Source organism: Microcebus murinus, chromosome 19 (genome assembly GCF_040939455.1).
Source record: "Microcebus murinus isolate Inina chromosome 19, M.murinus_Inina_mat1.0, whole genome shotgun sequence".
NCBI lineage: Eukaryota > Metazoa > Chordata > Mammalia > Primates > Cheirogaleidae > Microcebus > Microcebus murinus.
Window position 1 is genome coordinate 15,674,316 of NC_134122.1, and position 120,500 is coordinate 15,794,815.

The 120,500-nt window shown below is 36.5% G+C and overlaps 2 protein-coding genes and 1 long non-coding RNA gene across 4 annotated transcripts; all 3 read left to right on the forward strand.

The window, feature by feature from the left end:
* Positions 1–402: 402 nt before the first annotated feature.
* Positions 403–32,382, forward strand: LOC142862424 (phospholipid-transporting ATPase ABCA3-like). Its single transcript, XM_075995166.1, has 4 exons — positions 403–479; positions 7,331–7,458; positions 9,344–9,491; positions 31,951–32,382. The coding sequence occupies exons 1-4, from the start codon at positions 473–475 to the stop codon at positions 31,977–31,979; spliced, it is 312 nt and encodes a 103-aa protein (XP_075851281.1). The 5' UTR covers positions 403–472; the 3' UTR covers positions 31,980–32,382.
* An 8-nt stretch (positions 32,383–32,390) lies between these two features.
* On the forward strand, positions 32,391–43,204 carry LOC142862425 (uncharacterized). Its single transcript, XR_012913489.1, has 4 exons — positions 32,391–32,536; positions 39,328–39,501; positions 40,777–40,955; positions 41,720–43,204. It is a non-coding gene; the product is annotated as an uncharacterized LOC142862425 (long non-coding RNA).
* A 23,641-nt stretch (positions 43,205–66,845) lies between these two features.
* On the forward strand, positions 66,846–115,453 carry LOC105885301 (phospholipid-transporting ATPase ABCA3-like). 2 transcript variants are annotated; one of them, XM_012790137.3, is made up of 12 exons: positions 66,846–67,945; positions 68,112–68,316; positions 77,375–77,591; positions 86,640–86,810; positions 90,816–90,994; positions 95,330–95,458; positions 95,688–95,882; positions 107,346–107,533; positions 108,189–108,359; positions 108,776–108,957; positions 114,739–114,812; positions 115,209–115,453. In XM_012790137.3, the coding sequence occupies exons 2-12, from the start codon at positions 68,155–68,157 to the stop codon at positions 115,338–115,340; spliced, it is 1,800 nt and encodes a 599-aa protein (XP_012645591.2). In that variant the 5' UTR covers positions 66,846–67,945; positions 68,112–68,154; the 3' UTR covers positions 115,341–115,453. The 2 variants fall into 2 exon arrangements, with proteins under 2 accessions (XP_012645591.2, XP_012645592.2); XM_012790138.3 differs by lacking the exon at positions 108,189–108,359.
* Positions 115,454–120,500: the final 5,047 nt, after the last annotated feature.

Sequence of the window (120,500 nt, forward strand, 5' to 3'; positions counted from 1 at the left end):
TAGAGTCCTCACAGAATGAAATAATTGAAGAATATTACACAAGAAGGAGAAAAAAGACAGTCCAACAAATTGCTGCTATTACAGAGTGAATCTATGCCTTTTGACAATCTATACATTCTTTTAATGAAGTATCTGTTAATATAAAAGAATTAGCCATTTGCAAAGTTAATGACCTCTTTGGACAATTGACATAATCTTTTTTTTCTTTTTCTAGAGGCGGCGATGGATTACTTTAATTGTGGAAATTATCCTAATCGTTATATGTTTTGCTACGCTTTTGACAACACGCCACTATATTGTTATAAAGAAGTTTGGACCTTACAACTTTCATGGTTACTCCTTGCGTACTTTGCCTACGCACATCAGTAATCCTTTCATTTTTCCTTATCCTTGGCAATTGGCTTATGTGCCGTCCAAAAGTACTGTGGTACGGAATATTGTTGAACTGGTGAAAGACTTTTTAAACATCAATATGAAAGGTTAGAAATTAAAGTTTTCTTTAAAAACATGCAGTATTTTTAAATTAATTTAGTGAAGACATACTTATAACCTTATTAACTTATTATTACCTCCCAAGTAAAACATGGTAGGATAACCTCATAACAGGCATTAACTTCCTAAGTATACTATTATGGACCTTGTTAAATTTGAGAGTTAAGTTTTTATAAAATGTTTTCTCAGTAGAACCTAGAACAAATAGTAATATTTAAAAATTAGATGACCAATTTATATTATTCTAAGTTATTTTCCAGTTTTGTGATACTATGTCTTCCTTGAATCTAGTTGTGCTCTTCAACCTGGGTAAGTATAATTCCAGGGGTGTATGATCATGTGCCATGGGTGTACAAGGGGACAGGATAAGCATGAGCCTTCATTCTGAATGCACATTCAGTGGTCATCTCTTTAAAACATGTTTTATATAAAATGTTGCACAAGTCATATATGAATGGTTTAGAGAAGACTCAAAGCTATGTAGAATTACTTTAAAAGTTCCCAGACCCTCTCTCATCTTCACATTCTCAGATCAATTTCTTTCCTCTTTCTCCTAGAGGTAAACACTATCAGAAGTTGGGTGGGCATCTCCTTAGTGTCTTCTTTCCTTTACACACACACACACACACACACACACACACACACACACACACACAGTTACTCAGTCATGTATTTTTTCAGTCTTTTTTCCCTTTGAAGGGATTTGAGAGTCCTTGAGAGTAGATGCCGTCTCAAAATATTTCTTTTTTTTTTAATTTTAGAATACTATGGGGGTACACACTTTGGTTACATAATTTGCTTTTGTACAGTTTGAGTCAAACTTCTAAGTGTGCCCTTCACCCAGATAGTATAGTGTACATTGTACCCATTGGGTGTGAATCTGCCCATCCCCTCCTCCCCCCTCCCACCTACTTGATTTCTGTTGAGTTTTACTTCCATATGTGTATATAAGTATTGACTGATTAGTTCCAATTTAGTTTTGAGTACATATAGTGTTTGTTTTTCCATTTTTGTGATACTTCACTTAGAAGAATGGTCTCCAGTAAACGCTTGAGCAGAAGAATGCAAAATTCCCCATAATCTTTAAAATATGCAGCACAAATATCCCAACAAATTTAGGGTCAATTATGAGCTACTTGGGTTACTCAAAATGTTTTCTAATTTTCATTCTGATTTCTTCTTTGATGCAAGGAATTTTAGAATTTTTAGAAATGTGTTGCTTTACTTCCAAATATTTGGGAGTTTCTTGTTATTTTTCTGTTGTTGATTTCTATTTTAATTTCCTTTAATCAGAGAGTATACTCTATGACATCAGTTCTTTGAAATTTTGAGATTGTTTATGACTAGTATATGGTATATTTTGATGACTGTTCCACATACATTTGTAAAGACTATGTATTCTGTTAAGTTTTACTTGTAGTGTCCTATAAATGCCACTTAGGCCAAGTTGGCTAATTGTCATGCTTTTCAAATCTTCTGTATTTTTTGTTTCTTTCTATGCTAATTATATCAGTTATTGAGAGAAGTGTTAAATTTCCAATTAGGTATTAGGATTAAATAGGTTATATACTGTATACATTAAAATTTTTAGATATATTTTTTAAAATATATATTTAAGATACTAAAGTTTCCAATTTGGATTTGGCTGCTTTTTTCTTTTTGCTTATATATTTTATAATTATTATGTCATGTGATCTGTTGAATTATTTTAAAAACAATATTTCTCAGTTCTGGAATTTCCATTTATCTATGTTTTTAATAGATTCCAGGTCTCTGGCCTAATGTTCCATTTTTTATGTATTAACCATATTAAAGTCTCTGCCGGAAAATTCTGGTATCTGGATTATTTGCACATCTTTTTTAGGTCATTGAGTCCTGTTTCATAACATACTATGTATATTTTTATTAAATGCAAGATACTGCAGATGAAAAATTTTAAAGGCTCTTGAGGATATATATCTTTATCCAAAGAGGGTTAAGTGTTCTTCTGGGTGTTTATTAGAGTACTGGTAGATGACCTTGTTCCTGTTGAAGGCTAGTTTCAGCCTTGTTAAGGAATGCTATATTTCAGTTTTTCACTCTATTCCTGGGGCATAACACATGTCCTAGTGCATGGTCCTTACTCCTAGGGCATGACCCTCGTATGACTAGCTGAAGATCTGGAGTGTTTCAGAATGCCCCTTAACCTCTGTGGGGCTTGAACTCCATTCTCTGGCTCCCTAGCACTGCCCTGCTGCTGAAATCTCTGCTCAGCATTTTAACCTGCCTGCTACTGTGTACCTGCCTGTGCTCACTTGGAAGACCAGAAGCTAGGCTTTTGCCCCTCTTTCCAGGTAGACATTGTTAGCCAAGGCAGCTGATATTCAAAGACGAATACCCAGGGAAAACCTTTTAGACATCTGGGGAGATCAGGCATGATGAAAGGATAAAAGCAAATAGAACCTCCTATACCAAAAGAAGCAGAACTAACATAACTACTGGAGGGGTAAGGGGAGAAGCTGCTCAGGTGTGCTGGGTTTCAGTTCTACCCCATCATCCCAGGCTGATGCATTTGCTTTCTTATGCATGGCAAGGATTAGAAGAACAACTGTATCCCATCTAGGCTTCAGAGAAATGTTTTTTAGTTTGTGTGTGTGTGTGTGTGTGTGTGTGTGTGTTTAGTGCTCTTCTTGTTGGTATGAAAAAGGTTGGAAGTTATATACTTCTAGGCTTTTTTGTTTAGTTTTTCACCAAGTCACTAGGATGGAAGGTGGAAGAAGCAAACAAATTGAAGAATGTAAAGAGTTATTAAAGTGATAGACACTGGAAACTAAACTGGAACAGGAATGAAGTTAGGAGAAGACTGATTTTTAGACGTCAAGTAACTAGAGTATGAAATGGCTCTTGGTTGAAGACCTCTGTGGCTACATGTCATACAACCAGTGTGCTACCAGCTTCACAGTGGATATCTCTCTACAGCTGTATCTCTAAGACAAACCAGAATGAAGAACATACTCCCTCACTTGTAAAATGAAAATAATAGTAGTGTTTAGTGCATAGCGTAGTTGTGAAGATTAAATGAATTATGATGTGGGAAGCATTTGGAGCAGTGTTGAGCACATAATAAGTACTGAGTAAATGTTGGCTTTATCATTATTATCGTAGTAACCACAGCCTCCTGCTCTGCTGTCCTGCCCCTCTGTGGAGTCTCACCATAAGCCCAGCCTACCAGAGAATATTCGGAAGAGCTGTAGCATCTTGCAACACCTCCAATATGCCTTCTGTTTTCCAAAGAATGATACAAAACAGGAAATAAAAATCAGAGGAAACCTTTTAAGCAGGAGTTCACGTCTTTCACATCAGTAAACCTGTCCATTTGAAAAATTTAGATTACTACTTCTTGGAATAACTCAAGGCAATGGGCATAACTAAACTTTCTGCCTTCAACTACTTGGTCTGAGAAAATCAACCCTGTCTTTCACTCCTGTCTCGTCTTCTCACCTGGATCCTGTCCTTTGAAGTCAGCCTAGTCTGTGCAGCTGACTAGTCATGAAGGAAAACTGCAAATATTTCAGCTTTATTAGAACCCAAGAGCATTCTGGTTTTCTTCCTTGTGATGCTTCCTTTTTGTTCTATTTCCAACTAGCTCTTAAGCTGTGATGTGATATTCCATTTCTGGCATCTAGCTCTTAAACTTTGATATTCTGTTTCCATCTGTGTTCCTACTTTTTAAAAAAAAATTAGCAGTGGGCTTAGTTTTCCCAGTTTTGACCATTTGAATTGGCCCTCTGAGGCTCTGTCTCATTTTGCTCCTCCCCAGATGATATAGGTACATACCTGATTCTAGCCCCTGTGAATCTACTTTCAGCTTTGAAACTTATATCCCAGCTCAGGCCGCCCCCTCCCCACCCCTGAAAGGGGGATGGGTCAGGTGCTACATATCTGGCACTTCCCAGCTTTACTAAAAGCAAAGATTATAACCCCTTCAGCATAATTGCATGGCCACTAACGATGTTTTCAGGTTTGGATAGGAATCCAAATACGCTTTACACTGTTACCAGATTAAACTAGTTTGGGAAACTAGGTTGCTCCTTGTTATTTGTGGATTCTATAATTGTGAACTCACCTCACTAAAATGTACGTGTTACCCTAAGTCAGTACTTGCTGCACTATGAACAGCAAAAAAACTTGAGTGGCAAAAAATATTGAGTCATCTTGGGGGCAGTTCCCAGCTGAGGCCAAACAAGGTGATACTCTGTCCAACCTGTTTCAACTCCCATACTATAAACAAATATCCTTGTCTTGGTATAGTTCATGTTACGTTGTTTGCTTTTTGTTTGTTTTGGTGAGTTTACTGTTAAATACGACCTCCAGGCATAGTGCCGAAGTGCCGTCTAGGGTTCCTAGCACAAAAAGGCTGTGATTGTGCCTTACGGAGAAAATACCTGTGTTAGAGAAGCTTCATTCAGGCATGAGTTCAGGGTTAACAAATTAACAATATATATTAAATAAGGTGTCCTTAAGCATACACAAAACCACTTTATGTGTTGGTTGGTATGAAAATGTTGTAACCAGGGTCTTGCAGGAACCTAATTTGGTTTTTCCCCTAGGAGCAAATTGTTCGATATTCTCTGACTCAGTGTTTTTTATGACTTTATAGAACATAAATGAGGAGACAACTGTATATAAGACAGAAAACACAATGTGTATACTGTCAGCACTCAGAACATTGGCAGCCGAGTATAAGCTAGTCACACAGAGGCATATATGAAGCTGGCACGTGTCTGATTCATCTAATGATGAAAGCTGTTACTCTTGTCGACATTTTATCAAGCTTTGGGAATGGTTATGTTGCTGACTAGAGGTCAGTTTTGAAGTTTGGGTATAAAAAGCAGGAAGGAGGGGAGGCTGGTTACTTTCTTCTGGTGGCTGCCTCAAACACAGCAGGTCCTTGATTAATGTCATTTTATTCGACATTGTTTCCTCATAATGTTGATGAGAAAAAAAGAAACTGATTCCCAGCCACTGCCATTCTCCGTGTGGACTTTGCACATTCTCCCAATGTCTGTGTGGGTTTTCTCCAGGTCCACCGATTTCCTCCACATCCCAAAGATGTGCACGCTAGGTGCACTGGCATGTCCAAACCGTCCCAGTCTGAGTGGGAGTGGGAGTGTGTGAGTGCACCCTGCTACGCAATGCCATCCTGTCTTGGCTGGTTCCCGCCTTGGCTCCCTGAGCTACAGGGCCAGGCTCCAACCACCCTTGATCCTGAACTGGAATAATTGAGTAAATAATTATTTTACTTGTTCTTTCATTAATCTTTCGTCAATATATGTATAGCTCACATTATATATTTCAGTATTTAATTATAGAAGTGTTTTGGTCTTTAGAAGTTTGGTAATTTTTTTTGATCAGAAATAGGCCATAAGAAACTTACTCTTGTTTATATCAATCAGCCTGTGGTGCAGTTAGTTTTGTTATACATCATTTTGCTTAAAATCACAGTTTCCAAGCACCTATTGATGCTCAGTGAGGGCTTCTTGTACCTGTCTTGGAGATAAATTGTTGTGAATGCAGGGTCACCTCCCAGGCTAAACCTGGATTAGGATCAGTTCCAGAATCTATGACCTCATCCTTCTCTTTTTCCCTAGGGCCAGGTTGTTACTTTGTTTTTGACAACTATAGGAATGACTCCTTTTCATGCAAGTGTAAAGCAAGCGCCCAACTACCACAATTCACCTAAATGTAGATGTTTTAGAAGATAAAAACCTAAAAAGGGTTTCCATCATGATCCCATATGTACGGAAAAGACACTGTCTAGGATCGAGGCTAATTCTTTGGAGTTGAGTGTTGTGTTTTGTTTTATATAGACTTTTTTTTTTTTGCAAAAAGTGAATGGATCCAAGTGGCTAAGGGAACTGACTGTTTGATAGTCTTTGTGAGATTCAGAAACAGTGACACCTCAGATCCCCCATGACAAGTGTGGCCAGGACGGGAGGGAAGCGTATCATGGGAATGGGCATTTGGGAAGCGTGATATATGGCACCTTTTGTGAGGATGCTGGTGTTCTCACAGACTACTCTATCAACAGTGGCGACAACAAGGCTTCTGATAGAAGCTTTTGAAAATCAGATGATTGGGGATTAGCTGGAAGAAGAGTTGTGTCGATCAAGCCATTTAAATCCTAGTAATAAACCTGCATGAAACTTCATTCCCCCTGCAGGCTCTTTAAGCCTTTGGTATCCTGTTTGTGTCGAACACATGTTTACTCCTAAGACAATCTTTAATGTATACAACACCACATATGGATATTTTATGTAACTAAATGTTTTGTCTTAGGAGGGTAGGGATGATGCCACAATCTTTTAAAATTTCTATTAGGTTAAATCTAATTTAGGCCAAATTCATGAACTGATCACCTCACATATTAAAATATATTGCAACCATAAAGGTGGTTTTATCCCTCAGTTTCTAAGTATTTTTGACAATAGAGATTCCCATGGTATAGGACTTTAAATACATTTCATGGATCCATTTTTTTCTTATTTCCCTTAAAGTTGGAAATTTCAAAACACTGACGTGTCATTCATACCTTAGCTCCCTTCAGTATGTATTTATTATAACAATTATTATTTTAAACTTGTAATAAAAATTTTTAAAGCTCCTAAAACATTTCATGTATTCCAAGTATCCATTAGTTTGTTAATGCCAGTGTTTCAGCAACAGCACTTAGAAATTTAATGTTTTAATAGCTTTTTATCCATGTAAAGTTGCTTTCCATCTTATATATTAGGAAAGGCTATCCTATATTTTGCCTTTTTGTGGCCAACTCACACATTAGATTTTTCTGTCTCTACAGTTGTGGGCTTTTCCACGGAAAGGGATTTTGAAGATTATGTTAAGGATGAGAATAATTCTAAAATAGTTCTGGCTGGTATTGTTTTTAACCACAACTTCAAAAATAGCAATGATCCCCTGCCACTTAAGGTAAGGAAGTTTTGTGTACAAAGCTCATAATTGTACTTCCAATTTGAAGAGATTTAATGAAGTATTGGTATCGTTATTACATTTTATAAGTGGGACAACTATAACTTTCTCAAGATCTTACTACTTGTACATGGGACAGCAGGGGTTGGAATCCAGATCTAACTTCAGTTGTCTGCATTTATGGAGCCAGTGCTTTATACTGATGAGGAAAGAATTGCATTCACCGCCTTATGCATAAATTGGAATCCTAGGAAACATTTGCAGTTGCAGATACTATCATTGCCATCGTACCTGAAACGGCACTTGTCTGTAGCCCTGCAGAAAATGCACATTTCCTAGGCCAAGACACCTGATGTCATAAAGCAGTCACGTCTTCTCTAGTAGGGAACACAACACAAAAATTTTCCTCTTTTGAGTGAATCTCATGATTTCTCTTCCAATCATACATATAGAAAATAACTCCAAGATTTAGCCAGCCTGAATCAAAATTAGGACATCTGCAGACACTGAGGAAGATTGTGATTAGCAGCCCCCCAAAAGAGAGACAAGAAAGGACAGGGCTTTGCACTTGGTATCTCTGGTGTATAGGGAAGTAATCAAAACATAAGATACGGATATGCACAGAGCCAAAAATTCTATGCTTAAGGTACAGATGGTTGTCAATGGAACAACAAATTAAGGAAGGACCACCAGGTTGTAACTAGGGTTAAAGGGATCCTTTCCATCCCATCAGTCCCTCTCATCTCCAGAGATGCCAACTTCCCTCAGGTTGACTCAGTGTAATGTAGGCTGATGTTGGTCTAGGCTCAACAGTGTGTATTGATCATGGCCAAATGTTTTAGGTGCAATTTCAAACTTCACCTCTTCTGCCATGGTTAGTGTCCTTCGTGCTGCCCCCCTCACTTGGCCTGCTCTCACTTCCCCTTTATTATTGCTGTTGTGGCTCTGTCGACATTGTCTCTTCTGACCACACACACTCTTTTCCTCTTTCATTCTCCCAGGTATACCCTAACCACATCTCTATCACTGAATCTATATTATATGAGGATATAAATATATATATGTTTTCTCAGAGTTTGAGGTCCTTGAGACATAGGGAATGGCCTGGCACCTTGAGTATGTAACTATCTATGACTGTTCACCTTGACCTACGGCACCTGCCTGCCCCTCCTGCTCTTACTGATGTCTCTGGTCTGACACTTCTGACTTTTTTGACAACTCTTGGTCCATTTGTTGTCTCATAAAGTTACTTAGCCCAATATGACATACCTTGAAATTTACATTCTCCAAAATCAGTTACGTTCTCCAAAATCAGTATTATCTTTCCATTTAATAATTATAATATGCAACATTCCACATTTGCATCTTATTGCATCCCTCCTCTGTTCTCATATAGGATGCTTCCTTATGTTATAATCACTTTTAGGAGAGGAAGAGATTTTCCTCCCAGAACACTACACTTGGCTGACATAAAGGGAAGAGACATTAACACCTTTTGGTGTATTTCATTTTAGTATGCAGCCAGCTGTCTAGGGAAACATTCACAATGATGTGCAAGTTACCACTGTATTTGCTTACCACAGACCCACAGTATACATCCAAGTGTTACTGACACTTCAATAAAAAATTTTACAAAATTAAGAGAGAGAACAGATGTAAAGGAAGCAAGCTTAAGCTTAGATGTGGTCACAGCATGTGATGCGTGTCATGACACGTTTGCTGTCACTTCCTGAGGTTCAGGGTCTACCCTGGCACTCCTTGGTCTGCCGCAAAGTCACATATTCCCAGCTGTACTTTAGCTCCCTTTGTTTCCGATTCTTACTTGTTGATTTGTTTTGTTTGTTTATTTTGGTTGATAGTGTTTGTTCCTTATTGCTCCTTCTAGGTACACTATTACCTGCGTTTTAGTAATTATCTTAAGGAAACAAAGAACCAGGACTATGATCACAGAGGAGACTGGTTCACAGGTTATCTCTTTCCACCTACGCCTTGGGTGGGACCCAGAAACTACAACCCACATGGGGGAGTTCCTGGTGAGCAGATCTTTGATCATATTTATTTTAATATCCCAGTTGTATAGTAACAGCCATCACATATTTATACTTATATTTTCTCAACCTTTTAATCGAAGCTGCTTATTTTTAACTTACTGTGTTAGTGGTTTTTAGTGTGTACCAGACCCCATACAAAAAAAATCCTATACATCTGAACAATGTATTTTTATTATCTTTTACCTTTTCCAATCATTACCATACTATGTTCTTATATTTTCACGTAGATTTACTTGTGAAATTTTGACTTTAATGACTTAATGTACAAGTTTCCAGGTACTGACACAGGCCTGGATTAATTATAACTGTATATTATTCTGTTGGATTGATGAATAATTTTTAATGTAACTATAGAAATTTTAAATTTCTAATGCAAACTTACCATCTAAAAGTATATAGTGTGAGGCTTTACTTTTACCAACAATTTTGCAAATTTACCTTTGGAAAATTATTCAACAAGAGAAACAAGCAATGACCAATTTAGCATAGTTCTTAAAAATTTGAAATAACCTAATTTTAAATATGGTAAATGAATAATAAAAGTATAAAATATAATTTGACTGAAGATTGTGGTCATTGAAATAACCATCATGAAATCTTTTGTAAAAGCAAAATTTGGGACCATATTGTCAAAGTATAGCTATGTAAACTGCATATTTGTTAGCGTAAAACTGGGACAGATAACCAAATGTGAAAATACTTTCTGCGTTAAGGTGGTCAGATTGTGTTGCTGCATGTTGTTTTCTTTAAAGAATATTTTGAACATTATTTTTTCAGTCATAAAATTTGAAATGGAATCTTATGCTTTTTCTAAATAATGATACTACCTTATGAACTTAGTCTGAGATATTCCCTTGTGTTAGTCTAGTGACAAACTTAGAAAACTGAACAAGGCTAAGATTTGCCAGAGACATATGCAGAAACCCAAATGCACTGCAGGAGCCAAGGAGCCTGAGCTCACTTAACGGTTCCAGTTCCAGGGAGAATCTCTGGTAGTGGAATCCAAATTAAGAATATGCTCCTGGGTAGAAACCCTTAGGGAAAAAACACCCTCTTATGCATGCATAAGAATGTTAATGGCAGTGTCATTTTTAGTGGCAAATAGTTGGAGGCAATCCAACTGCTTAGTTAGGGCAACTAATTTGAAATACTGGATTAGACATATGCATAGCAGCATCATGAAAACAAAACTAGAAGAATAAAGTGTATAACACAATTTCACTTACCTGAATGAAAATATATGCAAACAAAATACCAGTACCCATTTTGGAATAACACATAAAAACGTAAAGACACTCATCAAGCACAGAATGATTGCTGATAGGAAGGAGAGGAGGGGCAAGGGAAATAGGAATGTAAAAGAATAAATCAATAAAATGGATTAAGTGGCAGGAATCTGAGTCATGAACAAAGGAGTACAATAAACGCTGTCCTCTGTACCTGAAACTAAAAATGCGTGTGTATATACAGACACTTAAATATGTATATAATGCAGTATAAAAGAAAGTAATTTAATAAATTAATTGATTAGAGCACCCAAGCCCTATTTTTACTGTTTAATTACCTACTTGTCATCATAAATTCTTATCTTTAATATAACCTTGCTTTACACAGTAGTCCTAAATAGAAAGGCATTATTATATCAATAGTATCTATTTTAGCCTTAAGTTCTTTCCTTCTCTGATAATAAGAGCTAAAATTTTTGAGTGCTTACTCTGATTACCAATTACTATAAGATAGGTTTAATTATGTTAATTTTTTAGGTAAAGTACCAGCTCAGAGATTAATGCACTGTGCTAAGGGTTAAATAACTCATAAGCACTGGAGCTGAGACTTAAACAAATGCACTCTGTGTCCGGAGTCTGTGCACTGAACTTTCCCCAGCATGTTATCAAAAATAATACAAAACACATTTAATTTATATGTGTGTGTGTGTGTGTGTATCAAGATAGGTAGATAGATAGTATACCCCATGCCATCACTGTAAACATTCTTGTTGCTCTCTAGTCACAGGGGCTTTTTGAGAAACAAATAATCTTGAATTAATGTCATCAATACTTCTCTTCAGAAGAATATTGGGGCATAGTCTAGGATTCCATGGATAGCTACATGAGGAACCTATGCTTGGAGGCTAGTCTTGCCCCAATAAAAACTAAATGTTCTTTAAGGCAGTACTTCTCTAGTGAAGGTCTGAACGATTTTGTTGTTGTTGTTGTTGTTGTTGTTTGTTTTTTATTAAATTTTTAAGCTGTCACAGAATAGCACTTTTGTGAAATACATTGGAAATCAATTAGTAGTTAATGTTTTTGGTGTTAGGATATAGAAGGATGTGGTAGCAATAAGGGAAAAAAAAACCCTGAATAAATGAAACTCATGCTCTGTGGTGCTGTTTAAGAATTTTGGATGCAGGGAAGCTGTGTTAAACTTAATTGCAAAGGGGACAAACCCTTCATCAGTGAGCAAAGAGCTGCTGTGTCTTCTATACCTGGGAGCAAGTGGGCCAGTCATAGATGGAGACAGTTTGTAGAGATAAGGGGAGAGCATCTGCACATTTAACAACAGTGTGGAATGGTGAGATATATTAGAATCTGAAGAGCCCCAAATAAAAAAAGGAATGTTTCAGTTTATGAGTTTTCTCTCCCCTGATCTTGGAGTTTTTCATGAATAGCAGCAGGGGAAGTCCCAGCTAGAAAGCAGAGAGTCCGTGCAGTCTTATAGTTCTTGTACTGTGGGAAACTGATGGAATCCCAGGATAAACCGAAATTCTCTGAAACTTCAGCCCATGGCTGTCTTAGTTCAAAGCCTGATAAAATATCAGCAGTGGTGCAGTAGGTGGGGGAATTAGACAGAAGGATAAAAGGAGATATCCTTGATCCCATTTGAAAGCAGAGATAAGCTCAATTTAATTAAAGCTGAGGTTCAGATTTAGCTCAACTAAACTCTCCTGGAATTTGAATGATCAGTTCCTCACTGTAGCTGTATGTTAGAGGAAGGGGCTAGCATCTTTAAGAAAAGAAAAGAAAAAAAAACAAAAATTATACTTTAGTGTCCACTGTTTTTTAAATCATAATATCTGGCATAAAATCCAAAATCATATAACATGCAAAGAAGCAGGAGAATGTTACCCAACATCAAAAGAAAAAAAAAGTCAATATAATACATGGTTAGATAAGCTAGATATTGTAATTAACAGACAAAGACTTTAATATTAAAAAATAGTCTGAAAGAAGTAAAGAAAAAAGGAACAATAACAGATCAAACATAGAGACATAAATAGTATTCTGGTAGGCTTAAACATAACCATAGGAAAGGCATGTTTATCTCTAAACATAGAAAGTTTATTTCTATATCTACTATATTATATCATGTGTCTCTTGCAACAGAAATTATGAGGCATATAAAAAGGCAAGGAGAAACAATCTGAAAAGACAAAACAATCATTAGAATCAGACTCAGATATGATATAGAATTTGGAACTATTAAGGAATTTAAAATAACTTTGATTAATATGTTAAAATTTATGGGAAGGTAGACAACACACAAGATCAAATGGCTTATTTCAGCAGAGAGATAGAAGCTATAAGAATTTAAAGGAATGCTAGAAATAAAAGCACAGTAACGATGAGCAATGTGTTACATGACTCATCAGTAGAATGAAAATGGCCAAGGATACATCAGTGAACTGGAAGATAGGTCAGATGAACATATTCAAGAACAGCATATTCAAGAGTATTAGAGAAATACTGAGTATTTGAAGAATTCCACTTCTGGGGAGATAGTGTAGACTTGCTTTTTTCTGTTCCTCATAACTAAATACAACTTGAAACACTGGACATTATTTATAAAACAGTCATAAGAAGACTCTGAAAGGTAGAGAAACCAGATCAATTAGAGTCCTCTGTACCCAAGAAAAGTTATGGTGGAGAGTTAGTACCTGGGATTTTATTTTTGCTTCCTATATCCCAGACTTCAACCTGAAGAAGCCAACAACCCATAAATGTCAACATGAGTAGACAATAAACCCCCTAAAAGCCTGAACTCTCTAGCAAAGGACTGGGACTGGGAAAGAGGCAGACAGCAAGATAGAAAACTTCTTAGATGATAACTGCTCTATTCTAGCCAAACATGACAGAAAAAACTGTGAATCCCTCTCTGCCCATGGCATCAAGAGGTGAATGGGGAGCCTAGACTTCTCCTTTTGTGAAGCTGTAATGAAGTGCCTTAACATCTCCACCTATTAGAGAAGGCCAATTATGGAGGTGGGACAGTCATCCTTACTGCCTGGTAGTAGCCCCCACCTCCCACCTCAGTGTCAGTGGACACCATGTGGGGAGCCTAGACTTCCACCCGTATCCAGCAATAATGAAATGTTCCTCTCCCATCTCACTCTCCCTCCACTTTCAAGAGCAGGCCTACTTGAAAGTCAGTGGAAAGTCATTGTCTAGCCATAATTAGGTGTCATTAGTGTCATGGTATCAGTGAGACCATCTGGTGATCTCAAAATTCTACCTCCACCCATCAATAACCAGGAAACACCCCCTCCCCACTATGGATCCATCGAGGCCAAGTAGGAAACCTTGACTTCTGCTTCCTCCTGGCAGTAATGAGGAAGTAACCCCTCTTCCTGTGCTGAAGTTATCATTATTTACAAATGACAGAATCATGTATACAGATAATTCTGAAGAAATCTACAAAAAGCTTCTTATAACTAATGTGCTAATTTAGTAAAATTCCAACATGTAAGTAAAATATATAAAAATAAATTATAAATCTACACCATAATTGACAAAATATTTCTGAAGGAAAAATTTAAAAGACCTAAACAAATAAAATATCTTAATATTTTATCTTAAATATTAAATCTTTATATTTTATCTTAAAATAAGATAAAATATCTTAATTTCATTGATTGGATAACTCAAAATTCTTATGATGTAATTTCTCCCTAAATTGATCTATGGAGTCAGTACACTCATAGTCAAAATCCTAGTAGGATTTCTTGAAGAAATTGACAAGTTTATTTTAAAAATTTTATGGAAATGTAATGGATCTAGTTTAGGAAAAATAATCTTTAAAAAGAACAATGCTAGAGGATTGTCAAAAATGGCGAATTAGGGAGGAACTCCTGGCCCTCTGGTCTCAGAGTGGGAGGTGAAGAAAGCGGTCTAAATCACTCTAGTGGGCAGTACTCCCACAGGATCAGCTTCGAGGAATTGCAGGGAAGCTTCAAGGGTCAAGCAGTGTTGGTTGGGAAAAGGAGGAAAGTGACTCAGTGAATTTGCCGCAAAGTTCTGAGAGTCCGAGTTGTATAGCAGGGATTGGAGCACAGGCTGGCTGCGCTCAGTGGCCAGCCGGCCAGGACTGTGAGATCTGTTCCACAGGGGGATGTCGTCTTCTTCACCAACCCCCACACCCACACAGGCAGCGAAGCACCTGAAGTCAGCACGAAGAGGTAACACGGGCGGTTAGGTGGTTCAGAGAGGAGACAGGAGCAGAAAGCAATTTGAACTCTCCAGGGCACCATACGGGGACTCTTTGGGGTGGGGGTGGGGATGTCTGTACACACCAGTGGCTTATGCTTTGCTTTTGAAGGGGCAGAAAAGTGAGAAAAATTGCTCATTTGGCTGAGTCGTCTGGGGCATTCCGGCAGCCCAAGCTCTGCTGGTGACGGGGCAGAAAAGGAAGAGTGTTCACTCCTTGGTGGAGCCTCTCAGTGGACTTGGGTGGCTCAAGCTTTGTCTGTGAGGGGGTGGAAGAGGGACAGAGCTTGCTCCTTGGCGGAGCCTCCTGGCAGACCCCAGTGACTCAAGTTCCACCAGTGAGGGGGCGGAAGAGGGAGAGAGATTGCTCTCTAGGCGGTGCCTCCCAGTGAGGTCGGGTGATCCCCCATTCCACCCAGCCGCCTGTGTTTTGTGCCTAAAAAACAGACCCCGCCATAGCAGGGTGGAGTTGGGAAGGACACCAATTTTCCAACTGTGACCTGGGACAACAGTACCACCACACTTTCTTGTGTTTTGGGCTAGGTACTTCTCTCCAAAATTACAGATTTTGCCCCTGGGCAGAGTTGTGAAACAAGCCATTTTTCAAGCTGAAACCAGAGGCTGGACTGCTACCTCCTCTTGCTTATTATCCACTGCTGGCCCATTTTTCATCAAATGGCCAGATCCCTCCCATGAAAGGGTTCAGTAACAGCTTCTCTAGACTGCTATCCAAGCTGAGACCCGTGGCCATCTCTTTGATCCAACTTGGTAGATAGGTCCTCCAGCCAAAAGATCAGTCCCCAGTCTTGAAAGTGCAGAGTGGTGAGGGAGACTGCTTTTAGGGCTAAGCCCCGCCTGGGTTGTGGAGGGTCCTTGTCTGCGACCAGGCCATTGGTATTATGTAGGGATGGGCCTGATGCCTCCTATGCAGGAGCAGAGCAGCCAGGCAGGTCATTCTCTGTTCTATGTCCTTCAGTGGCCCTAGGCAGGGCCTCTTCAACAGCCCTGAGGCTTTTACTTCATACCAACTAGATAAACCCCATTCTTGGAGGGGTGGAATAACAAGAGTTGATGCCCTACTATAGTGAGTTTGTTTGGATCATCTGATAAAAGCAGAATACAAGGGCTTGCCCTTGGTATCCAGGCAGTTGCCAAATTACAGGCTTGTGTTCTGGGAAGGAAAATCTCAACCAGAATCCCTAGCAATTGTACCAAAAGACACCTCCCACCAGGAGCTGCCCCACATAAGCAGTGAAAGATCTCTGAATAACTTTTTAGCAGCTCCTCCCAGCCACAGATCAAGCAACCTCTAAAGCATACTCTCTTAGGCTTGCTGATACCTATTGCTTATCTCACCCTATCTAAATAGGTAACAGGGCTCAAAGATCCCCTGGGAGTGGCACAACACTCCCCAAACACTGAGATTTCTATTTACCACATTTAGGGGGTTAGAGCTCATTACATAGATATTGGAATACCTTGATAACCAAACCCCCTTTGCAAACCTCAAGCAACAAAAAAAGAGAGTAACCTCATAGCTCATCACAGTGACTCCCACCTCATACTAGTAGTTGTTAGGGGAGTCATGCACATGAGTAATACAACTCCTGGGAGTCTAAGCAAGGGATGCAGTCTCACTAATCTCTATTAAAAGACGGTGAGGACAACAGGTCAGAGATAACCCAACAGGCTCAAACTCATCTAAGACATTACAGAATGAGAGCACATATCCCCAGATCTGCCAAGAATCATTCCTCTGGAATCCCAGAATTTAGCTGATAATCCAGTCCCTGCACCTCCAGTCCTCGATAAAGCACCCAAATGAGAAAGAACCAGCAAAAGATCACAGGAAACATGAAGGAGCAGAGAGAAAAGTCACCTCCAAAAGAAATCTCTATCAACTGACACCAACTTACATGATATGATTAAACTGACGGAGGAAGAATTCCAAATATGGATTGTTAGTAAACTCAATGGAATTGAAGAGAAAATAGAATCCCAACATAGAGAAACTACAAGAACAATTCAGGAAATGAATGAAAAATTCTCCAAAGAAATTGAAATTATTCAGAAAAACCAGACAGAAATTCTGGCAATGAAGCAAACAATCAAGGAACTCCATAATACAGTGGAAAGCATCAAGAACAGGATGAACCATGCAGAGGAAAGAATCTCAGAGCTTGACAATTACGCTTATGTGCTAAACAAATCAGAGGATAAAAGGGAACACAGAAACAAAAGACAAGACCAAAGTTTACAAGAAGTGTGGGATTATGTAAAAAAGCCGAATCTCAGGTTGATCAGGATTCCAGAAGGGGGAAGAGAAACTTTCACAAGGGCTGGAAAACTTATTTCATGGAATACTGGAGGAAAATATGCCTGGCCTGGCCTGGCCTGGCTAGAAATCTTGATATCCAAATACAAGAAGCACACAGAACTCTTGGGAGACTCAATGTGAAAAGGCAATCTCCTCATCACTTGGTTATTAGGCTGACCAAAGTAGACGTGAAAGAAACAATCCTACGTGCAGCAAGACGAAAGCAGCAAATAACCTATAAAGGAAAGCCTACCAGACTAACTGGAGACTTCTCATCTGAAACCTTACAAGCCAAGAGGGATTGGGTGCCTATCCTTAATCTTCTAAAACAGAAAAAAGCCCAACCTAGAATTCTTTATCCGGCAAAATTAAGTTTCATCTATGAGGGAGAAATAAAGTCCTTCTCAGACAAGCAATCACTGAAGGAATTTACAAAGAACATACCAGCCATACAGGAAGTTCTCAGATCTGCCTTCCACACCGAACAGAGCAATAGACACTCCTCAAAGTGAAATCTTCAAAGAATTAAAGGCTAGAACTTGAACTGCATGATGGCTCAAGGAACAAGTCAAAGCAACAGGACTTTACCCAACTATATTAATGGAAATCTTCCTCCAATTTTAGTCCTCTCAATAAATGTAAATGGCTTAAACTGTCCTCTGAAAAGGCATAGACTGGCAGAGTGGATAAAAATCCACAAGCCTAGTATCTGCTGGCTACAGGAAAGACATCTAACCCACAAATATGCCTTCTGGCTGAAGGTCAAGGGATAGAAAACTATCATCCAGGCAAACAGAAGTGAAAAAAAAAAAAAAAAAAAGCAGGGGTAGGTATACTATTTGCAGATAACATAAGCTTTAAAATAGCAAAAGTAAAAAAGTATAAAACAGCCACTTTATAATGGTGAAAGGGAAGATCCAACAAGAAGATTTAACAATTCTTTATATTTATGCACCCAATGCAGGAACACCCAATTACATAAAGCAAACCTTGTATGATCTAAATAGCATGTTAAACAATACTGCCATAGTAGCAGGGGACTTCAACACTCCACTGAATGAACTGGATAGATCCTCCAAACAGAAAATAAGCAAAGAAATAATGGGCTTAAACAAAGCTCTTGATCAAAAAGGTCTGACAGATCTCTACAGAACATTTCACCCAAATAAAGTTGAATTTACATTCTTCTCAGCTGCCCATGGATCCTTCTCCAAAATTGATCACATACTAGGCTGCAAATAAGATCTCAAAAAATTTAAGAAAATAGAAATTATACCATGTGTCTTCTCTGACCATAGTGGTATAAAACTAGAGTTCAATTCCTATAGAAACACTCAACACTTCACAAAGTCATGGAAACCAAACAATCTATTATTGAAGAATTATTGGGTCAAGGAGGAAATTCAGACGGAAATCAAGAGTTTTTTTGAACGAAATGATAAGGGATACACATGTTACCAAAACCTGTGGGATACAGCAAAAGCATACCTGAGAGGAAAACTAATAGCAATAAATGCTCACATCCAAAAAAAAAAAGAAAGATTAGATACTGACAACCTAATGAATAGACTCAAGCAATTGGAAAAAGAAGAGCAAACCAATTCCAATTCTAGTAGAAGAAAAGAAATAACAAAGATCAAAGCAGAACTAAATGAAATGGAGAACAAGAGAATTATACAGAAGATCAACAAACCAGAAGCTGGTTTTTCAAAAAGATAAACAAAATTGATAGCCCTCTTGCTGGACTGACTAGAACTCAAAGGGAAAGGACTTTAATAAAATCAATAAGAAATGGAAAAGGAGAAGTCAAAACAGACACCACAGAAATACAAAACATTATCTTTGACTACCATAAACAACTATATGCCCAAAAACTAAATAATGAGGAAACAATGGACAAATTCCTGGACTCATACAACCTCCCTAAGTTCACCCAGAAGGTAACAGAATTCCTGGGTAGACCAATCTCAAGTGCAGAAATTGGAGCAGTAATTAACAACCTCCCCAAATGGAAAAGTCCCAGACCAGATGGCTACACTTCAGGATTTTACCAAACATACAAAGATGAAGTCATACCTATACTACAGAAATTATTCCACAACATTGAGAAGGGTGGTATCCTTCCTAACTCATTCTATGAAGCCAATATCACCTTGATACCAAAGCCAGAAAAGGACACAACAAAAAAAGAAAATTACAGACCAATATCCCTCATGAATGTAGATGCAAAAATCCTCAACAAATTTTAGCAAAGAGAATCCAGCAGCACATCAAAAAAATAATTCTCCATGACCAGGTCGGCTTTATTCCAGGGATGCAAGGCTGGTTCAACATATGCAAGTCTATAAATGCAATCTGCCTCATAAACAAAAACAAGAACAAAGACCATATGATTCTCTCAATAGATACAGAAAAAGCATGTGACAAAGTCCAACACATCTTTATGATAAAAACACTTAACAAAATAGGCATTAGCGGCTCATACCTTAAAATTATCAAATCCATTTATGACAAACCCATGGCCAATATCATACTCAATGTGGAAAAACTGAAACCATTCCCACTTCAATCTGGAACTAGACAAGGATGCCCACTATCTCCTCTTCTATTCAACATAGTGCTCAAAGTCCTAGCTATAGCTATCAGGCAAGAGTGGGATATTAAGGGCATCCAAGTGGGGGAAGATGCAATCAAACTCTCGCTCTTTGCTGATGATATGATATTATACCTAGAAAACCCCATGGATTAGTCCAAAAGACCCCTAGACTTGATAAATGAATTTGGTAAAATCTCAGGTTACAAAATCAATATACACAAATCAGAGGCATTCATATATGTCAAGAACTGTCAAGCCAAAACTCAAATAAAAAACACAATACCTTTTACTATAGCCCCAAAGAAAATTAAATATCTAGGAATATATTTAACGAAAGACATATACAAGGAGAACTATAAAACACTAAAAAAAGAAATTGTAGAATATGTAAACAGATGGAAAAATCTACCTTGTTCATGGATTGGTAGAATCAATATTGTTAAAATGTCAATATTACCTGAGTCATCTACAGAATTAATGCAATCCCCATCAAAGTACCACCATCATTCTTTACAGATTTAGAAAAAATAATTCTTCACTTTATATGGAACCAGAGAAAACCTTGTATAGCCAAAGCAATCTTAAGTAAAAAAAACAAACTGGGAGGCATCAGTCTTCCTGACTTCAAGCTGTACTATAAAGCAATAATAATTAAATGAACCTGGTACTGGCATAAGAACAGAAGCATTGATGTTAGGAATTGGTCTGAGATTCCAGAGATGAGACCATTTCATATGGTAACCTAATCTTTGATAAAGCAAACAAAAATATACATTGGGGAAATGAATCTATCTTTAATAAATGGTGCTGGGAAAACTGTATAGCTACATGCAGAAGAATGCATCAGGATCCCTACTTTTCACTTCTCACAAAAATCCACTCAAGATGGATAACAGACTTAAACCTAAGGCATAAAATCCTAAGAATCCTAGAAGAAGATGTTGGGAAAACCCTCTCAGACATTGGCCTAGGCAAAGAATTCTTGAAGAAGAACCCCAAAGCAATCATCGCAGCAACAAAAATAAACAAATGGGACCTGATCAAATTAAAAAGCTTCTGCACAGCCAGGAAAACTATCAATGGAGCAAACAGACAACCTACAGAATGGGAGAAAATATTTGCTCTCTACACTTCTAATAAAAGTTTGATAACAAGAACCTATCTAGAGCTCAAAAGAATTAACAAGGAAAAATCAAACAACCCCATCAAGAAATGGGTAATGGAAATGAACAGAAACTTTTCAAAAGAAGACAGAATAATGGCCAGCAAACATATTAAAAAATGCTCAACCTCTCTAATCATTAGAGATATGCAAATCAAAACCACAGTGAGATATCATCTAACCCCAGTGAGATTGGCCTGTATCAAGAAATCCCAAAACAACAAACGCTGGCGAGGAAGTGGAGAGACAGGAACACTCTTACACTGCTGGTGGGACTGCAAATTAGTGCAAGCTTTGTGGAAAAGAATTTGGAGATATCTCAAAGAGCTAAAAATAGAAATACCATTCAACCCAGCAATAGCATTATTAGGCATCTACCCCAAAGAGCATACGACATTCTATTATAAAGACATCTGCACTCAAATATTTATGGCAGCACAATTCACTATAGCAAGGATGTGGAAATAACCCCAGTGTCCCTCAATTCATGAGTGGATTATTAAAATTTGATATATATTTACAATGGAATATTACCCAATTCTAAGAATGACAGCGAGCTAGCACCACTTATATTATCCTGGACTGAGCTGAAGCCCATTATCCAAAGTGAGGTGACACAAGATCAGAATAATGGTCTCCACATATGTTCGCCAACAAATTGGTACTGACTGATTAACACTATGGTGCTCAATGGGTGGTGGTGTTCACCAGGGATTCAGGGGTTGGGGGAATAGTCCCACATCTGGGGGATGTGATGAACATTGTGGAGGGGAGGGGCATACCTCTAACCCTTGCTAGGGAGAGGCAGAGATATAAAATTTAACCAAAATGTTAGGGAAAAAAAAACATTTATTGGGTGTCAGGCAGGTGGGAGGGGGGAGAAGGGGGTGGGTATTTACATACATAGTGAATGTGATGCGCACCGTTTAGGGGATGGACACACTTGAAGCTCTGACTCGACGGGGGAGGTGAGACAAGGGCAATGTATATAACCTTAACATTTGTACCCCCATAATATGCTGAAATAAAAAATAAAATTAAATAATAAAATTAAAAAAAGAACAATGCCAGAGAACATATCCTGCCTGATTTCAAGATTGCTCTAAAGCTATAGTAATGAAGACATTGTCATATAGGTATAAGGATAAACAAATAGGCCATCAGAAAGAATAGGGTGTCTGGAAATAGACTTATACACATACAGTTACTGGATTTTCTGTGGAGGTGCCAATATAATTCACTGCAGAAAGGAAATCTTATATTGTGCTATAATAACTTGATATCCATATGGAAACAATGAATCTTGATCACAGCCTATACAAAATTAAGATGATCATAAAGCTAAAATTAGAAACTTTCTGTAGCAAAATTTATGAGAATATGTTTGGGGTAAGCAATGATTTGTTTGGACAAAAAAGGTACTTACTATAAAAACTTTTATGAATTAGACTTTATCAAAGCTTCCCACATGAAACACACTATTAAATAAAAAAGACAAAATTACAAGGGGAGAAAATATGCATGACATATATATCTGACACAGGTTTCACATTCATAATATATAAAAGACTTGTATAAATTAATGGAAAATTTTCTTTTTCGATATCATGGCAATGTTAAATTTCTATAAAAGTTTTTAAGTACTTGTTCTTAATTTCTATACCAAATTCACGTACAAGTAAGAAACTACACATTATCATAGGTCAAAGGGCAATATTTTTATTAATGCTGCTTTATTGGACATCAGCTCATATAAGTCACTCATTTGTGTTGCTTCTTGTATGAGCTTCATTTCTGTTTTCAAATGTTCAGGGTGCAGAATCAAAGTCTTTGTCTAGCCAACAATCAATTCAATTTTTCATTTATGTCAGTTTATTGAAATTGCAGAATGCAGTTCTATAATTTCATGCAGTATTTCATTTCTTGGAAGCTGTGCATTATGATCCTTTTAGAAAGTTTTTACTGTGTACTCGTGTGGTAAAACCATGATAGCTGCTCTGAAAGTTAAACCATGAGAAAAGCCTCGTTACAATAGTTAGCTTTGCTATCTTTGACAAACTTTAATTGCCTTTTTCTTTGTTCAGCTCAACTATTTTTTGGTCTGTTGTACTTAGCAATCTTTGTTTTCCCATTTAGCATACATTATGGAAGGATTCCTGACTGTGCAACATTTCATAGATATGGCCATCATCCTCTACCATAACAGTACTGCACAATTGCTGTTTGATAATATCAGCATTTTTGTTCAACGATTTCCATACCCGGAGTATCTTCATGATTACTTCTTTATGTTTTGTGGTATTTTCGTTCCTTTAGTAATAGTATGTATCTTCTCTATGAATTATCTTACCCTCCTTCAATCCATTGTGTCGGAAAAAGAAAACCGACTGAAGGTAACTGCTTTTCTTATGGTAGATAGAACTTCTGTAGAAAATTCTGGATGTGGACGGAAAATTTATGTGGGAAGTTGAATTATCTCTACATACTCAACATTGGTCAATTGTTATGTCTTAGCAGTGGCCAAGGTCTGAACATTTAAATCTCTTAGCAATATATTATAATTTTATTAGAATTCTTAACATGGTTTTTAGTTTTAGTTCTAGACAAACAACTTCACGAGAATATTATAGATAAAATTTAAATGTGAAAATGCCCTAAAACCTCGCTGGAATAAAGAAGTAATCAACTGAGCTATTAGTATTATATCTAGATGAATTTAGATACAATTCCAAGATTCTGTGATTCTCTGATTTTTTTTACCACTTTCTGATCTGTACATTTTTAAAAAATGACCTCTTCTAGTCCCCTCTGGTATTATATAATATCTTGGTCCAGGGCATGTTGTGCTAAGCCATTTTTAGTTCAAAATCTAGTCATCATCCATTTAACCAATGATTCATTTAATGATTTTTATTTATTAAGTATCTACTTTGTTTCAGGGACTCTGACAAGTCATAGGTTTGAATCCTGGCTCTATTACTTAGTAACTCTTATAACATGGTTTATAATTTTTCTAGCTTAATTTCTCAGATGTAAATTGAGATTAATAATACCTAACTAGCAGGGCTGTCATGATATTAAGTGAGCTGTTATATGAAAAGTTACCACTTTTAAATCACCCAGGCCTGCTATTGTGAGGCATAAATGAGGAAATACGTGTAGAGTGTTGAGTGTAGTGCCTGGTACACACCAAGTGCTCAGTACCTGAGCTATAGCTGTTAATATCAGTGGTCTATCAATTTCACTTTATCTCCTTTGTGTAATCATGAGGGATGTCATTTTCCTCCTTCCCTTTATTAGATGCAGCACTACTTTACAGATCAGGTTCACATTACTTCTCACCATCCCTCTCTTATCTCTCTGCCGACTCTCTCTCCTCCTAATCTACCTTCCACATTGTTACCAGGGTAATTATCCTATAACACCAATGGCTAGAAACACATTTTGTGATTTATCCAATTGCCTGTGAATAAAAAGTCCATTTAAGCAGACAGATTTTCAAAGATTTGGCATCTAGCTGCTTCCCATTACGGTGATGATGATATTGTTGTTTTTTTTATCCCAGTAAATCCCTTTCCTTCCAGCCAAAATGAATAGCTTATTTAGAAGCTTCCCTGTGTTCATTTCCTCTGACTGTAACGCCTTTCTCTTTGCTCTGATTGGTGAACACACACCAACCTTCTTGCCTCCTCTTTCATAGGTGCCAACTCCTTGTTGATATTTCTCTTTAATCTCAACTATAATTTGATACTTTTCCCTTAGTGCTACCCAGAGCATGCTGTACAAACTTCATTCATATGACTTATATTTATTCCTTATTTTATAACATGCATAAAGAAATGTGCACAAATCATATTTGTATAGATTTAGCTTAAAGGAAATACACCTGTTTTGTCTTTGCCCTGTAAGGAAATGAAACACTGCCAGCACCCTAGGAGTCCCTTTGTACACCCATCAAAAATTTTTTCCCAAGGTATACACTAACATGATTTCTAAAATCATGAGTTAATCTTGTCTGTTTTGGAATGCAAAATAAATGGAATCCTGCACCGTAATATTCCATGTCTGTGTGATTCATTCAGCTGACTATGTAGCTGTAGTTCATTTATATTAATTGAGTCCTAAGAATCCATAGTATGATTATATCATAATTTATCAATTTTCCTTTGATGATCGTTTGGGTTTTTTGAAGACTATTATAAGTCATGCTCCTATGAAGATTGGATGCATATCTCTTTTGCTGAATGTTGCATTATGTGTATTTACCATTAGTAGATAATGCCAAAATTTGCCAGCAAGGTTCTGCCAATTTACATGATCAGTAGCAATGCACGAACATTCTGTTTGCTCCACATTGTCACTAACATTTGATATTACCAGTGTTTTCTAATTTTACCAAGTCTGGTGAGTGTGTAATGGTATCTTGTTTTGCTGGATTTGTTTTCTCACCAACTCGTTTACACTGGGAACTATTTCCTAGAAAATTCTTCCCCTTGTGGTTTCTGGCTGAAGTTGGCGGAAAGTGAAGTGGCATGATGTGGGAAGCTAAAGCGAAGCAGTGAGCATTACATTCTAAATGTTCTCATTGCTAAGAGGTAGAGGGAGGCAGATGTAGGGCTGCAGGTGCATTCCTGTTTGTCCTCACTTTTCTGAGTACTGCGTTGAGCTCTCCTGTTCACTGTGGTTTTAATATGCATTTTTCTTAATATTAATGAAGTTGAACATATTTTTAAATGTTTATTGGCCACTTGTGTATTCTCCTCAATGAAATGTCTGCTATGTTACACAGGCTGGACTTGAATTACTGGGCTCAAGATTCTCCTGCCTCAGCCTCCCCAGTAGCTGGGACTACAGGCGAGTGCCACCATACTAGCCTCTGTTTGTTTTGTTTTACTTTCATGTGGGGCTGTAAGAACTTCTAGTGTATTTGGAATACACTTGGTTTGATGGTTGATACACATTACAGATATCTTGTCCTAATGTCTTTCACTCTCACAATGCGGCCCTTTAATAATTATAAGTTCTTAATTTTAATGTAAGCTATTTACCAATATTTTCTACTATTTTGGTGTTTTTTATTCACCTCAAAAACTTACAAATTATTTCTCCTAACTGAAATCTTTTTCCCTTTGACTAACATCTCCTCATGCCTTCCACTTCCTCTCCCCCAGCCTTTGGTACCCACCATTCTGCTCTCTGCTTCTATGAATTCAGTTGTTTAAGGTTCCACATATCAGTGAGATCATGTGTTATTTGTGTTTCTGTTCCTGGCTTATTTCACTTAGCATAATGTCCTCCAGGATCATTCATGTTGTCCTAAATGACAAAATTTCCCTCTTTCTAAAGGCAAACTAGTATTTCACTGTGTATATGTACATATTTTCTATATCCATTCATCTATTGGTGGATTGATTGCATATCTGGGCTATTATGGATAATGTTGCAGTGAACATGGGAATGCAAATATGTCTTCACATGTTGATTTCATTTCATTTGGATACATACCAGAAGTGGGAGTGCTGGATAATATGGTAACTCTAGTTTTTGTTTTTCTGAGGAACTTCCATAAAATTTTTTAGAATAGCTGTACTAATTTACATTCCCGTCAACCGTGTACAAAGGTTCCTTTTTCTCTGCATCCTCACCAATGCTTGGTATCATTTATCCTTTTGATAATAGTCATTTTAACAAGTGTGAGATGATATCTCACTGTGGTTTTAATTTGCATTTTTCAAATGGTTACTAGCGTTGAGCATTTTTTCATATACCTGTTGGCCATTTGTATGTGTTGTTTTTAGAAGTGTCTCTTCAGGTCCTTTGGCCATTTTTAAATCAGGTTATTTGTTTTCCTGATATTGAGTTGTTTGAGTTCCTTATGTATTTTTGTATTCACCCCTTTTCTAATATTCTTCCCCAGTGCATAGGTTGTATCTTCTCTCTGATAACTGGTTTTTTATCTGTGCAGAATCTTTTTAATTGGATACAGTCCAATTAAATTCTATTTGTCTATTTTTGTTTTTGTTGCCTGAGATATTGGGTACAAAACCAAAAAAATCCTTGCTCAGACAAATGTATAGTTTTCACCTGTTTTCTTCTAGTGATTGTATAGTTTCAAATCTCACATGTAAATATTTAATCCATTTTGAGTTGATATTGTATATGGTGTGAGATGAGTCCAGTTTCATTCTTCTGCATATGGATAGCCAGTTTTCCCAGTACCATTCATTAAGCAGACTACCCTTTCTTTATTGTGTATTCTTGGCACCTTTGTCAAAAATCAATTGATGGCAAATGTGTGCGTTTGTTTTGGAGCTCTCTATTTTGTTCCATTGATCAATGTGTACATTTTTATGCCAATCCATGCTGTTTTAATTACTATGGCTTTGTAATATAGTTCAAAGTCAAAGAGTGTGATGCCTCCAGCTTTGTTCTTTTTATTCAAGAGTACACTGATTTGATCATTACCCATCATATGCAGGTATCAAAATATCACATGTACCCCCAAAATAAGTACAACTATTAGATATCAATTTTAAAAGATTGCTTTGGTTATTGGTCCCATATGAATTTTAGAAACATTTTTCTCTTTCTGTGAAAAATAATATTGAAATTTTGATACAGATTGTGTGAATTTATAGATTATTTTGGATAGTACAGTTATTTTAACAATATTTTTCTAGTCCATGAATATGGATATCTTTAAATTATGTGTCTTCTTCAATTTCTTTTATTAAGGTCTGATAGTTTTTAGTGTACAGGATTTTAACCCCCTTGGCTAAATGTATTCCTCAGTATTTTTTCAATGTAATTTAATTTTATTTTAGCTATTATAAATGGGATTTTTTTCTTATATTTTTAAGATAGTTGGTTGTTGATGTATAAAACACTGCTGATTTTGTACCCTACATTTACTGAATTCATTTATTCATTAGAATGGTTAGGATTTTGGTGGATTCTTTAGGGTTTTCTCTATATAAAATCATGTGTGCAAACAATAACAATGGAAGTTCTTCCTTTCCAACTTGGATGCCGTTTATTTCTTTCTCTTGCCTAATTGCTTGGCCAGGACTTCCAATACTCTGTGGAATAGAAGTGGCAAGAATGGGCATCCCTTGTCTTGTTTCTGATCTTAGAGGAAAAACTTTCAGCTTTTCACTGTTAAGTATGACATTAGCTGTGGGCTTCCCATTTATGGCCTTTATTGTGTTGAGGTAAGTTCCTTCTATACCTAGCTTGTTGAGGGTTTATATCATGAAAGTAGGTTGAATTGTGTCAGCTGTTTTTTCTGCAGTGTTATTAAGAAAATTGTGTGGTTATTGTCCTTTATTCTGTTAATATAGTATATCAAATTTATAGATTTGTATATATTGAACCATTCTTGCATCCCTAGGATAAATCTTACTTGATCATGGTGAGTGAACCTTTTAATGTGCTGTTGAATTTGGTTTGCTCATATTTTGTTAAGGATTTTTATATTTATGTTCATTAGGGGTATTGGCCTATGATATTCTTTTCTTGTAAAGTCCTTGTTGGGCTTTGGTGTCAGTGTTATGCTGGCCTTAGAAAATGAGTTTGGAAATATTCCCTCTTCTTTAGTTTTTTTGGAAGGGTTGAGAAGGCTTGATATTAGTCCTTATTTAAATGTCTGGTAAAATTTAGCAGTGAAGCCATTAGGGTCCTAGACTTTTCTTTGATGGAAGACTTTTATTTTTTATTTTTTTAAAATGTGTTTTCAAATGGAAGACTTTTAAATTACTGATTCAATCTTTTTTTCTCATTAATGGTCTGTTCATATTTTCTCTTTCTTCATGGTTCACTATTACTTTGTATGTGTTTAGGAGTTTGTTTATTTCTTCTAGGGTATCTAAATTTAGTCTAGCTAAGGATGTGTCAATTTTATCTCTCTTTATTTAAAAAAAATCTTAATTTTGCTGGTTTTTTTCCTATTGTATTTCCAGTTTCTATTTTATTTCTCCTTTTTTTCCTTTCACTTATCTTTAAGTTTTTTCTAGATCGTTTAGGTGTAATTTTAGGCTGTTTATTTGAGGTATCTCTTCTGATGTAGGCATTTAATGCTATAAACTTCCCTCTTAGAACTGATTTTGCTGCATCCCATAGTTTTGTTATTTTTTTTTTCCATTATCATTTGTCTCCAGATTTTTTAAATTTTTCTTTTGATTTATTTTTGATGATTGGTTGTTTAAAGCATGTTGCTTAATTTCCATATAGTTTTGAATATTCCAAGATTTTTTCTGTTACTGATTCATAGTTTAATACCATTGTCATAAGAAAAGATAGTTGATATGAATTCAAGCCTGTTTAATTTGTTAATACTTGTTTTGTGATGTACCATATGATCTATCCTGGAGAATGGTTCATGTGTGCTAGAGAAAAATACGCACTCATTTGCTGTTGAATGGAATGTTGTTTATATGTCTGTTAGGTGTATCGGTCTGAAGTGTAGTTCAAATGCATAGCTGTTTTGTTGATTTTCTATCTGAATGATCTGTCCCCCAAAAAGAGTTTTGAAGTCCCTTTACTATTACTGTATTACAGTGTATCTCTCTATATCTATTTGTATTTGTTTTATATATTTAGGCACTCTAATGTTGGATCCATAAATATTTATAATTACTATACCTTCTTGATTAATTGACTATTTTAACATTCTATAATGATCTTCTTTGTTTCTTTTTACAGTTTTTGATTTAAAGTCTATTTTGTCAGATATAGATATAGCTATCTCTGTTCTTCTTTGGTTTCCATTTGCATGGAATATTTTTTTCCATCTCTTTACTTTCAATTTATCCTAAAAGGTAGGGTGAACTTCTTGTAGGCAGCATATAGTTGGTTCTTTAATAAAAACTGAAAAAGAATTCAACTATTCTTCACTATTTAATCTAGCCTGTGAATCTGGATGGGCCCATTTGTAATGACCCTGAACAGGCAGAGCTTGCTTTTGATTTCTCCGGATAGCTGGGCCACGGCCTTTTCTCTGAGTTTGGCTCTGTTTGGGATGGGCCACAGTGTTGATTCCATGAGCACGTGGTACTGGACTGCTATGTAAGTTCTGCAGTTGGGCAAGGTTGCAGATTGGGCCCCTGAGGTTGATCAGAGTCGCTGCTTTGGATGGATGGCATTAGCTATCATGCTAGGTAAATACACAGTTGATAGTTGCTTTCCTGCCTGTGTAGGGCTTTGGGGTGGCATTTGAGGTTGAGAAAGCCACTCTTGCTTAAGAGCGTGTTGTTTAATTTCCACCTATTTATGAATTTTCCAATTTTCCTTTTGCTATTGTTTTCTAGTTTCATTCCATTGTGATCAGAAAAAGATACGTTGTATGATTTGTCTTCTTAAGTGTAATAAAACATGTTTTGTGGCCTAACATAGTTTATTCTGGAGATGTTCTTACACATTTGAGAAAAATCTGTATTCTGTTTTTGTTGGATGGCATGTTCTATATATGTCAGTCAGGTCCCATTGCTTCCCTTTATTTCCTTATTGATCTTTTTTCTGGTTGTTCTATCCATCATTGAAAATTGTATATTGTCATCTCCAATTATAATTGTAGAACTATTTGTACTTCACTTCTGTTAATTTTTGTTTCGTATAATTTGGAGCTCTGATGTCTGGTGCATACATGTTTATAATTACCTTTGCGGTAAATTGACCCTTTTTTAAAATACAGTGTCCTCCTTTGTTTCCTGTAGGAGTTTTGACTTAAAGTCTATTTTGTCTAATATTAATATAGCCTCCCCAGCTCTGTTTTGGTTACTATTTTGCATGAAATATCTTTTTTCATCTTTTTACTTCAAACCCTTTCTGTCATTGGATATGAGGTGAGACTTAACAGTACTCTCAACTATCTTAACCTAAGCAATATTTGTAGGACACTATTTATAACAATTGCATTTTTTATACTGGATAGACTAGATACTTGAAATAAAATATGTTCTCTATCATATAAAATATGTTCTCTATCACAATGGTTTTAAATTACAGATTCAATAAGGGTAATATATCTAGAAAAAATTACAAACATTTGGAAATTAAACTAAGACCATATGTTGAGCCATAAAACAAGTCTCAATTAACATAAAAGGATTGAAATAATATAAAGTATGTTTTCCTGGTAACAATTTAAGTGAAAATTAAAATTCAGTAACAATATGATATCTGTCAAAATGCCAGTTAAATGGTAAACAGCAAACTTATAAACGGTCCATAGATCAAAGAGTAAATTACAAGGGAAATTTAAAAATATTTCAACCTGAATTATAGGGAAAATACAATTCATCAAAATTGATGATATATAGCTAAAGCTGAGCTTTGAGGTAAATGTATAGTTTTCAGTAACTTTTATTAGCAATGACTTGAAATACTGCATGTGTCTATAAACAACTACTTCTGAAGAAAAGGTATATTTCATGAAGATTATTGCTAGAACCTTTGAGCTTTTTCTTCTTTTTATCTTAGTTTTAGTGTTTGCTTCTGAACTTTATAATCAAATTAAAATATATTTACACTTCTTTAATATGCCTATAAGAGGACATAATAAAAATAAAGGAGATATTAATATAAGTGGTTTATAGCTTTAAGTGTTTTTAATGTCTTAACATAAGGTGAATTACTAGGAGAATGATCTTTGGGCTTTTACAGAATCACATTACTGCCACTCACTAGCTGAATAATTTTATGCAAGTTACTTGACATTCTGAGCCTTGATTCTCTCCTCTATTAATTAGAGATGATCATATTTGTTAGTTAACATAATTTGATTGTAGACATCAAATTAGATAATGCTTGTGAATGCGTTATGAAAACTCAAAGGCACTGTATGGATATATTGTTTATATGATATTTGATTCATGTTATGTCTCCCACAGGAGTACCAGCTCATGATAGGACTCAGTAATTGGATGCTCTGGGCTGCCTATTTCTGCACATTCCTCTTGTTGTATACTATCATCATCATTTTAATATGCATAGCTTTCTTTATCAAGGCAAGTGTCTATTTGACTGCAGTGTGCTGCAGCTAATACTTCGAGAGGGAAAAGATAAACATGGCATGGGCCTAATGGATCTCAGGTTACTAGGGAGTGAAAATGTGGCATTTTGTTGACTCCACTTTGACAACTCAAGAGACCACTTAGTCTCTACACAAACTAAACTTTAAACCTAGACGAGCCTTCCTTCCTGTAAGAAATGAATGGTTAACTCTCCATCTCACTGAACACTGTCTTTGGTTTCTCCAGGACTATTAAAATGTTTCAGGATGTTTCATGTCTCCTGTTTTGTTTTGGTGTGATGCCACATAGAGCGTGACTAAACTGGCTTCCTAACTGTTTTGCTAGATTGAGCCTGTGCCAGTCATCCAACACAGTAACCCAACTGTGATCTTCGTTTTTTTGCTGTTTTATGCCATTGCCACAATATGCTTCAGCTTTATGGTCAGCACATTCTTCAATAAAAGTGAGTCCAAGATTTCTCCTATGAAATATTCTAAGTGACTAAACAAAGATTACATTTGGAAGCTCCTTTTAAACTTTAGTTTCCAGCTCATCTATAGCATCTGTTTACATGCTAACTGAAAAGATAAAGATCATATGCACGTGAAATGATTTGAAAGGAAATGAAGAGAGCAATGAAAATTAATATAGCACAATATACATGTAAAATAAAGGATGCCGACCAAAAATAGAATCATATTTATGTGTTCTTTCTAACCTTTAGCTGCTACCTCATGTATGGCATTTGTCTCACCCTTCCATCATGAAGAGTTGAGATGGAGATATCTCTCATATATTCCATTGGAGGGACTAATGTCAGATTATTAGACTGTTATATGTGAAGAGGAAGAAAACAAAATTGCTTCAAAGGGTCCTTGCACATAATTAATAGATATTTATTGGATTTATTATTATGTGCCTGTCCCATAGAGCTGACCTTAGGAACATGAATATTATGTGCACAAAAAAATGATTCGAGAGGTATATTAGTCATGATTCTTCAGAGAAACAGAACCAAACAGGAGATTTATTGTAGGAGATAAAAGATTTATTATGAGGAATCAGTTCACACCATTATGGAGCCTGAGAAGTCCCACGATCTGCAGATAGCAAGTTGGGGACAAGAAAGAGCCAGTGGTATTATTCCAGTCTGAATCTGAAGATCTAAGAACCAGGGGAGCTGATGGTGTGAATCCCAATCTAAAGGCACCAGAAGACTGAGATCCCAAGTCAAGCAGGCAGTGAGGAAGAAAGGGGATAGGATTCCTCCTTCCTTCGCCTTCTTGCTCTTTTCAGGCCCTCAACAGATTGCATGATGCTCATCCTTACTGGGGAGGGCAGTCTACTGATTCCACTGATTGAAATGCTAATGTCATTTGGAAACATCCTCATAGACATCTCAGAAATAATATTTAACTGTATGCCCCATGATGCAATCAAATTGACACATAAAATTAACCATCATAAGAGGACATGCAGAGAGCAATGAAAATTAATGGAACATAGTGTACACATAAAAAAAGAATATAGACTGAAATAATCCAAGTTGAGATAAGCCTAAAAGTTCTTCCAATAGAGGTGGGTTTAAAAAATTTTTGAAAGATTGGAAGATGGGAATGAATAGGAAGTCAAGTCAGTGGATGCAAGTGTTCATTCATTCATTTAAATCTTGGGATTACTTCCTTTGTGTAGGCACAATGTCTAATATAGGATAAAAATTGTTTTCCTTCCATTTGAGGGCCCACATGCAAATTGGTTTTATGAATTTAAAGTCCCCCTGGAATAAAATGAGAATTTCTATGGCTCCATCTCCTTGCCAGTATTTTGTATTGTCAAACTTCAAGTTGTGCCAAATACGAGACATGAAATACTATCTCACAGTAATTTAAATCTGCATTTACCAATTACTAATGAAGCTGAGTGTGTGTTACTAATGAGTCGTGTGTGTTTCCTCTTCTATAAAATCTGTTAATGTATTCTGATCTTTTATAATTAATCTTATATAATTAATGTCTATAACAATTTTTATTAAAGTCTATTATGTCTGATATTAGTATGGCCACCTAGCTCTTTTTCTATTATTTGCATGGAGTATATTTTTCCATCCTTTCACTTTCAACCAATTTGTATATTTGGATCATGTTATAAAATCCATTCTGCCACCTTCACCTTTTAATGATTGGAGATAATTAAGGACTTTACTTTTGCCATTTTTGTATTTTATTTGTTCTGTACATGTTGTATCTTTTTTCCTTTTTTTTTTTTTTTTTTTTTGTTAAGACAGAGTCTCTCTCTGTTGCCTGGGCTAGAGTGCCATGGCATCAGCCTAGCTCACAGCAACCTCAAACTCCTGGGCTCAAGCAATCCTTCTGCCTGAGCCTCCTAAGTAGCTGGGACTACAGGCATTTGCCACCATGCCCAGCTAATTTTTTCTATGTATATATTTAGTTGGCCAATTAATTTCTTTCTATTTTTTTTCTATTTATGGGTAGAGATGGGGTCTTGCTTTTGCTCAGGCTGGTTTCAAACTCCTGACCTTGAGCAATCCTCCCACCTTGGCCTCCCAGAGTGCTAAGATTACAAGCGTGAGCCACCAATCCCAGTCTTTTCTTCATATTTTCTATTATGAGTCCCATCCCATTTATTTTTCTGTACATTTTCTAGTTATTAGTGGGTAATTTGGAGATTACAATTAATGCCTTAATTTAATTTGAATTAATACTAATTTATCATCAATAACATACAAAAACTCTTTTTCTATGAAGCTCCAGCTCCTCTTTATGTTAGCATTTGCACAAATTATATCTTTATGTTTGTCTATTAACGTGTATTTATAATTATTTTATGCATCTGTCTATTAAATCAGGTAGGAAAAAAGTTATAAAACATGGTATACATATACCACATTTTATTAATCCATTCTTGGATTGATGGGCACTTGGGCTGTTTCCACAGCCTTGCAATTATGAATTGTGCTGCTATAAACATCCGAGTGCAGGTATCTTTTTTGCAGAGTGTCATTGGATCTTTTGGGTAGATGCCCAATAATGGGATTGCTGGATCAAATGGTAGATTCACTTGTATCGCTTTAAGGTATCTCCATATTGCTTTCCACAGAGGTTGAACTAGTTTGCAGTCCTACCAGCAGTGTAGGAGTGTTCCTCTCTCTCTGCATCCACGCCAGCATTTGTTATTTGGAGACTTTTTGATAAAGGCCATTCTCACTGGAGTTAAGTGATATCTCATTGTGGTTTTGATTTGCATTTCCCTGATGATTAGAGATGTTGAGCATTTTTTAATATGTTTGTTGGCCATTCTTCTGTCTTCTTTAGAAAAGTTTCTGTTCAAGTCCTTTGCTATTCAGCTCTAAGAAACAACCATGATATAGCATATCTTATATTTTCCTGGTTAGAGCTGGAACCCATGCTACTAAGTGAAGTATCCCTAGATTGGAAAAACAAGCACCACATATACTCACCAGCAAACTGGTATTAACTGAGCAGCACCTAAGTGGACACATAGGTACTACAGTAATAGGGTATTGGGCAGGGGGGAGGGGGGCGGGTATATACATACATAATGAGTGAGATGTGCACCATCTAGGGGATGGTCATGCTGGAAACTCAGACTTGTGGGGGGAGGGGGAGAAAAGGCATTTATTGAAACCTTAAATTCTGTACCCCCATAATATGCTGAAATTAAAAAAAAAGTTACAAAACAAAAAAATTTCATAATACTGGCTTTTGTATTTACTCGTATAATAACCTTCACTGGAGCTCTTTTTTTTTTTATACGGTGTCGAATGGCATTTCATTCAGCTGTAAGAACTACCTTGTGGAGAATGTCTATTAGCAAACTTCCTCAGCTTTTGTTAATCTAAAAAATAATTTTACACTTTGTATGTTAATGTAGGAATTTCTTAATTCCTCATTTCCAAATTTTTAAAGACTTTATTTATTTATTAAGAGCAGTTTAGGTTCACAGGAAAATTAAGATGAGAGTACAGAGATTTCTCACATACCTCCTGCCCCACATATGCATAGCCTTCCCCCATTATCAGTGTCCTCCCAAATTGTGATATTTGTTATAATGGATGACCCTACATTAATTCATCATAATCACCCAACCCCTGGCAAGCTGATCTTTTTACTGTCTCCATAGTTTTGCCTTTCCCAAATCATATAATTGAAATCCTACAGTCCATAGCCTTTACAGATTGGCTTCTTTCACTTAGTAAATTGCATTTGAGACTCCTCCATGTCTTTTAATGGTTTTATAGCTCATTTCTTTTTTTGTGCTGAATAATATTACATTTTCTGGATGTACCAGTTGATTTGTCCATTTACCTACTGAAGAACATCTTGATTGCTTCCAAATTTTAGAAATTATGAATAAAGCTGCTATCAGTATTCATGTGCAGGTATTTTTTATTTCAAAATGTTATGGGGATGCCAATGTTTCTGTTACATGTATACACTGTATAATGCTAAAGAAGGGCTTTAGTGTGCCCAGCACCAGAAGAGTGTTCATTGTACCCAAGAGGGAAGATTTTACCCCTCATCCCTTCCCCACCTCCCCCTTCTTGGTTTCCAAAGAACTTCTCTTTGTGCCCATGTGTGTCCATCAATTAGCTCCCAGTTACTAATGAGTGCACGTGGTGTTCGTTTTTCCATACCTGACATACTTCACTTAGGATAAAGGTTCCATTCAAGTTGCAGCAAATGGGATAGTATGGCTGGGGTGGACTGGAGTTGGGCATTTCCCTTCTCCCATATTGTAGACTAGGGGGAGCTGGAATTGAGCATTTCCCTTTCCCCAGATCACTTAGGCTCTGATAATACCCCAGTGGTTTAAGCTCTGGTTAACTAGTTTCTCCTGAGATCAGGCCTTGTTAAGAGGAACAGAGTGCTCTTACGTATTTCAGAATGGTACATTTTCCCATTTTCCCTCTCCCTCTGCCAGAAGCATGAGGGGATTTTTCTCTGATATTTGCTGTAGGTGCCTGTTTAAGCCTCTGGAGGTATCTCATAATAGGGTTCCCCACCCCTAATGACTGGGTCCCCTGGCATTTTAAATTCTCAGTCTTGTCCACCCTGATCCTCTAGCAACGTTATCAATGACAGTTCAGATTTTCCTACCCTAGCACTCACTCCCTTGGTCATTGCTGCTCGTGAGTCTCTACTTCTTTAAGCCATGATGCCATCTATTTCCCCCTAATCTTGGGAGCAGCGATTTTCCCTATGTCCTTCCGTCTCTTAAGGACGAAGAAAAGTTGACTTTTTAGTCTGTTCAACGTTTTACTTGATGTTAGGGGGGTAGTGGCTGTTTCTGAGCTCCTTACACATGGAACCAGAAATCAGAAGTCTCTCATTCTTGAAGGGTAGTTTTGCCTCATAATAGAATTCTTCGTTGTAAGTTTCTTTTGTTTGTTTGTCTTTGTTTATTTCTTTTACTTTCAGCACTTTAAAAATGTTATCCCACTGTCTCTGGGCCTCTAATTTCTGACAAGAAATTGGCTCTTCATCTGTTATATCGTGGGAAGCTTCTCTCTTGCTGCTTGCAAGATTTTGTTTTTGTCTTTGACTTTTGACATTTTTACTTTAATGTGTGTTGGTGTAAATCACTTTGATTTATCGTACCTGGAGCTGAGTTTTAGAAGGTATGTAGATGCATGTCTTTATTTAAATGGGGAAAGGTTTTAGTCATTATTTCTTCAACTAATCACCCAGACCCTTTGCTGTCTCTCCTCTCTTTCTGAGACTCCAGTTATGCATATGTTGGTACCTTTCACGGTGTCCCTAGGTCTCTTAGGCTTTGATAATTTTTCTTCATTCTTTTTCTTACCACCCTTCAATTTGCATAATATCAATTGTCTTATCTTTAACTTTGCTGATTCTGTCTTCTTCCTGCTTAGATATGCAGTTGAAGCTCTCTAGTGAATTTTTCATTTTATTTTATTTATCTGCTGTATAATTTGTTTTTATAATTTGTCACTTTACTGATAATCTCTAGTTCATGAGATATGTTTCTCCATCTTTCCTGTAGTTCTTTATTTAAAGTATTTGGGCATATTTAAGGCAGTTGATTTATAGTCTTTAATAAGTCCAATCTCTGGGCTTCCTCAGAGATGGTTTCTTTTTCTTTGTGAATGAGTCATACTCTTAATTTGCATGCTTCCTAATTTTTTATTGAAAATTATAATATTTTGAAGATTATAGTAACTCTGGAAATCAGAATTGCATTTTTTGAACTTCTGATACTCTTTTTTATATTTCTAACTTTATTTTGTATTTCTAATATATTTATTTGTGTTTATTTCTTTTTAATTTTTTAAAATTTCAGCATATTATGGGGATACAAATGTTTAGGTTATGTATATTGCCCTTGCCCCACCCAAGTCAGAGCTTCAAGCATGTCCATCACCCAGATGGTGTGCACTGCACCCATTATGTGTGTATATACCCATCCCATCTTCACCCCACCATCTGCCCGACTCCCAGTGAATATTATTACTATATATGTACTTAAGTGTTAATCAGATAATACCAATTTGATGGTGAGTACATGTGGTGCTTGTTTTTCCATTCTTATGATACTTCACTTAGTAGAATGGGTTCCAGCTCTATCCAGCATAATACAAGAGGTGCTAGATCACCATTGTTTTTTGTGGCTGAGTAGAACTCCATGGTATACATATACTACATTTTATTAATCCACTCATGTATTGATAGGCACTTGGGTTTTTCCATATGAACTCCTGATACTCTAAACCACATCTGGCTCTTGGACACCAACTTTGTCTTTCTCTGTTTACTTAGACATCCTTCTTTTCCCTCAGTATCATGACAAAAATTGAATCTCATATAATGTCCAGCAACACAGTATAGTTATCTTTTAATTATTACAGCAGTAGTATTTACATTTTCAATTTCTTAAGCTGAGTAATAATAAGTAAAAATATTTTTATTAAGGTCTATAACATTCATAGTTATTGCATATGGAATGATAAATTCTAGAAAAGTTATTTTCTCAAATGTTTTATTCCAGCCTTTTATTTATTCAAAAAAGTATGTTTGGGCACTTACTCTGTTCCAAGTATTACGTGTTGGAGGAAATAATGGTGAATAAAATGGACAAGTTCATATTTCTCCTAGAGCTTATTTTAGTATACTCTTATAATAAAACAAAGATATTTGTATTTTAAGTTTTTAAAGACTGCTGAAATTGACCTTATAATTTTCTTCTTATTTATAGGCAATTTTGCTGTTGCTTCTGGTGGTTTGCTTTTTTTTGCCTTATACTTTCCAGCTACTGGCCTTTCTTTCTTCTATACATCGATGACATTCTCCCTGAAGCTGACTGCCTGTCTCAACTCAAATTTTGCAATGGCACTGGGAATTAAATTTCTAGTCGACAGGGAGTCAATGCGTGAGTATCTACTTCATAATTTTTTTCTATGTCCTAGTAGATGTATCTGTGCTATCTTATTGGATGTTCACAGTTTTAATATCAATTAATATTGCAAAAGCATCCTTCAAAAAATTATACTACTTTATACCACCACCTATAGTACATGAATGCTTCCATCTTCTCTCCAGAAACTTACTGCAAGTTTGTTAGAGCCTCTTCTTCCTCCTATTGGAGTTGCCACCTGCTGTCTAGTGATAGGGGAGGAAGTGACACAGTCTGCTTTTAACCACTTCGGTATTGTGCTCACCGGCCACGAAATCTTTCCCACAGCTAGCACTCATAGTCCCCACGATAGCTTGTGCTGTGCATTGACGACGAATCCATTTTGCTCTTGTGTGATGAGGAAAGCTTTAAAGCACTGAAAGCTTGTTTTACTTTACAGGCAGCTTTACTTGTAATGTAAATCAGAATAGGTAACATATACATATATGTTTTCATTACATTATTTTTAAATGTTCACAATTTTATTTTGATAAATGAAAAATTAGAAAAGTCATATCATGGCTGTTGGTTAAAGTCGCTGTGCGCGTTCATCTGTGGCTATTGACTGTAGTCGATGGTGGTACTGAAGTGGTTAAGAACTCTCTTTTTCCATCAGCATGGTATCTGTGCAAAAATTTTTCCAATCTTCTATCCTACAGAAAGCATCCATCCCTACTTTTCAAACAATAAATTATATATTCAAATGAACATTTAGCATGGGGAGGAGTAGAGAAAGAGCAGCCATCATCTTTCCCCATAGGTCATCTTATTTTTCTTAAAGCTTATTTTCCTGACTTTTTGTCACATTTTATTTTTGTTTCATTCATTTCTAATCATTTGCTTGTTTGGGGTATAATGGAGAGCACTTTACATGAGAACTTTACTTACTCAAACGTTCTGGGACAACTTAAATTCTAAGGGTGTAAGAAAGTAGCTGACTCCCATAGGAATCTCTAGACCAGGCATCCTCAAACTATGGCCCGCGGTCCACATGCAGACCGCCGGCCCTCCAGGTGTTTTTGCCGCCGCTGCCTGTCCTGCTTAGCAGCCAACTCATCCCAGGCCCACAGTGCACGCATTCTCCAACGGTCTGAGGGACAGTGAACTGGCCCCCTGTTTAAAAAGTTTGAGGACCCCTGCTCTAGACAATGTCGACATATTATTCTCTTCGCTATTTAATTATTATGTAAGTGAATAACTCTGCTTTAGTCACAGTTGGCACCTAATTAAATGTCTTTTGCTATGTTTCAGAATCTGGACTTGACTGGAGTAACATATTTGTATCACATACACTGGATGACTTTTGTTTTTCCTATATACTGGGAATGTTTTTATTTGATGCCTTCATGTATTGCCTTGTGGCCTTCTATGTAGAAGCTGTCTTTCCAGGAAACTATGGTGTACCCAAGCCATGGAACTTTTTCTTCCTGGTGAGTTCTAATGCTTATGTTATTGATAAGAGCTCACAGTCATTATGAACCTGGTTTGTAATATTGCATTGTCTACAATTGATCAAGTGAAAGAACCATTCTTATTTATATTCCAGCCATATGAATTTACTAGCTTTTTCCTAATTCTCTCTCTCTCTCTCTCTTTCTACACACACACACACACACACACACACACACACACACACACGCGCGCGCGTGCGCATTTATATAAGAAATAGTAGATAATGGCCTGAAACTTTACAAATTGTGAGACCCATCACTTTGCAAGAAATTTTTTCATAAGTGATTGGACTCTATCATAAAGACATTAATATATGATGGGTCTTTGGATGCTAACAAGGAGAGGTTTAGTTATGTCTGGGCACACACCACCTGCTTTATCTCCTTCTTAGATTCAGAACCGTAGAAAAAGGTGAAGCATTTATATCTCGCCCTCTCTTCTCAATATTTTCCATTTTTATGTTTGGCTTATGTGTTGCTCAGAAAACATCTGATAGAGAGTGATACAATGCTGAATTGCTATGAGTGATTTCCTTTAGTGGCTCTTGAGCAGTTACGATTTTAACAGAATAGTCTGCTTTTATGCCCTGAGTATTCCAGTTATAGCCAACTAGCTCCAGAATTTCATACCAAGAAATTTCATGTAATCCATTTCAATACCAAAGCTAATAGGCTGAAGTATTTTTTTAATGCTTTATTTTTCAATAGCATTGGTGGCGATTACATTTTTATTCCCTTCTTAGCGCTCTTACTGGTTTGGGGAAGCATCTGACAAAAGAACTGAAACAGAACTATTTTATGAGACAACCCAAAGCAAGTATTTTGAAGCTGAACCTACTGATTTAGAAATAGGTATCCAGATCCAACATTTGCACAAGGTATTGTTTACAGATTTCTTATTCTTGATGGGACTGAAGTTTAGTTTATAATTCACTGTAAATGTTTGTTACTGAAAATGCCAAGATAAAGATCAGATGCTATTAAAAGGGCAATAGCCATCATGTTTGCTTCCTTTGAGAAAAATGAAAATGAAATTTATAAAGTACATAATAAAAAGTCATATCTGGAAGTATCACAGGAATGGAAAATCAAGCACCACGTCAAACATTTATGTATGAGAACCATCTCTTTGTGGCCTTCCCAAGAATCATTTGTCAGGGTTAAAAAAAAAAAAAAAAGGAGACTTCATTTTGATTTGGACAACTTTGGCACTACATTTAATCTTCTAGTTGAGAACTGCTTCCTGGGAACCCAAACCTGCAATAAGCCCTGGCAGTATCTGAGACCATAATGAAGAGAATGAGCAAGACAGTTGAAAAACTAGGGACAAGAAATTCAAACAGACAGAAAAATAATTCAAAACCCTGAGATGAGAAGGAGCTTTGTATGTCAAAGAATAAAAAGAAAATAAAAGTTAAAGGAAGCAAAGACAAAGAGTTATATGAGATGAGTTTGGCAATACATCGTAATATCAATCATGCAAGGGGCCTTGTAGGCTGTGGTAAAGCTTGAATTTTATATTTTAAGTTTTGATTATTATTATAGGCCTTTATGAAGGGGGGGCATGATCTGACTCACATTTTGATTCAAGACTAGTGCCAGGCTGAATTTCGACAGGCAGGGACCACTCCGGACGTTTTGAGGAGTATGAATCGAAGAAAGAAGATGAATTGGAGGCTGTCGTGGTAGCTCAGGTGAGATACAATGGCAGCATAAACTAGGCTTGTGGCACTGGAAATAGAAGTAGAGATTTAAAATATATTTTGGAGTCACAGTTGAAGACTTGCTTTATAGGTTGGGTGTGTGATTGAGGAAAAAGGAAGAAAGTAATGTGGCTATCGGTTTTGTGGCTTGAGGAAATGGAGGTCAGTGAGAGAATTATGGATATTGGAGATATGGGGAGGGGGAGGACACAGGGTTTACTTGATTGGTTTATTGGTTGATTTCTAAATTTAGGTTTGGGAAATTAAGAACTTTATTCTGGATGTAGAAACTTTACATATTTATGCAAGTAGAGATCTCAAATAAACAGATACAAGCTTGATGCTTAGGCCTAGGTAAAGTATAAAGAAAGGCACTTGGAGAAAACACCTACAATCATTTGGGGTAAAAATAATAACAATTTTTGTGTGTGTTACACAAGATGTTTACCTTTTTTCACCATCAGTAGGTTGTATTAGAAGGAAAATATGCTTTAATTCTGAATGACATGGGATTGCATCCCAACTCTTCCATTTAAATGTTGTGCTTCTGGCCGGGCGCGGTGGCTCACGCCTGTAATCCTAGCTCTCTGGGAGGCCGAGGCGGGCGGATTGCTCAAGGTCAGGAGTTCAAAACCAGCCTGAGCAAGAGCGAGACCCCGTCTCTACTATAAATAGAAAGAAACTAATTGGCCAACTGATATATATATAAAAAATTAGCCGGGCATGGTGGCGCATGCCTGTAGTCCCAGCTACTCAGGAGGCTGAGGCAGAAGGATCGCTCGAGCCCAGGAGTTTGAGGTTGCTGTGAGCTAGGCTGACGCCATGGCACTCACTCTAGCCTGGGCAACAAAGCGAGACTCTGTCTCAAAAAAAAAAAAAAAATGTTGTGCTTCTTAAACTGTTTTCATCTCATTTTTATTAAAAAATTTAACCAAAATCTTCTTACTAGCTTGTGTACTGCCACTGTCTGCTCCAGGTAAGCAAATTCTCATGTGCCATTTGTCCTTGAAAGTATCTGTCTCTTTTAAATTTCAGGCTAGTTGGTTACCTGCAAACCTTACTTCTCTGATGGACTCAAGAAAAGTTAAAATTTTGTAGATTATTCAGCTTCTAACTAATTGCTAGAGTTGGAGTGAGGTTCTTTCCAGCTTTTCACATCTTAAGCAGAAGCACTGCTGTTCTACACGTAAGAAATTTAAGATGAATATCCATGTGTAGGTTTTCGGTTGGAAGTTCTCCAGACTAGGACAAGACATTGACTGAAGACGACTGTAGCATTATAAGCTTCAAGATCGTACTTGAAACAAAGCAGGAATGAATGAGATTTCCCAGGGAATGTTTTAGATCTACTGCGAAATTTTAAAACTCACATTACACCTTCAGATTTTTTTTTCCTTTTTACCATTTTACTCCTTTTTTCCTCAGGAGATTGGGATTTTTTTTTTCTCATGAGATTGATGATGTATTTTTTGTTCCGTAAATGGTTGATACAAGTGCTTGTTCTTCCATATGATTGTGATAAAGTTAATAATTGTGGGTTTTATCTCCACAGGTATTCCAAGATCGCGGGGCTACCAAAATAGCTTTAAAGGACTTGTCTTTGAATTTATATAAGGGACAGATCACTGTTCTTCTAGGACATAATGGGGCAGGAAAATCCACTGCTATATCCATTCTCTCAGGTAGGTGTTCCACTCTGTTCAGAAGTTATCCTCACACAGAAACGGGCAGATAAAGAATGAAACTTTTGTATATCATCTTGATGCTTACAGTTTGGTGATTTCTGTGATACATAGTTTAATAATCCACTCTATTTTTAAGTTTTCAAATAATTATTATAAAATTTAAAAATTAGTATTCATTTTTGGGTGGAAAGAAGAGGAGGTTACATAATGATAAAAAGGTCAATCCACGAAGAAGACATAACAGTTCTTAATATATATGCAGTCAAAGCATAGCATCAAAAGAGTCAAAGCAAAAACTCATAGACTTGAAAAAAATAGACATATTTGCAATTACATTTGTATACTTCAACAACATTCTCCCAGCAATTGATATAACCAGTAGACAAAAATCAAGAAGGATTAACTTAACAACACTGTTAACCAACAGGATCCAGTTGACATTTATCGACTACTCTACCCAACAACAGCAGAATACACATTCGTTTCACCCACCCACGAACAGTTGCCAAGATATACTATAGCCTGGGCTATCCCCAGAAGGGAGTGGAGCGAGCCAAGAAATTCAAAGTTTTTTAGGCAGGAAGTAAATTATTCCAGACTGAAACTCAGATTCGTTTAAAAAAAAAAAAGAAGAGCACTGGAAATGATAAACATTGTTGATAAATATAAGAAACAATTTTTAAATTCTTACATATGAAAATTTCTTTAGATTACCATTGAATTTTTAAACAAAAATAATAATTATATTCCACTTTTGGCTCATCAGGCCCATACCCTAGTGAAATAAGAAAAACTGTCAAAATCAACAACAAGAAGAAACCCTAACCATATTTAAATGTAAATGGATTAAACAATCTATTACAAAAATTAGAGATTTTCAGATGGATAAAATCCAACTCTGTGCAGTTTACAGGAGACACACCATAGATTCAAAAATGCAAATAGGGTGAAAGTAAATGGATAGAAGAAGATATATCATGAAAAAGGCAACTAAAAGAAAACTGGAGTGGCTATACAAATACCAGCTAAAATAAACTTTGAAACAAAAAGTGTTATTAGAGATAAAAATATTTTATAATAATAAAAGGGCCAATTCATCAGTAACTTATAACTGTTATAAACATATGCACCTAACAACAGAACTTTAAAATATGTGAAGCAAAAACTGACAGAATTTAAGAGAAAGGTAGACAAACTCAGAAACAATAATTGGAACTTTTAATACCCTACTTTCAATAAGAGATAGAAAAAAATAAGCAGAACATCAACAAGTAAATAGAAGACTTGAACAACACTACACATTAAATAGACTTAACAGGACTATTTATATATTTATAAAACATTGCACCCAGTAACAACAAAATGTATAGTCATCTCAACTAGACACAGAATATTCCCCAGGGTAGACCATACAGCAGGCCATAAAACAAGCCTCAATTAATTTAAAAGATTTAAATCACACAAAATATAGTATCTGATCACAACAGAATAAAATTATAAATTAAGATAAAAGAAATTTTAGAAATTCACAAATGTGAAAATTGAACAACAAACCTTTAAATACCAGTGGATAAAGAAGAAATCACAAAAGAAATTAGGAAATACTTTGAAATGAATGAAAATGAAGACACAACATATATCAAAACATATAAAATTCAGCTTAAGCAATGCTTAAAGGGAAATGCCTACATTAAAAAGAAAGTTCTCAAACTATATAACTTTCTACCTTAAGACCCTTAAAAAATTATAAACCCAAAGCAATTAGAGGGAAGGAAGCAGTAAAAATTAAAATAGAAATTAATGAAATAGAGAATATTAAAAACATTAAAGAAAATTAATTAACCCTAAAATTGGTTATTTGAATGATTAATAAAATTGGCAGACCTTTAGCTAGAATGACCAAGAGGAAAAAGAGAAGGTTCAAAGTAGTAACATCATGAAGAAAAGGTCCATGACAATAGTGAGAAGTCACACGGGTTAACAGCCAAAGAGTCTCATTTTAAATCAATTGAAATTAGAATAATTTATTAAATATAAACATTCTAAAATATATGTGAAAATGAATTGGACTGCTGGACAATGGGTAATTTGGGGCATATGGTCACTCTCATTGGAATGGACATATCTGAACACATTTATCCTCTTAGTTGTGTGTTTGTAAAATAGAATTCAGGTTTAAAGTGATATTTTCCCCATTTCACAGCTATCGATAGATATTTTGTAAGTATTTAAAAATTGTTCTAAGTTACTGTGTATCTCCTCCAAATAAAATTTAAATTCTTCAAACATAACAGTTTTATTATCTGTATATTCGGGTTTTAAAAGGTTCTCCCACAGTCTAAGGTCGTGCAAAGCTTATAACATGATTCATGGATTTCAAATGGTTGATGGCAATGCTGGAATGTTCTAACACTCTCTTGTGTTTTTGTTACCCGCGCCATTTGCACTCATTCATATTCATTGAAAATTAGAAAATACAGTTAAACAGAAAAATACAAAATAATTTATTTCTGATTTCATTCCTTGAAAATAACCCGTATTTTTTAGAATTTTTTTCTCTGTGAGTTACTGCTAATGCTAATGAGTAATCCATATGTAGATTTCAAACTCCGGAAGTACTAACAAGCAGTTTGTTGTTATGTTCTCACACATACTCCAAGTTCTGTTATGTCTTCTGTTTGATTCTAGGTCTCTATCCTCCTACCAGTGGAAAGGCCTATGTTAATGGAAAGGACATCTCAAAGCAGATGGTCCAGATTAGGAGATCTTTGGGCATATGTCCCCAGCAGGATCTGTTGTTTAGTTACTTGACAGTAGCAGAACACCTGCATTTCTATGGTGTGGTGAGCCAAAGACACTTTCCTTTTATCATGTACTTCAAGTAGATGACTAACTATTGATATCCCTATTCTTATAAAGTTCAAAATTTGATTTTCATGAATTCTTCTTTAAACATAAAGAGAAGCAAAGGGAATACACTATTACATGGATGATGTAAGAAAAGAGCTGATGTGCACCAATGTTTGGCTATTCACAATAGCCAAAAGGTGGGAGCAACTCAATTACAAGTCCTTTGTTGTTCTTACAAGAAATGTTTTTCATTTTGATGTAGGTATTTCCTACCTTTTTCCCCACCCCATTTTCCCCAAAAATGGAAGAATAAACAGGAAAATTTGACAATCAAGGGAAAAAAAAGAGCTGCTGTAAAATATTTCTAAGAATAAAGTCAGAAGCAACATGTAAACTGTCTCTTCTTTCTAGATAAAAGGAGCACATAGAAAGACAAGACGTAAGGAAACTTACAGCATGCTGTCTGCTTTTAACATGCTGGAAAAGCAGAATGCATTGTCAAAGGCACTGAGTGGGGGAATGAAGCGCAAACTCTCCATCATTATATCACTTATAGGGGACTCTAAGGTAAGATTGTAGATGATTGATAGATAGATAGATAGATAGATAGATAGATAGATAGATAGATAGATAGATATAGATTCCCCTGCACATTGCAACTGATCGAAAATAATCAGCTGACACAAATTTGAGAGCTGATCTAGATTTAACATTCTAAAAGGAAGCTCCTAAATGAAAATCTGATTCACATTATTAACCTCATTGATACAACATGGTCACAGGTTTGGAATCATTTCAGCATTCCTAATTCAGTTTTTCCTAAATGTATTATTTTAGCTTAGTTGAACAAGTAGAAACTGGTGAGACACTCGTGGCGCCAGTACATGGTATATATATATAACAATGGTCATGGAGTTCTTCTGGTCTTTAGGTAGTGATACTTGACGAGCCAACATCTGGAATGGACCCAGCCTCAAGGAGGGTCACCTGGAATCTCCTTCAGCAGTATAAACAGGATCGTGCCCTCTTACTTACCACCCACCACATGGATGAAGCTGATATCCTGGGTGATCGCATAGCCATCCTTGTCAAGGGATCCCTCAAATGCTGTGGCTCTTCAATTTTCCTGAAAAAAATATATGGTCTGTCTCCCTTGCTCATTCTTAGGATATTGATTCCTTAATAATATTCGTCTAACATAAATTTTATTGTTTTTGTTTCTATCCACCAAAAATTCAATGATTCCCTCTGTTCTGTTAATTAGGGTTCAACTGTGAACTCTTTGAAATAATGGTCATATTTTCTTCAAAATTCAAAATTATTTCTCACCTAAATGTTTAATATATTATCCAGAATTCATGTTCATTTTTTCTATATGACTTCTACTGAAATTGTAATTTGTTTGAATGCATTTGTGCCTTCAAAAAAATTAGAGATAGAGAGATAGATAGATAATGGATGATGAATAAATAAGTAAATTGATGAATTAATGGATTATAGGGGAAGTACAGGGAACTATATATCTGTGCTTCTTGTTTCTTTTTTCCAAACTGGTATTAAATTGCTTTTATATTGAGCAGAATAATTTATTGCAATCTGAAGAAGAATTTTTTCTAAACATTGAAGATATCAGATGTGTCCTAATAACTTCCTTACCTTTTTTAGGTCATTATTTAGAATTACCTATACATTAGTCTACTTTGACCCCCTAAATAAAACTTTAACACCTCATCTTCAATGTTTCTTATTTCTTTCCATACTTTTTCTTAAACATTAATAAAATATATAGCATATTTTCAACTTGTCCATGATCCATCTCTGTAGAAGAAATGCTCTTATCAAGGAAGAATTTTTTTAAGTTGAAGTATAACATATACCATGAAATAGGTAGATCTTATATGTTCAATTCAATGAGTTTTTACAATTTTATGTACTTATTTGACTACAAGAAATAGTTCCATGACTTTAGAAAGTTTCTTTGAACCTCTTTCCATCATCAGTTCATCTCTCCTAGAGGAAATTACTTTCTGATTTTATTCCGTTATATTAGTTTGCCTATTTTTGAGTGTCATATAAATGAATGATATACCATATTTTTTTTGTTTCTGGTTATAAAAGTCTCTCGAGAGATAAAAATTTATCTTGGATAAAAATACTTAATAGTAGAGTATTTTGGTACTTAGTATTGGAGTATTGGTTAAAGATTGTGTTTGTGTTCTAGTAAAAGATTCTCCAAAATGCTTGTAATATTTAGATCAGTCAGCATATTTGAGATTTTCACTTGCTCCATATCCAATGCCTTGAGTTTGAGTCTGCTGATTCTTTCTACTCTTTGATGTAGTCCACTCTTAAACCCACCTAGTGAATTTTTCAGTTCAGTTATTGTATTTTTAACTCCATTGTTTCTGCTTGGTACTTTTACAATTTTTCTGTCTCTTTGTTGAAATTCTCACTTTATTCATTTATTTTTCTCTTGACCTCAGGGAGTATCTTTATGAGTTATTTTAAATTCTCTGTCAGGTAAATTCAATCTCTCCATTTTATTAGGCTCAGTTATGATGATTTATATTGTTCCTTTATTTGGAAAATGTTTTCCCATTTTTCCATTTTCCTTAGATCATAATGTTTGTGTGTGTTCATTAAACAAAATAGCCATCTCTTTCTTTCTTCATAGAGTGGCCTTTTACTGGAGTAGACCCTTCCCAAACATCCTGGACTGAGATTCTGGGAGCCTCTAAACTTTCATGCTAGCCCAACCTGTTTTCTTTGTTTTTAGTAGCTCCAAAGCATCTAGAGTATGCAGGGTCCTATCAACATTCTGAGACAAGTGAGATTGTAGCCAATTCCTCAAGCAGTACCAGATAAATTGAGCTATCAAATGCACTGGGTTAACTCTTTTCCTCTCCGGGTATAAGCTCGGAACTAGGGTTTTCCATACACTCACTCTGTGCTGAGTTGGTGCAAGTCACTATGACAATTGACAGCCTAAACCACCATCGCTGCTGTCATTGGCTTCAGGTAGCTGTATCTTATGTCTTGCTAGTGATATAAGATAGGCTAAACATAAGTCAGTCTTATTCGTAACCCCCATAAAAGTTGGGGTGTTTGATATACTGTGCACCTCTTTTCCTCCCAAGAGAGAAACTAGGGGCTATATTTCAACAAGCTCTGTGGTAAGCTGGGGCAGGGCAGGGGTTGGAGGAGTTGCTAGGATGACTGTCAGCCCAGATCACTGCCTCTGTTCTCACTGGCCCCAGGCGGGTAAAGTATGTCATGTCTTTGCAGCACTCCAAGGCAGGCAGAAGCCAATTCTCTGCTTGATTCCTAGAAAATTGGGGCACTGGATGAATGGTGCACTTGTTTCCCTCTCCAGGGAGAAGCTGGGAGCTGTGAATTTTGTCCTGATTGTATGATGATATGCTAAGGTAGAGATTATGGCAAGACAGTATCTTGAGTTTTTCAACCAGTTTCAATATGGCTAGTTTTGTATTTACCTGAGTACAAGGGCCTATTGTCTAGTTCCTGGATTTCTCACAAAGGAAATCTGCACTCAATTGTTGTTAAGTTTGTGTTTGTAGGGGAGAAGGAGGGTCCAGGGCCTCCCATTTCTCCATCTTGCTAATATTACCCAGATAGTTTTTTGTTTCAGCACATTGAATGTATCAACCCATTACCTTCTGGCCTTCAAGATTTCTAATGAGAAATTAACTAGTAATCTTATTTCAGATCCCTGGTATGTGACATGTTGCTTTTTTCTTGCTTCTTTCAAGATACTGTCTTTTTGTTTGCCTTTTGACAATTTGATTATAATGTGCCTTGGTGTGAGTCTCTTTGATTTTATTGTACATGGAGTTCATGGAGCTTTTGGGGTGTTTAGATTCATGTCTTTTATCAAACTTGGAGAGTTTTAAGCTGGTATTTCTTCAAATATTCTTCCTGCCATTTTCTCACTCTCTTCACCATCTGAATCCCACTATATGTATGTTGGTCTTCTTGTTGTCCCTCAGGTCCTTTAGACGCTGATCACTTTTCTTCATTATTTTTTTCTGTTCCTCAGTGTATATAATTTCAATTGCCCCATCTTCAAGTTCACTGTTACTTTCTTTTACTTGCTCATCTCTGCTTTTAAACACCTCTAGTGTATTTTTTATTTCAGTTTTTGTACTTTTTAGCTCCATTTTGTACTTGTATGCCTTTTTGGTTCTTTTTTATACTTTCTGTCTCTTTATTGATAATCTCATTTAGTTCATACATTGTTTTCCTGAATTTTCCATGTCTTCCTTTAGATCTTTGTGAATCATTAAGATAAGATGGTTGTTTTAAAGACTTTATCTATGTGTGATCCCACAGTAGGAAAAGTCCCCTGCCTCTGTTTCCCACAGCTTTCTTGTCCCCAGCACTGCTTTGTATTTGGCCCAAATATAATTAGCTTCCTGTTCTGAGCAGGGTTATATTTTCATTTCTTTGCATGTTTTGTAATTTTTATCTTATGGTTGATGTTGTGAATAAAATGCTACTTCAGTGTTTTCCACAAAGTCCTGGAGTACTCTAGAGTGAATTTTCTCTGCTGCCCTATACTACCCCTACTTTCAGGAAGGCCAGTGAAGTGTACCTAGTGTAAACACAAAGTGCTTTAGGAAGGTTTCTCAGATCTCTTAAGGATAGAATTTTTATCTGACTTATTTACTCCCTGGAATATATTATAATAGGCACCCAATAAATATCTGTTTAATGAATATTAATCTCATTTTCTCAGATTTCAATGTCAATAGGATGAGAAGGCAGATAACAGAGGCTTTCCATACTATCTTCACTGTATCTTATTATATAATCCGGACCATTATCAGTCCCTAAAAAAATAATGAGATTGTAAAAGAAATATTTATTAGGTTCTCAGATGATTTGTGACATGCCCTATCTTCTTCTTACTCACCAAGCCATGGAAAGTTTAGTATGGTCTCACAGGAGTATGGGAAGTGTGAAATTGTTTTATTTGTTTCTCTAAATGGATTTTCTCAGGTGTGGGATACCATATAATCATAGTGAAGGCACCTAACTGTGATGTTGGAGAAATCTCAAGATTGATTCATTATTATACACCAACAGCCACTTTGGAGAACAATGTTGGAACTGAATTATCATTTCTTCTACCCAAAGAGTATATGCACAGGTATGGATCCAGAGAGTGCTAAATAGATGATTTTCAGATAATCAGAAATCATTGTTACTTTCCCTAGTTTCTTCAGGCTTAGCAAGTAGAGTTTATTTAATAAGATAAAAGTCCTACACTAAAGAGAGATGCTACCTAATGGCTGCAGTTTGCTGGTTGGTGTTAATTGGTGATAACTGATGGTATGTTGTTGGAAAAGTAAAAATTACTCCTCGTGAATGAAGGGAAATATTAAGATAATGAGAGGAAAAAAATGAGATGGCTTAGATGGTGGCTCTTGGAGTCAGGATGACAAGAACCCAGAGGAAAAGGCAGTTTGAATGCGCTAGTTATCCAAATTATTCCTCAAAGGTAGTCACAAGGAAGAATAACTCTTCCTGGGATAACCACCCTAAAAATAGGAGATGGGAACAAAGCATATTCATCAGTGACTTTCACAGTATAGTATTTTCATCTTATGGCCATATACAAGTAATTACTTGCTTTGGTATCCCCAGATTCAAACCAGCTGTCATAAAGTACATATGAGCCTCTCACACCACTATAAAGTGATTGTAAAGGAATAAATGTTAAATGAGAATATAAAATGTGTACTTACTTTATCTTTTTATAAATGATATGATTTGTAAGATTAGATCAAATCAAATAGTAACATTAACTCAATTGTAAATCAAATGAAAAGATTAAATCAGATAGTAATTAGTGACATGGGCTGAAATCAAACATAGGCCCATGTATCTCCACAACCTATGCTTTTCCATCTATATCACGATGTTAGAAAACTGGAGAAATGTCAATCTCATTTTAATTTTAAACATCACAAATTGGAACCAATGATCTCAGAGTTGATTATGGGAGGGAAAGAAACACTAGAATGAGAACTTAGAAGAGAAATCATTGAATCAGGTAGAATCACACCTCGATCTTAGAATTTCCTCTTAAAGTTCTATGTGATTAGAAGTCAGTCCTGGACAAATTTGTATATTGTCATCAGGATGGGAGAAAACAAATGGACTATAGAAAAGATACCACATTTTGGAAGAATAGTACCACACTGAGAAATCATAATAAATGTCAACCCTGAAAATAAATTTACTGTAAAAATAGAAAACTTTTGAAACTCTCTGCTTTAAAATCTCAATCAAGCCGGGCGCGGTGGCTCACGCCTATAATCCTAGCACTCTGGGAGGCTGAGGCGGGCGGATTGCTCGAGGTCAGGAGTTCGAAACCAGCCTGAGCAAGAGCGAGACCCCGTCTCTACTATAAATAGAAAGAAATTAATTGGCCAACTAATATATATATAAAATTAGCCGGGCATGGTGGCGCATGCCTGTAGTCCCAGCTACTCGGGAGGCTGAGGCAGCAGGATTGCTTGAGCCCAGGAGTTTGAGGTTGCTGTGAGCTAGGCTGGCGCCACGGCATTCACTCTAGCCTGGGCAACAAGCGAGACTCTGTCTCAAAAAAAAAAAAAAAAAATCTCAATCAAATTAAAGAGGACACTGAATCTGGATCAAGCAGTTTTCAAGAGGAAAAATGAGATAAAATTTTTGATTGGCTAACAAAAAACTGAGCAAATAATTATGGCAGAAAATAATAGAATTAATTAAAGAGAAGACTATGTCAAAAATTCTTCCCAGAAATGTGAGCAAAATTACAAAGAATAAGAAAACATTACATGACCACTACACACCCACCAGAATGGCAAAAACTAAAAAGGCAGAATGTAGCATGTGAATGTGGAAATTGGTAAAACTACTTGGTAAAATATTTGGTCATTTTCACTAAACCAGATATGTTCTTATCCTATGACCCAGTAATTTTACTCCTTGCATATACCTAGCAGACACACGTCCATCAAAAGACACATAAAAGAATGTTTATATTCACAGCCACTTTATTCATAATAGCTCCAAACACAAAACCAACCAAAACATCCATTAGTAGGAATATGGGTGAATATTACTCAGCAATAAAAAAAAAAAAAAGAACAAACTCTGGTGGGATATTCAACAACAGGAAGAAATCTCACAGACATTGTGGTGGGCACAAAAGTAAAGACCATAAGATGCCATTTATATGAAGTTCAATAAAAGGCAAAAACAGTCTTTAATTGTAGAATCCTAAAATAACTGTTACCGTACCTGTGTGTGTGCACGCGCACACAGATGAGGTTATTGACTGGGAAGGGACATGCTGAAAGGACATCGCCCGTGGGATGTTGGAAATGTTCTCATCTAGGTGTTATCCGGGTATGTTCATATGTAAAAATTCATTTGTAATTAGTGTACTCTATACATGCTGTACCTTAGAAAATAAGTAAAATTAAAAATCTAATGACCAGCCTGAGCGAGAGTGATACCAACCCCATCTCTATAAAAAAAATAGAGAAATTAGCTGGATGTGGTGGCATGCACCTGTAGTCGCAGCTACTCTGGAGGCTGAGGCACAAGGATTGCTTGAGCCCAGGGGTGTGAGGTTGCTGTGAGCTATGATAATGCCACTATACTTTACCAAGGCAATAGAATAAGACTCTGTCTCCAAAAATAAAATAAAATAAAAAAATCTAATGATCTAAAAATATATATAATGGATAGAAGGAACTACATTAAATATGTTAACAGGGATACACTTGGGGTAGTCAGATATTTTTTCTTTTCCTTTTTATATTCCCCCCCCCAAAGATAATATATATTACCTAAATAATATTTATATGTATTAAATATATATTATATATAACATAATATAAAACCTATATGATTAGAAAAACAGGTGTATTACAGATACATAAACTTATATAATTAGAAAAACAGGTATACTCTGGTCAGATTCATAATATGACTTCATAATAAGGCTAGCTTATAAAATTTGTTTTATTATTTATTTATTATTATTTGGTTTTGTTTACTGATTATTACTAAGGAACCTAGAGTTGGCTAATCTATATGTGGTTGCATGATGACAAAATTATAGAGCTTATTTATTTCTGGAGTATATAGAGTAGAAAGTGTGAAAGTCTCACATGATCACTCTATAGAAATAATCTCTGAGAAGAGTTTGTGTATTTTTCATGAACATTACATACATATATTGACATGTGTACAATAGTTATTATAGTTTTTCAAAAATGGGATCCTACCATAATAATGTACTGAACCTTGCTTTATTTACTCAGCATTTCTTGGTCAACATTCTGTGTTAGAACCTGTAGGATTTCTTCATTTATAAAATGAATGTGGAGAAGTTTATACTACGTTTTAATTAGATCTTATTCTATAAGATATTCATACCATTATCCATTAAACTGTTGCTGGATATTTGGTTTATCACTACTTTTTGCTATGTTAATGCATTTTAAAGCAGCACAAAATTTAATTTTGTCATATATTGTGTAAAGTCAAAGGAAACAAAAATAAATAATTATGACAAAATATCAGCGTATTAACATTGGTTATCTAATTAGATAACATTTGTTATCTAATAACATTGGGGGATAGCATTGTGATAATTTTTATTTTCTTTATATATTTATGAATTTTGTATATTGCACACATTAATTTCATGACTAAAGTAAAAGAAAAAGAAGATATGGGTGAAGTCTAGTTGAAAAACCATGCTTTGAAAATGAAAACACATAGAGGAAATGGCCATAAAACCTATCAAAGGCTGTCAGGTAGGGAGATTACACCTGTTCTACATAACCTCAAAGTGTAAGATTAGAGCTACTGTGCAGTACTAGATAGAATTTAAGATTGAATATGGAGAAAATGTTGGCAAATATTCTGAAAGAGGCAATTTTTAGTTTCCCTAGTGCTGAGAGTGTGCGGAGATAGGTTCAATTGCACTTTGTTGGGAATGTGATAGAGATGATTTGCAGAACTGGAGGCTTCTGACAAAAATAATCTTTTGAACACTATAAGATATTCCCCTGAAAACTGTTCTTTAAAAGACTTGATGTCTCCGCATTACGTATGGCTCTACTTCTATGGCGTTCTCTAGATATTTAAGCACATTGTTCTCTCTAAACTTCAAGTTTTACTGCTGCACTTACTCTCTTTTCTATTTTTAAGCGTCTTTTTTTCCTGTTGAATATTATTTTTTTTCGATTTACTGAGTAATAAGAACCATAGCATATATGTGTGTGATAAGGTAACTCATGTCAACTAGTTAGAGTTACTAACACATAGAGTCTACTGATAATTGTATTAGAAGACCAACAATATGTGTATCCAAGAACTAAGTAGAGTGAATTCACCCATATTTTCTACTTTTTCTTTTACTTATGAAATTAATATGTGTTCCTTGTACAAAATTCAGAAAATAAATTCTTATAGCAATGTAGTAGTTTCTTTCTCTCTGTTTGTCCTACCTGTCTGATTTATCAGAGGCATAAAATTATAATAAGCATCAAAGTGAAGAATGATCTACATTTTCCTCACTGCAGAGGGGAAATCGAATTTAGAATAAAAAGATATAAATATGAAAATTATCTAGTGCGGTGATAGCTTTTTTCTCTCTTCCTCTTCTACTTTTAGATATGAAACTCTGTTTACTGCTCTGGAAGAAGGACAAGAACAGTTGGGCATTGCTAGCTTTGGTGCCTCTGTCACTACCATGGAAGAAGTTTTCCTTAAGTGGGTAACAGTATATAAGGAAAAGAAAAACCTTGGGGGGGAAGGACCATGTCTTAGTTCCCTTTGTAAACTCACCAAACTTTCAGATTTCACACAATAGAAATGTAAGGGCAGACGAGATCGGGCGCGTTCAGGGTGGTATGGCCATAGACGATTTTCATTCCATTCCACTATCATGAAAGACTCTGGATAGGCTTGGCCAACTGATGCTTACAAACCAGAATTTTGTATTTTAATTTTACAGATTTTACTACATGATTTTTCTAAATTACTAGGTCAGGTTGTAAAAGTCAGTGCAATAACAAAGCTTCCTTTTTAAGAAAAAAATTGTTTCACTTTCCCATTCGCTGTGTAAAGAATCATGGACAGAACTTACACTGCTTTTTACCATGTTTCATCTTGGCATAACATGGTTATTTTTTAAATAGAAACTTTAGTTTTTTTGTAAATTTTTACAAAATCTTTCATTGAAATGCATCTCTGTAGTTCCTCATTCATGTTGTGAATTTTTGCAGCAAGCAGTCAGCATTCCACAAATGAACAAACATTATACCTCTTCTGATAGTTTTATTAAGCATGGAGAAATTGCCAATTTTTAAAAACTGCAGTTTTCCAGACTTTTCTACCAACCTCTAACTCTGAATTCAGTGCTGCTTTGGGATATATACTTGACCTAGCTTGGTTTACCAGTGATGGAAAGTATTTTGATATCATTAACTTTTTCAAAAGATCCAACTTTTTCTCTATGCCTTTGCCATGTTTTCTTTAGGGTCTCTGTGACAGTGGATGAGTGTGCTGTCATATTATGATAGGATTGTTGGGTGGGCCCTCTGCTGAAAACTCCTGAAGAGCAGCATGGATTACAGTGAATAGTTGTATTGCCTGTTTGGTGCCCAAGTCATTGTCACTTAGCTTTATATATCAGTTTGATATTTATTTTAAATTGTGGAATTAGATACATAAATTCACATTTCTACCTTTCCTCTGTATCTCCCAATATACTATTTTTTAATAGAGAAAAATATTTAAAGTATTGTTTGATAGGTAGAGACTCATGTGTCTATAGTCCATGAGTTATATCCTGTCTCAATGGAGTGGTATTTATACATTATTTTTGGTTTTTCTTCAGTGTCTTATATTAAGATTAATATATTAGTTGCTTTGTTGGTTAATCTCACTTGTTGGTGTTTTAATAAATGAAATAGGCTTGCCTTTGATCAGGTGCTGATATTGTCTGTTTTCAATTGATTGTCAGTTTGATGAAGAGCTTATCAATTGAAATTTTGTGCTGATATGGCTTTATAAAAGGATTTATTTTGTGTGCATGTTTAGAACTCTGATTTTGGTGAGTCATATGGGAATGAGGAACAGAAGAACTGGTATTTGCTGGTGAGTTCTGAAATAGGCAAGGAACCCAGTGACAACACCAACCAGCTCACCCCTGTCTACACGATTCTGAACATCTGGATGCTTGTTGTATTACTGTGTATATTTTATTTTTAATATATTAACTTTTTGTGGATTCATTTAAAGTCTGCTCAAAAGTAACACTGTCGAAACCACTAAAATATATGTAAAAATTGTGCTGTAAACTACAATAAAGTTATTACTTGGAAAAAAAAAAAAGAAATGTAAGGGCAATGGGGGCTATTTGGGAGCCATTGTTCTATTAATATAATAGTTAACTATGTTGCCTCCAAATAATGTTCCTGCCAACCAATGAGCAAACCAAGGAGCCGTCTGAGTTGGGGGTTGCAACTCATGTTCTCCAAACAAGATATATTGGGATAAAGTTGAAATAAAATGCTTTGTACATTTTTTTAAATATAGGGTCAGCCAGACGGAAGAGTCAATCAGAGATACAGAATCTGTACAGCTTCCCATCAAGATGAGCAAAGCCTCTATTGGAAGTCAGAATATAAATGTGTCAAGAAATGTTGAGAACGCAGATTCTGCCTCCAAAAATCAAAGCCCTCCTGTTAAGTTTAATGCTGGGGTGAGCACGTTTACTAAAAAACGCAGTGTATACTTGGTTGGAATGCAAAAGCACATTTTGTCAACCAGATGGGAAGCAGTCTGGACCGCAACCTAATTAATTTTCTAATGCAGATGTGATGAGTTCCAGATAAAGATATAAGCTGTTTACTTTTACCATTGTTATTTCTTAGTTCTTTTTTTTCCTGTCTCAGAATATATATATTTTTTCCAAAGTAGTAACCCCAAAATTTGTTGGTTTATTGAAGCCAGAGTAAGCGTACTGGTGAACCTGATTTTTAGTAATAAAGTGTGCACAATACTTTTTAAATATTTTAAGTTTTTGCAGTAGAAATTGTTACTGCATAAGGGGTCATTCCCTATTCAGTATGATTTTTTCTGCATGGGAAGTCTCTTTGAGTTGCCAAATATTTCTTCCATTCTCCTTCTGATTACATATTTCTTCTGCAAAGAAAGAAGCAATTTTCTTTGCTGTCAGGAGTCTGAGGAAAATCATCCTTTTGAGATTTTGTTTGTCATATCTAAAGCCAAGCCTTAAACATTTTATTTAATAATAGCAAAGGTCAGCAAACCTTGTGTGAATAGATAACAAATATTGAAGGCATGTGGGCTGTCTAGTCTCTGTCATAATTACTCAACTCTGTCATTAGAGCACAAAAACAACCATGGCAATACAGAAATAAATGGGCATATCTGTGTTCCAATAAAACTTTATTTACAAAGTCAGGCCTTAGTTTGTTGACCTCTGCCTTATACAAAGGATCGTATTATTATGCACTGTCATACAATGATTATGTTCTGTTCCAAGTATTTATTTACATAAACTATGTGTTTATACCATAACACTTTTATATGTTCATACCATAAAATTTCAAAGCATGAATTTCAACATGAATGACCTGTTTATGACTATTGTAATGGTATGTTCCTCTCTTCTTTCTTTAGTGTTCTCTCTGTAACCAGCAGTTCCATGCCATGTTCCTAAAGAGGGTGCTGTTCAGTTGGCGCAACTGGAAACTGGTTTTGCTACAGATACTGGGACTTTTATGTTCCTCTGCCTTACTCATTACTTCTACTAGCTTTTCACGTGAACACGGTACCAGGCAGATGGAGTTAAGTGAATATGGTACTAGCGTTGTGCCTATTTTTGTTACTGAAAATTCTGCTTTGGCTACATTGTTCTTTAAACACTTTGAGAGTATTCTAAAGTCGAAGAAGCAAAGAATTAATAATGTGCAAGGTAAGGCTCATTAGGAAAAAAAGAAAAAAAGGCTGCTCTTAGAGATGATCTGCTTGTTACTTTCAAAGAAGGATCTTAACTATAGTATTTGGCTACCTGCTCCATTCTTTTCCTGCATGTTACCAGTATCTTAGAAGCCATTAAATTAAAGTCAAGGAATAGCCTCTTTTAAAAGCGACTAGTCTCCAAAGTTAATTATTACTGTAGGCACTTTGGCTGTGGATTGTCTACAAGGCATTTATTGTTCCTTACAAGTAAAAAAAAAAACAAAAACAAAAGTGCCAAAATACTTTTACTGAAAAATTAAGAATGAAGTGTTTAAAAGGTGCTGGCCAGAATGTAGTGTATCTCATGCATGGAACGGTGGTCCCATGTCCTGCAAGCTATTCTTCAGTCTTCTAGACTGGTCATATCTAAAACAGGAATACTGAAGTCTTAGTCGGGTAGCTCCTAAAAACACATTTATTTTTAAGACAGTAATAATAATAGTTTACATTTACTGAGCATTTTTTTAAAAGCCCTGCCAACCACTACCTGCCTGTCACTTAATCTGAGTACTCATCCCATTTGGTAGGTACTTTATTACCCTCAGTAAAATGAGGAGCATTGATATTTGAGGAATTCAAGTAATTTTCCCCAAATCGGACATATGGCAAATACAGAGACTTGAATTTAACCTTATCTGCCTCGCATCTAAAAACTTACCACTCATGTGCCATATTACCTCCCTGAACATAAAGTCTGCTGTCTTTCAAGTGTAATTATTTCCTCCCAGATGCTGGATTTTTTTCCTTTAACTGCCACCTAATGGACCATGTTCCTTAAAGTTAGCAAAGAGCCTGCAAGGGTAGGAAGCCTGATTTTATTTTCTTTCTCTCCTTCAGGTTTTGTTGTGAGGGATGAAAATACATTTGGAAGTGTTGATTGTTCTTATCAATATGATCTTGATTCAACAACCTACAAATAATAGATTGGCTGATTATAATTATTTATCCCTGTTTCTCCTCCCTTGCAAGAATAATAGATGAGCATTTTTTAACCAAGGTCCACGCTATAAAGAAAGAGGATAAAGGAAGTGTCCTGATCATAAAATGATTATTTTTGTATTGCAGTCTTCCGTTTATGAATTTAAAAATGTAAAATTATTAACTGAATATGCTTTATTATAACATGACTAAAATTACAGAATAATACAGAAGCCCCATGATCAATATCTATTTTCAATAAAATGTTATCTGTTCATTGCTAAAACTTTTCTAAGCATAGAGAGATATTCTTTAGGCTCAGCCAGTCAGGTTTGCTTTAAGAAACTTACATTTTAAATTTAAGTTTTGCTTTAATTATCCTAGCTACAGAACCTTTTATAATTGCATCCTACTAATTTTATATGGCTTATCTATTCCAAATTGTATGCCTTTTTAAACCTTATTTTTTTTTTTTTTTGAGACAGAGTCTCGCTTTGTTGCCCAGGCTAGAGTGAGTGCTGTGGCGTCAGCCTAGCTCACAGCAACCTCAAACTCCTGGGCTCAAGCAATCCTTTTGCCTCAGCCTCCCAAGTAGCTGGGACTACAGGCATGAGCCACCATGCCCGGCTAATTTTTTCTATATATATTAGTTGGCCAATTAGTTTCTTTCTATTTATAGTAGAGACGGGGTCTCGCTCTTGCTCAGGCTGGTTTCGAACTCCCGACCTCGAGCAATCCGCCCGCCTCGGCCTCCCAGAGAGCTAGGATTACAGGTGTGAGCCACAGCGCCCGGCCACCTTATTTTTAAGGTAAAAAAAAAAGGGCAAGAAATGCTTTAGAACTTGCTCGCTCTTTTTCCCAAACTATAGGAAAATGTTTCCCAATGAGAAAATAAGGTTCTAGGTAATTTCTCATCTATAATTTTTTCCTTAAGTACTATATGCATTAGCACAGAGGAAATTGCTATCCACTTTTTACACAAAGTGATGAAATAAGTGGATATTGAGCTTTAGAAAGGTATTCTATCTCAATAACTGATAAAATGCCACGTACTTTCCCCAACAGAACTAAATATTTCCTTTTCTTTCATAATTTAGATGCATGCCTCTTTGGGAGAATTTATCACATTGAATTACAATTCAGTTCAAATGTACATTTTTTATCTGTCTCTCAAACTAGATTGTGGGAAGACAAAAACGTCCTTTATGTCACTAACCTAACTCAATTCCTGGCACAGAATAAGCATAAAATTAGATATAACCTTACCAAATGGAGTTGAGTATAGGAGAAAATTTGAAAAGAGAAGATACTAGAGTCAAAAAAGTCAGCTGCACTACAATTGTGATAGTCTAGGCAAAAGAGAAGAAGGGCCTAAAACAAAATAGTAGAGCTGAAGGGAAAATGATAGGTACAAAAGATTTATCAGAAGTGGACTAAAGAGATTTGTTTCTCTGTCATAATAAATTATTTTTTCTTTAGATGTTGAGGAGAGTAAGAACCAGTAACATTGAGTTTGATTTTTTTAAATTAAATTTTCATTCCAAATAATTTTAGATAGACAGTTGTGAAAAATAACAGTAAGAGATCCAAGGTACTAATGGTAACATCTTGCAGAACTATAATACCGTATTACAAACAGGATATTGACATGGATATACTCAAGATACAAAACACTTCCATCTGCTTGTGTCCCTCCAAAATCATGTTGCATTGAGTCCTAACCCTCCATGTAATGGTATTTAGAGGCAGGGTCTTTGGGAGGTAATTGGGCTTAGATGAGGTCATGAGGTTGGGAAGAGGAAGAGACAGGAACTTATTCATTCTCTCTCTCTCTCATTTTATTTTGTTTAGAATTTTATGGGGGTACATACATTTTGGTTACATAATTTGCTTTTATACAGTTTCAGTTGAAGTTATAAGTGTACCCTTAACCCAGCTAGTGTGTGTGGTACCTGTTAGGTGTAAATTTACCTATGCCCTCCTCCCCTCTCCCACCTACTTGATTTTCTTTGAATTTTACTTTCATATGTGAATGGAAGTGTTGATCAATTGATTCCAATTTAGTATTGAGTACATGTGGTGTTTGTTTTTCCATTCTTACGATACTTCACTTAGAAGAATGGCCTCCAGTTCCATCCAGGTTGTTAAAAAGGATACTAGATCACCATTTTGTACGGCTGAGTAGTGCTCCATGGTATACGCATACTACATTTTATTAACCCACTCATGTATTCATGGGCATTTGGGTTGATTTCACATCTTTGCGATTGTGAATTGTGCCACTGTAAACGTTTGAGCATAATTGTCTTTTTAATGAAATGTCTTTTTTTCCTCTGAGTCAATGCCTAGTAGTGGGATTTGCAGGATCAAATGGTCGTGCTACTTTTCATTGTTCAAGGTATCACTATACTACTTTCCATTAGTGGTTGTACTAGTTTGCAGTTCCACCAACAGTGTATATCTTTATCTCGTCATCCTTGCCAACAAGTGTTGTTTTGGGACTTTTTGATAAGAGTCATTCTAACTGGAGTTAGGTGATATCTCATTGTGGTTTTGATTGGCATTTCTTTGATGAATAGAGACATTGAGCATTTTTTCATTCTGGCCATTAGTCTATCTTCTTTTGAAAAGTTTCTGTTCATGTCTTTTGCCCACTTTTTAATGGAGTTGTTTGATTTTTCTTGCTGTTTTTCTTGAGTTCTTTGTAGATTCTGTTTATCAGCTTCTTATCAGATGTATGAGCATGCAAATATTTTCTCCCATAATGTAGGTTGTCTATTTGCTCTATTGACTGTGTCCTTGGCTGGGCAGAATCTTTTTTATTTGATCAGGTCCCATCTGTTTATTTTTGTTGTTGCCATGATTGCTTTGGGGGTCTTCTTCATAAATTTTTTGCCTAGGCTGATATCTTTTAAGAGTTTTTCCAGCATTTTCTTCTAGAATTCTTATAGTTTCATGTCTTAGGTTTAAGTCTGTTATCCATTGTGAATTAATTTGTGTTGAGAGGTAAGAGGCATGGATCCTGTTTCAGCCTTATACATGTGGCTATGCAATTTTCCCAGCACTATTTATTGAATAAGGATTCTTTACCCCACTGTATATTTTTGTCTGCTTTGTCAAAGATTAGATGACAATATGAGGATGGTTTATATCTGGTTTTTTATTTATAGCTATGGATGTCTAATTGCTCCAGCAGTAGTTGCTCCATTTATTGAATGGTGATATCCATTTAATCATTGTGTACCTTTCAAAAATGAGTTGGGCATCTTTGGGTCTATTTTCAGGTTCTCTATTTCCTTAATCTGTGTATCTATTCCTTTATCAGTGCCACCCTTGAAAGCTGGTAGATTAACAAAACTTGGAATTTGTTACAAGCTGGATTTAAATCTATATATTAGTTTGAGGAGAATTGTCATCTTTACTATCCTGAATCTTTCAATCCATGAGCACTCTATGTCCCACCCTTTATTTAGGACTTCTTTGATTTCTTTCATCAGTGCTGTGTAGTTTTCAGCATACAAGTCCTATATATATTTTGTTTGATTTATACTTATGTATGTTACATATTTATACTTACATATACATATTACATATTTATGCTCACATAGAGTGAATATAAATATTATACTTTACATTTCAGTGTCCATATGCTTATTCTAGTATATAAAATTGCAATTTTTATTCTTACATGTTCATCTTGTATCCTACAACTTTGATGAACTCGTTAGTTCCAGAATTTTTTCTTGTTGGTTCCTTGTGTAATTTTCTATGTAGACAGTCATGTTATCTGCACATAAAAGCAGTTTTATTTCTTTCTTTGGGATCTCTGTGCCTTTTATTTCCTATGTATGCTTTATAACACTGGATACAATTTCCATCACTAGGTTATTCAGAGTGGTGAGAGTAGACATTTTTCCTTGTTCCCAATTTTAGGGAGGAAAACTGTGCAGTCCTTCTCTACTAAGTGCAATGTTAACTGTAAGGATTTTTTTTAGCTGCTCTCTATAAAGTTAAGGAAGTTCTACCTTATCCCTATTTTCCTCAGAGTTTTTATTATGAATGGGTGTTGATCTTTCTCAAAAGTATTTTTCTCCATAGATTTGTACAATTTTGTGATCTTTCTTTGTTAGCCTCTTAATACAGTAAGTGAAATTTGTACATATTCGAATGTTGAAGCAGCCATGTATCCCTGAAATAGATCCCAGTCAGTAATGGTGAATAATTTTTTTATACATTGCTGAATTCTACTTGTTAAAGAATTTTACATCTATATTAATGAAGGATATTGGTCTATAGTTTTTCTTTGTTATAGTATCTTTGTATAGTTTTTCTGTCAGGTAATACGAGCTTCATAAAATGAATTAGAAATGTTCCCTCTTCTGTTTCCTAGAATATATTGTGTATAATTAGTGCTTATTCTTCTTTAAACATTTGATAGGATTCACCAGTGAAAACATTTGGGCCTTGAGATATCTTTTTGAGAACTTTTTAAAGTTGAGAATTACATTTTTTTAATAGTTACAGTTATTTGAATGACCTGTTTCATATTGGGTGAGTTGTTGCAGTTTGTGTTTTGAAGAAATGGTCCATTTCATCTAAGTTATCAAATTTATGTGTTGTATAGTCAGAGTTCTCCAGAGAAACAGAACCAATAGGGTATATAGAAATATTTATAAAAGGAGATTCATTATGGGAATTGCCTCATATGATTATGGGGGCTGTGAAGTCCCACAATGTGCTGTCTGCAAGCAGGAGAACCAGGAGAGCCAGGAATTCAGTTTCATTCCAAAAGTCTGGAAACCACTGGTGCCCAGAGTCCAAAAGCCTGAGAACCAGGAGTGTTGATGTCTAAGGGAAGGAGGAAATGGATGGCTCATTTTCCCTCAAGAAGAGAGAAAGAAAATTGCCCTTCCTTCACCTCTTTGTCCCATTTGGGCCCTCAGTTAATTGGATGATGGCCACACACATTGATGAGGGTAGATCTTCTTCACTCAGTCTACTGATTCAAATGCTAATCTCTTCTGCAAATACCCTCAAAGACGCACCCTAAAATAACGTTTTACCAGCTATCAGGGTATCTTTTAACCCAGTCAAGTTGACACATACAATTAACTATCATGTGTTCATAGCATTCCTTTGTTTTCCTTTTGATGTCTACAGGATGAGTAGTGATTTTTTTCTGTTTTATTCCTAATATTGGCAATTTATGTTTTCTCTCTTGTTTTTCATCCTCTTTTTCTCTGTGTTTTTAACTGGACATTCTAATCACTTGTCTTCCAGTTCCCTGATCTACTATTCTTCATTTGTGTTCAACCTACTATGAGTTATATATTAAATTATTAATTGTAATTCATGTGTTTTTTAATTCTAAAATCAACATTTTATTATTTCTAAGGACTCCAGTTCTCGGGTAAATTCTCTAATACCCAGCTCATCTGTGGATCTGTTTCTATTGTCTGTGCTTTCTCTTGAGTTCTGTTTCTTGGTATACTTGATAATTTTTTAATTCAATGCCAGATATTGTGTATGAAAATTATAAAGATTCTGCATGAAATTATCTTCTCCAAAGGAGGTTTCATACAACTGTATTAACTCCCCTTAAAAAAAAAAAAAAAAAAGCAAAGGAGGTTTCACTTCTGGCAGACAGCAAGCTTAAGGAGAGATCTAAATCCAATCATGTATTGATGTAATTTGAGGCTGCGTTGAAATTTGTATAAGAATTGGTCTATTAAGCTGGGTAGTGGTGTGGGCCTGTAGTCCCAGCCCCTCAGAAAGCTGAGATGGGAGGATTGCTTGAGTCCAGGAGTTTGAGGTTGTAGTGCACCATGACAGCATCTGTGAATAGCCACTGCACTCCAGCCTGGGCAACATAGCAAGACCCAATGTCAAGAATAAAGAATTGTTCTATTTCTTACTCATACTCTATTACTGCTCGTATATATCCCTTTGGGGGCCTCAGAGCTGGAGAAACTACCAAGGTACCTCTACCATTTAGGAATTTATAAAGTCCTGAAAGAAAATGGTATAGAATGTTGGACTCATCTCAATGCATTTCCATTCTTCTCAAGGTCTTGGCCTCCAAATTTTGATTGCTTTCCTAGGTCTCTAATACTCTCATAGAGGTTATTTTTAAATATTTTTATCCAGCTTTTCTGCTTTCCAAAAGGTTTTGTCTGCTGTAAAAATAAATCAAAGTCATAAGTGGAAAATAGTCATAAATCCGTTTAAGACAGATAAGTAAGTTGAGAGAGTCTATGTTTTCTCAATGAAGTGCTAGTTTAGGTTATAGACTATGAAGTGAGAGAGCATGAAATTTAATGATGGAATAAAGTGCTGGAGGAGAAAACCAAATGTTTGAAATAATCATTATAGGAAAATTGAAAGGGGTGAGAAGTAAAATTATTTATTCCTCTTCCCTGCCGTATATTATAGGTGATCTGTATTGTGGATGCAACTGACCAATATTTTTTTTCATCCTAGGTGACTTACTGAGTTACTTGAGGAAAAGTAAAGATTGTATTAATATATGTATTGTTGCATTTTCCGTGGTGGTGTATGAAAATCGAACAATATTAACTTTTCTGTTCAACAATGAAGCACTCCATTCACCATCTATTTCCCTGTCAGTGGTAGACAACGTTCTTTTCAGGTTTCTTGCTGGCGAGGAGGCTTCCATAACAGTCTCCAATAAACCTCAGCCACTCCCTGATGACAGTATAGACGATAAAGAGTATGTAATTGTTTTTTTTTATCATAATTGAGTTTTACACTTTAAATACAATCTTCCCACCCTATTTGATCACATATATATAACAGAAAATATATATTGATAGAAATCTGTCTTTTCTGATCTGTTGATTTCTCTGATATATCTTCTTTTATTCCTCCCTCTGTAGGACAAAGGATGGGCGACAGGTGGCTCTGGATTTACAGTTTGGCATGTCTCTTTTGGTCAGTGGATTTTGTATCCTGACAGTGACTGAGAGAGCCACTAAAGCAAAGAGCATCCAGTTTCTGAGTGGGGTCTCTGTCTTTGCATACTGGCTTTCTGCTCTACTGTGGGATTATATCATCTTCTTCATTTCCTCCTGCTTATTAATGGTGAGCATTAGATGAAATTCCTCAAGAGTTTATTTTCCTTTTATACCCCATGGAAAATTCCTAGTCTAATGTTTTCATCAACCTAGCTATGTCAGTAAACTATCTTTTCTCATTAGTGTGGAAGACACATTGCAAAAGTCTCATGGTAGAAACTTTTTCTCCCTTGTTCTTAATTAAAAGAAAATAGTTTCTTTGGAACAACACAAAGACCTCTCACAGACTAATTCCCCATTTATTTTCTCATCAACTTATGCTGACATCCCAAAACTGAGACATGTTCTTACATATGTCTCATACTACCCAGTCTTGCCTAGTTGTGTCCTCTAATACTGTGGTCCCCAAACCCCGGGCTGTGGCCTGGTACCCGTCCATGGCCTGTTAAGAAAACAGGGCCACGCATCCCTACCTGAGCTCCACCCCCAGTCCCCACCTCCTCCACCCCATGTCCGTGGAAAAATTGTATTCCGTGAAACCGGTCCCTGATGCCCAAAGGTTGGGGACCGGTGCTCTAATAGTACTTCAGGAGATACTGTTGCCAACATTTTTAGTTTCCCTTCAAGTTTCTATCAGTTTATTTTAAAATTTTTATCAAACACCTGCTATCATACAGCCACTATCCTGGGATTTAGTGTGTAGTTTGTTTAAATCCTATCTCCTGGTTCTCCTATTGGCATTCCTATCCAAAGAAGCTATGTGTAAGATCACTATACTAGTGCCCAGTAATTTCCAATCCTGAACTTCACAGGTGTAAGTGCTTTGAAGACCGCATCATAGATTGGAGGGTTAAGGGAGGTTCATTGTTTTTATTCACTCCAAATTTATACCCATGCAATTTCTGTCAGTGGGGGATTAGAACAAAGAGTAAAATGTATATGAGTGCATACCTCCTTGTTCTCTAGTAAAATGTGGCCTCGTGTATGTTCCAGAAAACTGCTCAGTCAGGTTAAAAATTTCTTCCTTTTGGTGTGTTTGTGTGTGTCAGTGTGCCTTTGTGTGTTTGTGTTGGGGGTGTGTGGATATGCACACTTTGAAGGTGGTGAACAGTGGTAAATATGAAAAGTAGGTATGGTGTACATCGAGGCGAAACCACTGGGGTGGGGGCAAGTTTCTTTCCTAATGGTAGATACTAATAATTTAATTAATCATTAATAAGAATGTGACTCATCTCTCAAGTAGTTTATTGTTTCATAAAGACACAAGCTAACCATGAAAATAAAACAATTTATAGCAAAATATGCTATAGTTTTACCATAAAAGTGTGTACTGCCATTTTCCAATCCAACCTATACAATGAACCAGAAAAAGTGCTTTATCTCCTTTATACCTTCCTTTCTAGTCATCTCCTGATTTTTTTCCCACTTTTTTTATTGTTTCCTTCTTCTCCTTGTTCCCTTTGTTTTTTTTTTGTTTTGTTTTTTTGTTTTTTGAGACAGAGTCTCACTCTGTTGCCCAGGCTAGAGTGCCATGGCATCAGCCTAGCTCAGTGCAACCTCAAACTCCTGGGCTCAAGCGATCCTCCTGCCTCAGCCTCCTGAGTAGCTGGGACTACAGGCATGCATCACCGCACCTGGCTAATTTTTTTGCTATGTATTTTTAGTTGGCCAATTAATTTCTTTCTATTTTTAGTAGAGACAGGGTCTCACTTGTGCTCAGGCTGGTTTCAAACTCCTGACCTTGAGCAATCCGCCCGCCTCGGCCTCCCAGAGTGCTAGGATTATAGGCATGAGCTACTATGCCCAGCCGTTCCCTTTGTCCTTAAAAGTCCTTGGGATAATTTATTTACGTTCTATGCAGTGTACCCTCAAAATTTTGTGTGTGAGTGTACGTGTGTGTGGACATGTTGGCCTGAATTCTCTATGTATATATGCTACTTTTGAAATGAAAATAAATAGGTAAACATTCTTATCCCAAGTTCAAAAGACATCAGAAAGTTCTCTCTCTATATTAATACATCCTACATATTGTTACACACTGCTCTGTGGTCAAGGACCTTCATGCTAGAAGTGGTAGGGAGAGGGTTGTTGTTGGTAATATGGAGAGAAACTTTGGAACAGAAATACCCAAGTTAGTATCTATTAGTACAGAGATACCCAGGTTAGTAAACTGCTCAAAATTTTCTCTATGCACATCTTCTATATTGCTCATGTGTCATTCACTGTGGCCAGTGAAATTTATGCCATACTCCTCTGCTCATAATTTACCCAGGCAGCATGGCAAGAGCAAACCTCTGTCCCTTTTGTGGGCCACTAATCATGTCTGTCACCACAAGAACTACAGAAGTGAAGGAACATTGCTTATGGCACCATTATATTCCTTCCACCATTCCCTGCCAACTGACGCAATACACACATATATTGAGAGAATTTGAATCAATCAGATCATTCCCAAGTCTTCACATCATTGTTTTAGCTGCATTTCCAAAGGTTTTATGTGTCATATTAAAAATATTTCCAGATTTTTTAAAATGTGAAATTTTAGAAGGGTATTATTTACTACACGATTAAGGATATTCTTGTTATCTTTGTGGCTCATAGCTTAATGTAATATGGCCGGAGAGGGAATGAATGATTTTAATCATTTGAAAGCAATTAAAAATTGGTCAGATTTTGGTACACACTCAAATACTACATAAAAGGAATATGTATTCTCACAAACTCAGTTATGAAGCTAGCATAATCCCAATACTAAGGCCGGACTATGACATAAAAGAAAATCACAAGTCAGTATCTCTGATGAACATGCATGTACAAATCCTCAACAAAATGCTTGCAAACTGAATTCAGCAGAACATTAAAATTACTATACAGGGATAGGATCAAGGTAGCCGACTGGATGTGGGCAGTCCATGCCTCCTCCATGGAGAGAAATCAGAAGAGTCAGAAGATTCTCACATTTTGGACAGATTGTCTGGAAGAGAATGCTAGTATTCACCAGAGAACCAAATGGGAAGCACCAAAAAAGTGGGTAAGGAGAGAATTCGGGGCAACTTGCCCAGCCAGGGCCTGGCTGACAGCTGAGAGAAGCTCTTAGATGTGGGAAAACAGTAACAGAGAAGCCCCCAGGGCTTCTCCAAGATGAGCTTTTACAATCGTGGCTACAAGAGAACCCCACAACCCACACAGGTCTTGGGCCTAACATAGGGAGCTGCTTGGAGAATGCACAGAGATATTATTTCAGAAAGGGAACTCGTGTGGAATCCCATGGGCGTCAGAACCTACAGCAGCTTATGCTCAGCGCCATGCTGAGAGCCCAGAGCCCTGGGAACCACAGATGCACCTGCAGCCACAGCACAGCTCTGAGGAGAGAGAGAGAAAGAGAGACGCCCAGGTGATCCCACACACCCCTGGGAAGGTGTCCACTGCCCTGTTGTGGGCTTTAGGTGAGACAGAGATGTATACAGAAAGCATTTTCCATAGTTTCTTTTCCATGCTGACTGCCTGGGTAGGGCCCCCAGCCTTTGCTGTCACAGGTCCAAGTTCCATTTTGTGAATTTCATATTGGGCAGTGCCCTGTCCATTGGGTTGACATAGCAGCAGCCCTTACATGGCTGGTGAGTGGGCAGGGACACCCAACTTTCCAGCACATGTCTGGGACGGTGCCCACCATCCTACAGCTAGCTGCTGTGGGACCCGGTCTCAAGCAAACTTCACTCCCCACAGTGTCCTGCCAGCGCAGCCTGCCTGAGAAGGGCCCCACCCTCTCTGGCCACAAGCCCAGGGTACCACTACGGGAGTTGGAAGCTGGACAGCACCCATCCCTCAGGCTGAATTTGGGCTGACACAACTACACCCAGCTGAGGAGGAACAAGGGAGCCTATGCTCTCCTACACACAACTAGGACAATTCATACCAGCCTGGTACAGACTGCAGAGACTGAGATGCAAGCAGGTGATGATCCACTCAGAAACTTGCCCACACTGTTTGCCTGGAAGAAGCCTCACTGGAGAGTTTAAAGCTAGGCGGTGCCCCACCTTTGGGCTGAATTTGAGCTATTGCAGGGCTGCCCAGCTGAGGAGGTGGAGGGGAGTTCAAACTTCTCCTACCTACTCCTACTAGAATAGTTCCCACCACTGTGCTACAAGCTGCAGTGAGACCAAGACAGGAGCAGATAGCACAGCATCCAGCATCTTGCCCACACTGACTAGAAGAGGCCCCACCATCTATGGTGACATGCCCAATGTGCCATCTTGGGAGTTTAAAGCTGGGCAGCCTGGGAGGAGATGTGGAGATGAGAACCTCCCCTCCTTCAACCACTTGATGCTGCAGGCATTGCCACCTCTGCTCTCAAGCACAAGCTTTTGGTGTGGGTGAGCTATAGGACAACCAGTTCTAGGCTGGTGGGTGGGATACCTCCCCAGTAGTACTCTGCTCACTGCACCCATATTCTACACAGTTGGTGTAGCTCATTTTTCTCCCTTCATTGATTGGCTGTGTTTTTGCAGCTGTCTCAACCCAGGAATAGCCCCTGGGTCTCTAAATCACTGGATTTAGCAGGTCCCTGGCACAAACACATCCCCTGCCAGAGCATTTCAGCCACAGCCCACAACAAGACTGGTTGCCCTACACACAGCAGGTTGAGATGCCCCCACCACCTCGGATACAGCTGAGTCAAGGTAGGCGCTGGGAATCTGGGGTGCCCCTCATGGAGAGAAATCATGGTCATTGATGAGGGAGGTGTGAGTAGCATGTGTGCACCACAGCTGCCTACCTCTGCCAATCTTGTCAAGAGGGGCCACCCACTCTTGTCACAAGCTCACAGTGTATCTGCCCTTCTCCTGCCTGAGAATTCTTCTGGAGCAGATCACCTCATCCCTCACTATCACAGCCAGTGCCCGAACTCAGGGAAGCTGGAGGAAAATTTTCCAGCCTACTCTGAGTCTGGTCCCCAGAGCACAAGCATGCCATCCAGGGCCTTATATCTGGGGATTACCTAACCTAGTCCACCCAGCACCTAAACAGTCTACCAAGGGTCTAATGTCCAACCAACACAAACTTCCAGCAACACCACAGTGAGAACATATCTGCACAAGCCGAAAGGCAGTGTGCCTCTCCTCTCTATGCTGAGCAGTAGAGTTCACAGCAGAAGAGAAGAGGTACAAGGCCATCTTTTTTGAGCGTAGGGAAGAGGTTCCAGGTGAGAAGGAACCAGCATAAGAACTCTGGCAATAGGAAAAAAACAGGCTCTCTGAATACCCACAAAGGATCATGCTAACTCTCCAGCAATGGACTCCAACCAAAAGGAAATTTTTGAAATGTCAGGTGTGGAATTCAAAATACACATTGCAAGTAAGCTCAATGGAAATCATGAGAAAGTTGAAAACCAACACAAACCAAAAATGTAATCAGGACCTGAATGAAAAATTCACTAAAGAAATAGATAATTTTTAATTAATTAAAAATAACAGAACTTCTGGAATTGAGAGGGTCATTTAGGGAATTTGAAAATACAAGGGGTCTTAACAATAGACTAAACCAAGCAGAAAAAATAATCTCAGAGTTGAAGACAAGGTTTTCAAAATAACTCAGTCAAAAATACAAAAGAATCCAGAGAAATGAACAAAAATCTCTGAAAAATATGGGATTATATAAAACATTCAAACCTAATAACAATAGGTATCCCTGAGAGAGAAGAATATAAAGCAAAAAAGCATGAAAAACATATTTGAGGGAATAATGAAGGAAATTTTCCTGGTCTTGCTTGAGACTTAGACATTCATATACAAAAAGGTCAATAAACTCTTGAAAGATTCATTTCAAATAGGACATCACCAAAGCACATAGTCATGAATCTGGCCAAAGTTAAAGTGAAGGAGAAAATCTATAAGCTGTAAGAAAAAAAGCATCAACTTAATTTACAAAGGAAAACCCATAAGACCAACAGCAGACTTCTCAACAGAAATATTGTAAATCAGAAGGGATTGGGGTCCCAACTTGAGTCTTCCTTTTTTTTTTTTTCCAGAATATTATGAGGGTACAAATATTTTGGTTACATATAATGCCTTTGCCTCACCTATATGACATATAGAATTATTTTTTCTAGATCTATAAAAAATGATGGTATTTTGATAGGGATTACATTAATTCTGCAGATCACTTTAGGTAGTATGGACATTTTAACAATATTGATTATGCCAATCCATGAGCATGGTAGAGTTTTCCATCTGTTTACATATTCTACAATTTCTTTTCTCAATGTTTTGTATTTCTCCCTACATAGGTTTCTCACCTCTTTCATTAAATATATTCCTAAATATTTAATTTTATTTGATGCTTTTGTGAAAGTTGTGGCTTTACTGTTATTGGTGTATATGAATGCCACTGATTTGTGTGCATTAATTTTGTATCCTGAGACCTTATTGGATTCATTTATCCATTCCAGGAGTCTCTTGGTTGAATCCTTGGGATGTTCTAGATATAATATCATCAGCAAAGAGAGTTTGACCTCTTCTGCCCCCATTTGGACACCTTTAATTCTAATCTCTTCTCTGATTATTCTGGCAAGGACTTCCAGCATTATGTTGAATAGAAGTGGAGATAGTGGGCAACCTTGCCTTGTTCAAGTTCTAAGTGGGAATGCTTTCCATTTTTCCCCATTCAGTATGATATTGGCTGTGGGTTTATTGAATATGGCCTTGAGGCATGTCCCATCTATGCTGGTGTGTATGTGGAGAGAAAGGAACACTTACACACTGCTGGTGGGACTGCAAACTAGTATAACCTCTATGGAAAGTATTAATAGTATGGAAATTTCTCAAAGAGCTAAAAGTAGACCTACCATTTGATCTGGCAATCCCACTACTAGCGATTTACTCAAAGGAAAAAGAAGTCATTTTATCAAAAAGCCACTTGCATTCGAATGTTTATTGCAGCACAATTCACAATCACAAAGATGTGGAATCAACCCAGGAGCCCATCTCTACACAAGTAGATTGATAAAATGTGGTATATGTATACCATGGAGTACTACTCAGCCGTAAAAAATGGTGAAATAATACCTTTTGTAACAACTTGGATGGAACTGGAGGCCATTCTTCTAAGTGAAGTATTGCAGGAATGGAAAAACAACACTGCATGTACCCACTATTAAATTAGAACTAATGAACACTCGTGAGCACATATGGAAGTAAAACGTAACAGAAACCAAGCAGGTTGGGGGGCAAGTAAATTCACACCTAATGGGTACAATGCACACTATCTGGGTGATGGGCACACTTATAACTTAAACTGTACAAAGCAACTCGTGTAACCAAACGTGTTTACTCCTGTAATATTCTGAAATTTTAAAAAATGAAATGGGAGTTTTTCAAGTTGGAATGAGTAAACACTAAATGGCAATGAAAAAGCATATGGAAGTATAAATCTCACTGTAAACATAAATAAATATGTAGACAAACCCAGAATATCTTAAAACTAACAATGGTGCATAAATCACTTTTAACTCTATTATAAAAGTTAAAGACAAAAGTAATAAGAAATATAACCACAAATTTGTTAAGGAATACAGAATATTTTAATAGTAAACACATTAATAACAAAGTGGAGGGAGAAATAAAAGTGTAGAGCACTCATATGCAATTTAAGTTACCAGCTTAAAATAGACTGTTATAAGAGGTTTAATGGCAAATCTAGTAGTATCCACAAAGAAAAAAACATACAGTAGATACACAAAAGAGACAATGATCACAGCATTTTTTGTGTAAACACTAAAAAAATTATCAAAACATTGTAAAAAATCCATCCCTTATCCTGGTGACCAGGAAAGCATGACACTGAAGGATTATAAGACTTCAAACACAGAGATTCCTGTGTTGCCCCAAATTTCATTGGATTGCTTTATTGTGTTTAAGTTTACAATATATTTAAAAACAATTCAAAGATCATTGGTACAGAAAGCAAAGCAAAGAAAAATAAATAATACAAAATAATCATAGCTATAGATATTGGATTTAACTATTATCTACTAATCTCTATTGCTTTTGCTACCACCACCAAGAATATCAGTCATCAGTATAATGACTATTCTTAACTTACCAGGACCACCAAGAAGTAAACAGTAAGATTAAGCTTCTACATAATTATGTAATTTCCCAAAGGAACAACCCTACCATTTGTGCAAAAACTATAATTACTAACTAATGAGATACAGATTTCCAGAAATTTATTTCCTTTAACCACTACAGTTTTCTCTCTACCACCACCATTCATTCTAATTTAGGTCCCTCTTATTCTGTACTCCACTGCCTAATTTTCTATTTGAATTATAAAAATTTAAGAAGGGCCTCAGAATGGTTTAGGTGGTTATAAGAGAAGTGGGAGAGTAGACTAGAAGCAGGAGGCCCAATTTAAAGGTGGATAGCAGTGATAGGTATGTAGTCAGAGAAAATATTTTTAGAAAAATAGTGTCTCCTGGCTGGGCGCGGTGGCTCACGCATGTAATCCTAGCACTCTGGGAGGCCAAGGCAGGAGGATCACATGAGCTTAGGAGTTTGAGAGCAGCCTGAACAAGAGTAAGACCCCATCTCTACTAAAAATAGAAAAATTAGCTGGGTGTGGTGGTACGTGCCTTCTCTCGTCCCAGCTACTCAGGAGGCTGAGGCAGGAGGATTGCTTCAGCCCAGGAGTTTGATGTTGCTGTGAGCTATGCTGATGCCAAGGCACTCTAGCCTAGGCAACAGAGTGAGATTCTGTCTCAAAAAAGGGAGAGAGGGAGAGAGGGAGGGAGGGAGGAAGGGAGGAAAAGAAAGAAAGAAAGAAAGTGTCTCTTTAGAGAAATAATCTGCTGAAACTTGACAGGATTATTGGGGTAACTGCTCCAAGTAGAAAAAAAATAAGGGGAAGCATAGTGGTTCTACTCACTGTAATGTCCTCTGGTGAAGAAGATGTGTAAATAACTTACTTCATGCTCATAGGATAAAGTTAAAAAGGAGGCAGATTGACTTAACACTATTTGTACTAAATAAAGGTAAGACTTGCTATTTCCTTCTTTATATGTTTGGACTTGATTGTCTTTTGCACTTTCCCTTCATCTTATCTTTATCTCTATACCCTGTGTGTTGCAGGGACTGTTAACATACTACAAATTGTATATTTATGTCAATGATTACCACTTTTGGGAAACTCTGCTTATCCTCACTCTGTATGGCTGGTCTGCCATTCCTTTTGTGTACCTGATGAGCTTCCGGTACTATAAAAGTCCTTCTGCCTTCATCCAGCTTCTCCTACTCAACTACTTTTCTGGCACCCTTGGTTATCTCATGCACTTCGCGTTAGAAAACGGTAAGTGTAAGGACGTCATAAAACTTCCCCTCCCTCAGAATGCAGCAGTAAATAAATAAGGAGTAAGGAGCCTACAGATATCTAAGAGCATTTGCAGACAGTTACGTTCTAGTTATTAGAGGAAATTGTGTACTTGATGTAAATCAGTAAAGTTATTTGGCGTGCCTGTGATATTCTAGACATTGTGCCAGATCTGGGATCTTCATGCTAAAATGATGGGACTGGACCTGAGCTGCAGGTCCTTTGACGTGATTCCTTCTCTTTATCCCTACCTCCTGTGGCTCCATCGCATGACCTAAGGGATCAGTTTTGCACTTAATTTTGGAAATTTAGGAGTATTTTTCCCTGAGACTTGTTTGCCAGAAAGAGAAGGAAAGAGCAGCTTTCTTCTTAGAAGGGAAGGCCTTAGAAAGAGGAAATTAGGTCTCAAATATATAGTCACTGTCTTTAAAAGTGCTATTCCTTGATATTGTGGCACTTTCGAGTGAAGTCCAGAGAGAGGAAAGAGTCTAGAGAGGAATCCTGAGCTGTCTGGAAGATACTAGGAGGGTTTTATAGGATGGCTCTTCCTCACTGATTCGTGAAAAGGCACAAGAACCTGAGCCTCCTGAAGGGATTTTACAGAAAGAAGAAAAACTCTGTCTTCATCTAACATGTATATAACCAAGCCAGTTTTTCTTCTTTCCAGTCCTAGTTTATGCAGAATTCTTAAATTTGTATCTCCTTGTTTTCCTTCTCCAATTATGATATTTGGGTATATATTTACTAAATTGACTATCATTACAAAGAATTTTTTAAATAACGACTGTTACTCTTTTGTTGAATCACCTTGTAAACATGAATTATGAACTGGGTCAGGTACTTCCTCTCTCCCTGTTACAGAGCTCCACAATCACAGGCTTCCTGCCTCATTCCCTTATCCCTTCACCTGTTATAAAAGAATTCCCTGTACTAATTGAAGAATGGCTTATATACTCCTTTGTACACTTCTTCAAGGATGAATATTGCATGTGAGCAAAACTTGAGTCTCTGCATAGCAAACTAAATTACTTGCAAGAGCAATGCCTGAGTGTTCATTTTCATAAAAGAATGCCAAAATTATGAAAATCAAATGTCTATACATTTTTTCATACCTCTCCAAGGGAAAATATTGTGTTACATGAGGAAGACTCACCTAAAAACGTTGGGGTTTGTGGACCCTGACTTAGAATGAAATTTTGCAGAACTATTTAAGAAACTAGAGAAGAATAGTTGTGGTTGAATAAGAATAAGAGAAGATTACTGTTTTAGAAATTTCAAAAGATATATTTTGAGAGGAAAATGTTGCAAAGAGTCATGTAGGGTGAGGACAAAAAAGAAGTGAGTAGATGTAGCAATTAAAAAGTCAAAAGAGACTTCCACTTCTCACCCGTATAACACTGTGTATGATACTTTGCCAAAAATAATGAACTGAGAAGAAAGTATGGAATCAGCAGAATCCAACAATAAAGTGAAAGCATTTTGGGAGGTAAGCAAGCATTTGTTTTGTAAAGATAAAATGAATTTTCAAGGTTATGGAAAATATTAAGATAAATTACAATTTTCCAGGAGCTTCATTTGATTTTGAGTTTGTTAAATACAAGGGTATGATTGCAAATTAAGTTTATTATCTTCTTTCTAGCTTATACATTGAATATTTATTTTTTCAAGTTTATTACTTTTTAAATTGACATAAAATTGGATATATTTATTGTGTGCACAAAGTTTTGGAGTATATACACATTGCAGAATGGATAAATCTAGTCAATTAATACATGCCCGACCTCAGATAGTTATCATTGTTGTGATGAGCAACATTCTCAGCATTTTTCAAGACTACAATATAACATCATTAGCTATAGTCATCAGGCTGTGCAATAGATCTCTTGAATTTTTCCTCCTGTATAACTGTAATTTGGTATCCTTTGGCCAACAACTCTCTAACACCCACCCCCAACTGCCCCTGCCTCTGACAACCACCATTCTACTTTTGGCATTCTTCTGTGAGAATGAACACTCAGGCATAGCTCTTGCAAATAATTTAGTTTGCTATGCAGAGACTCAAGTCTTACTCACATGCAATATTCATCCTTGCAGAAGTGTACAAAGGAGTATATAAGCCAATCTTCAATTAGTACATGGAATTCTTTTATGACAGGTGAAGGGCTAAGGGAATGAGGCAGGCAGCCTGTGATTGTGGAGCTCTGTAATAGGGAGATCTTTTTTAGATTCCATATATAAGTGAGATCATGTGGCATTTATCTTTCTGTGCCTAACTTGCTCTATTTAACATAATGTCCTCCAGTTTCATTCATATTGTTGCAAATGGAATGCTTTCCTTCTCTTTTATGGCTGAATTGTATTGCATGGTATTTATATGTATTTTCTTTATGCATTCATCCATTAATGGACAGTGAGGTTGATTCCATTGTGAATAGTGTTGCAATAAACATGGGAGTTCAGATATCTCTTTGATATGCTGATTTTATTTCCTTTAGATATCCATAGTAGGATTGCTAGGTCTTATGGTAGTTCTACTGTTAGTTTTTTGAGGAACCTTCATAGTGTTTTCCATAATGACTGTACTGATTTACATCCCCACCATCAGTGTACAAAGGTTCCCTTTTTTTCACATCCTTGCCAGTACTTTTACTATTTTGTCTTTTTGGCAACAGTTATTCTAACAAGAGTAAAATGATATGTTATTATGGTTTTAATTTCATTTTCCTGATGGTTAGTGATGTTTAATATTGTTTCATATATATAAATGTCTACTTAGGTCTTTTGCCCATTTTTAATTGAGTTGTGTGGGTTTTTTGCTATTGAGTTATTTGAATTCCTTATCTATGTTGGATATTAACCCCTTATCAGATGTATGGATTGCAAATATTTTCTGCCATTCAGCAGATTGAATCTCCACTGTGTCAGTTGTTTCATTTTTTGTGTAGAAGTTTTTTAGCTTGATGTATTCCCATTTGCCAGTTTTTACATCTGTTGTGTGTGCCTTTGAAGTCTTATCCAAAAAGATCATAGCATAGACCAGTGTCACTGAGCTTTTTCCCTATGTTTTCTTCGAGTAGTTTCACAATTTTTGTGTGAAATCTTTATGGTTTTCTTTGTACAAGACCACGTCATCTGCAAACAGGAGCAATTTAATTTCTTCTTTTTATTATTATTTCTGCCTTTTACTTCTTTCTCTTGTCTAAGTGCTCTGGCTAGGACTTCCAGTATAATATTGACTATAAGTTGTGAGAGTGAACATCCTTGTCTTGTTTTGGGTCTTAAAGGAAAACCCTTCAATTCTTCCCTATTGAGTATGATGCTAGCCATGCATTTGTTTTATATGGCCCTCATTATGTGAGGTACATTCCTTCTATACCTAATTAGTTGACTTTTTATCATGAGACAATGTTAAATTTTTCAAATGCTTTTCCTTTATCTGCTGAAATAATCAAGTGGTTTTTGTATTTTATTCTGCTAATGTGAAGTACCACATTTATTTACTGATGTACCACATATATTGACCATCCTGCATTCCTAGGATTAATCTCACTTGATCATGGTGAAGATCCTTTTGATAGGCTGTTGAGTTTGGTTTTCTAGTACAACGCTTGGGATTTTTCCATTTATGTTCATCAGGGGTGTTGTCCTATAATTTTGTTGTCATTGTATCCTTGTCTGTTTTTATTATCAGGGTAATGCTGGCCTTCTAAAGTGAGGTTGGAAGTATTCCTTCCTCTTAAATTTGTTGGAATACTTTGAGAACAATTGATATTAGTTCTTCTTTAAATCTTTGGTAGAATTCAGCAGTAAATTAGATCCTGAGCCTTTCTTTGATGGGGGACTTTTTATTACATATTCAATGTTCTTATACATCATTGGTCTATTCATATTCTCTTTCTTCAGAATTCAATTTTGATAGGTTGTATATGTCAAAGAATTGATCCATTTCCTCTATAGTATTCATTTTGTTGGTATGTAATCACTCATAATAGTATCTTATGATCCTTTGTATTATAGTTCCTTTTTTATTTCTAATTTTATTTATATGAATTATCTCTCTTTTTTCTTAGTATAGCTAAAGGTTTGTCTATTTTCTTAATCTTTTCAAAAAACAAACTTTTAGTTTACTGATTGTTTTATAGTGTTTTAGTGTCTATTTCATTTAGTTCTACTCTGATCTTTATTATTTCCTTCCTTCCACTAATTTTGGGCTTAGTTTGTTCTTGCTTTTCTAGTTCCTTCAGCTATATTATCGAGTTGTTTATTTGAGATCTTTTTCTTTGTTGATTTATTACATAAACTTTCCTCTTAAACCTGCTTTTGATGTGTCCCATAAGTTTGTTATTTTACATTTCCATTTCATTAGGCTCAAGATCTTTTTAAATTTCCATTTTAATTTCTTCATTGACCCATTGGTTATTCAGCAGTGTGTTGTTTAATTTCCATGTATTTTCCATAGGTCTTTTATTGATTTCTAGTTTTATATCATTGTAGTCATAAAAGATACTTGATATTATTTCAACCTTTTAAAATTTGTTAAGATTTGTTTTGTGCCCTAACATATGATCTGTGCTAGAGAATGTCCCATATGCACTTAAGAATAGTATATATTCTACAGCTGTTGGATGGCATGTTCTGTATATGCCTGTTAGGTCCATTTGGTCTATAGTATAGTTTAAGTTTTATATTTTCTTATTAACAGTCTGTTCAGATGATATTTTAATTGCTGAAAGTAGGTCTTGAAGTCCCCCACTATTAATATATTATAGTTTATCTATCTTTTCAGCTCCATTAATATTTGCTTTATATATTTAGATGCTCCAATTTTATGTGCATATATATTTACAATTATAATACCCTCTTGCTGAATGGATATTTTATCATTATATAATAACCTTCCTTCTCTCACTTTACAATTTTTGACTTAAAGTCTGTTTAATCTAATAGTAGTATCCTCTGTATTTATATGGTATCAGTTACAGATTTCCTTTTTATTTCTAATTTTATTTATTTGAATCTTCTCTCTATTTTTCCTAGTATAGCTACCCCTGCTCGCTTTTAGTTTCTGTATGCATGGAATGTCATTTTCCCTCCTTTCATTGTCAGTCTGAGTCTTTACAGATGAAGTGATTCTTTTGTAAGCAGCATATAATTTTATCTTATTTTTTATTCATTCAGCCACTCTGTCTTTTGATTAGAGAGTGTAATTCATTTACATTCAAGGTAATTATTGATAGATAAGGACTTACTGCTGCCATTTTCTTAATTGTTTTCTAGTGGTTTATAGGTCATTTCTTTTTTATTTCTGTCTTACTGTCTTCCTTTGTGGTGAAGTCATTTGCTCTAGTGGTATGTTTTAATTCCTTGCATATATATATTCATATATATATATTCATATATATATATTTATACACACATACACACACACTATAAGTTTTTGCTTTATAGTAACTGTGAGGCTTAAAAACATAATTATGATAAGTTATTTTAAGTGGATAGCAATTTAACTTTGATTTCAAAACAACTATACACTTTTAGTTTCATTTTTCCCTCCACCCCTCCACATTTTGAATTTCTGATGCTACAATTTACATCTTCTTATATTGCATATCCTTTAACAACTTATTAAAGCTATTAATATTCTTAATAGTGGGTCTTTTAATCTTTATACTCAAGATATTAATGATTTATACCACCATTACAGGATTTGTGTATTCTGAATTTGACTGTATACTTAACATTCACCAGTGGATTTTATGCTTTTAGATGTTTTTGTGTTACTCATTAGCATTCTTTACTTTCAGCTTGGTGAGCTCCCTTTAGCACTTCTTTAGCAGCAGTCTGGTGTCGATGAATTCCCTCAGCTTTTCTGTGTGTGGGAAAGTCTTTATCTTCCCTTCATTTCATATGGTACCCTTGTATTCTATGGTACCCCATAGAATTGGGGTATTCTATGGTACCCCAAGAATATAGTACCCTTGCTGGGTACCATATTCTTGGTTGGCAGTATTTTTTTTTCCCTTAAGTACTTTAAATGTGTCATCCCACTCTTTGATAGTTTGTGACATCTGTCCTGAGAAGCCTGCTTTTAGGTGTATTGGAACTCCCTTAATGTCATTTTCTTTTTTCCTCTTGTTGGTTTCAGAATCTTCTCTTTGTCTTTGATTTTTGACACTTTGATTATAATTTGTCTTGGAGTATCCTCAGTTGGATTGAATGTGGTGGGAGACCTTTGACTCTCCTGTATCTTGATATTTATATTTTTCTTCATGTTTAGAATTTTTGAGCTATTATTTCCTTAAATAAGCTTTCTATTTCTTTGTCTTTTTCATCACCTTTTTAATACCTATGATTCAAACATTTGCTCTCTTGATGCTATTCCATAAATTCCATATCCTCTCTTCATTCCTTTTCATTTTTTCTCTTTTTTTTTTTTTCTTCTGATCATATATTTTCAAATAACCTATCTTGAAGTACACAGACTTTGTTTTGGTTGACCAGTTCTATTATTGATGTTATCACATCTTTTGTTTTATTAATTTCATTTTTTAGGCCAGAATTTCTGGGTTTTGAAAAATGTATTATCTCAATCTCTGTAAACTTTCTAGTTCTAGTCAGTTACTGTTTCCCTTGTTTCTATGAATTTTTTTTTCTGTATTTTCATGGAGTTTGCTGAGATTCCTTAAAACAATTATTTTGAATTCTTTTCAGCTAGTTTATACATCACCCTTCCTTTAAGGTGAGTGATTGACATTTTATTTTCTCCATTTGGTGACATCATGTTAACCTGATTATTCTTGATTATTGTTGTCAGTCAATCTCTGCGCATTTAAAGAAGCAGGTACTTATTTCTAAATCTTGGCAGACTGGTTTTGCCTGGGAACATCCTTCAATAGTAAGCCTGTCAACAGATTCTGGCCAGGCCATCTGGAGTGGTCATTAAGCCTGAGACTGTTTCAGCTATTACAGAACTAGGAAACATTCTAAGCCAGTGACTACCATGGCATATGCATATGCAGAAATCTATGCAAATATATTATTCAATGCTCACTCATTAAAAGCATTTACCTTAAAAATGGGAAACTAGAGGAGGATGACTGCTATTGCCAGTTCTGTTAAACATTATACATTAGGTCTTGATTAGTTATGTAAAGTAGAAGGGTAACTAAAGCATGGATTGATAAGAAAGAAGCTACCATTATTGAAAAATACTATGAAATCTGAGGAAGTGTTGCGAGAGTATGAAGAATGGACACTGGAGCAAGCCAAATGAACATGTATCAAATACAGCCTTCCCTAGAATTCTTTAGAGAGGATTGATATTCTACCAGTATACATCAAGGTGGCCACACCAGATGCTTATAGTTAATGTACAGTTTAGTTGGTTGATATTTTGAGTGGTCACTGTCAGTGCTAAATTGGCTGATATATGTTTTTAGTAACACATTTTTTGCCAATTTTTACCTTTTCTCGTCTCTAAAGAATACTTCATAATTTTGTGAGATAAGGTACCCTGTTTCTCTTCCTCATCGAAAAAGCTCTTACTTTACTTTTTGGAGGTAAGAAGATAGTTATGATTGATACAGAGAGAGACCAAAAAACATTAGACCATATTTGTACTGTCTTATATGGTAGCTAATAGCCACTGTGTCTATTTAAATTTAAATTTAAATTGAATTTAAATACAATTTAAAATTCAGTAGACACACTAGCCATTTTTCAAGGGCTCAACAGCCACGTGTGTATTAGCACAGCTGTAGCACATTTTCATAATTATGAAAAATTCTATTGGACAATGCTGGTCTATATAGTTAGCCCTTGCCATTTTGGGGAGTGTGTTCAAGTGGCCAGTATCCAAAATTCTTCATTATTTCTCAGTGTTTGGGTTCTATATCAAGTTAAGATCTACTCAGGACAGACGTGTCCTAATTTGGGCACTTGAGGGTTCACTTGTTGGCCATCTCTCTTTTTATATAGAATATCTCTGAAAAGAGACATTATTTTATTAACTGTGATACATATGAATAGTAGCTATGACCTGGCAGTGCTTGGATCCATATTTTTTTTCTTTTTTTAATTTCAAAATATCGTGGCAGGGGGGCAGGGCTACAAATGTGTTTGGTTACATGGATCGCTTTTGTAATGCCTGAGTGAGGGCTATAAGTATGCCTATCACTCAGACAGTGTTCATTATACCTGTTAGGTAGGTTTTCACCCATCTCCTCTTTCCCTCCACTTCTTGATTTACCCTGAGTTTTACTTCCTTCTGTGTACATGTGTGCTCATCAGTTAGTTCCAATTTAATAGTGAGTGCATGTGGTGTTTGTTTTTCTATTCTTTAGGTTACTTCCCTTAGGATAAAGGTCTCCATCAGATTGTTGCTTATCCAACTCTTTTTGTTTAAAGTGTTTTATAAGAACTTTTTGTTTAAACTTGTCTTTTATCCTCTTCCCAAATATGTGAATTCATTATCAAAATTCTACAGTGAAAATTCATAAATTAAACATGTTCATATCTCTAGAAATTTACTCTTTAATTATTATTCATATGCAGTTCATTTTTTTGGAAAGACACTAGTTAATGTATCAGCTTGTTTCTTTGAAGTTTTTTTTTATTTGGAAATATTTCAGAATTTTCCCTATTTGTTCCCTACTGTTGAATTCTAGCCTCTATCTCCAACCTTGCTTCACTCCCTTAGTCCATCAATTCATATTGGAAATGTGAAAAGTAGCCAGTAGTGATTTCCGCCTAATATAAGATGCCAGAAAGACTCATGATGTGGATACCCACTCCATCAAAAAGACTTTTCAGAATTCTACAATTATTCACACAAACTATTAAATATGTCACCATCTATAAATTAGAACAAATATATCGGGTTAGTGTTAGTGTTAGTGTTCTTCAAGGACAATCATCTGGTTTTTAATTCCCTGAGCTTGGTTTGATCATCACCAGGGGATTTGTTGTGCTGAGGGTACTTAATTTCCTGCAATGTAACCTAATCTTATTATCTTATTATCCTTTTAGAAGATTACACTAACATATCAAATGTCACCAGAACCTTCCTGAACAATTTATTACTGCTCCTTCCCAATTTCAACCTTGCGAAGTGCATTGGTGAATATTCTGTTATCTATGAGGCGGAGATATATTGCAAAGAACTGAAGTTTCCTGAAAGCTTGAATTGTACTGAAGAATGTAAGTATCTTCAGGCCCCTAAGTGTCTAGGAAATCAGTCTCAGGCTCAGGCCATGAAACTTGTGGAGAATCTGCCCTTCTTTCAAAGGAAAGAGTCAGGACACATGTTCGGTACATAAGTCATTTTATGACACTGGGAAAAGCCTTTTAAAATATCATAAAACCTCAAAAGAAAATCTAAGGTAAGTTTAACATAGACATCAGATAGAGATACTAATAATCAACCATCTACTAGCTTTTCTTACATTATTTTAAATCTTCACAACAACCTCAAGTTATCTGTTTTTATACTTATGTGAAGAAACTATGTACATTGTGTCACACAGATTTATGGGACAGAACTGGGATTCAGAGCTTATGGGATTCAGAGCTTATGTTCTTCTACTGCATAATTCATTCCCTCTATAGGAAGGAACTTCCAGGAGAAGAGTTTATATTGTCTTCCTCATTTTTATTTAATACTGTTTGGTGATTATTAGTTTATAGGTATTTCAACTGTGTTGTTAGTTTTATCCCAGTATATCTTTTGATGATATTATAGATAGAATGACCTTTTTTAAGTGTCATTTTAATTTTTATTGTTGCTAATATATAAAAATGCAGCTGAAATAGTTTATTCTTTGTATATTAAACTTTCTAAATCATGTTATTAATTTTAATTTAGGTATGAATTATTTTTTATTTTAATGAATATATTCAAAGCAGTTGCTAATAGCATATTTCTTTTCCAATCCATATACACTTATTCCTTGTTCTTGACTTACTGCTTTGTCAGAGACACATTGTTGTGATATATTAAATTTTTTATATATTATGGTTAAGTTCACTAATATTTATTAAGGATTCTTGCATCTATGTCTATAAAAAGGTTAACCTAAAATTATTGGAGTTTTTTGTAAAGTACTTACTAGCTCTTAGTATAAAAAATAAACATGATTGAAGTAAGAAGTGTTTCCTCTTTTATATTTACTCAAAAATGTTGTGTAGGATTGGTGTTATTCTTAGATGTTTGACAGATTCACTTGTGAAGTTAATTGTGAATGGAGATTGTCCTTTGGGAAGGTTTTTAGTTATTGATCATATTTCTTTAATAAAGGTAGAATTTGAGGGTATCTTCCTAATAATTTGAGTGAGGAGTTGAGTATTTACAGGATCTTTTCACTCCATATAAAATTTCAAATTTATTAGAGTAAATTTGTTCATAATACCTTATGGTATTTTTAGCATCTGTCATATTTATAGTGATGTCTTCATTTTCATTCATAACATTTCCAATTTTTACCACCTGTCTTTTTAAATCAATCTTACCAGAATTTATCAATTTTATTAGTCTTTTTAAAACACAAGCTTTCAACTTTCTTGATTATTTTCTATTGCATGTTTATTTTCTAACTTATTAGTTTATGTTCTTTGTTTTCTTCTTCTACATTCTACATTTTGGGCATTTAATTTTCTAACATCATAAGATGAATTATTAGATTATTTATTGTCAGCCTGCCTTCTTTTCATGACTGGGATGTATCTCACTGTGGTTTGGGGATTAGTATTTTTCCTGCTTAGATTCCTTGAACTGCTAACATGTAATGGGATATCTCAATACTTTTGGAAAATTCCCATTCTTGGAAAGACAAAATCTGAGAAAAGGAAGGATAATTTGGCAGACATAATTATCCCTTGGAGATTCAATGTATATAAAGAAGAAAATAAATAGCATAAGTTAAGAGTACTGCAGAATCAATGGGATATCAGGAAATCAGAAAGCTATATTCATACCACCACCACCACCACCCCACGCCTCACTCCCCAGCCAAAAGACATTTACATATAAAGAAACTATATTTCATTCTACCAATAGAAATAGCTTTCATAAATTAGCCACTAAGTAATCATCCCAAAGTAATCATCATCACATTCCATAGCATTACTATTTTTGATGATCCATCACAACAATTCACAGCAGAAAGAGGTAGCCAGCATTCACACAAAGCTAGTATTAGAGGGGGGGAAAAAGAACTAAAAACAACACCTATGACAAAAAAAAAAACATTTTTAAAAACAAGAAAGGCAACTTACTTATAAATATACATGTGGTGGGGGGAAGTGTGGGGAGCAAATGTTAACAGTGTTAACAGTGTTAAAAACATTAACAGTGTTGATACTAGGTGGAAGGAACAGTGTTTGTTGTATTGTTATTTCACTTTATGTTTGAGAATTCCAGAAATAATAACATAAGGAGAAAACAGGTTCCAGAAGACTATATGAAGTATATTATATTTATAACATTCAAATTTAAAAATTAAATAAAATATTGTTAAGTATACATATAATGACCCACTTGTATGTAAGTAAAACAGGAATGCAGAACACAATTCATCATAGTGGTTACCTCTGGAGGATGGAAAAGTGAAGGATCACATAAGCATTTGAAAATTATCTGTAAACTTTTAATTTGGGGACTTGGTTTATAGATGCCATTATGCTATTATGCTTAGGATTTATACATATGTAGCATATAATCTTTGGTATGAATAAAGCATTTTAAAAATTCTAAAGTATGAGAAATGGAAAAAATCAAATAATACTAGATGTGATGGTCTATACAGAAATCTCAAAGAATCCCCTAATTATTAAATTTTCTAGTAATTGAGTGCAGCTGCTGAATTCAAAATAAGTACAAACATAAAATTCAATTTCATTTTTATACATTGACTACAAATGCATATAAAATATGATTCCTAAGAAAGGGACAGTTCAATGATTATCAAATCTGGAACAATTCAAGCAACAAAATAAAGTAGAATTGGATTATAACGCAAAGTATTAAAGATAATATCTATGAATCTATTTTGATATAAATATCAAAGGAATTCTGATACTTAAATTATGTTCAAATATATTTATTTTAATTTGATATTTATAATTTCCAGCATATAAAGGAGGAAAAAAGGAAGACCTTGTAATAGAGAAAGCTAACAAAGACTACCTCAACCAGGTGACCAAGGTCAACATCAACAGTGATCACTCACATTGATAGTATGCTGTACCCTTTTTATGTGTGGTAAAATGGCACTTTAACTCTGTGGTCTTTCTCCTCAAAACCCATGACCCCATCCTAGTCATAAAAAAATAGATAGATACAAATTAAGAGTCTCCCAATTTACCCGTCCAGTACTCCTCAAAAATGCTGATGTCACTAAAAATAAGAAAAATCTAAGAAACTTTCACAGCCAAGAGGAACCTAAAGAGACATGTCTACGAAATGGTAATGTGGTATCTGTATTGAATCATAGAACAGAAAAAAACTAGGAAATCTGAATAAATTAGCTATGTTGGTTAATAATAATATATTAACATTTATTTATTAATTATAACATGTACCATGTTAATGTATGTTATTGATAACAAGGGACATTGAGCACAGGGTATATGGAATTCCCTGTACTCTCTTTGTAATTTTTATGTAATTCTAAACTGTTCTAAAAATCTTTTTAAAGGAGGTAGACTTTATAATTTTCTTAGAATGGAATTCTGTGCCTTTTACTGATTAACTTTCTTCTGAAGAAAGTTCAAAAAGTTTCAGCTAATGGTCAGTTTTACCTTGTTTAAGGCATACTATATATTCTCTTTCCCAAGAGTGTAAGTACATTAAAGCTTCCTTGTAATTATCAACATAAGATTCCACAGCTCTGAAAGGATGCAGGGTCTATTTTTCATGGTATACAATAATTATTAGACATAAATAAATATATTATTAAAATAATATTCGTATGCTTACTTGATTACCATATATTATGTTAATGAAGGTCAGCCTCCAAAATGCATTATTCAAATGTTATTTTTGTAGCAGGATAATCATACTGTATAAATACTTTGTCTCAATTTAGCCTAATATTTCATTTTGTCTTATATTTCTTCTTATTTGTTTTTTGAGTCCTTGTTCATGGTGTTGATGTTGTGCAGTAGGATTAACTCTCTTGCTTTTCTTTTTTTCTTTGCTATTCTCAGTTTTGCAGAAGAATATATATTCTTTGGAAAAGGATAAGATTGGAAAGTATATGATTGCTATGAGTATCATGGGCTTTGTATTCTTACTCTTGATTTTCTTTGGGGAGGCAACTTTATGGAGACTAAGAACATTTATCAATCACCACGTTTACTTTGGCATCTACAAGCAAATCAGGAAGGTGAATACTTAAGCATGAACAACTTAAGAGAAATTCTCAGAGAATTAAAAATTAGGCCTGAAAAGCTTATATCTGTATATAGCTACCTCAGTTATTGGATTAAAAAAATCTGTGTCTAGAAGAATGCATTTTCTTTTTTTTTTTTTTTTTTTTTACTTTACAGGCAGCTTTACTTGTAATGTAAATCAGAATAGGTAGCATATACATATATGTTTTTATTATGTTATTTTTTTTTAATTATTTTTTTTATTTTGGCATATTATGGGGGTACAGATTTTAAGGTTTCAATAAATGCCCATTTCCCCCCCTCCCCCCAAAAGTCTGAGTCTCCATCATGACCATCCCCCAGATGGTGCACATCTCACTCACTATGTATGTATATACCCGCCCCCCTCCCCCCTCCCACCTGCCCAATACCCTATTACTTTAAAGAATCCCTCTTCAATAGATGGTGCTGGGAAAACTGGATAGCCACCTGTAGAAGGCTAAAACAGGACCCACACCTTTCACCTCTCACAAAAACCAACTCACGCTGGATAACAGACTTAAACCTAAGATATGAAACTAAGAATGCATTTTCTTAAATGATTGTTACTGAGGTACAATTACTGAGGTACAATAAACTACATTCATTTCATTGATTATTTCAAAGGACCAACTTTTGTCTTTATTCTCTCCACTGTTAACTATCTTCTCTTTCATTGATTTTTTGGTCTTTATTTTTTTAGTTTTCTTTATTCTACTTACTTTTGGCTTGTTTTTCTCCTTAATGTCTTCGTTTCTTTCTTAGCCTGAAGCCATGACTTTTAGGTCTCTCTTCTTTTCTAATATACATATTTAAAGTTAAATGTTTTCTATAAGCACTACTCTAGCTATACCCTAAAATACTGATTCTTTTAAAAATTTATTTTTAACTGACAAATAAAAATCATATATTTGTAATGTTTTCATTACAATTTGTAATCAAATACAATTTGTAATCAAAACAGCATGATGTTTTGATATATATGTATACATATACATATATATGATATATATGGTATATATGTATACATATACATATACATATACAACTGCAGTCTAGCCCAGGCAACAGAGTGAGCCGTGTCTTAAAAAAAATATGAGAGATGACATACTTTTTAATTAACTTGATTTAATCATTCCACTATGTAAACATATGTAAAAACACCACACTGTACCCCAGAAATATATAGACTTGTCACTTGTCAGTTAAATATAAAATGATAAAAAGAAGGGAAATTCCTAAGATAGATTTGAAATGTTCTCACCACTCAAAAAAAGATAGGTATGCGAGGCAATGGATGTATTAATAAGCTTGATTTATCTGGCTAGCCTATGGTTTATATCCCTAATATATCTATCAATCATCTTAATTGCTTTCCACCAAAACCTCCATTGTTTTCTTTTTTAATTTCAGAAAATTATGAGAGTACAAACATTTTGGTTACATTTTATATCTTTGCTTCTCCCTAGCAAGAATAGAGAATGCCTTTCCCCTATACAATGCTCACCGCATCCCTCAATTGTGAGTCTAGCTCCCCCCAACCCGTTAGTCCCTGAAGAACACCACCACCATGTGAGCACCATAGTGTTAATCAGTCAGTACCAATTTGATGGCAAGTACATGTGAAACCCATTCTTCCGATCTTGTGTCACCTCACTTCAGATAATGGGCTCAAGCTCAATCCAGGAAAATATAAGTGGTGCTATATCACTGTGATTTCTTATAATTGAGTGATATTCCATTGTATACATATACCAAATTTTAATAATCCACTCATGAATTGACAGGCACTTGGGTTGTTTCCACATCCTTGCAATTGTGAATTTTGGTGCCATAAACATTTGGATGCAGATGTCTTTATTATAGAATGTCTTTTGCTCTTTTGGGTAGATGCCTAATGTCATTGCTGGATCGAATGGTATTTCTATTTTTAGCTCTTTGATGTATCTCCAAATTCTTTTCCACAGAGGTTGCACTAATTTGCAGTCCCACCAGCAGTGTAAGAGTGTTCCTGTCTCTCCACATCCTTGCCAGCGTTTGTTGTTTTGGGATTTCTTGATACAGGCCAATCTCACTGGGGTTAGATGATATCTCATTGTGGTTTTGATTTGCATTTCTCTAATAATTAGAGATGTTGAGCATTTTTTTATATTTGCTGGCCATCATTCTGTCTTCTGTAGAAAAGTTTCTGTTCATTTCCATTGCCCATTTCTTGATGGGGTTGTTTGATTTTTTTCTTGTTGATTCTTTTAAGTTCTAGATAGATTCTTGTTATCAGACCTTTATTGGAAGTATAGAGAGCAAATATTTTCTCTCATTCTGTAGGTTGTCTATTTATTCTAATAATAGTTTCCTTGGATGTGCAGGAGTTTTTAATTTGATAAGATCCCATTTGTTTATTTTTGTTGCTGTGGTGATTGCTCTAGGGGTCTTCTTCAATAATTATTTGCCTATGCCAGTGTCTGAAAGGGTCTTCCCTACATCTTCTTCTAGGATTCTTAAGGTTTCATGCCTTAGGTTTAAGTCTGTTATCCATCTTGAGTGAATTTTTGTGAGAGGTGAGAGATAGGGATCCAGATACCCTTGGATATCCTTAATACTCCTCTCTTGCCTGATTGCTATAGCTAGGACTTCAAGCACTCATCTGCACTAGGTTACTGGGGGATGAGGTGAGAAATGCTGATATTCTGCCCCTTCCAGAAAGATACCTTAGTTCTTGATTGGAAACTTGGGGAAGAGGGAACCCTGTATTTTTGGCTGAAACTGCCTGGAGTAAAGTTGTGTCACATTGGGCTGGGGGAAGGGAGAAAGAGAGAGAGCGATTCAAATGACACATGATTTCACTGTTCCTAACAAATTTAATGGATTTTTTTGAATAAATGTATCTTCATTTATATATGCTCTTAGGATGTGCTATGGTTTGAGTGTGTCTCCCAAATTTCATGTGTTGGAAAATGAATTCCCCATGTGGCAGTAATAAAAGGTGAGGCCTTTAAGAGGTGATTGTATCATGAGGGCAGAGCCATTGGATTGATATACTCATTCATAAATTAATGGATTAATAGGTTATCAAGGGAGTAGAACTGGTGGCTTTATAAGAACTGGAAGAGAGACTCGATCAACCATATTAGCACACTCAGTCCTCTCACCATGTGATGTTCTTTCAGGACTCTGTAGAGAGTCCCCACCAGGAAGAAGTCCCTCACCAGATGCCCAGCTATGTCCTAGGACTTCCCAGCCTCCATAATTATAAGAAATAAATTTCTTTTCTTTATAAATTATCCAGTTTCAGGTAACCAACAAAATACAGACTAAGATGGGATCATTTGTAAAGGCTTTAAGTGATCATATTTTAAAACAAATTTCATCAGGTCTACTGGGGGTATAGGTTCACAGGTCTCTCACATTGCAATTCCGGAAAATCTCAAAAATTTTCCATATAAAGTGTAGCTAACTTTTTCTCCTTCCTTCCTAAAAGAAATAATTAACTCTTCTTTTAGTCTTTTCATATGTTGAACATACTGCAATTGTAACAAATCATATTTGACTCTTCTCACTGTGTCTTCCTTCATAGAGTGTCTGGTTCTGGTAAAAAAAAAAAAAAAAAAAGTAGGCTGTATAGACCTAATTTCTTAAGCTGTAGAAAACAAAAATCTATGTCTTCTGCAATGATTGGACAAAATTGTCTTTAAAACTATTCCAAATTTCTGTTCTGATATCTTTGGATTTATTTTCTGAAGCTATGTGGTATAGTCAACATGACTAAGTATCATTCATATGTACCATTCATAAGTACCATTCATAAAATTTACCTTGAAAATAAAGGTCATAGAGTCCACAATTTCTTAGGAAAAGTCCATTTAAGACTCACTACTTTTCTGAGCTTGCATTCCCTTTTAATGTTGGCAAAAGATTTATTATTATAAACTTATTACTGTATTTTTTAAAGCTTTTCTACTCTGTTGAGATGACTTCCTTCTTAAGGATCCAGGTGATAAAATCATTTCTCTGAATGCATTAAATTATGTCTTTCAAAGATTTAAATACACACTGTATCATGTTAATTCACATCCTTTCTACTATTAATATGTAAATACCTTTTCCTTCCCCTCTGATTCCCTGAGGAACTATCCAGTACTCAAAATTTTTCAAGCTCAAGTGATATTCGGGAAGTCTCTAAAGAAATGACTCACACGTTCTGTTTTGACATCTGTAATATTATCCCCCAGTTTAGCTTTCATGAAGCCACCCAGTCTAAAACAGATGCCTAACAGACATCTGCCTCTATGACTCTTGTCTTAAAAATACAGGATATAATGTCTAAGGAGTTATCTGGGAATTCTGAAGATATAGATGTACAAAATGAAAGAGAGAAAATCCTGAAGCAGCAGCCTCAGGAGTTGCTGAATTCCGAAGTGCTTATTAAGGAACTGATAAAGGTAATGTAATGCGATTTAATGATCAACATATGCTAGCTTCATTCCTACTTAACAGTATGCCTTTGGAGCCAAGGGCTCATTGTGGTTCTTCAGATCTATGTGTATTTCTCCCAGTAGAACAGAAGAGTCTGTGTGAAACTGAGGTAGTAGTCCATAGGGGTCCAAGGTATTGAGTTTATTTGTCCAGTAAGTATTCTTTACTTAATTATGTTTCCTGGATTTTCTTTAGATCTATTTTACCTATCCAGTCATTCTGGCTGTAAAAAACATCTCCCTTGCAGTCCAAAAAGGGGAGTGCTTTGGATTGCTTGGATACAACGGAGCTGGAAAAACAACTATCTTCCAAATTTTGACTGGGGAGATAAGTGCTACCTCTGGGGAAGTATTCATTGATGGCCTTAACATCACCGATAATGTCATAAAGGTAAGAGGCTATTACAGTCTAAGATATAAGAAGTATAATGACTCCAGGGGTTCAGGTAACAGGCAGATGGCCAGGGATAATGGATGGGAATTGTAGTAGGTCTTGATGTTGTTTCAGTCATTGGATTAGTCAGAGAGAAATTTTTGAAGCGAGAGTGAAGCAATAAGAGTACAATCTAAAACAAGAGTGGATTTTTTGTGTGCTCTTTGAAACTATTGGAGTAAAAGGCAAGCTTTTTCAACAGTGCATCTAACGGATGCCATATGAGATGCTGTAACAGTGTAAGGATTGCAAAACTGGATAGAAAGAGATGATTTCCAATTCAGTTGTAACTGAGCCCTTAGTACATCTTACTGAGAGCTCTGAAGCAAGATGGCCTTTCAAAGTCATCCCAAATCAAAGCAAGGTCATCAGCCTTTGTACCTCTGTGTTATCCAGTCCTTGGCTGCACATGCCACCTGGGAGAGAGGGTATAAACTTTAGGAAGAATCTAAATGTGGAGAGAATTTCAAGAAGAAGAGATAGTCAGTTTGTCAAATGCCAGGAAATCTCAGGCAAAGTAAAGCCTGAATAGTATAGATTTGATTTATTAGTAGAACTTCGTGGATGAGATTGGCAAGAATAATTGCCCTAGGATCAGGTAGGTGGTAGTGATGGCAACCTTAGTAGTCTTTCTTAGTAGTAATTCTTTCTTCATCACTTCACATGGGCACTATCACCAAGGAATCAGGAATATGGGTGGGGGAGCCTGTATGCTGTAGGAAAAATAGTAGTCTGGTAAGGAGAAGTGAAACTAAGAATGTCCGTTACACTTTGAAGAAGGTTTGCTGTGGGGCAAAGAAAAGAACTAGAATTTACCCATATATGCGAGAAGGAAACAGAAAATATTTCATATGTTGCATAACTTGAGCACATTTATACTAGAATGAGAGAAGTTGAAAAAATAGAGGAAGGAGTGAGTTGTTCCTGCCAGCTGGTCCTCACAGAGGAAGGGATATGTAGGGGTCTCCCCTAAATATTTTTCTCCGTACCACGTACCAAATCCTCTTCAGTGGCATAAGGGTGGTATAAAACAGTCCAGTCCCCTGACGGTGGGGAATGCAGAAAAGGATTAAGTGAATTTGGTGCCAGGGAGCAAAAGCTGAATTGGGAAACAAAGAGATAGTCCATTTAAAAATGTCAAATTTAGGCCGGGCGCTGTGGCTCACGCCTGTAATCCTAGCTCTTGGGAGGCCGAGGCGGGCGGATTGCTCAAGGTCAGGAGTTCAAAACCAGCCTGAGCAAGAGCGAGACCCCGTCTCTACTATAAATAGAAAGAAACTAATTGGCCAACTGATATATATATAAAAAAATTAGCCGGGCATGGTGGCACATGCCTGTAGTCCCAGCTACCCGGGAGGCTGAGGCAGAAGGATCACTTGAGCCCAGGAGTTTGAGGTTGCTGTGAGCTAGGCTGACGCCACGGCACTCACTCTAGCCTGGGCAACAAAGCGAGACTCTGTCTCAAAAAAAAAAAAAAAAAAAATGTCAAATTTAAAAAGAGACCAGGCATACACACAAAATATGAGCCTTTTGCATGGACTGATTCTGAGCTCAGTAAAATCTGAGGGAACTTTTTCAGAGAATCTCTACAAGTTTGCTATTCTGAAATATCTCTCACATTGTATGTGACAGATGGTGATATCTTCATTTATTCAGGCATTTAAAACCCATCTTTAATATTGTCTTTTTATTATGATAAAAATACATTCTATGAAATTTATCATTTTAACCATTTCTGAGTATGCAATTCAATGGCATTAAGTACATTCACATTCTTGTACAGCCATGGCCACTATCCATGTACAGAACTTTTGAAGCTAAAACTGAAAATCTGTACTCATTAAACAATCTCTGTCTTTACCCCCAGATAACCATTGTTCTACTTTCTGTCTCTATGATAGGTACTTCATATAAGTAGAATTCATATTAATATTTGTACTTTTATATCTGACATACTTCATCTGGTATAATACCTTCAAGGCATACCAGTGTATTAGAATTTCATTCAGTCTTAAGGCTGAATAATATTCCATTGTAGGAGCGTATAACATTTTGTTTATCCATTTATTCTTTGATGGGCATTTGCATTGTTTGTACCTTTTGGCCATTGCATATAATACTGCTATGAACATTGGTGTACAATTATCTTGTTGAGCCCCTGCTTTCAATTATCTTGGATGTATACCTAGAAGTGAAACTGCAGGATCACATGGTAATTCTATGGTTATTTTAAAACGAACTTCCATATTGTATTCCACAGCTGTTGCACCATTTTATATTCCCACTAGCCATGCACAAGAGTTCCAATTTCTCTATATTGTCACCAACACTTCTTGACTTTTTTTTCTTTTTTTAAAATAGCCATCCTAATGGGCATGAGATAGTATCCCATTGAGGTTTTCTTTTTTGTTTGTTTTCAAGACAGGGTCTTTCTTTGTTGCCTGGGTTAGAGTGCAGTGGCATCATCATAGCTCACTGCAACCTCACACTCCTGGGTTCAAGTGATAATGCTGCCTCAGCCTCCCGGTAGCTGGGACTACAAGTGTGTGCCACCATGCCCAGCTAATTTTCCTATTTTTTGTAGAGATGAGTTCTTACTATATTTCTCAGGCCTGGCCTCAAACAACCCTCCCACCTTGACCTCCCAATGCACTAAGATTATAGCCATGAGCCACTGCACCAGGGTTCATTATGGTTGTGATTTGCATTTCCCTATTTGTAATGCTGGGCATTTGTTCATGTGCTTAATTGGCCATTTCTAGATCATCTTTTGAAGAAATACCTATTCAAGCCATTTGCACAATTTTATTTTTTTTTATTTTTTTATTCATATCCACTGAAATTTTTATTCAGCACTTCTTATAACCTTTTTTTTTTTGCTATACATGTTAAGTTTATTTTTTTTTAATTTTTTTTTTATTTCGGCATACTATGGGGGTACAGATTTTAAGGTTTCAATAAATGCCCTTTCCCCCCTCCCCCCACAAGTCTGATTCTCCAGCATGACCATCCCTCAGATGGTGCACATGTCACTCATTATGTATGTATATACCCGTCCCCCTCTCCCCTCCCCCCTCCCCAATACCCTGTTACTGTAGTACCTATGTGTCCACTTAGGTGCTACTCAGCTAATACCAGTTTGCGAGTATATGTGGTGCTTGATTTTCCATTCTTGGGATACTTCACTTAGTATTATGGGTTCCAGCTCTAACCAGGAAAATATAAGATGTGCTATATCACCATTGTTTCTTAGAGCTGAATAGTACTCCATGGTATACATATACCACATTTTATTAATCCATTCTTGGATTGAAGGACACTTGGGCTGTTTCCACAGCCTTGCAATTATGAATTGTGCTGCTATAAACATTCGAGTGCAGGTGTCTTGTTTGTAGTGTCATTGGATCTTTTGGGTAGATGCCCAGCAATGGAATTGCTGGATAAAATGGTAGATTCACTTGTATCACTTTAAGGTATCTCCATATTGCTTTCCACAGAGGTTGGACTAGTTTGCAGTCCCACCAGCAGTGTAGGAGTGTTCCTCTCTCTCCACAACCACGCCAGCATTTGTTATTTGGAGACTTTTTGATAAAGGCCATTCTCACTGGAGTTAAGTGATATCTCATTGTGGTTTTGATTTGCATTTCCCTGATGATTAGAGATGATGAGCATTTTTTAATATGTTTGTTGGCCATTCTTCTGTCTTCTTTAGAAAAGTTTCTGTTCAAGTCCTTTGCCCACTATTTAATAGGGTTATTTGATTTTTTCTTACTGATTTTCGTGAGTTCTAAGTATATTCTAGTTATCAGCCCTTTATCGGTTATGTAGGATGCAAAAATTTTCTCCCATTCTGTAGGTTGTCTGTTTACTTTCATGATTGTTTCTTTGGCTGTGCAGAAGCTTTTTAGTTTCATCATGTCCCATTTATTTATTTTTGTTGCTGCTGTGATTGCCTTTGGGGACTTCTTCATAAACTCTTTGCCTAGGCCGATGTCTAGGAGAGTTTTTCCAACATTTTCCTCTAGAATTCTAATGGTTTCATACCTTAGGTTTAAGTCTGTTATCCAGCGTGAGTTGATTTTTGTGAGAGGTGAAAGGTGTGGGTCCTGTTTTAGCCTTCTACAAGTGGCTATCCAGTTTTCCCAGCACCATTTATTGAAAAGGGATTCTTTTCCCCAGTGTTTGTTTTTGTCTGCTTTGTCAAATATTAGATGGCTATATGAGGATGATTTTATATCAGGATTCTCAGATCTGTTCCACTGGTCAATATTCCTATTTTTGTGCCAATACCAGATTGTTTTAATTACTACAGCTTTGTAGTATACTTTGATATTTGGCATATTAATACCTCCCATTTTGTTTTTGTTGCCTAGAATTGCTCTTGATATTCAGGGTCTTTTTTTGGTTCCATACAAAGCGTAAAATTATTTTTTCTATATCTGTGAAGAATGCTGATGGGATTTTAATAGGTATTGCATTGAATCTGTAGATCAGTTTGGGTAGTATAGACATTTTAATGATGTTGAATCTGCCGATCCACGAGCATGGTATGGATTTCCATCTGTTTACATCCTCTGCTATTTCCTTCCTCAGTGTTTCATAGTTCTCCCTGTAGAGGTCTTTTACCTCCTTGGTTAAGTATATTCCTAGGTACTTTAATTTCTTTGTTGCTATCGTGAAGGGTATTGAGTCTTTAATTTGGTTCTCGATTTGTATGTTGTTGGCGTATATGAATGCCTCTGATTTCTGTGTATTGATTTTGTTTTTTTTGTTGTTGTTGTTGTTTTTTATTTTATTTATTTATTTTTTTGAGACAGAGTCTCGCTTTGTTGCCCAGGCTACAGTGAGTGCCGTGGCGTCAGCCTAGCTCACAGCAACCTCAGACTCCTGGGCTCAAGCGATCCTTCTGTCTCAGGCTCCCAAGTAGCTGGGACTACAGGCATGAGCCACCATGCCCGGCTAACTTTTTCTATATATATTAGTTGGCCAATTAGTTTCTTTCTATTTATAGTAGAGACGGGGTCTCGCTCTTGCTCAGGCTGGTTTTGAACTCCTGACCTCGAGCAATCCGCCCGCCTCGGCCTCCCAGAGAGCTAGGATTACAGGCGTGAGCCACCCCGCCCGGCCTGTGTATTGATTTTGTATCCTGAGACTTTGCTAAATTCATTTATGAGTTCCAGGAGTTTCTTGGTTGAATCTTTGGGGTTTTCTAAATATAATATCATATCATCAGCAAAGAGTGAAAGTTTGATCTCTTCTGCCCCTATTTGGATACCTTTAATTCCACTTTCCTATCTGATTGCTGTAGCCAGGACTTCCAACACTATATTGAATAGAAGTGGAGATAGTGGGCAGCCTTGTCTGGTTCCAGTTCTAAGTGGGAATGCTTTCAGTTTTTCCCCATTTGGTATGATATTGGCTATGGGTCTGTCATATATGGCTTATATCATTTTTAGGCATGTCCCTTCTATGCCTATTTTCTTAAGTGTTCGTATCATGAAAGGGTGTTTAATTTTGTCAAAAGCTTTTTGTACATCTATTGAAAGAATCATGTGGTCTTTGTTTTTGCTTCTGATAATGTGGTGAATTGCATTTATAGATTTGCGTATGTTGAACCATCCCTGCATCCCTGGGATGAAGCCCACTTGGTCATGATGGATTATTTTTTTTTATAAGCGTCTGGATTTGGTTAGCTAAGATTTTGTTGAAAATTTTTGCATCTATATTCATTAGGGATATTGGTCTGTAGTTTTCTTTTTTTGTTGGATTCTTTCCTGGTTTTGATATCAGAGTAATATTCACTTCATAAAAGGTGTCTGGGAGGTTTCCATTCTTCTCGATGTTGTGGAATAGTTTCTGCAAGATAGGTACTAGTTCTTTTTTGTAAGTGTGGTAAAATTCGGGTGTGAAGCCATCTGGACCGGGACTTTTCTTTTTAGGGAGATTTTTAATTGCTGTTTCTATTTCAGCTGTTGAAATTGGTCTGTTCAGGGAATCAATTTCTTCCTGGTTGAGCCTAGGGAGGCTGTGTGTTTCTAGAAATTTGTCCATTTCCTCCACATTTTCCAGTTTGTGTGAATAAATATTTTTGTAGTACTCATAAATTATATCTTGTATCTCTTTGGAATCAGTTGTGATATCTCCTTTTTTGTTCCTGATGGAGCTTATTAGAGAGTTCTCTTTTCTGCTTTTCGTTAGCTTAGCTAGTGGCGTGTCAATTTTGTTTATTTTTTCAAAGAACCAACTTTTTGTTTTGTTAATCTCCTGAATAGCTTCCCTGTTTTCAATTTCGTTTAGTTCTGATTTGATCTTGCTGATTTCACTCCTTCTACTGGGTTTGGGGCTGTTCTGTTCTTCTTTTTCCAGCTCTTTGAGTCGTTTCATTAGATTGTCTATTTGTGATCTTTTTGACTTTTGGTTATAGGCATTTATGGAGATAAACTTTCCTCTCAGAACTGCTTTAGCTGTGTCCCAGAGGAGTTGATAACTTGTCTCTCCATTGTCATTTTCTTCATAGAATTTTTTAATTTCCGTCTTGATTTCTTCATTTATGAAGTAATCATTTAGCAGGAGGTTGTTTAATTTCCACGTTTTTGTGTAGAAATGTGAGTTTCTGTTAGGGTTGATTTCTACTTTTATTCCACTGTGATCTGAGAAGATACATGGTATCATTTCTATTTTTTTTAATTTCTTGAGGTTTACCTTGTGTCCTAGGATATGATCAATCTTAGAGAATGTCCTGTGAGCTGATGAGAAGAATGTATATTCAGTGGATTTGGGGAAGAATGTCCTGTAAATGTCAGTCAGACCCAATTGTTCTAGAGTTTTGTTTAAGTCCATTATTTCTTTATTAATTTTCTGTTTGGAGGATCTGTCTTGAGCCGTCAGTGGGGTGTTGAAATCTCCGGTGATTATGGAGTTGCTATTAATCCATTTGCTTAGATCCAGTAAGGTTTGCTTTATGAAACTGGGTGCACCTAAGTTGGGTGCATATATATTTAAAATTGTTATCTCTTCTTGTTGAACTGCGCCCTTCACCATTATGTAATGACCCTCTTTGTCTTTCACTACTTTTGTTGGTTTAAAAACTAAATCGTCTGAAATTAGAACTGCCACACCAGCCTTCTTTTGGCTTCCGCTTGCCTGGAATATTGATCTCCACCCTTTTACTTTTAGTCTATATGCATCCTTGCAGGTTAGATGTGTTTCCTGAAGACAGCATATACTTGGCCTGTATTTTCTTAATCATTCAGCCAGCCTATGTCACTTGAGTGGAGAGTTTAAACCATTCACGTTTATTGAGAGAACTGATAGGTAAGGTAGATTACTTTTCCTTCTGTTGAGTTGGATGTTGTTGCTTTGATTTCTCTCTTGATCCATAGAGATATCTGGCCTTTAATCTTTGGGTGTTGATTTTTTTTTTTATTCATGCATTTCTATTATGGTGTTCCGTGTGTAACACTGTTTTGAGTACTTCTTGTAGGGCTGGTCTTGTCTTGGTGAATTCTCTGAGCCTTTGCTTGTCTGGGAATGTCTTTATTTCTCCTTCATATATGAAGCTTAGTTTTCAGGGAATAATATTCTAGGCTGTTCATTGTTTTGTTTCAGAAGAGTGACAGTGGGGCCCCAGTCTCTCCTTGCTTGTAAAGTCTCATTAGAGAAATCTGGTGTTATTCGTATTGGCTTTCCCTTGTAGGTTACTTGCTTCTTTCTTCTTACAGCTCTTAGAAGGGCCTCTTTAGTTGATATTTTGGTCAGTCTGATGACTGCATGACGTGACATCTTCCTGTTTGCATTGAATCTCCCAGGGGTCCTCTGGGCTTCTTGAACTTGTATATCAAGATTTTGAGCAAGGCCTGGGAAATTTTCCTCTATTATATCTTCAAAAAGCTTGTCCAGCCCTTGAGTGTTGTCTTCTTCCCCTTCTGCTAACCCTATGACCCTCACGTTAGGTTTTTTCACATAATCCCACAGCTCTTGTAGGCTTTGCTCTTTTCTCTTGTTTCTCTGCTCTATCTCTGTGACTGATTTATTTAATTGGAAGGTGTTATCTTCAATCTCTGAGATTCTTTCTTCTGTTTGATCTACCCTGTTCTTGAGACTTTCCACAGTATTTGGTAGTTCCCTGAGTTGATTCTTCATTTCTAGGACTTCGGTTAAAGTTTTCTTCACTGTGTCGATCTCTTTAGTGAACCTTTGTTCCATATCCTGGAGGCTTTTTGTGGTTTCTTTGTGTTGGTTATTGAGTTGTTGTTGCAGGTTGGTGAGTGTTCTTATGATCCACATTCAAAATTCCTCTTCTGTCATTTCAGTTGCCAGGTTTTGGTTGTTGTCTGTTTCTAAGGGGCTGGTGCTCCTCTTTGGGGGTGTGTTTTCCGTTTGTTTCTTCATATTTCCTGAGTTCTTTCGGTGATTTCTTCCCATGTCAATCAGTTGTTGTTTCTTTCCTTTAGGTTTTCGTTTGGGTATTCACACGTCTTTTTTAGTTTCTGAGCCAGTAGGTGGAGTTGCTCTCTGGCGGCAGCCGTCACTGGGTTGTGTCTGCAGGTCTCTCTACCCGCTGGGGAGCCAGCAGTCCGAGATGTAGTGGAGGGGAAACAGTCAGTTACCCTACCCTTCCTGCTGGTGTCTGGGCTGTTCTGGCGGCCTCCCGTCTTCTGTCTCCTTAATTACACAGGTGGAGATAGATGGCAGGAACGGGAGCAATTCCTATCTCAATCCACCCCCAAGGCGGGGCTAGAAACTTTGGAACTGAAGGCCCAGCCCCAAGTAACCAGAGTGTGTGGGTCATAACGTCTCTCTGACTTGTATTCACCAAAGACTACTTCCTACTAGGCTCGGCCCTGCCCAGGCAAACTCCAGGGTCTGGACATGCAGAAGACCTGTGCAGATAGAGACTGCCCTGAAGCCGGCAGGCCCGTAGCCAATCCCAGGGAATCCCGTCTTCTGTCCCTTTAATTGCACAGGTGGAGATAAGCGGTAGGAATGGGAACAATTCCTATCTCAGCTCTGCCCCCAAGGCGGGGACAGAGACTTTGGAGCCAAAGGCTCAGCCACAAGACACTAGAGCGTGGTGGACGTAAAGTCTCTCTGCCTTATAGCCACTAAGGGCAGTCTCCCACGAGGCTCAGCCGTGCCCAGGCGGGCTCTGCACTCTGGACACAGAGCGCGGGAGACCTGTGCAGTGAGAGATTGTCCTGAAACCAGATCCACCAGGCCCCATGTTCTGTCTCTTTAATTCCACAGGTGGAGATCAGCGGCAGGAACCAGAGCAGTTTCTATCTCGGCTCCGCCCCCAAGGCGGGGATACAAACTTTGGAGCCAAAGGCCTAGCCCCAAATCCCCGGATGTGGGGGTCGTAAAATATCTCTGCCTTATAACCACTGACAGCTGCCTCCTGCAAGGCCCAGCTCTGCCCAGGCGGGCTCCACACTCTGGGCATGGAGCGCGGGAGACCTGTGCAGGGAGAGACTGACCAAAAGCAGGCAGGCAGGCAGGCAGTCAATGGGACCCACCTTTCCCTGCCTTTTGTCTCTTTAATTTCCCAGGTGGAGATAAGCGGCAGGAATGAGATCAGTTTCTGTCTCAGCTCCGCCCCCAAGGCTGGGACAGAGACTTTGGAGCCCAGGGCCGGCCTCCGGGTCGCAGGAGAGTGTGGAAGGCAATGTTTCTCTGCCTTAAATCTGCCAAAGGCAATCTCCCCTGTAGCACTGCCCCGTCCAGGCAGGGTCCACTCTCTGAGCACAGAGTCAGTGCCACTTGTGCAGCAAGAGACGGTTCAATATCAAATTGGTGGAGCAGTGGCGCGTACCAGCGCTTTCTCTGCACCTCCTCTCCAAACCCCGAGCCCAAGTCACCGCCAGAATGCTGAGTCAGCGCTGGAATGCAGGGGCGGGAGCGGTGCCAGAGGGGCAGAGGGAGGGGGTCCTAATGGATCGAGGAGTCTAACTTTGCACACTCTGACCTCTTAGTGCTATCCCAAACCTCCTCTATATCCAAAGTCAAAGCCTCCTTCTGTGTAAACTCCCCTTAACCTTGACCTGGGAGTGTTCTGCAGGGAGATGCCCAAGTGGGCTCTGGTTCCTGCTGCGCGGAGAGCGGTTGCTGCACGGGGATCCTCCCCCGCCTTAAACTGCGGCCCGCTGTGTGCTCTAGGGAACTCAGCGCGCTCCCTGCTCTAGTCTCCTCTCCACACGGCTTAGTCCCGCGCTGCCACGTCTCACCAACTTCAGGCACCTCCCGCCCAACGTTAAAGTGGAGGTTGGTGTAGGAGGGGGTGTTTCTCAGCACCGGGTAAGGCTGGCGCCACTGCCAGCCGGCAGCGGCTTACACCGCGCCTCGCTCCCTCCCTGATGTGTGCCTCTGAATCCCCGAGTTTTGCGGAAGAATGATCGGTTCACCTTTGCATTAGGCTGCAAATGGTCTTATCCCTCCGATTCCTGGTGGAGGGATAAGACCTTTGCAGGCTTGCAAAGCTGGTCTCGTGGAAGTGCAGATCGCTCGAGTGTGGCTATCCACTTTCTTCACTTTTCGCTCTGGGAGCAGAGAGCCAGGAGGGCACCCCTACTCCGCCATTTTTTTCACGTGTTCTCTCCATTTGCACAATTTTAAATTGGATTGTTTGTTTTTTGTTGTTGTCAAGTTGGAGGATTTTTTAAATATATTCGGGATATTAATCCCATATTAATTATATATGATCCATAAATGTTTTATCCCATTCTGTGGATTGCCTTTTCCAGTGTCCTTTGGTGAACAAAAATTTTAATTTGATGTGTCCAATTTATGTAATTTTTTGTTGCCTGTAACTTTGGTGTCATAGTCACAGAAATCAATGCCAAACTCAATGTCATGGCCACATTGGTAAGCTTCAGTTCAGTGACCAAACTATTAATAGTTCAAATCTATTTCTCTGGCTCCTAGGCTTTGTGCAACTGAATCCAAATCAACAGAATGGGTTGACTAATTTCTACAGTGATACACTTTGCAGTCTCCAGTTGGGGTTGGAGGTGGGGGCCAAGGGAAAGGCTTTGCCACTAGTTCAGCCTTACTGTAGAACAACATGTACACATGGTTGTGCAAGTCAAACAGTGCAGAAACATCCACGGTGACCATGCCCCTTGGAATTCCTGATTGATAAGGGTAGTATCTCATATTCTAATACTCCTCCAAATTGATGGGATCTAAAATTTAATTTTTAACTTCTTTATCCCCAAGATCATTCAAACTGAACTAGGAAACCTATTATCCCAATGCCCTACAATAGATTCAACAACCATAATTTTGTTGCCCTTTAGGAAAAAAAAAATCTTGGTAGTACTCTTAGAAGCATGGCTTGGAGGACTGCAGGTCTTCCATCTCATCCATGGATATAGACTGCGATAGGTGACTTGGATCTTTACTGAAGGCAATTCTTGTAATTAGGTGAGGCCAAAAATTGGCTATTGTCCTCAATTTGATGCCTTGCTGGAATACATGACTGCTCGAGAAATAATGATCATGTATGCCAGAATATGGGGAGTTTCTGAGCCCCAGATTGGGCCATATGTGAAGAAATGTTTGAACTCACTGGAACTGGAGCCTCATGCTGACAAGATTATCAGCAACTTCAGGTGAGTCGCTATGCTGCTGCTCTTTCTTGTTAATGCTACATTATGAGATGTTTCCTTAATATTCCTGATGTTTGAAATAAATGCCCACATCTCCACCTAAGGTGCTATGTCCACAGTTACCTAATTTGTAAAACATTTAATGTTCTGGTAGGTTTCAGGTGCCATTAATGAACCAAATCAATGTAGTTCCATATCTTTCCCTTACAGAAAAGAAACTCAAAATCTTAGTTTTATTTAAACTGTGGCCCTGAACCTCAGAAGAAAACATCTTCTTCTTCCTATTGTCCCTGTGATTCTTTCTCTCTCAAATAAGGAGTAATATAGGCCCTTGGAATTATGATGGGGTTTATGTGCCTGGGAAACCGTGCCAGCCTAAAAACATGTAGATAAATGCTATTGATAATGCTGCCAAATCAGCAACATAAATATCACTCCCCTATATCTCAATTTAAAATGAATTGATATATGCCCCTGTACTTTGGGCTGTTACTTCATCAAAGTCATATCTAAACAGCATTCAGGATTTCCATGTTTAGTGTTTGCTGGGACTCTCAGCATTTGAGATATTTGTACTAAATCTCTCCTGTAAATAGCTGATATGTATAGCCTCCTCTTCTTCCACTTTCACTTTCTCTCTCCTTCTTTGGCCATATAGTGGAGGAAACAAACGTAGGCTCAGTACTGCTATCGCCCTAATGGGAAAGCCCGCAGTCATCTTCCTGGATGAGCCATCAACTGGCATGGACCCAGTAGCCCGACGCCTGCTCTGGAACAGAGTGACACAAGCATATCAAAGTGGAAAAGCTGTCATTATAACCTCCCACAGGTGTAGCTCATCTAGAGGCTTGGTTGAGGGTTGGCATGAATTTTAGTGGCTATAAGAGGGAATTATTTGGGGCCAGGAATATTGGACAGTGAACTTTCTTCAGTTTGTGAGTGCCTCGTTAGGTATTAGAATTCATGTTAATCCTAATGAATGAAATGGGCAGGAATCCTCATTTAGTTAAAAAATCAAGAATGAGGAAAAAATAGGAGTTCAGGAGATGTTTTATGGGAGGATTGGGCACTCTATTATTTATCATTTGAAAAATCCCACTTCTCAACTATGAGCTTCATGATTGGCAAGTGCAACTTGCAATTGAAAAATAGGGTCACAAAATCCCAGCTCTGATTAAACTACATAATTTTCTCCAAAGGAGAACTTTTTAGTCTTACGATGACCTGCTCTCCTTTTCTTGCAAGTATGGAGGAATGCGATGCCCTCTGTACCCGTCTAGCTATCATGGTGAAAGGGAAGTTCATGTGCTTGGGCAGCCCTCAGCATCTCAAGAACAAGTTTGGCAATGTTTATATCCTGAAGGTCAAGGTCAAAACTGAGGATAAGTTAAAGGATATTAAAACGTTTATCACAGAGACATTTCCAGGTAAATTAATTTGTGCTAACTTTGTTAGAAATGTGTTAAATTATATTTGTTGTTCTCACCATCCCTATGATTTATGTCTTCAATACAAGTTTCCTATGAGTTACTGATATTTATTGATTTTTGATGCTACTCTTTTTGTGATGTTACCATAACCCTCTTGTGTTAGATTATGCTAAAAAGTGTCACAAAAAACAGAGGTTCTCAAAAGCTCTTGCATCACCTAATTAGACAGTTTTATATTTGTGCTGTCATATAAATTATATGTCTAAAGTAATATTTTTCAGCATAGAGTGGACATAACAAAAAAAGAAAAGTATAGGCCAATATCTTTGATGAACATAGATGCAAAACTCCTAAAAAAATACTATTAATAGCAAATCGAATTCAACAACACACTAAAAAGATTATTCATCTCAGGGATGTGAGGATGGTTCAACATACACTTATGAATTCATGTGGTACATCACATCAACAGAACTAAGGACAAAAACCATATGATCATTTCAATTGATACCGGAAAAAGCATTTGATAAAATTCAACATTCCTACATGCTAAAAACTTTCAAAAAACTGGATATAGAGGCTGGGCACAGTGGCTCACACCTGTAATCCTAGCACTCTGGGAGGTCGAGGCGGGCGGATTGCTTGAGATCAGGAGTTCGAAACCAGCCTGAGCAAGAGCGAGACCCCGTCTCTACTATAAATAGAAAGAAATTAATTGGCCAACTAATATATATATATAGAAAAAATTAGCCAGGCATGGTGGCACATGCCAGTCCCAGCTACTTGGGAGGCTGAGGCAGGAGGATTGCTTAAGCCCAGGAGTTTGAGGTTGCTATGAGCTAGGCTGATTCTATGGCACTCACTCTAGCCTGGGCAACAAAAGTGAGACTCTTGTCTCAAAAAAAAAAAAAAAACAAAACAAAACAAAACCAACCAAAAAAACCTGGATATAGAAGGAACTTATATCAACACAGTAAATGCCATATATGACAGACCATCAGTAAGTATGATACTGAATGGTGAAAAACTAAAAGCCTTTCCTCTAAGATCTGGAACCAGAGAAGGCTGCCAACTTTCACCACTGTTATACAACATAGTACTAGAAGTTCTAGCTAGGGCAGTCAGACAAGAGAAAAAAATAAAGGGCATCCAAATTGGAGCGAGTCACGTTATCCTTATTTGCAAATGATATGCTCTTATATCTAGAGAAACCTAAAGACTCCACATAAATATTATTAGAATTGATAAACAAATTCAGTAAAGTTGCAGAATGCAAAATCAATATACAAAAATCAATTGCATTTCTATGTGCCAACAGTAAACAATCTGAAAAAGAAACCAAGAAGGTAATCCCAGTGACAATAGAACAAATAAAATACCTAGGAATAAACTTAACCAAATAAGTAACAGATGTCTATAATGAAAACTATAAAATATTGATGAAAGAAATTGAGAGGACACATAAAAGGGAAAGATATTCCATGGTTATAAATTGGAAGAATAAATATTGTTAAAATGTCCATACTACCCAAAGCAACCTACAGATTCAGTGCAATTTCCATCAAAATACCAATGATGATCTTCACAGAAATAAAAAAAATAATAATCCTACAATTTACATGGAACTATGAAAGACTTGGAATGGCCAAAGTCATCCTGAGCAAAAAGAACAAAACTGGAGGAATCACATTACCTGACTTCAAATTATACTACGGACCTTTAGTAACCAAAACAGCATGACACTGGCATAAAAACAGATACATATACCAATGGAACAGAATAGAGAAAACAGAAATAAATCCATACATCTATAGTGAGCCTATCTTCATCAAAGAAAATACACCAAGAAAATACAGTGGAGAAAGAACAGTCTCTTCAATAAATGGTGCTAGGAAAACTGGATATCTATATGGTGAAGAATGAAACTAGATACTTACCTCTTACCATATACTAAAATCAAATCAAAATGGATTAAAGACTTAAATCTAAGACCTGAAACTATGAGACCACTAAAAGAAAACCTTGGAGAAATGCTTCAGAACATTGGTCTGGGCAAGGACTTGAGTAATACTCTCAAAGCACAGGCAACCAAAGCAAAAATTGACAAATGGGATCACATCAAGCTACAAAGCTTCTTCACAGCAAAGGAAACAATCAACAAAGTGAAGATACATCCCACAGAATGGAAGAAAATATTTGCAAACTACTCATCTATTAAGGAACTAATAACTAGAATATATAAGGAGCTCCAACAAGTCAATAGGGAAAAAATGACATTACAATTGATAATCACAGAAATATAAAAGATTATTAGAGACTATTATGAAGAATTATACATCAAAAACTTAAAAAACCTAGAAGAAATGGATAAATTCCTGAACACATGCTATCTACCAAGATTGAATCAGGAATAAATAAAATCCTGAACAGACCAAAAATGAGTAATGAGATTGACAAGAATAAAAAGTCACGCATCAAAGAGAAGCCCACAGCTTCATTGCTGCTTTACCAAACATTTAAAGAAAAACTAATGTCAATTCTACTCAAACTATTTCTAAAAGATGAAGAGGAGGAAATACTCTAAATTCATTCTGCAAAGCCAGCATTACCCTGATCCCCAATCCAGACAAGAACACAACAAAAAAAAAGGAAACTACAGGTCAATATCCCTGATAAAGATAGATACAAAAATCCTGAACAAAATACAAGCAAACCTAATTCAACAACACATTAAAAAGATCATTCACCATGATCAAGCGGGATCCACCCTAAAGATGCAAGGATGGTTTGACATACATAAATAAATAAATGAATGTGATACATCACATTAACAAAACCAAGAAAAAAAATTATCTGATAATTTCGATACTGAAAAAGAAAGCATTTGATAAAATTCAACCCATCCTGATTTTTAAAAAAAACTGTCAACAAACTGGATGTAGAGAGAACATACCTCAAAATTATAAAGGTCATATATGATGAACCCACAGCCAAAATTATACTGAATGGGGGGAAAATGAAAGCCTTTCCTCTAAGCTCTGAAACAAGGATACTCACTTTAACCACTTTTTATTCAGTATGGTACTAGAAGTCCTAGCTAGAGCAATTAGCAAGAGAAAAAAATAAAGGGCATCCATATTGAAAAGAAGTAAAATTATCTTTATTCACAGATGACATGATCCTGTATTTAGAGAAACTTAAAGACTCTACCAAAAATCCCTTAGAACTGATAAGCAAATTCAGTAAAGTTACAGGATACAAAATCAAAGTACAAGAATCAGTAATATTTCTACATGCCAGCAGGGAAAAACCTAGAAAAGATATCAAGAAAACAATCTCATTTACAATAGCTATCAAAAAAATACCTAGGAATAAATTTTACCAAGGAAATGAAAAATCTTCACAATGAAAAATTATAAAACACCAATAAAATAAATTAAAGACACAGAAAAATGGAAAGATATCTCATATCTTGTGCTCACAGATTGAAAGAATTACTATTTTTAAAATGTCCATACTACTGAAAGCAATCTACGTGTTCCCATTGATATGTGGGAACCAAAAACATTGATCTCATGGAGGCATAGGGAAGAATAATGGTTATCAAAAGCTGGGAAGGGTTACGAGGACGAAGAAAGGTTGGCTAATGGGTATAAACATACAAATACACAGAAGGAATAAGTTCTAGTCTTTGATGGCACAGTACAGTGACAATAGTTTATTATATATTTCAAAATAGCTAGAAGAGAAGATCTGAAATGTTCCCAACACAGAGAAATGATAAATGTTTGAGGCAATGGATATCCTAAATATCCTGATTTCATCATTACATTCTATATGCATGTATCAACATATTACAGGTACCCCATAAATATGTGATTGTACATATTTATGGGGTACAAATGGCCAACAGGTACATGAAAAGATGCTCACCATCACTGATTATAAGGGAAATGCAAATCAAAACCACAAAGAGAATCACCTCATACCTCTTAAAACAGCTATCATCAAAAAGACAAAAGGTAAGTGTTGGCAAGAAGAACAGTTATGCACTGTTGGTGGGAATGCAAATTGGTGCAACCATTATGAAAAATAGTATGAAGTTTCCACAGAAAATTATAAATAGAATTACCATATGATGATTCAGCAATCCCACTGCTGGGAATATACCCAAAGGAATTTAAATCAGTATGCTGAAGAGATATCTGCACTACCATGTTCATGGCAGCATTATTCACCTATAGCTAAGATATGAGAGCAACCATTCATCCACCATCAGATAAATGGATAAAGAAATGCAGTATATATATACATAATGTAGTACTATTTAGCCTTAAAAAAAATGTAAATCCTGTCATTTGTGAGAACAGGGGTGAACCTGGAGGACAGTATGTTAAGTGAAATAAGCCAGGCACAGAAAAAGAAATACTATAGCATCTCACTTATACATGGAATCTAAAAGACTTCAGCTCATGTAGAAGCAGAAAAGAGAATGGTGGTTACTAGGCACTGGGGGTGGAGTGGAATGGGAAGATGTTGGTAAAAGGATACAAAATTTCAGTTAGATGACAGGAATAAATTCAGAAGATCTATAGTATAACATGGTGACTATAGTTAATAACAATATGTTGGCTTCTTTACAACCACTCTTTTAAGAGTATATTTTAAGATTTCTCACCACAGAAAACTGGTTAAGTATGTGAAGTAAAATATATGTTAATTACCCTATTTTAGCTCTTCCACAACACTTACATATTTCAAAACAATGTGTTTTACACAATAAATATACATAATTTTTGTCTTTCAAATAAACGAGTAAATAAACACCCTCAAAAAAAAAAGAAGAAAAAAGAAAAAGAAATGCCCACAACAACAATTAAGATATTGGTTATTTTTAGGGGGGTATAGAGGCTAGAAAGTTATACATGAGAATGAATGGGTTATTATTACTTGATCTGGTTGGGGTAGTTTCATCATTGCTTGTTTTGAATACTTCATTAAGCTTTATGTTTAAAACGTTTCACAATAAAAGGGAGATCATGGAGATAACACATGATTATGATTAATATTAAGAAAATCCACAAATCATTACAAAAATATATTTTTTTCTTGAAGACATTTTAAATCCAGATGAATTCCATTTCCAAATCTGCAAATATATATTGATAAGTTGTAACACATCGGTTTGTTCTAAATTAGGAATGGATACCAGCCTCTTCCCTCTCATTCTGTCAGTGGATTTTTACCTGTGTAAGAAACAAGAGCACATAGCCTGACTTTGGTGATTTATACATATGATTTCCTGTTTCACATGGCAGAGAGATTACATAATCACTAGAATAGCAAGGAGTCCTTGTCTGTTCTTCCCACCAAACACACTATACATGCACACACACAGCCAGGAAGAAATCCCTCCCAGTTCATATTCTCAGCACTATATTTAGAAATAAAGTCTTATACTAACAGTGGAATTTTAGAAGGCTCAGGCTTTTTATACACTGGGCACATGAATTGACAATTTATTATGCCTAAAAGCCTGCTCTCAATAATTGCTATGAACCCCACATAATAAGATTATTTCATGAGGATTAAATCTGATGAAAGCATTAACCATGTTATGCATACCAAAGAGAGTGGGGTCATTGGGTCACATCCTCTTTTGTATTAACCCCATCTATTCATCCTTCCATTGTGTATAATTAAATAGATGTGGCAATATTTTGGAAATTTCAAATGAAATCTGTAAAATTGTTCACTTGTCCCATTTTCCTTTCTTAGGTAGTGTCTTAACGCACGAGAACCAAAGGATCCTTAACTACTCCGTTCCCAAGAAGGACAATGGCTGGGGAAAGGTGACGGTAGAAGCCATGCCCTTCTAACATTACATATTAAGAGAGTACTAATGATGAGGAGTATTTGGGATTCGGGCATGTCCAATGGACACCTGGCACTGTGACAGAAGCAGTTCCTTTAGGTTACTTTTCAGACACCCTTAGACTTTAATTGCTTTAATTTCTGCCCCTAAGTCCCATTATCAGTACATGTCCATCAAGAGAATGGGAACAGAGAACTGCCTCCTCTCAGTTTCTCAATTATCTGTTTCTTTTACTTTCCCATCTCCCCGTTCTGTGCCTTTTGTCCTCCAACATAAACACGATAGGGATTGGGGGGAGTGGAGAAGAGGCCTATCTGGGTTGGAGGCTGAAGGGGAGATTGCAATAGTAACTGCATTTTTGTTGTTGTTAAAGATGTTTGGCATTTTGGAGAGAGCTAAAGAGCAATTTGACATGGAAGACTATTCCATCAGTCAGATAACGCTGGACCAAGTCTTCCTGACCTTTGCTTACACAGATGAAACAGCAGAAAATTATGAAAAATAAGAGCTATGAGATTCAGCGACAGTGACCCTTGTGAACTTTGAGTTGGACTATGAGTTGATGTGTAGAGGGATGTTCCTGTGTGTACATATTTTGGTGTAAAAATATTTATGCAATAAAGATTTCCCCAAAGGAGAAGGTTTGTCTCCTTCTTTGTAGATTTAGATGACATGTGCAAATCTAAAGACATTTGATGAAATCCCTGTTTTCTGTCCTAGAGATATAAAAAGAGAAACACTTATCAGGGTGGGAACAAGGGCCTGTTCCTGAGTATTCTGAAGGTTTGAATAGAAACATCCAGAAATAATGATGCTGTCAGATGGGACAGCCCAAAGAACAAGAGGTTTATGTTTTAGCAGCTGTCAGGGATAAGAAGAGCATAATGCCTGGACCAAATAGTGTGTGGATGCATGTACATGTACACAGAGATGTGCACATACACAAATACACACACACATACATAAATATACACATGCACATATGTGGATATACATATACACATGAATACACATAGACACATAAATACACACCGACACACATACCAATATCATTCCCAAAATGTCTAGTTTAAATCAATACCAATGTTTGAGGGGTGAATTCATTTACTGTTTCCAAAATCCAAAATAAATTTCTTGTGCTTTGATTGAAAGAGAATCTTTGTACCGAAAACATTTAGAGTCCATGGCCAGCAAGAAAAAATTTCTTTAAGATAGTGTTTTTCCTTTCTGCTCTTGCCTCACCTCTAATAAAGAAGGATATAAGAATAAATGGAATGGAGAGGAGGGAGACAGATTTTTCTTCTGAATCTTGTCTAGGCAGATGGGGTTCACCAATACGCAACAAGAGAAATATAATCACCTCTCCAGGATTCTTTGGGAGATAAGCAGATGATAAGAATGATCTTTGTGGAAATTACAAGATGAAAAGTTTCCGTGAAGCTGCTCTATTTTGGGGTCACTTGTTTAATGGTTTCAAATCTTTAGTTGAATATCATTAATTATAAATTCATGTTTATCATATATTCACAGTTCTATTTTTAGGTAAGGAGGGGATTTGAATTTGTTTCTGTGAAGTGTCTAGGAACATGAACAGTCTCCAATTAAATTCATAGCTTTTTTTCTGGCTACCTTGGCTCTGTGTACCTGAATGAAAATCAGTAGAAGAGTTTGACTAATTGGTAGAGCAATGCTCATTGCAGTCTCCAGTTTAAGGAGGTTCAGCCTTATTATGGAACAAGATGCCAAAGCCATAATTTTGTAGCCCTTTAGGAAAAAAAAATTGTTAGGACTCTTGGAAGCATGGCCTGGAGAACTACAGGTCTTCCATCTCATCCATGGAAATACCATGGTGTGTTGTTATGATATATATGTTGGTTTTCATCCATGGTTCCTGGCTCATAAGTCCCATGTCCTTGTTATAATGTTGGGGTGCTTTAGGCCTCAAGAACAGCCCTCAGAAGCTAGAATCAATCTCTCTCTCGCTCTCTCTCTCTGTTACCTTCTCCTGTCCTCCTTTCACCTGCCCAAGGCAAGACTCCAATCTAATTGTGGGTAAAAAGACCCTCATTCCAGCGTGGGTCCTGCCACATGCCCTGGACGAAGGAATGCTACATAGAGAAGCCAAGGAAGAATCTGAACAGACAGGTCTTGCTGGGCTTAGATCGTGCACTTTTGATACAATCACAATTGTACACAGTTGTCAATCATGCCCGTGTAACAAAAGCATCTATAAAACCCCAAAAGGACTAGGTTCAGAGAGTATCTTGATAGCTGAACACCTGGAGGAACATGGAGGATGGTGCGACCAGGGAGGGCATGGCACCTCCACATTCCTTTCCCCTATATTTAGCCTATGCATCTCTTCATCTGTATCCTTTGTAATATCCTTTGTACCAAACTGGTAAATGTAGGTAAGTGTTTGCTGAGCTCTGAACCACTCCAGAAAATTAACCAAATCCAAAGTGAGAAGGGGTTGTGGGAACCCCAACTTGAAGCTGGTCAATCAGAAGCTCTGGAGGCCCAGACTTGCAAACTGGTGTCTGTGGGTGGGGGCACATCTTGGGGACTGAGCCATCATCCTGTGGGATCTGACACTCTCTCCAGGTAGATAGTGTCAAAACTTAGAGGACACCCAGCCGCTGTCCACTGTTTGGTGTTTATGGGGGAGGGGAACTCACATTTAGTCACAGAAGTCCTCTTCTGTGTTGATGATTGTGGAGTTTAGGGGAAAGCATGGTTTAGGCAGTTTTTCCCAAAGCAAACAGGATAGATGACTTGGGCCTTTACTTAAGGCAATTCTTATAATTAGGTAAGGTCAACAAATGGTTATTGTCCTCAATTTGATGCCTTGGTGGAATACATGACTTCTCGGGAAATAATGATCATGCATGCCTAATTATGGAGAGTTTCTGAGCACCAGATTGAGATGTATGTGAAGAAATGTTTAAACTCACTGGAACTGGAGCCTCACGCTGACAAGCTTATCAGCACCTAGACGTGAGTCATTATGCTACTGCACTTCATTGTTAACACTGCTGATGTGGAAGTGCTTCCCTATGTTCCTGATCAGGTGTCCTCAAACTACGGCCTGCGGGCCATATGCAGGTGTTTTTGCCTGTTTGTTTTTTTACTTCAAAATAAGATACGTGCAGTGTGCATAGGAATTTGTTCATAATTTTTTTTTTAACTATAGTCCGGCCCTCCAACGATCTGAGGGAAAGTGAACTGGCCCCCTGTTTAAAAAGTTTGAGGACCCCTGTTCCTGATATTTGAAATAAATGCCCACAGCTTTCCTAAGCCCCTCTGCCCACAAATACCCAATTGTGAAACTATTTAATGTTTTACTAGGTTTAAAGCAAATCAGTGTAGTTCCACATCTTCCTTTTGCAGAGATGAAACTCAAAAATCTTATTCCATTTGAACTGTAGCCTCTACACCTCAAAAGGGAGCATCTTATTCATCCTAGAGTCCGTATGGTCCTTTATGTCCCAAATAAGGAGTAATGTAGGCCCTTGGAATTATGATGGGGTTTATGTGCCTGGGAAACCATGACACCTTAAGAACAAGTAAATAAATGCCATTGATGAAGCTGCCAAAATTAGTTATCTAAAAGTCAATCCTTTACATCTCAAAATGAATTGATATATATACCCGCACTTGGTCTTGCTAACTTGTCAACATCACATCTAATCAGCATTGAAGATCCCCATGGTTAGTGGTTACTGGGACACTCAGCATTTGAGATATTTGTGCTACCTCTTTCCTGTAAACAGCTGACATGTACAGCCCTCTCTTCTCAGTGCTCATCAGCACTGTAGCACTCATAAGGACCACAGATATTTGAAATTAGAGGGAGATGTGTGAAAGCTTGTATTGCAGAAATTAAAAGACGAAAAGCAAAAGCAAAGACAATTCTTTCAAGCACCAATAAGACCTGGAAATAATGCCCCTGAAACAACTTATATAGTAGCTTATATACTCAGGGAAAAAAGTGATGTAGAAATTGTGAATGCATCGTTGAAGTTGTAGGATGCTTAGACCCCGATAATGTTTCAAAGTACAAACAACTGCCTCTTTAAAAAAGAACCATGAATTAGCCTTTAACTTAACAGAACTTCATACAATACTTCAAAGGGAAAATAGAGATTATTCAATCACTTTGGAGAGGAATTAACTGATTCTATTGACTCAGTGCAGATTTTATACTTCATTTGGGTCATAACAGAAGATTTTCTTTACTATGAAGAGTTACTAGCTTTGGGCACTCTTGTGAACAGAACATGGGGAATAGATATCCTCAACAACTTTCAAGATAAATGTTGTGAAGTTGGACTGAATTTGGTAAATTTAGTGAGTGTATGTACAGACGGTGTACCTTCCATGACAGGAAAATATGAAGAGTTTATTGCACAGATAAAAGAATGTATTAACAGATCCAGATGCTCTCATTTCTTTACACTGTATCTTGCACCAGCAAAATATCTGTGTTAAAGCTACTATTTTAAGTGACACTTTGCAATAAGTATTATTAACTATATTCATGCAAATGCAACATGGCATGGTCATTTTCCTAACATGCTAAAGTTGAACCATGAGGTATTCAGTGTGGATTTGCCATATCATTCAAAAGTGTATTGGCTATCTCAGGGACAAGTGTTAGCCTGTGTCTGTGAGGACAGATAGTTAAATTTAATGAAGAACATAATCAGCAATGTGAATTGTTCAAAGGAGTTTTCTACAGGAACACAGCATTTCTGTGTGATATCATGTCAAATTGAAATGACTTCAATATTTATTTGCAAGGTAAAACTGAGTCTACATATGGTATGTGGCAAAAAGTCCAAGCATCTCTCCTTCAAAAGGAAATTTGGGATGAACATTTTCCCCAGTTAGCAAAAGTCATTGATGAGGAGGATGATATATGTGAATCATTTGAAGAATATGCAGCTGTTTCAGACCTATTAATTGGAAAACACAAGGAAAGGTTCATAGACTTTGAGAATCATGACATCATACTCAAATTAGCATTTCAGTCTCACCTAGTTGATATCACCAAGGCGCCTAAAGAACTACAGATGGAATTGATTGAGCTCTCAGTAGATTGCATTTTAGTGTCATTGTTTGATGCTAAGAAAGATCTGACTGAAATATGGAAAAATGCAGAATACTCTCACCTTAGGCAACACGCCTGAAAAATGCTTTCTTGCTTTTTGACTACTTATTGCTGTGAATCTACATTCTCCTACCTAACCCAAATCAAGATGCCCTTAAGGTCACAAATGACTGCTACTCATCTAGAGGATCAGCTGAAACTGTGGAGCTCCGTTGCAACCAAATATTCAAATGCTTTCCAACAAAAAGCAAACACAACAAAGTCATTAAAAAGTTAACTTGAAAATTAACAAATAGTCTTCATTTTTTGAAATTATTAAGTACACAGCATTTAGATTTTTTATATAATAATGTATATTTTTAAGTATATCTAATTGAAGTTTCTTAAATGTGGCCTTATTTCATTACAGTTCAATTAATGCAGCCTTCCAACATGAAATGGTTCCCTACCCCTGGGCTAAACAAACTGAAAACTCACAACTTTTTTAGATCCAGTAGAGAATTGAGGTCACAGAACAAATGTGTTGCCGCCAACATTGGAGAGACAGTTGAA

Coding starts and splice junctions, on each gene's coding strand:
- LOC142862424 (XM_075995166.1), top strand. Junction 7,459..9,343: donor ATGATCCCCTGCCACTTAAG/GTAAGGAAGTTT, acceptor TGCTCCTTCTAG/GTACACTATTACCTGCGTTT. Junction 9,492..31,950: donor CCCACATGGGGGAGTTCCTG/GTGAGCAGATCT, acceptor TGTCTCCCACAG/GAGTACCAGCTCATGATAGG.
- LOC105885301 (XM_012790137.3), top strand. CDS start 68,155: ATGTCTCTTTTGGTCAGTGGATTTTGTATCCTGACAGTGACTGAGAGA. Junction 86,811..90,815: donor CTTGAATTGTACTGAAGAAT/GTAAGTATCTTC, acceptor TGCTATTCTCAG/TTTTGCAGAAGAATATATAT. Junction 95,459..95,687: donor TTATTAAGGAACTGATAAAG/GTAATGTAATGC, acceptor GATTTTCTTTAG/ATCTATTTTACCTATCCAGT.